General features: G+C 38.3%; 2 protein-coding genes and 2 long non-coding RNA genes across 7 annotated transcripts in view; 2 read left to right on the top strand and 2 right to left on the bottom strand.

Moving 5' to 3' along the window:
• The window catches only part of LOC128019819 (glycosyltransferase-like domain-containing protein 1), a 35,515-nt gene extending 5,040 nt beyond the window's left edge, over window positions 1–30,475 (bottom strand). The window contains exons 1-7 of one of the 2 annotated variants that reach the window (XM_052606085.1): window positions 30,396–30,475; window positions 22,529–22,751; window positions 19,024–19,191; window positions 15,589–15,762; window positions 6,174–6,269; window positions 5,879–6,055; window positions 321–430 (exon numbers count right to left, since the gene is read on the bottom strand). In XM_052606085.1, the coding sequence (XP_052462045.1) occupies window positions 321–430; window positions 5,879–6,055; window positions 6,174–6,269; window positions 15,589–15,762; window positions 19,024–19,191; window positions 22,529–22,707 (904 nt within the window). In that variant the 5' untranslated portion in view covers window positions 22,708–22,751; window positions 30,396–30,475. The other variant, XM_052606086.1, reaches the window with a different exon arrangement.
• LOC128019820 (uncharacterized) lies at window positions 16,536–18,285 on the top strand. The gene is made up of 3 exons (XR_008185247.1): window positions 16,536–16,842; window positions 17,610–17,754; window positions 17,913–18,285. It is a non-coding gene; the product is annotated as an uncharacterized LOC128019820 (long non-coding RNA).
• Window positions 30,476–32,255: 1,780 nt separating the features above from the next.
• LOC128019817 (zinc finger E-box-binding homeobox 2) lies at window positions 32,256–85,667 on the bottom strand. 3 transcript variants are annotated; one of them, XM_052606083.1, is made up of 10 exons: window positions 85,520–85,667; window positions 84,115–84,245; window positions 45,033–45,251; window positions 41,840–41,908; window positions 40,665–40,853; window positions 40,139–40,353; window positions 38,584–38,692; window positions 36,474–38,248; window positions 35,842–36,001; window positions 32,256–34,372 (listed from the first exon to the last, which is right to left on the bottom strand). In XM_052606083.1, the coding sequence occupies exons 2-10, from the start codon at window positions 84,236–84,238 to the stop codon at window positions 33,768–33,770; spliced, it is 3,465 nt and encodes a 1,154-aa protein (XP_052462043.1). In that variant the 5' UTR covers window positions 84,239–84,245; window positions 85,520–85,667; the 3' UTR covers window positions 32,256–33,767. The 3 variants fall into 3 exon arrangements, with proteins under 3 accessions (XP_052462043.1, XP_052462041.1, XP_052462044.1); XM_052606081.1 differs by lacking the exon at window positions 85,520–85,667 and adding an exon at window positions 85,092–85,114; XM_052606084.1 differs by lacking the exon at window positions 85,520–85,667 and adding an exon at window positions 85,092–85,114 and having other exon boundaries at window positions 35,920–36,001.
• A 197-nt stretch (window positions 85,668–85,864) lies between these two features.
• Window positions 85,865–89,321, top strand: LOC128019818 (uncharacterized). Its single transcript, XR_008185246.1, has 2 exons — window positions 85,865–86,014; window positions 89,105–89,321. It is a non-coding gene; the product is annotated as an uncharacterized LOC128019818 (long non-coding RNA).
• Window positions 89,322–144,179: the final 54,858 nt, after the last annotated feature.

Below are 144,179 nucleotides of genomic sequence, written 5' to 3'. Positions count from 1 at the left end.
TATTTTGCCAATGAAAATGTTGCCTGTGTGCAATAAACAGACCATCTTTGAACCTAAAGCAATGTACTTAACAAATTTGTTTCAAAGTTAAACATGTAATAACATTTGTGCATGACATCAGAGGTGTCAAACAACTAAATCATTCTCTGGAAAGAACAGAAAGGTAAGTAAATAAAAATAAAAATAAGCAAGCAGAAAAAAATGGCCAACCAGAACATTTTGTCTAAAAAAAAAATAATGAAAAAAAAAAAAACATGTATAACAGTAATATCACATTATAATTATGTCCCCGTCTCTAATCCGTACAGCACATGATGTACCTGGAACATCAGTGAAGGTCTCTCCCAGGACAGAAACTTCAAAGCTCAGCTGTCGTTCTTTGAGTTTCAGTAAGGTCTGGAAGAACAGCTGTGGGTCTTTGTCATGTTCCCTTTAGCCAGAAAGAGACACAGCAGAAACAGAACAGACTGTTTCACATTTGGAAGCAATAACAATTCCAAATTAATTAATAACAGGAAAAATATTACCAAAAGAGAGCTCAAAAATAAAGTGTAGAAAATAAAAATAAATATCACTACCAATCATATTAGCATTAACGTTTAATCATACAGCTGACAGTTTTATCTAAAGTGCTTAACAGATGATGCACATCACGAGCCATTTATTTTTTATATTTCATAAAAATCACAGGGCTTTTATGGACATAATACACTATTTTAATATGAGGTTGAATGTATAGAGAGTTTTGTTTAATAATGAATTTTAACTGTGACAATAGTGGTAAGAGTTCTGAAAGTTCCTCTTCGAATCACAGCTCTTACACCTTAATTCCACATCTGAAGCTGAGGCTACATGTTCTGTCACTGTGATGCAGTCAGTCCGCTGATTGCTGGTGTGCTTCCATTGAAGTTCTGAGCTCAGCCAAGAGATCTGGCGAGCAGCTTCACAGCGATCACTGGTAATGCTTCATTACCTCAAGAATACTTCACTCTGAAGTCTGAAGTGTGCCTTAGATTTAAAGCATTACAGGTTTTAGTAAGATTAAATTAGGAGAACTTCAAAGAACGTTTTATTAATTTATATTTTAACTTTAGTTTGTTCTTCGAGAAGCTGAGTGAGTTGTCTAGCCCAGTCATTTGTAATAAATAAAATAAAATAAATAATTTGTATTGTTTATCAGTGATACAATAAAATAGTTTGTAGCGTTGATGTGACGAGTGGGGCGGGGCCGAGAGACCTGGGAACAGGAGCGAGGCCGGGGGAGTGATTGGGAAATGAGCGACACCTGCTCGACCCACCGGTCTCGAGTCCCACGGAGGAGATGGAGGGATATAAAACTGGAGTGACGACAGTGACGGACGAGAGAGGACCAGGCCTGGAGTTTATTTTGTGTTTGTTTTTTATTTGTGCGCAACAGTCGTCCGCAAGGGGCTGTTGCCCTGTTTTGTGTTTATTTTGATTATTAAAGTTTCAGTTGATTGTCCGCCGGTTCCCACCTCCTTCTCCCGATGATTATGAAGGTTTTATTGTTACAGTTGAGTTTCATGATTATTATAGTTTTTTTTTAAAAGTGTGTCTAAAATGTTACAGCAGAAATAACACACTTTCCAAATTTAACTGCTTTTAATTCAGTCATCAACTGACCCCAATCTTTCTATAAAAAAATAAAATAAATAAAAATAGGTACACAAACCACGAGACAGTTCCAATTTTATTCTGCAGTCAAGAAGAATAGCATCGCTGACCTTCATGCTAACAACGCATCTGATGAACAAGCTTCCCTCTGAATATAACCACCCTTAATGCACAGACTTGAAATCCTTCTCTTTGGCCCAAAGTGTGCGCATGAAGTCCTTTCAAATCCTTAAAGTCGACTGGTGATCCATGCAGCTCATCCTCTTGATAGAGCGGAGGTATGTTACCGAACAACGGCCTTACAGAGCTCATACACGTTGCACAAAAGAGGCTTTGACAAATCTCTGAGCTCGTCAGCAGTGCCATTCTGTATACTGTCTGAGGAAGAGCTCTCTTCACAAAAATGACGATGTTGAAGGTCAAAAACAATTACCGGGGCAGAAGCGCTTTGACAAAAGACACCTCCCACTTGGGTGGAATCTCCTTAGATGAGGTATTAGTGAGGGCTTATTTCCTCTCATTTCCGGTTCTTTTATGTTGCCTTTCCCCCCATGGCTTGATGCTGATTCCCTCATTAATTTTGCAGCCTCTTTGATTCGCTACATTGTGGATGTGACTGCTACCTCCTCTGGACTAAGACTGGTTGACCTGCAGGGAGGTGGCATGATGACTGCAGGGATGCCCATTACCCGGCCTGTCAGTCTAGTAACTAAAACAGCCTTCATGTGGCCCTGATGCCTTATTTCCTACTGACAGCATAGCGGAGGGTTAATTAATATGTCAGTTATGTTATGCAGGGATTGCTGGGGATCAACGTGCCTCTCACACTCAAAATGAAGAGAGGAGACCCACATAAACACACATAAACATGAGTTCACTAACATGCACTCGCAGCCGATGCTGGTCTGTGATGCCTGGGCTTTAATGCAGATTAGCAAGCATACAATACAAACATATTAGTGATTAATTATTAGATTCTTTCTAGGAGCTACACTTAATGGGCATTTTAAATGCAGATGTTAATGATAGATGGCAAACGTATGGATGACCCAAATAAAGTTTGAGGAGATTATACCACAAGCATGGAACACACACCGAGCTTTGATTTATTATTATTATTTTTTTTTCCAGGACTCTTTGATCAATAGAAAGTTCAAAAGTACACCATTTATTTGAAATATAAGTATCTTGCAACATAAGAAATGTATGTTTCAGGACAGTTCTATATATATAAAAAAACTCACTTTAAATGTTTGAATTGTGTTATTAATGCATCCTTTCTTAACAAAAATAATTTATTTCTGCAAAAAGAAGGAAATAAAATAAAATCTTACTATAAAATTTTGAGCAGAGGTGTAAATGTTCAAAGTTTTTTTTTTTTTTTTTTTTTTTTTACCGCTCAAATATGTTACTTTCCAAAACCAAAATGTTTTTTTGTCTTACCCTTTGACCTCAGAGTGCAATGAAAAAGACACCAAATAAAACAAATATGAAAAAAGGGGTGTTCTGCAGGGACCCCGCGAATGCTCATTAGCAGTCATCCGGTACTACTTAAAAGAATATGATTCTCTCATTTAGACAGCTATGATTAAATATTCCCCTTTAAGTCGCACCCATGAGGTGCATGTTTTAAAATTCAAACTCTATTTACTGCAAAAGCATGACGGTAAAGGATTCAAATCAGAAGGAAGTGAAAGGGCTAATTAATGGGGCTCTTGAAAGCCCAGGATTCGGTTATCTGGGGATTGATTAGGGTCAGCTGAAAATAGCGGAGGCAAAGCCTCCGGTAAAACAAGACAAAACAAACCATGACCGTGTCGATCGTTCTTGCTGTTCCTCCACAGGGAGGGGTGCGTGCTGGGGTCCTAATAAGGGAGTAACCATACATGAATGGATATGGACTTCTTCGGTTACATTTTAACTGTCAGAGTAAACGATTTGTTTTCCACTTCTCTACTCTAACACGACCCAGATTTTTTTTTTTTCATTGTGTGCAACCATCAAGAGTTGAATTTTTTTTTGGAATTCTGCTTTCGCTCGCAAAGTTGGGTTTAAATCGTTTGTGCCGTTTTTAAAATTCCAGCATATCATGTCCTTCCAAACGCCGTCCCTCTCTAACAGGGGTCTCAGCGGCACAGCTTTGGTGATGAAGAGGGCGCAGGAGGAGTTGTGGAACCAGTCACGATCCTTGCCAGCACAGTGTGGTGATGCATCAGTGCCTGCATATTTTTTACTTGGTCATTAGTGCCCGCTGCACAGTCTGGAAGGAACGAGAAATGCACAAATATGTCTGGATTTCAAGACAAGCCACAGAAAGAAAAGAAAACATTGCGTAACTGCCTGCGGAGAATGATCGCCTGAAAGACAAAGGTCCAGCAGAGGGAAAGCCCATGCCAGGCCATGTGACTGTCTGATGTTATACTATAGTCACTGTATTCACTGCATTTTTTTTTTTTTTTGAGAAAGAACATGTGCCTGTTGGGAACCGTGAAAAACGTGAAAAGGTTGCCCTGTTAGGTAAATGGGCTTTTTGCAAGCAAATTTAAGCCCTCATCACATGTACCTGCAAACAGCTGCCCTCTCTGACCTTACGCCCCGGTCAGCGCCTGCAATAAAACAGTCCTGTAATCCAACAGATGAAGACCTATCCAGGCCACATGGAGATTAACAATCTGCAACCAACTCAAAAAGAGAGGCTGGAAAAAAAAAAGAAAAAGGATGAAATGGGACACACTGTCAGAGATAATCCAAACCCCTTCTTATTTTTCCAGCAGCTCTCGCCCTGTGTAAATCCCAATTTAACTCGGACCTAAGCCAACGTTTACGAGGCACGGATGTTAACAGCGCTAATCCATCTGTGTTTTGCTCAGTTTTGAAGAGATTACACAATGGCCGCTTTTGTTACTGATACAAGAGTAGGTGAAAAACAGATACATAACACAAACAAACATCACAAAATCCCTGTGCCATCATCAAACTTCGACACCGGTGGTCTTTTTCGGTTGTTAATCTTATTTATGGGTGTTTTTTGGTAAGGAAACATGCCGTCGCTGCCAAGAGATGAGTAAAGATTCATGGGAGAAATATGTGGCTTGAGAAACAGTTGCTTTTTTTCTCTGCCCATGGCAGATGAGGTAGAGATACAATGCTGTTTGGTTTCCACTCATGCCAAGAGGAGGTCTAAAATATGGGGAGTGGAAGACATTTAACTTCAACAAAAACCACAGAGCAGTCCTGCGGGCAATGAAATATTTTCTCATCCCTCCCCCATCAGTCCCTGTGAACAAAACAGTTGTCAGTTGTCGCCATCGACATCACTGACAATATTCTAACAGTGACTTTCGCAAAGACTGAAATTGAGAAACAATGAGATGATGCTGAGAAATATTTCACAAGCACCGAGGGGGTCGATGGACACATTACACACTTAGAACTGCTCCGAACCAGTGATCTATCTATGCATGTTGAACCAAAACAAGAATGTTATCCATTTTCCATGCCTCTGTCGTACTGTCAAACAATTCCCTGGACAGTCCAAAGCAAATAACTTACAGAATGGTAGTTGTTTACAGGCTGATGCTTGAGGCACTTTCATGTCACACATGTTTGAAGTCTGCTGAGAAACGAGGTTCTCACATTACATTTCTGTGTGCGTGCATTTTTTTTTTTTTTTTTTTTTTTGTATTCTGCAGTTTTTACAATTGTATGAAATACAGTGTCACTTCAACTACAGGTACTTTCATGCTAAATATCACTTAAAACAGAAACTTTTTATAATGTCTTATTTATTGCTACTTTTCAAATGTTTTTTATTGCTATACACTTATAAATAAATAAATAAATAAATAAATATGTATGTATAAAACATAGCCTTTTAAAGTCTCTGATTTTATCAGTTATCCATTTTACACCCAAAAAGTTTTGTCATTCAACCACAGAATGTAATCAAGCAAAAATTATGTGGACGTGTTTTTGTTTTTGTTTTTTTCTTTTACAAATTATATATATTTTGCAAGTCCACAAGATCAAAAAGTGCTCTAAGTTGAAGAAACATCTTTATAATCAATTTAAATTCATTTTAATTATACATGAAGAATCAGTCAGTTATTAAAAAATAAAAGATAATGAAAAGAACGAGTGAAATATTGAAAGTATTTTGTTAAATCAGATTTTCCATAAATAAATGCATGTTAAATGAACTCTTGATGAACAGATGTTTCTGATGTTATCGTGAAGGTCTTACCAGCGATGTGGCCAGACTATGTGGAGTGGCTGAAGATTCCCTTTCTCATCGCCAGACGGACGAGACACTGGATGATTCTGCAACGTCTTTTGGCATGGTGGGATACTTGCAGGCTCCAGGGACTGCTCTGCCACAATCTTCTCAGGTGGCTCAGAGTCTATTGTGAGCTCTGGACAACTGCAGGGGTTTATAAGGTCATAAGTTAGGCCCCCATCAATTACTCACGGTCACTCTAGAAATAACCAGTCTCGGCTATTTTAATGCATAAACAGTCTTCAGTGCTACAGTACGTTACCTTGGAGCTGATGTTTGATGATGGCTTTGAGTAGCCATAGCGTGGATATCATCACACCACACTGAATGCCGGAGACGTTTGTGTGCAGGGAGGAATCTGAGGACGAAAGGGAAAAAGCCCAATAAAACAACATAAGAGAAACTATGAAAAAAAAAAAAAAAAAAAAAAAAACACGATGACGGTGAACACATTCCTAAATTTTTCTCTAACCTTTGTTGATTTCTGTAATAAAAAAACAACATAAGGAGCAAATAATTCATAGGCAACACCAGTTGGGATATAACATGTTTGAACAATATAATCAAAAAAGGTATCTAAAACCACATTTAAAAAAAGGGGCCTCATGTGGCATTTCTCTCTCCCCGGTCTTAAAATATGTTGAGCACACAACCGGACTGATGGATTCTGTAACCACGACGATTATTACAAGTTAAAGAAGTTAAAACAAGTCACATTTTCACGTAATTCACTGCCAAAAGCAATCCATAAAATGCAGAAAGCACTTTCTCGGTTCTCTGCGACTGCACAGCCCATGTGCTGCCTCCACGGCACCGCGAGTCCTAATTGTAGGTTTGGTGATGGACCAAAGCCAATTAGCTGCTTGAGAGCAAGATTCCCCCATGCTTACTGACGCGCTATTATTTTTTGCAGTGGAGCAGAAGCGAAGGAACTGCTAAAATTTTAAATAACCTACCTTGTACTCTTTTAAGCGTGCATTAAAAAAAACGACAGATATATGGCACTTTCTTTAGTATGGTACGAATTCATTTAAAAAATATAAAAGCAGTTCAAGATAACTGACCAAAAATTAACAAGCAGATCATTAACTCCAAACACAAGGTTGCTGATGCAAGCTTCCATTAAAGAAATGTAATTTTTTTTTTAAATTGTAAATTTTTTAAACAAATAATTTTACATTCCCACTCTGTAACAAGGTATATGTGAAGAAATATAATATCATAAAATAAAAAAATAGCAGTTTATTAAACTGACTTGAATAAATTGGATGTCATAAGTGGCACTTATACTTGTATTTCAGGGAGCCAAAGTCTTTGTGGTGTAGGGAAGCAGTACAACATGACGAACTACTAACCAATTTAGCACGACTTCCCACAGTATGTTTATAATATAGGTGGATCCTTCCAAGTGCTGGAGAACTCATCGACTTCAAAACAAAGGGGCTTGTAAAGGCAGTCGAGTGTAAAGAGGGTTTTTTCTCAGAGTTACGTACAGATGGCCGCCTTGACTCACCACAATGTTGGGTGTATTTCTACCTCCCACTTTTTCCGAAAGTTCTTTATCTTCTCAACTGTGTTAAGAGTGTTTCTGGGTACAGTTCACCAGTGTGCATCTGTTTGTGCATTTTGATCGCACTTTCATCTAGATGAAAACAAGTTCGGGAAGCGTTAGTCAAATACAGATAGGTAAATTGCGGTTTGAATGGAAGAACCTTCAAAGAAAGCTGTTAAAGCCACAAAATAAGCGTCCACAGAGTATTTGCTGTTCACTCTTTTGAAGTTGTCATTTCAGACGCAATGCTCTAATCCCTTACCCATTTCAGTAAATATGCATTCAGCAGCAATCAATGGCCATCCAAATATGAAACACCCAAATATGCCATTACTATTCTCTAAACGTCCCTGAGAAAGACAGAGTATCAATGAGAGCAGTCACTCGGCAGTTCACCTCCATTAGATTAGCCATTGATAAAAGTGCCAGGGAAGAGTTTCGCAATGGATGAATTAACTAACAGATGTGGACAGGAGAGCCAGGCTACATAAAGCTAAACTGAAGAGATGACAAGAAGGTGGTTGCGGCAAGGTATGAGCGATGGAGCTGCCTCGCAAGCTAGGAGGAAAATTTCATTTCGAGGGCCATTTTGAAAATTACACGAGGAGCTTTTGACTAGGCAATAAAAACACAGCCGTGTCCTCCAACAGGAGAGAGAGAATGCCACCAATTAGCTTATTTATGAATCAGGCGCAATTTCAGTGATGACTTTTACCTTGCAGTTGATTAAATGTGAAAGGATGGTTGGGGAAAAGAGGGAGGAAAGAAAATCAAAGTCAAAAATCATTTCATCTAATTTCCTTTATTGGCAATAATCACAAGCGGTCTCTTCTTTTCCCAGGCTAATGAAAAATTCCATTGATCTTGAGGTTGGCCGTTGCAATGGCTCAGAAGTGGAGAGAGCTACATGTGAGACATGCAAACTTTCTCCAGCAGTTCGGGCAGTTCTTCTGGGAGGCTCAGGACAGCTTAAAGGAACTGGGTTCATTACAACTTAACTTAACATTTGCTCCATAACAAAACAAAAAAAATTGAGCTGGGATAACAATGAGGTACTTACAATCGAAGTAAACAATGCCAAGCAAAGTGTAAATTTAGCTTTAAAAAAAAAAAAAAAAAACCCATCTATTATTTTATTTGTAGAATGGTTCAAACTGTAATTTTTATTTGTTGATTATGACAAATATTTGACCCACTGAGTTCACTATATAGGAGCTTTCTCTTTAAGAGGGCAAGTTTGAGCAGCTACCTTAGTTACCATGACTAGTGTCTTCACTGCCATTGTCAACATGACTATAAAAATTTACAGTTAACACATAACTTAACACAGATGATTTTTACTAACCATTTATATTGTATTTGTCCCATATTAACATGTATTCTACAGTTAACGCATTTAAATAATTTTATTTACCAAAAATTTGGTTAAATACTTTGATAATGTTACAAATCATCATATTGGAAAGATTTCTGATTTTTTTTCAACAAAAAAGATTAGAGTAATGGCTCCTGTAAATTCAGAATCACATCTCAATAACGAAGTACATTTTTTACTATATTCAAAGAAAAAGAAAATGCATTGCTGATCAAATAAATGCAGCCATGATGAGCATAGGAGGCAGGCACAGATAAATGAAAACAAAGATCTTAACCAGCCCAAACCTTTAAATGTTACTGTAAAATATTTAAATACAATGGTTATAAACGGTATTATTATGCCGTAACCATTCTTTTCTTTTTTTCTTAAAGTTGAAATAATTTTCTGTGGAAACAGACATTATGGCAGAAATGCTTAACTTGTATTGAACCTGAAACATCCCTAATAACATTCTCTGCCCATTGAACAAAAGCGACCGATCACGCAAAGGTTTAATGTAGCCAAGTGTGTCGTTTGGAAACCACCATCCCCAGCATTAGTCTCATCACTGTGCCCTGTAGGGTGGCTTGACAGAGGTCCAGTATGATGGGCACAGGAGACCGGAAGAGAGCCTCTGAGATGTGGACAGAGAAGGTCATTACTGCACATTAACATCTATGTTCATTATTACCAACTGACCTCATAGTCAAACGCCAAACTTCCAGCCCTAACTGTGACACACATCCTGGACTTCAGTCTACTCTATATGACATTGAGAATGAAAATATCAAACCTCAGATGGTGATGGAATGAGGATTCCAAATTTTAATGACAAAGACTTACATGCAGTACAACTAAAGTAGGTCACAGGACATAACCAAACAGACGGCTAGTAGAGGTTTCCAGCGACACTACAGCTTTGCCCCATTTCCATTTAACACAGATGCTGGATATGATTGTATCGGGTTGTGGAATGCGTTTAGCGATGACAGACTTTCCGTATTATGTAATGTGCATATGGCTTACCAAATCTGACATAGAATGGGCAGATTTTGACACAACTGCACAAGCAATGACATCTGTCATGTGAAACAGAAACATAACAGCCTGATCACTGTGATACAAGCACAAAAACTTCTTTTGTAGCAGGATGTTAGATGTTAACAATGGCAATGTAAGGACTGTTTTACTCTAAACAAAGATAAATGTTTCTTTAAAGGAAGATAGAAAACAGAAATTAGTTTAGAAACTGATAATAGAAAGCTATAAAAAATTGTGTAAAGGAGCTGTTCTACAGAGCGAAAGGCAAAAATCTCCAGTTCTGTTTCAATTACATCAATTTACATGTGGCTTGATGTCAGGTTACAACTGTCTATAATTTGCTTACATGTTCTCTTTTTTTGTTGTCAACACTCTTGATGAAGCTGAACAGGTGTAAGCATGAACGAAAACATCATGTATGTAGTGAACTCGGGTCTTTGTTTTTTCAGATAATGCTCAAATTTGGGGCATTTTTGTATTTGTAAGTAATGTATTTATCTTGACAAAACCCTCAGGTTGCTCTTGCACACTAAAGGACTACATCAGGGAAAACATCCCTATCTATAAAAATTCTGTAATATTTTTTTCCATCCCTGTATGACTGAAGTTCTTCTGTGAAACAGACAAGAAGAAATCTCCCAGTATTTTTCCCCACGTTTATCGAAAGTCACACTCTGATACCATGTTGTTCGCACAACCAACACTTTTCAAAATCTCTTATTTTATGTATCACAGAAGGGAGTAAGTCATACTTTTGAAACACACTAGAGTGAGAAATTTCTGACATAATTTTTAGTTTTGGGCGAACTATCCCTTTAAAGGCACAATTTGAAGATGTATTCACCACAGTAGTCAGCCATTAGCGTTAATGCTGCTTATTCAAAATAAAGCAGTAGTACCGAATTTCTTCTTATAGGGTGTTCCAAATCAGCATGTATGAGACAGTAAAGATCTGCACCCTTTAGCTTCTTGAGTATTCACTTCAAGTGCTCTGTAAGTGCTTTTGAAGTGAGCAGGGTGCATTGATGCTCACTTTTGGAGGCTATAAAATGTATACCTAGTTAAATACTTGATTAGATATTCCCCCTCGCCAAGACCCGGCAATCAAAGAAGGCACATATTTCCTTGTGCTTTATAAATACCTGCATGTCCTGATTACATCATGGCAAAACCTATGGCCTTAAGCCAGCTGCTTGGGACAAATCTCTGAACCCAGGGGCTTTATCCTTGATTCATTCCTATTTATCGCGGTTCGCTCCTAGCACTTGAAAGCGCCATATGGACTCAATTGTGGTTCGTTCCTGGCACATGTGATCTGGAGATCAGACGCATGCCATACGTTTGGGCTTTACTTTTGGATTATTTTCACAGGGCACATTCTGAGGAGTCCTCGTGCCACAAGGATGGAGATCCCTTTTGAAAATGTCCTCCGAGCACGAGGTGGTGGAATCCGATGTCAAAGAACAAATCAGAAAAGGTGCCCGCCAGATGTTTCACCGACAAGATTAAACGCTCAGCGGTTTGATTAAGAAAGCCCATCTCCTCTTTAACCCATCCTGCCTACATTAAGGCTTTAACAACAATCAAAAAAGAGAGCGCTACAGGATGAGTAGTAAGGCACATGAGGATTTGGAGATCGGGTGCCAAGTGATGAGTTTCTGACCGCTGGTGGCCACCAACTATGAGTACGGCAATAATCAAGGTCCCTGCGGGAACCTGAGCAAATATGAAAAGCAGAATTAGCAGAAGCTCAACATCAGCAGATACATCACGGCTATAACACAAAACCAGCTTTTATTACTTATACTTGTTTATAAAACAAGCTTGCATTGGGCCAACAGCAAATTTTCCAATACACTGGAATGGTTTCCTCAGCCGTCCAGAAATAAAATCCACAACTCAGTGTTTTACACACATTTCTACAAAAACACACCCACACGGTTCAATTAAATAATGTAACCCACACAACTATGAAGCCGTGGCACTGGTTTATGCAACAAGGTAATTGGCATCTTTGATGCGACTTTATTATTTCGATATGGGACCAAGGCGCATCATTTTCACTGCGCTGTTCCCTTTGAACCATTCGGAGACAATCTCTACAGCAGGATATCCTGCCATCTGCTTCAGTAACAGAATCACTCCACCAGTCAGTCATTGGCGGCAGGCCTCGGTACAGAGAGTCACATTCATGCCTTTGAACTACTTTTTAAAAAGCAGCCAAATACCCTCTTTTCCCCACCAACTTTGAAAAGTAACTTCAGTTATCTGTGCTGAGTTAAATGGGCTAATGAAAACCTGGTCCTCCTGACAACAAGAGTCTATGAGAGATTCCGGTGATGGATTTTCCCCTCAATAAGCTTGATAGCACTGTGGTCCCCATCTTAGGAAAAACTGTCATTGTTTTAGATCACAGCATTGGGATCAATACAATGCTGGCCATCAATCGTTGTGCTCTGATCGGGGTGCGTGGGACTTTATGCAAACATCTGATGCCAGTTAAGTGCTATGGAAACCAAATTCACTCTTCTGCCAGAGCAAAGAACAATGGAAATCAGTGAAGCATTTCATATGAGTCCTTGCAGGAGTGTCTTTGTGATGTGGCGGCTCCGTTGGACTGAAGCTCTTGAAAGGACACCTGATTGTCATGTGACTTTATGCAAACATACCCAGTTGGCCTGTTGTGTTTTAATACAAAGACTAGCCTTTGATAGGGGCCACCAGAGTTGTGGATTTCGGTGATTGATGATGTGGTATGGTCTCGCTCAGCTGGGCTCCTGCTCACTAAGGTCAATCATGATTGAATTACGGCTATACGCAAAAAGCCAATTAATAAGTGAGGTTTCATTAAGTTGATCCAAAGGACACTGTGAGGTAATAGAAGCCTGTTAAAGAGAGATTTCTTTGGATTATGTTACATTCAAGGAGAGATTACAAAAGATGTTTTCATTCTGAGGTTACTTTTACCTTGTTTATTTTTCTCCATCAGTCTCCTCTAAATGGGGATGGTGACTGCGGGCTAACCTTGTACTTTATTTACTTTAAAGGGAGTTTCCTTTTGCTAACCTTTATGGGCTATCCTCTAGTGTATATACATACTATATAAGTATTCTTGACCTCTTGCAGTCTGTCTTTTGTTTTCCACAGCATCTATAGTGAATATGGGATGGCAGTGCATTTTCATATATACATTATACAATTTTTTTATGTTTGTTTTGGCAGAAAGAGAACAAAAGAGTGAATGAAATAAGAAATATGCATCACATAGGAGCCCACCTGCGAGATATTTCAAATCAAATACTCTGCTTCTTCTCTTGTCTGTCTCTGGGAATATTTTTAAATTCTTAAAAAGGCTTGGACAAAGTTGGTTGCTGAGAAAAGAACCCAGGGCATGTTGACGGATGGCTGGCCATGCATATAATCGTTTCCTTACACTCTGTGAGTTTGCTTTGGAAGGGGCGAATTACCATCTGAAAATGAGCTGAGAAACACTGTAGGCGAGAGCCCTGCGTCATCAGTGTCAGCTTACTTACAGCATCTCTTACCCATGATATAGACACACACACTCACATAGTGTGGACCAACATTACTAATGTCATCTTAACCCACATTTTAAACACAAGGCAAATTTGTCATCCAACAAAGCGTAGGTGCATGTCCATCACCTCATAGAAATGAAACGCACAACAAACACACACGCAGAAACACGAACACTAAAATACAGAGGAAGGAGTCAGTAAAACTGTCCAATGATTGTGCTGTTTGAGATATATTTAGCGCCTGGTAAGTGAATAAAACAGGTTAGTTAGGCTTAGGGCATTAAACTCTTCATCAGTGCAGTACTTTTCCATTTACTGTACATTTCTAAATTCTATTTCCCATAAAAATGAAGAGCTACGTTATCAATATAGGTGCATTTCAAAAAGACGCAGCAAAGTGCTCACAGCTGTTTTAGTGATGAAGAACACTGAAACGTGACCTCAGTGGAGTAGGCTGGTCTGGCTCTTCTAAATCACAAAAAACAAACTTGAAAACACAAAGCGGCTGGATATTTCTTTTAAGTGTGCATTGAAAATCTTGATTTTGTCAACCAAAAATCTACTGACTAATGCGAAAAAGTCATGCATCAGAGCGATAATGCAAAACATGCCGCACTCAGACCTCGGAGATAAACAATTTAGATTGAAAGAGCACAGATAAGACCAAAAAATAAATGGACTGCAAGCATATTAAACAGAAATATATACTGCTAATATGTGACATGGCATTTTTATGCTGAGCTTACACATTTCATACAAACATGAAATTCAAATTCCAATGATTATATTAGATTTTATAATGTGCGTTATATAAGCACAATTTTATTTATCATTTTAATATATAATTATATTTTACAAATATATTTATTGTATATATATATATATATATATATATATATATATATATATATATATATATATATATATATATATATATATATATATATATATGTTTGTATAATGAAAGCTACTATAATTTATCATTTATTCATATGATAATTTTGCAACCAATCTACAACTATTCACATTTTTCTAAATCAATAGCTACGTGTACATCAAAATGACAAAGACTGCTTTACAGCTAAAGGGGGGCTATGAAATGCTATGCACTACATGCTTACGGTCTCTCTAATCTTTAAACCAGCACACATAAGCCATCCCAAGAATGCCTTGAATCGAAATGAATTAACAATATTGTTCCACTCGTTTCGGGTTCTGCTTGCTGTTCGTTAGGATTCTAATAAGAAGCAGACCCCTCCGTGGAGTTGCTTCTAGCCGACTTATTCTTGACATTGCTTTGGAACGGGGCTATGAAAAAAGCACCACCCATGCTTGCTGATCCAAGACGACAGTTCGAGAGGCAAATTCTGAAGCCAATCTAGACTGCACAAGTCAAAATGAAGTACACAGCACAGTGAGATTTTAAAGCTGTAGGTGGAAAGAGTAGTAGTGTGCTCAGAGACCCAAAAATCAATTCAGGGACTGACAACTGAGACCGCAAGGACATCAGATTGGTCTCACTGTACTGCATTTTAAATATTTACTTTTAGTTGTTTTTGTCTTCTAAACAAGCAATTTTTTTAAAAAAGAGATTTTATTTTAAATGTTATTTATTTCATGATATCTAACTAAAATGCAATGCATAATTAATGGTCACAGTATGAAAAGTTAGTACACTGTAGCTACAGTTGCTAGCCAAATGAGCAAAAAGGTTTCTGAAAATGATTTTTGGAAACATGGTGGATTTTAATAACCTGGTTAATAAAACTATTTGGATTTCCTTTTTTATTCGCAGATCACATGCCTTGAGTAAAAATCCTCACTAATTGCATCATCGGTTTCTCACCCACACAAAAATCAAACACAAATACCTACATCATCTACAGTCAAACAGACTATAACACAGAGAGATCACTTCCTGTCCCAGTGGGCATGTTGTGTATGTTCATGCATCTATGCCCGAGCACGAGCACGTATCTGTAGCTGGAGTGTGTCAAGTGATCCACACAGGACATTAAAGCTGTCTATTCTAATCACTTTCTTACACAACTTTGCCTACTCGCCATTAACCACGCTTGCATACACGATCAGCTTTTGGGGGCAGATTAAGACTGAACTCGCTAGCACTTTTTTTAATCAGTGGAGGAGTGATCCCTAGAAGACTGTGGTGAGGGATATAAGAACAGACCTTGTGACATCGGGAAAGTGAATTGGGAAGTGGAGGACGCGACACTTGGGCCGGATAAGCTGGTCCAGATCTTTGGGCCGATGGTCAGGCATGGTCTTCATGAATGTGGAGATGGAGGAGAGGAAGGACTCCATGTTGAATGAAGAGTTGAACGCCACCACATCTGCAACCAGGCTGGGAAAATATTGCCATTTAAGATGACGAAGGAAGACAAATACTGACAAACAAAGCCACAAAATGTCAAACTGTGGCAATAATGATTCTCAATTAATTCTCGAAAATGAGAGTTATTAAAATCAGCATATGTTTTGAAAAGCTAACTTCAATTGTAAATAGAAAAGATACACTTAGCAGACGTCTACAGTAACTAGTCACTTTAAATATCTTAATACATGTTTATTATAATCCAAAGAAACAAACACACCATGTTTTTAAATGGCACACTGATTAACCCCAATTGCCAGAATCAATCACTGCATTGCACTCAATTAGAGAGTGAATTAGAGGAGCCGAGCACTTTTTTTGTGTCACTGTTCTGCAACGTTAATAAAGTTGAGAAAGCAAAGGGCCTTTGAATTATTGACATCATACTCTGACAGACAACCAGTAGCGGTTTTAGGCACGGGCGAACCGGGCAGCCGCCCGGGGCGTCATTTTTTCGTGACACATTGGGGGCGGCAGCACGAGCAGATAAACAAAAAATCCTCTGTGTCGCGAAGCGGTTTTTCGTCATTTATATCATTTCACTGTGTGTGGAATTGGCAAATTGGCGCTCCCTGCAGCTGCCGGCGCCCCTGCTTGCTGAAAATATCCAATGAAGCTTTGTGTTGTGAGAAGTGTAAGGGGGTGGGGCGAGAGGCGCGTGCGACATTTCACCTCTGGGTCTCTCTCAAATGGAACGGACAGGGCGGGGGTGGACGGGGACGGGGGATCCACTAGTAATATAATTAATAATAGGCTAAAGTCAGTCACACACCTCGACTTTCTTCCAAATAACGCACATTTCATTCATAATGTTATAATACAGGCCTATAGTTCCTGCAAATGATACTAGGCAATACAAAACGATTATGCGGTCATCAAGGTGAATTGGTTTAGTCTTGACTTCTGGTCGTGAGTGACAGGTGGGGGGATGGGAAATCTGTTGATCGTCGAGTGCCAAATAAACAGAGATGGAGAAGAAAAGGTCAAAGCCAGGTGCCCAATTTCGAAAAAAAAGAAAAGAAGAAGAGGAGAAACGAGCAAAAGATAAAGGTATGCAACTATTGTCTCTGTATGATTACAGTATCCATTTCATGAATGAAGGGCTAATGTTAATTGGTGGTGGGTATAACTCTTTGTTAGCCTTTCTGCTATGATGCTTGCTATGCTTATACAACAATAATTTGGTTTCAACTCAATCACGAGATCTAATTTATAATATTGTGCTTTGCAATTAAACTGTTAAAAGTTCAGTTATCATTTCCATCAGTTGGTTTAACATTAGGCCCTGTAAATAACTAACGGCATTTTATTTGCTACACAGTATGCTAAGTATAGTTTCCTAAGTATAGTTTTACAAGTCATAACTAAATCAGTAGTCAGTAACCTAATGGCACCTCCATGAAAGTTAGATTGATATACAAATTTTGGTTGAAAAATATCCTGAAACCCAAAAAGTTTTTTTTTTTTGCCTATACATATAATTTAAAGTCATTTTATTTTTTTAAACAACTGAGTCCCAGTGACCATAGCATAACGTGAATAAAATATAATTTTTCAACGTATTTTTTTTTTACTATTTGTTTCTATACTCTAAACAATGTGATGACATGGGGGAAAAAATGAAATAAATAAATGTTTTTGTTTTTTTCCGGGTCTAGGAGGATATAGCGTGTAATGACAGACATTTAGTGTGTAAGAGCATGTTTATGTAACCCTTCTATTATGTTTTGAGTCAATTTGACCCTAGGCTGTTTTAGCTTTATAAAACATTATCCTATGGTCTTTTGATTTCAAATGCAGTTAAATTGCAATTTCAGGGGCACTTCTAAAATATTTTGGAGCATCCTCTGCCACTGGTCAGGATGAGCCAACCACCTCCTCCGCTACACATGTCTCCACAAATATCTGATATTGTGGATGAAGACCTCTTTGCCTCTACTTCTACCCAGCATGAGCTTTCAGGTGTGCATATTGTGTGTGTGTGTATGTGTGTGTGTGTGTGTGGGCTACAAGACAACTGCAATTTAATGTAATTTTAATATTTCTGATAATTTATGAGTAGGACTGTGTTTTTTCACTGCGATGTGTTTTGAGTAATATGCCAATATGCTGTCTGATAGAAATGCCTGGAGCTGAACTCCCACTGAGCCCCACTGGCCCTCACATCTGACTGACAGGATTCGGACTGAGCTGGTTCACAGAGGACCAAGTAAAGTGCCACCTGGCTTTGTTTACCGTAGGAATGAGAGTAATGGGAGAAGTTGCCACCACTAATATTTTAAGAAGACATTAGTAAGTGGTGAAAAGATTTATTTATTTAATTAAGAACAACAGCCTCTTTTGCTTCTGCTGCAAATTTGTTTTCCAAGAGGAACATCAATTTAACAAGTGCAGGAATGGCAAATTGGAAACGTGCATGCAATAATCTGACATCATATGAAAACAGTTGTTATAATAAAATATTGCTGTTTGTGCAGAACTTTGTTTGCTAAGTTTTTTGTGTGTGTGTTTGTGGGGTGGGGGGGTGGGGGGCGCTCGAAAGAGGTCTCGCCCAGGGTGTATTTCAATGTAGAACCGCCACTGCAGACAACAATCACAATGTATTCCAATTAGAGCTCTTAAAACCATTTCTTTCAAGCATAAAGATTGATTATGACATTAGGTTTTAAAACAGCACGTTCTTGAGAATTAGAGTGCCATTATACAATCCCATAATTAACCAATCACATCATGCCAAGTAACGTGCATGATAAACTATTCTGTCTCAGACACACTGTCTCTCTAGTGAATTAAAATCCAGTCTGGTACAGAAATGGAACTTGTTATACACAGACTGTTTTTGACATTTTAACATATGTTAAGACAACCTTATTTTTGAAAATCAAAATCTGGGAAATTTCTAGTTCAATTTAAATTTCTAATGTTCATTTTTTTTTTTTTTCATGTTTAAAGTATAAATGATATGGGGTATGACATATAATACAATGCCATATTACTGCCATAGTAGTTGTGGCCTAATGGTTAGAGAGTCAGACTTCAAGGTTCTGAGATCAAGTCTCAAGTCTTTGTTCTACTTAAACTTAGTTCTGAAATCAATTTGCATATAATTTTTTATTTATTTATTTTTTATCGCCGAAAACAAAGATTCAGCACATTAGACACATCTGGTACCCTAAAATTAGTTTTTCTTCCAAGGGTACTTTTTTAAAGTTTGTCAGATTCTGCTGTTACCATGAGAGGATCTGGTTGTAGCCATATTGGAAGTCTCTTTCTTGGCTCTTGCGAACTGGATAGACCAGCTGGTTCTCGTGAAAGTAGAGGACCTTCTTAAGACGGCCTAGATCAGGCCGCAGGGCTACAAGTTCAGCAAGACTGAGAACAGAGCTGGTGAACAAAACCCTGTGAGACAGAGAAGAAGAAAAGAAAAAAAAAAACGGTTGAAAGAACAAAACATTTTTTTGTAACAAAAAATGTAGAACATGCTGCCGCATGTGAAAAAAAAAAAGTGATTTGTTCGATAGACAAAACTTAAAGGAAAACGACACCGTTTTTCCATATTTCACTATGTTCTTCCCTCAACTTAGACAAGTTGATACGTACCTCTCCCATCTCAGTGTGTGGACTTATTCGATGTAAGAGTGAATATTCGGGGTACGATTTACCGGGCCACAGTCAAAATCCTCCAAAGTGCTCTTCCGCAATACATTATATTTATACATTTCTATCTGCTTAGAAAATCACCACATTTTGTTTTTGCCATCCAAAGGAATGAATGGTGCTAAGCTAAATGCTAACATAGTGGACCCATGCGCTACAGCGATTAAGTGCATGCACTGAGATGGGAGGGGTACGTATCAACTTGTCTAAGTTGAGGGAAGAACATAGTAAAACATTATAACAATAAAAAAAAGTTTGCAAAACTGGGAAAATGCAAACTGCATAATAACTGCAACTATAGCTGAAGATGCCAGTGACAGATGGCTCAAATGACTTTAGAGTAAAAAAATGAAATCCTAGATCTGCAAATCAATAAAATACATCATCTGAAACACAAGAGGACAAAGAAATATCTGCACATTCCATACTGAGCGAAACATTATTAAGGTTAATGAACTTTTAAAATGTCATATACACAAGTAGGGGACCATTGAAGATTTTACCCTTGTATGTGCTAAGAGCCATGGGACAAGGGCTTTGAAGTTCAGTTCTGGTCTCCCTAAATGAACCCCGCCCCCTCTTCTAAGCCCCCACCGCCTGTCAGTCTAACCCTGCAGCCCGCTCGCCAGTCTCTTTGATGTGGGGAGCCTGCGGCCTTGCAACCGTGACTCTGTCACTGTCAGAAGTGTCCCTTTTATGCTAATCTACAACCAGCTCCCCCTAACCAATTCATAATCTTAACTACACGAAAAACCAATCACACTGCTTTAAGATCAGCATGAAGGGGCAGCTTCTACCATCCCCTGCCCCTGTAACTGTGTGGCAGGATTACGTCTCTGTTCCTCAACTCCATCAGGAGGAGTGCTGAACGGCACCCTGCCAAATCCTTGCTCGCACACAACTCTAAAATCAAACCAGATGATAGAAGTTACTATTTTTAGCCTTGCTTTCCTGCTTGAAACTGTCAAATGGAGTGCGTCAATACTAATGAAACAGGAAGGCTTACTTTGGCTCCCTTTGAACTGGAGGTGAGGACAGCCGCTCGAGTCTGATGGATCTTTTTAGGTCAGTGAGTTAATGAGCAATTTCAGGGCCCACCAAAGGCAAAAACTAAATCTGACTCATCAATTTCAATGGAAAGTACTAGTCTCATCTCAATTTAATACACTCAATAGATATAATCTTCATCCAAGGTGTGCAAATAGGAGCCATTTTTGGCTTCTATTAAAAGGTGAATTAACTGTAACTGTCGCCTACTGACTTTTTCCAGTGCAAACTATTAACCGTAATCAAACCAGACATGTTGGCTCTGTTAGAACCTGTAGATAAGAGACACAGTGGGTGGGCATGCTGATCTGTGCTGAGTCAGGTTTGTAACTGCATCATCAAAGGTGCTGATCTGCAAAAGCAAGCATTGCTCTTCTGCGATTTTATTGCTTTAGTACCTTTTCATTATTACTGTATGCCCTAAATGAAGTAGTAGATGAATATTTTGACCATCAATATTCACTGAAATGGACCACATTCAAATATTTTCATAACTGGAAAGTTGCAAATGGTGTGACAGTTGATACAGGTTTTGAAGGTGCCTTCAGCTCATTGACACGTGAAAGGTTATGACTGTGCATATTTGACACCTGACTTCAGGAATGAAATGCATGTTTTGACTTTTGCTTAACTTTGAGTGTAGTGAGATGAGATTGCAGCTGAAGGAATGCTCAGGGTTTTCCCCACCCACCTGCGGTTTCTCCATCCCTTAAAAGGAAGCAAGAAAGTCCCCAATCGGATCCTAGTCTCTAAACGTGTTTGTGTCCTTGTTTATGCATTTTTAGAAACTCCATCTGAACCAACACTTCACAGAGTTCCACTAAGTACTATACTGAAACAAGGGTGTCATCTCTCCGTGGAGTGCACTATGTGTGCAGGCACACGTATTCTAAATTTAAAATATCATTGTGAAATGAAAATATTCTGATTCTGGTGATAATAAGGTCAGCATTAACTAATGCATTAGTGTGGGTATCATGACCTAACAATGAGCAATACTTTTACAGCATTTATTAATCAAAATGTATGTTCACTTCCACATAAACTAATACATTTTTCACATTTCAAGTTGCACAAATGAACATAAGCTACATTTTAAACAAACATGATTTGTTTGAGTCATGATTACTCTACTGTCAAGTAGCTCAGTGTTGGTGTTCATCTTGTATCACCTATTTAATCAGGAGGTTATTTAGTGACTGATCAAACTGTGTACCCACATATACCAGTAACACCTCGACAAACTTTGATTTTGACTTTTAAGAATATCCAAGTACTAGGTGTAAAAATGTCAAACCACACTGTGCAGTTGTTATTATACAAAACTTCTGTCATGCGTTTTGATGACATTTAAAAAAGATGAGAATAGCTAGATAAATGTCAGTAGAAAGTATGGAAACTGCTCTAAATCTACGGTCAAATTTACACCAGCAGCACAAGTAGAAAATTATCATTAATTAGTAAAAATCATAGGTCAAAATATATAACATGCATTATATTAAAAAAAAAAATAATAATAATAATAAATAATAATAATAATATATATATATATATATATATATAATAATACTGCAAAATAATATATCAAACCACCACAAACATTCCTATCCTAATTAAATTTCTCCAAGAACCCTTGAGAAAGAGAAAAAAAAGATTGATTTTAAAAATTCTAACAAGTCTTTGGTATACAGTAAGTATGCATGTACAAGTTTTGCATCTGCAAAGTTGGTTTTACAACAGAACTGTATGGTGAAATATCCTCAGCCATGCTTTGAAGTAATGAGGAAACCACAGCTATGTGGCTTTTAAGTATAGGACTAGGGGGATGACAAATGTTTGACGTATGAGGTGCAATACAACAGCGTACGTCAGTTAGTGCACTGATTACACTTAACCTGGCCTCATTTAAGATCATGCAAATGTATCGTCTTCAAATATTTGAACTGGTAAATGGCCAATGAAATGAATACATGTTTTTGTCTAAAACGGTCCAAAAAATGTGTTTATTTAAATATCTATGTCCTATACTGACCTGTACGAGGAACTTGCTGGAACTGCCTGCATGAAGTACAGAGCAGAAGTTCTGGCCCTCCAGTGCCATTTCTTTGCAGGCAGAGTGAAGCTTACACAGTCTTCAATACTTTCTTTAAGAAGATCAACCAGCTGTTTGTGGGAACCCCCACAGAACGCCTCCAGCAAGAGCACACTCATGGATACAGGGCCTATCCGAAATTTAGTGTGAAAGCACACTATTACTGTTGAGTTAAAAAAAAAAGAAAAGGCAAACAATTAAACCATCACATTTCAATGACTCACTTTAAAGAAAAGAAGCCCGTAATTATTAATAACCTATGATTAATAACCACATACTGGAGAGGGTTTTAATAATAATCGCACTGGCAAAATTTGCCCACGTACAGTACTTTCCAAATCACCTAGAATTTCATTAATATGTGTCATAGTTAAGTCATAGCTAAAGTGCATAATGAGTTAGGCAGCAAAAAACTAAACAAAAAAATACTTCAGCTGATCGTTTGGAAATCTACCTCTCAATTTGATTGTTGTTTTTATAAGGTCCCAGGGTGAAATTTAATAAAAGCAACGTTACTAAATTAACTCGCTTCTTCAATAAGATGACAGCGACTCAGCTTTTTTCAAAAAAATGGAAGGTTTTACAGTATCAAGCTACTTTGTCACACAAGAAGCATGAAGCTAGCATGTAGTGACAAAATATGTACTGAACCAAGCACAAATATAAACTGCAGAATCAACTAATGTTATAGTCAAAAGCTCTTCCACAAGTAGTACTGGGAAGTCTGATTAATTTTACTGAATTGGCTCATTTGGACAAAAAAAAAAAAAAAAAAAAATTCAATGAGCCAAGTTCCTAGGTCTTCTCTCCAATGGCATAATATTTAGTCAAATGCTGCTGTCACAAGTTCCCGCTTGTTGTATAAATCAGGGTGTTTTTTATGCGAGTGAGTCATTCATTCAGAAACCCCTTGCTGTTTATGTGGAAGATAAATTCAGCATATTTGTGTAATATCTATAAAAAGTACCTTTATGTAGTTATAGCTTACAGATCAAAATAAAAAGCAACTTACTGAACACTTGTATAAATGTAATGCTCTCAGATGGCACTCAAGACACTTCAAAATTACAATCATTTGTTTGTACGTATTTAAGTGGTAACTTAAGTGGTGGCCGTTGACCATGCTTTTTTTGTTCCAAGTCTAAACACCCATGTGAAAAAACACTGCTGAGCAAAGAACGTCATAGCAAACAGAACTGTGAAAAACAAATCAAAACTTCACAACAGGGAACTGGAAAAGTAACAGCTTAATTAGGTTCAAGCGTCTAACCTGAAAGACTGGGGTTTTCCAATCGCTCGGGTGTACTGAGTGGGATTTTCTCGCTCAGTGATTTACCTCTACCCTTTTACCTCAGAGCCTCCATTTTACACAGGTAAGGCGTGAAAAGCAATCGACCTCAAGATGGAGAGGAAAGTGAGGGGTTAATGTTGCCTCGTTCAGCCCCCCACACAGTTCATGCGAAAGGGGAACCCCGCAGTGCCAGACCTTACAGCTAAAAGAAGCACCATCATGACTGTCGATGGATGCTGAGTCAATGCTCAACTGCATTCAAAATGCTCATCTGTGTTGACTTGACTTTATAAGCGTTGAATCAATCTTTGAATCAATGGGAGGCCTACCAGTCAGTGATCATTTTAAATGCATTTTAAATTAAGAAGAAATCATATAGGCTATACATAATTTAAATATAGAAAATATGGTATTTGGGGTATGTAAAAAAATTTCCTTTAGGTGCCGATATTGCGTTTTGCTTATAATGTTATGTTTATCTAAAGTCATTTTTGGGTATTATTATGGTTGAATGGATTATTGAAGGTCAGCAGCAAAGACATTGGTTAATAAAATTAGATTAAATGCATTAAGGTTATTTGTGTAATTTAAAGCTGCAGTCTGTAAGTTTGCCTCTTTAAAAACCTGGAATTGCAGTTCCTTGCGGACTTATATTCCATGCGTGGGTTGTGATCCAGTGCTGATAAATCTGTTTTGAGGTGAATGTGTAGCTGTCAATCAGCGCACTAGTGTGGATATTCACTGTACTTAGTAATAACATTCTAGCCTACGTCTTAGAATATATGTTTTATATATATTTATATATATTTTCACCATATATTGTCATCTGAATAAGTAACAAGTCAGCCACTTTTTGTTCTGACTGAGGACAAGATCATTGAAATAAAGTACGCTACTAATGGTGATCACATCACATCACACCCTGCAAATTATTATTGTTGTTATACTTTATTCTCAAATTATTAATGTTAACAACATCAGCATTGCGTAACTATGAGTATGTGTATTAGTGTGTAGATTTCAATTTCTGTACAGTCGAATCTCTAATCGTCTCATCATTCGAATTTTTATATTAAAAAAAATATTTTAACCCAAAAAGCAAACTATGCTCCCATCGAAATGGTTGTCTTTATAATACGTATCTTGTATAAACCCAGGCTATCTGTAATCAGAAGTACATTTAAAACTGGACTATAATTAAATGTATTTCACCTGTGTTTCACATAATCTTTCTCGATTACAATGCACCATCAAAATAGATTTTGTCCATGTAATTATTCCAGCTGCTGTGGATAGGCCAAAATTTAACGATCCGCCACCTGCAGGATCCTCACATCCTCACTACTTCTATATGTTTACCGACGTGACGTAATGACGCAGTGCCATGCTCGAATTTCCTGCGAAAGCCTACCCAAAACACTCAAATTAGAAAACATTATTATAAATTAACAGTTGTGAATCGGGCTAAAGTAAGGCGATAGTTTCGAACACTGGATGGTTATGTGCTTGCTCAAATCCTGATTTTGGAAACATTTTAAATAAAAAAAAAAAAAGTTACAGACTGCAGTTTTAACAAATTTAATTATTGCAGGTTTGCCTCATTTCACTTTTTTTGTATTCATTTTGAGGAATACTGAATGTGATTTTGTGCAAGTGTGATGAGTAAATGCATGTTCACACTTAGTCTAGAACTACAGTAACCTCATGTCCACACAGCGCACACAACGCCTCTGCACTTACTCTTGATTTCTCTCAACACGAGGACAGAAGAGCTCTCAGTCAATACATGGTAAAAACAAAGTAACTGGCATTACTTATTTGAAAAATTTACTCAAATATTTCATTGTAAATAAAAAAGTAATGTGTAACTTTAATTACTTGAAAAAAAGTAATCTGATTACTATGAAATTGAACTATTTATACTACATATCACTATATAAATACATTCAATATGTGTATAACACCTCAGGTTTATTCATATTCAATTTGGTGCAGTTACTGACATTACTATAACCAGAAAGGTATGTAGAAGATTGTATACAACAGGTCAGCAAAGTTTTGATCATGTTGATTATTCGTTAATAAGAGCTCTTAGCAGTGTGCAGATCAAATATGACACAGTAGGCTTTATAGGGTTAATATACATGCATTAACCCAGAGAATTTACCATAGTTATTCCTTCTTCTTTTTTCACAGAAAAAACACACTTTTCACCTGAAGAGACAGGCCGTCATCTAATCTGCATTATTCCAAATGAAATAAAGGATTTCCTTTGGCTCTTGAAATACTGGGGAAGAAGCAGCTTTAGAGAGACAATGCCTCAGAGTACGAAGAAAAAAAAAAAAAAACTGAGATGCAGCTGATATATCCGGAGGAGCAGTGCATGAGGACATCATATCAAGCTGCAGTACCAATCCTGACGATTAAACCCATCAGTAAAAGTGACTCTACCAATGGCACCAGTACAGGGGGGAAGATAGCATGGCACTGCCCAGTGACAAACATCCAGAAACATGGCGCATTGAAGCGTGTGAGCCAACTCTCAACACCTAATTTTAACAGCCTCTAGCCATCCATGGATGTCTTGAATGTGTATGTGTGTGTGACATCACCAGCGATGGACTATGACAGGGCAAGAGAAGGCCTTAAAGTGATGTGGTCTTTCTGGAGGGCTAATTCAGCCAGAATGAAACATCCGATTATGTACTCCCACACAGCAGACCAAAGCCACGGCTGATCACTTGAAATTAGACTCGAGCAATACAAGGAAACAACATGAGGTCGAGCCTTGACTGTGCAGCATCTGAATCTGTATCCAAAGTACAACACTAACAAAATAAGCTGGACTATTATAATGATGCATGCTTACGGATCAGTGACGTGAAGCTCATCTTTTCCATAATCTACCAATTTATAAAAAAAAAAAAATATATATATATATATATATATATATATATATATATATATATATATATATATATATATATATATATATATATATATATATATATATATATATATACACAATGACTTGAATAAACCTATTCTATGTCAAGCATGTTTTTAATTTCTAATTAAATTAATTGGTGATTCACCACTATGTTGTATTATATTTAGTCATACTATACTATTATATTGACTTTTGTAAAGTATTGTGTGGTGTGACTCATATGATATTTATATTTACCTGAAAATTAATCATTTGTGTGTGTTTAATTTAAAAAACAATATCAATAACTATTATTAGATACCCACCCATCCATATTGGTGACACTTTATTTTAATAACCTATTCTCACTATTAACTATGTGCTTATTAGAATGCATGTTACTAGCATATCGGCTGTTTATTAGTACTAAAGCACATATTAATGTCTTATTCTGCAAGACAATATTTTAGATCCCTTAATCCTATCCAAAACCTACACTTAACAACTACATTACTAACAATTAATAAGCAGCAGATTAGGAGTTTATTGAGGGAAATTCTTAATTAATAGTGAATGTTTTCACAAGTAAATTTCTAAGAATCTGTGTTGAAGGATGTTTCCTCTTTTTTTATCGCAGACGCTCTTATCTCTTATTGACCCATGTGCCACTGAAGTGCTCATTTTGAAAGTCAAAGGAGTCAAGTCAAGACAGATGAGAGTTTGTAGGCATGTTTTGTAATAAAGTGCAAAATAGGAGCTGCAGTAGACACCGAATCAACACAATTCATTTCCATAACAGCTTGTCGCACAAATTTAAAAAGAGAAACCTACGCACAGAGAGAGAAAAAAATATATATTAGCGCCATCACATAATGTCTGGGTCACAAATGAGTAGGCAAACAGTGGAGCTCTTTCAAAAGTTCACTGTGCTCATAAATTCCGACACTGGGCCGTCTCTGTAGCTAGCATTTGCCCAAGTGCAGTTGACTTTTGTTTTATGTGCTCTTCTATCATGTTTAAGCACTCCAGGGCAAAAAAAAAAAAAAAGCATCGGATGATTTCATATTTCATAAACATATATTGTACCTTGGAAATACCATGTCTATGATGATACCACACTGCCTAAGATGTGAAAAGTTTTACTTTGCATGGCCTAATGGTTTACCTCAAACAGAATGAGGTAAAATACAAGAAAAAAAAAAGTCTAACTCTCAGATCTAACTTCTGTTTCATTTTAATTTACTGAATATGAGTAAAACATTTTCATCAGCTTAAGCCGCATGAAAAAACTGTCAAAAAAGTAGCTTTTCTGCAATGATATTGTTTAACAAACTGCTCTAATGAATGTTTCCAGCACACATTCTTCAACCTCCAGACAAGTCTCTGCTGAACTGAGTGGCATCCCAATCAACTAAAACACTATTAAGCTTTGTTAAATGATAGTCATTTGTCCCTGAAACCTTTTAATTCGAAGTGCTCAGACTGACACTGACACTTTCAGAAGGTTCCCGACACGCACCGAGGGCACAAAGTACTATTCATAAACGCCTTTGATCTCACGTTAGAAAAGGAGAGGAAGTTCATATTTTCCACGAATTAAATTTTTAGACCATCCAAGTGTCTGTTCTGTCTTTTAATAGAGTGAGCCGTGTCCTCATTCACCTCGTCAGAAGCTTTGTGTTAACTGTAATCATTAAAGGAAAGGAAGCTGCTCAGTAATTACATGCTAGCGCTTACATGCTAATCACTGCACACTCGGCTAACGGAGATGAAGAGAGCCAAGCGCCAGGCACGGTGATCATGTTCCACGAATTGAAGAGTTTAACCGGATTCTTTATCATTTATGGGTGACAATTAGGTGACAGACTACAGCATTCTGAATTAGACAAGGCTTCATATAATAAGAGTTTAAAAACTAAGCGCTTGATTCCTGAACAGGTCATTTAAAAGAAGAATATGGCCTCTATCACAGAAATGGGAGTCATGAAGTTGATCAAATAAAGTCCAAAAGAGCCTTGTTTTTAACGATCAAGACAAAAAAATAAAATAAAATAAATAGGAGGAAATTATTTTCAAGTTATATAAATTTTAATTTTAGTGACAGAGCTACCTCAAACAGGCAAAAAAAAAAAATCTATAACTGAATTTGTGGATGACATTATTTCCAAAGGGTATTAGCTATATACACTGCATTTGGAAAATATCCCAATGCTGAATTTCTCTTTCTGTCATTATCGAGAATTACAATGTCGAACAGTAAAATCAAATCCTCATATATACGATTTACTGGAATGAGTTAGCATCTTACCAAAAGTCCCCACATTTCAAATGAGCTTTCCATGTCTATGTATTTCCATCTGTGGGTAAGAGATGCTTCCTGCTTAAAATGTAAATGCAACACACAGGTTCTCCTTCATTTATGGGGTCATACTGTAACACGCATAATTCCGAACCAAACAAAAATTACTTGAATATCTCTTCTTCAGTCCCTGAATTAAGCAAAACAGACCTATCAAGTACGTAAGTAAACCGATCAAATAAATAACAGTAAAATAATGGCACAAATTGCTGCCTAGTTCTGTTTCCCAAAATAATGGCACATTGCAATAGGCTAGTTTAAAAGTACCCTTTCTCTCTTCAATGCAACAGTAGGGATCAAACAAAATGCATAAACTAGTGACAGCAATCTCAAGACCAGCACTGTGACATTTCAAGGTTGCATTCTTCATTTCCTCTCTCTTACTCATTTCTAGAAAAACACAGCTGGTCCAGCTGAAACCATGTGAATTAAGATCTGAAGAAACTACTCTGTATCATATTGCAGCATTTACAACAATGGCTGTGATATTCAGTACCATATCGATGGATCTAAATAAAAAAGGCACTACTGGAATATTTGAATGTATTAGATTTTGTGTTCACAAATTTGTCTTACTTATCCGTATGTACTGCATTTGTCCACTATTGTTAACATTTATTTGACCCCTGACTAATAATATAACATAATATAATAATTCTGGAAATCTTTTTTAATGGTTTCATTATTTCAGCTAAAAATCTTGATTTTATTCAGCAAACATACAAAAAGTACAACGAAGCTAAAGTCACACTTTAAAATGTATGAATTTCAGAGCAGTAATTAAAAAGTCAAACAATGTCATCATACGAAGAAATAAATAAAGAAAGACATGTTTCTGCATCATTTTTTTGCAATTATATTGATATTATACCATTTATATTTTTGTTTTTGTCGACATGAAAACCGTTCTTCTCAAGTGTCGTAGTAGACTACCCACAGGTGCGATTCATCACAAAAACTGAACTGTTTAATGTTACTTAGTTTCATATTTATTTTATTATTTTACGTTAACAGTTACATTGATTCGCATCACAGTCACAACGAGAACAAATTAACTTCAACTTTTGTTTTGCAGAAAGGAACACTTAGACACATTTCGATGACTGCACAGCCGCATATACTCATGTCTGCCTTAAATTGATCGATACACAAGCACTCAGTAGTAAGATTTTAAGCCAGTTAAGCAGGCAGAAACCAACATACATTCGCGTGTTTAATTCAGCCTTACCTCTTCCTGAAAGACACAGAGCGCGTGTTTACGTCATGACGTCACGTTGCGTGAGTAGCCTACGCTCTCCTCTACCGCTGTACCGCGAAGTCGTTTGCTGGCGTCATAATGTGCTTCTTATTCTACAGTGTGAACTGCAGAGTGCAAGAGTGTGAACAGACTGCAAGACGACAAAATTGTTAAATTCGCTATGGATGAATACTTGTAAAAAGTATTTTGTTGATAGTAACACATTTTGTAAAAATAAATGCATTTTATGCTGGAATACCTTGTCATATAAACTGCCAGAAAGCCAGATTTTGGAACGTGGTAGCTTAGTCATCTAAATCTAACCAGCTAAGGTCTAAAAGGTCGATCTCTGACCCACCAGTTATTCCAGCTGATCAGCTTGGGCAAGCTATAAAGACCATAAATGACCAGCTTGATCCAGTTAGAAACCATAAAACCTCTCATTTGTAGGTAGAATATTTTCATGTGCCTATAGCTGAGAGCAGTTATATGTGAAAGCTTAACCTGATGTCAGAAATCTGAATTCCTAATTATTATCTTCAGTCATTCTTTTATTATTATTATTATTCATCCTTTTAGTCTTATTTATTTGACAATGTCTGATTGATTGATTGATTGATGAGAGTAGTGTTAATACTACAGTAAGTGACCACATACATTAATTATAAATGTTGGTAAATAGGTAAATGTTGGTCATATATATATATATATATATATATATATATATATATATATATATATATCAGTAGGTTTAATGTTAATAGAAATAATATATTTTCACTGTACCTGCATATTACATATGTCTCATAAATTATTGTCAGAAATCAACTTCAGTTAGTTTATGTATCTGTAATAATTGCCATACTGGGTCTTTTGGATGTGTGTTTAATATGTATTTTGTGTGCAGAGGTCAGTGTAAGTAAAGTACAGTGTGGTCAGCTCAGCAGCATTCACGACGGTCCCCTCAGATAATCACCTGAATGGAAACTACAGTCTCAGACCAGATCAATTACACTTCTATTAACTGAATTTAATCTGCATATTATAGTTACCATACTGTATAATGGAAAGTATCCCAAACATTATTATTCAGTGTCAGAACATATGCACATTTAGGTGGTTTTCCCACGTATGCATTTATTTTCCAAACTATACCAATCAAAATTTGGACAGTAGAGAAAATGTAGTATATTGCAGAAGAATGTGGCTTATGTATAAGTACTATGCAGTTCAGTTTAATGGGGCTTTTTTATACAGTAACCTTAGCTTCTAAAATGGACTGTACATCCCTGAAGGAGAAAGGTGTCTTGAATAGTTCCTTGAAAATTAAACTTGAGATGAGTATGTGAGTTGAGAAAATTAGCAAGGTCATGGTTAATGAAATTCCTTAGAGTTCCAACGGCGAGACTTCACAGCCAGTTTGGCAGCCTGCAGCTGATGTTAATTTAGCGCAACCCAACATCATTCAACTTCAAAGAGACTAATAGAAGGCTATCATACTGTGAGAGACTTTGATAAGGTGGATTATATTGCTATGTGTAATCCACATCAAAAGGTAAAGGTTCCAGTAATTAATTAAATGATAGCAAAGAAAATGATAACTATTTTTCTCCAGTTTATGGAGGTGATTTATAATATGGATGTCATACTTATTACTACTTATTACACACACACACACACACACACACAAACACACACATTATATCAAAGATAATAAATTGCCAACTATTAGACTTTTTTTCTTGTTTATATGGGAATGATTATTTTGCATTTAAAATAAATGAAAAGTGTCAATATCTGTCAGACTGTGAGGAAATTTAAGTGACTTGATAAGTGAGATGTCACACAGGCTTTCAAAATTGGGCTACATTTATTCGAGCAAGGTCATTTTCAAGAGAAATTACAAATTAAAAATTAAATTATACTTCAACAGACATTTAAAAAAAATCCCAACAACCACAGCCCCCTTTATTTATTTAGCTAAAAAAAAAAAAAAAAAAAAAAGGAAAAACAAATAAGATGAATAAAGTGGAATTTTTCCTTTCAGTCAAAAATACAGTGTTTTCACAATATTGTATCAAAAGTTCCCAAATTGTAGATTCTCCTTCATCAGGTAAGTGTAGTATGAAGAGCAATTCACAGCAATCGCTCCAGATACAATAAATGCTCTCTTTAAGTAAAATTTGCTCCACTTGTAAGGATCCTTATTTACTAAAATATATCTATATCAATTAACTATAATACTGTACACTACAGTATGAAATAAATATAATTAGGAAATATAAAATGAGTCACATAAATAAAATGGTAGTTTAAAATAAAAATGAATTTTGTATTGAACAAAACAAAACAAATCAAGATAATACTGACAGATGATCTTTAAAAAAAAAATACAGAAAATTGCACAAACAATATGTAAACTAAACAACTGCAGTCTAGATATACTAATACTGACGTAGGTATTTCAAGCGACAAGGTGAAATATTTCATTTAATACTAAAGCAGGTGCAAAGAGAACTCTAGTTGACTTCGCTTTATACTGTACAAGGATGGCACTTGCAGAAAACAGGTGAAAGGGTTTGCATATAAGGCTTTTCTCGAACGAAAAAAAAAAACACAGGGGTTGTGACGTTGCCTCATACAATGAGCCTTCGTCATTACAGTTACCCAAACTCTTTCCATCCACCCCTGGCCAACTTTAAGACTTTGTACATTTAAGAATCATATAGATATTATTTCATTAAAGTCACTTCATAAAAAAAAAAAAGCCATGGTGAGACGCCAAACCTTGAATGGCTGGTCAGGAAAAGAAAGGTAAAACCAAGGGTATCACAGTAAGTGATAATGAAATATAACACTGACACACTACTGCATCTTCAAGTGCAGTATAAGTACATATAGGCAATCCTTTTTTACCTAAGAGTTTTTTTGTCCATTTTATTTTTTGTGGTTTTTATTTTTCCTCTTTTCTAACACTTTTTTTTTTTTTTCAGAGTGCAATTTCCAGGCTTGTGCTACGACCACAATGAAACACGGGAGTTATATGGAAATCAGCACCGCACAGCTTTCTGGCCGAAAACTCTGTACATCTTAGTAACCTTTCTTTTATTTGTATTCTGACAATCATATTTTTTTGCATAATATGTTTTCCTGTATGTTCCAGACTAGTTTCTGATGCCTGATTTTGGAGTTACACTCTTTATATCGATGAGTGCAAGCCTCAAGCACATGCTCAGATAACCAAGCCGTGGCAGTGTGGTACAAATGAGAATCTGGCTCAAAGTCCCTCCAAAAGGGGTGCGATGCAAGCTTAAGGGGAAGAGAAAACAAAGAATACAGGAAGCTTATTCCGCAATGCAGTAGTTAGTCAGAATCCTCATTCTCGCCGTCAGGATTTCTTTTGTTTGCCACTTTCCCCTCTTCTGAGCTCTCGTCCTCTGTCCCTCCCATTACTTCGCTCTCTTTCTCATCTTTTGCTGTTCCATCAGGGCTCAGAGTGTCAAATCTCTGTCCCTCTGTCTCCATTTCCACCTCTTCAACCAACCTTGTCTCTTGCCTGTCAGTCACTTCCGGATATGCCTCCTCTGCCTCCCTGGTCCCCCCCTCAGTTCCATCTCTCAAAATGGTCTTTTCCCGTGTGATGTCCTCGGTCTGGTCCTCTGGATCTGAAAAGCCTAGGGGCCCAAGGCCTTGAAGGTAAGCCCGACGCATGAGGAGCTCTGTGGGCTCCAAGGGTCCGCCATTGTGGTGGCTATCTTGTTTGGCAGCCTCACGCTCCTCTGCCTCCCGTTTGCAGTAGGAATATCTGTGGTTCATGTGCTGCGAGTAAGAGCCAGAGTGGGAGAAGCGCTTGCCACATTTGTCGCACTGGTAAGGTTTCTCGCCTGAATGTAGACGTGAGTGCTCGATGAGGTGATGCTTGTGTTTGAAGGCCTTCTTGCAAATCTGGCACTGGTGAGGCCGCTTTCCTGAAGAGACACAAAGAGAGAGGAGCCAACAGGTTAGCCCAACATCCATAACATCTTAAAGCTAATTAGAAAATTCTGTATGTGGAGGATGCACAAATTTCAAATATATTTCAACAAATTGTTTGCATTATTGTCAAATGTAAGGTAAAACATATCTACTAAGACACATCTTTAAAGTTACCACACATATCCCTCCTTACTTGTACCTAATGATTAAATTATATTAAAAACGACTTCTTTTTCTTCTTGTTGGGGATTAGCTTGGGTTACAAAAAACCTGAAAACCCCTTCATATCGAGCAGCGACAAACCCCACCAGTTTATTTTAGATGTTACCAAAACAGTGCAGGGAGGTGAGGGGGAAGACACAGTCCTGAGGTGCTATTCTGAGGCTGTCTGTGACTGTTCTGAACGAAGCCAAGAAGATCAGGTGATTATTGCTTCATGCCGCACAAGGTGAAAGTGAAGCAGTCAGCATCTATGACAGAGTTTATGACATCAGGTCTGGGGATTCGAAAACGCTTAGATAAGACATCTGCCTTGTGATACCTTGTGTAACGAATACACCAAACACCTCACCTCCCGCACACCTTCCTCTTTTGCTAACTTGGATCACATTGTCTAACTCTCAGAAAATAGGAAATTAATTCTACTCTAAACAGTGAAGTAGGAGGGACTTGCCATTTGGCATTCAGTCATTCCACCAGTGACATACTTGCCATAAAAACCCACACACTCGCCATCAGCACCAAGCGCATGAACAGATGTACTATATTCTTGGCCATGAATAGCCCTGGCATGTCTGCAACACCTTCCATTGCAGCCATACTTGAGATGGTCCCCTTCCCTACCTCCCCTCATCAAGTTCAGAAATAGACGAGACGGCAGATTCCTCTCTCTGCATTCCGACCAAAGAATGTAAGTGAGGATGATGCAAACGTGTGAAAGAGAGGAGTCCCCCAGGAGGGTAGGTCACATTGTGGCATAGAAATGCCACATACACATCAGGCTTTCATACACCTGGCATACTGTGCGATGTTGGCTTGCCAACAAAACTGTACTGACAATGTGTCTCCATATAGACTGGTGGTCCAAATGCTCAATTTAAAAGCTTAAAAAAAATTTGTGGTTCATTGTACAAAACATATATGAGAAATTGTTGTGTGTGCCTTTGCCATTTAAAGTGGTAAATAATTGTATAATTTTAGCTGGATGTTAAATATCATTGGTGTCACCTGCTAATTTTTTTAATATTTCCCCTTTGAGCCTGTCAAAAAGAAGGAAATGTTACACCTTTGTCATGGGTTTAAAAAGTACAACAAAAATATGTCAATGGACAAATAAATGAATAAATAAATAAAGCAGGAAAGAAATGAAAGAAACAAGAAAAAAAAAACAATGTGGTAAAAGGGGATTACTTGGAGGGGGATGGACGAGAGAAAAAAAAAGAGTTGTCTAAATGTGATATACCTGTGTGCTCATATTTGTGTCTTAGGAGGGAACTGGTCTTCTGGAATGTTTTGTCGCACAAGTCACACGCGTACATACCACTTTCAGTCTTCTTAATCTTCTTCCGGGCAAGCAGCGACTCGCTGTCTGTCAGGTCCCCTGCACTGTCCAGTAGCTCCCCCTGCAAGAGAAACAGATTTTAGACAGTTTTGACACAATCCTAACCTGCAGCAAATCCTAATCCTAACCTTCCACCTCAGAAGAGACATGCCCTGCCTCATGTTTAATCCCAAGTCTGGACGGAGCTCATCTCTGTAACTTGTATAAGGCCTTTATCACCAGAAGAGGTCTCAAAAAAATGGACATATGGCTTGACTTACATTGGTTCTCTCAGCTTAGTAAACAAAGTAGTTTGAATTCATGTAACAGCATAAGGAAATTCTGTAGACAACATTTTAGGAAGCAATAACCTTTGATCATTTAAAGACATTTGTTTTAAGTAATCTATTTATTTTAGTTGTTTGAATAAATCACACATTGGCAAAAAATAAATAAATAACAATAACATTAATTTTTAATGTGCGTCATCACAATTTTTTTTTTTAAGTTAAAAGAGAGAGAGAGAAAAAGAATACAATAGAAAATTAATTTACCTGGAAGCCTGGTTTCCGCTGGTACTTCCGACGTTGCTGCATCTCAGCAAAAGTGGCTGCCCCTGCTGCGTAAGTATAAGCCATAGGTGGAAGGAAACTCATGGGATCCAACCCTGGGTAAGGCCTGAGTCCCGGAATGCTGGCTTGAGCCGTAGACATGAAAGTAGGAGGGAATGCTCCATGTGGAGGAAGTGAGGTGTACATGTGCCCACCACCAAAAGGGTTTATGCTAAAGATGGGGCTCGAGCTTTTCTCCAGCTGATTTTCACTGCCCAAACTGTTGGGCCCATTGAACTCCTTCTTGATGTGGGCCAAATTTAAAGGCTCTGTTCCTGGTTCACGTGCAGAGGAGTTGATAGTGTGATTAACAGAAAAACCATTCGGTTTTGGCCTCCGTTCTTTCTTGGAAACTTGTTTTGGCAAAGACAAGTCCAGTGGCTCCCCATGGGCATCCTCAGAAGCAAGGCTGTTAGGGGTGTATGAACTGCTATGTGAGTGTTTGGATGATGAAGATGATGATGAGAGATTCAAAGGTGAGGGTGTCTCACCTCTCAAGTGGTCAACAGATTCAAGTGGCTTTTCATTGGTCTGTGTGATGCCTGTACACCGATGCGATTTGGACAACTTATGCCCTGAATCCCCATTGGTTATGGCTTGTATCTCTGCTGTTGAGTCACCATATTGGCTCAGAGAAACAGGTGACCGGGCAAATGCTGACTCCCTGCTCAAGCCGTAGGCTTTCATTACTGACATGTAGGGGTTGACTGGGCTGGTAGCATTCCTCTCGAGGGATGAGGGGATCACACCAGCTTCCTGCTCTGAGCCGAAAAGCCCCCTGTGGCCAGTTGGTACAGTATCATTAGGTTTGAGGACAGCCTTGATCTCCTCGTTCATCTTGCAGAGATAGCGCTCGTGTTGATGTAATGGAATAGGGCCAGAAAATGTCTCCTTGCAATACTGGCAAGAGAATGGTGCATACTGCGCATCCCTCTCCTGTGCTTTATCTTCAGATAGAAGATCCATGGCATGGCTGGGTCTTTCTTTTTTTATATCAACAGGCCACCTCTTAGAATCTTCTGTTAAACTCTGGAGACATGCTTTGGCTTCATTGACTTTTTCCAGTGTGTAGTCAATGATGGTCTTGGTGGGACTGTTGTGACCAATGCCAAGGATGCCTTGCTGGGAGGCCAGAATCCGATTCTGCTCCTCCATCTGGGAGCCTAATTCCTTCATATATGCTCTGAGCTTAGAGATCTCTTCAGGGTTGCCATCCATTTTCTGCCTGCAAACTGTGTTGTCCACAATCTGGAGAACCTTCTGAACCTCGCTCATGTTGTTGATGAACGCTGGATAGCTCAAAGGATGAGAATCCAGCCCAATGCCTAGATGTTGCTGGGAGTTCTGAGATGAACAGTGCATCCCTGTAGGACTACCTCCATGACCACTGCCATTGAGAAAGGCTCCTGACCCACCAATCATAAGACGGTATTCATTGAAGTCCATGGGCTCTGACTTGATGTCTGGGTGAGCAGATGGTTCTTGGAAGTTCATGGACCTGCCGTTCTCCAGTTTGTGACGGAGCTGAGCTAAGGCAGGACTGCCAGGGGAGGATGCAGCAGAGTTTGGGGATGAGCCAGGCTTGCTGTTGATTCCATGGCGTACCCGTCCATTGATAGAGATAAGGCCAATGCACTTCTTGCTACTTATGTGGGAGCTGTAGGAGCCAGAGTGGGAGAAGCGCTTCTTGCAGTTGGAGCACTCATATGGCTTTTCACCTTAAAAAACAAATATTCAAAAACAAAAATCAAATAATTTTCCTTTACATATTTTACACATTAAATTATAATTACATTAAACTTCTTTCCCCATCCCATCATTCAGCTTAATGATTGATAGGATGATGAGATCCTACGATAAAAAAAAAATATTCTTGCATAATTTTATAATTATGGTTTAAATATTCATCATCTATCCAGACTATACAAAACCACACTGAATTACCATTAGGCAAATTGAAAACATATGAAATAAGATTACATGCATTATTGGCATTCTTTTCACAGTGCTTATGAAAGGAGGCTCTTAAAATAATATTCAATGAAACACTTACCACTGTGAATGCGGAGATGCTCCTTCAAATGATGCTTATATTTGAAGGCTTTGCCACACTCTGTGCATTTGAATTTGCGGTTACCAGCCCCTTCGTTTAGCAGTTGAGGCTGTAAAGGGAGAGAAAGATTGTAGAAATTGATACAGATGTAAAACTGTCTGGATAATAAATAATGTTTATTTATACTGATTAATGAAACACATAGAACAGAACTATACTTAGGAAAGTTTCCAAAGTTACTGAAGCAACAGATACTCTGAAAGGGTGGGGTGGGGGGATATGGAAGGGATAAAATTCACACTATCAATTTGTATGGTTCCTCTTGTCTATTCAGTGCCTTATTCATTAAACTACTCTCTGCAAACCTTAAACAGTTGTTGTCTAGGTTTAGTTAAAAGAGTGTAGGCTGCATCTGTATTCACAATTCAAAGTTAACGTAGGTGCTCTTCCTCCATTTGAAATTCAAATGTGGGCCCCAGATGCACAACAAAAACAACAGCATTCACCCTGCACCCCACACACAGACACAAAAGGTCTGTGAAAAATGTGTGGGTGTCCACAAGTGCACGTTAAATAGTCACTATGTACAGTACTGTGAAGCTCTTTCTTCAGAAGTTCAGACACACTCGTGCACATAGGCCAGTTTAAGATGTGTATTGGATTTTCATTTTCTGTATGAGTGTATCGAAATATATACAATGAGGCGAGCATATGATGGAATGTAAAACTAAACCTAGCAAGGTGAACCCAGGAATTAATGTTCAAAGCCTTCAGGAAAATACTTCTTTAGAGCAAATAAGATTACGATACTATTGATCACTGGGGAAAAAAGCCATATGCCCGTGTTTGATTCAGTATGAAGAGGTGCACATGTGTGTATGCCTGTGTGCATATGCGTGAGTGTGAATGACCCAGTAAGATGAGCGTGCAAGGCAAGTATTCCCAATTCTTTTCCAACGTGCCTAAGTCTGTTTAAGGTTCAAAGATGAAAGCCTAAATGCAGGATATCCTGTTTTATTTCGATCAAACAACTGAGAATCCCTTTTACCACATCAAAAACAGACCTTTTCCTTCAGTAATAAAGCCATATAGAGTTTCCTCTTTCAAATAATTCCATATCACTGAATTTTTCACAGCATGCTAATGTTGAGACCAGCCTAATAGGCAGAATTAACATCAGCTTTCCGTGCATCTTTTGAGTTGACTCCTTTCCAACAGCTGATGTGAGAAGTCGGCAGGCCTATAGGACTCAGTGTGCTAGAACAGCCCACACATGGCCGGCTGTGGATGGACACTCAGGGGAGTATGACAGTGCACAGCTGTGGCTCCGGTGTGAAGGATTCAAGTATTAAGTTGCTTCCGGAGGAGCTTGTTCAATGCTGTAGCTATTAACAGGCTGAAACATGTTCTCCACAGACAGTGGAGTACACAAGCTCAGAATGAGAGATGATGCAGCATCTTTCACAATGAACCCGGATTTACAATAGATACACTAAAAGCAAGAGGAAGTAATGAGTGTGGGTACTGTATGTAATTGAGGTGGGCCTTGTCTCACCTGATCTCTGGCAGGCTTATGTGTGGCCATATGGCGCTCTAGCTGTGTGCGGTAGGCGAAGGTGTCACTGCACAGAGGACAGGGGAAGCTCTCATCGTTTTTCTCATGTCGGTACTTGATGTGTTCCTTTAGGGAGGTCAGCCGCTTGTAGCCCCGGTCACAGTAGGGGCAGGTCAACAGTTGGGCAAAGGCATCTGGCGTCCTCAGTGCCAGATCTGGGCAAAATTGAAAGGAGTGAACAGAGTGAAGGAGGGGGGATTGGAAAAAAAACAAAAACCTTGCCATATGAGGCTATGGGATAATGATAGGTAAAGCGCTGCATTTAGTTATGTGAAACAGGAAAATATGCTACTCATTTATATTCAAACAACATTAACAAAAATATTTTAATAAAATAAAATAAGTTTAATTAAATATATATAATAAAAAAAAAAAAAAAAAAAAAAAAAAAAAAAAATGGAATTTCTAATTGTATTTGGTGAGTCTTAATATTAGACCCTATTTGTATGTATAGTTCAATGCCTACCATTTTCATTTTCATCTTGTCCATTGGCCTCTGGCGTGCCCAGTCGCGTAGCCTCCTCTGGGTCTTCTGGGTAAATAATAACAGTATCATGCAGGTATTCCGCAATGCTCGCTGCATGTCCCTCGCTGTTATCCAGTTTCCTCTTGGCAAAGAAGCTTTCCAGCTCTGAAGAGGCATCGATACCCTTAACTGCACAGAGGAAGTGGGGAGAAAAAGCACAAATGAATCCAGTGGTTGATGCTCAGTGTCATTGGAAAGGACCAAGCTGAACATTAGGACACTGGCCACTCTAGTGTGATGTAGTGGAGACAAAACCATTAGAAGGCCTTTCAAGGTGGAAGTATTTATTTAAGTTACAACATAATGGCCACTTCAAAGACTAATAGGAGCCAGCTTGATCATCAAGTACTCTTTAAGCATCCTCTTGCATGTTTGAAAATGCTTTAAACATTTCCAGCATTATGGGTAATTGGGTTATATGGCAATTAGGCGTGTCAGGGTAACTGATCTCACTTTGTATTGCTCATTGTATACATAAAATTGGACCCAATAACCTAATTATAGATCATGTGTTATGTGTAATTGCACAGAACAAGATTTTAAACGTTATTTTTGTAAACAATGGGTTTTTGGATGAAATACTTAATGATACTGACAGGATAAATAGACAACTGCGTCTTACAAAAAGTATATATTTATATATGTAAAAAAATAATAATAATAATAAAATGAGGTAATGTGGATAGATAACGAATAGGATGATAAAAGTTATTTTAAATCATACTTTTTCTTTCAATGACTGGAAATTGGGTAAGCAAATGAAAATGTTATTGTTTCCTTGTAATCAATTTGAAAGAACATGGACTGACCAAATTTGATTTTGTGCTTAAACTCAATTTAGCTGCAAAATGTGATTTGCCATGCATTTGTGCTCAACTTAAAAATGTTTACTTTAAATCTCCCATAGACTCACATGAGGGAGCATTATTTAACATGTGTCCCAAGCATTTACTTCTAGTTTTAAGAGACGTTAAACTCCTAAACATTTCATAATGTATATGTTCAAGATTTGGTGTGTTGATTAGCACTTGAAATCGTTGACCCAACTCTTTAAATTGAGTTATTTATTGTGTATCTATGTACAAATATTTCAATATATTGTGAGGTTATCTCACCTGTACCATTTCCAATTCCATGTAGAGAGATGTCAGGGCTCATGGGGTTGTATTCAGCTTTTCGCTCCTCTGTAATAAGAGAAAACACCATGTTTAATGATCATCATAACTAGAAAAAAAAACAATTCAGCTGCAAATGGTCTGTCATTATCATGCCACTTTTAGTTAACATGTTTAATGTACGATAAAGTGTAATTAAAGGAGATAAACGTGACAGCACATTCAAAGGAAAAAACACAACGATAGAGATCTTCCTACATATCAGGAAGACTTATATCTTAAACATGTTGACAGCAGCTCAGAGAATGATCCGCTTCTCTTAAGAAATCATGTCAAGGTATTTTTGAAGGAGAGGAGGGTGGCCTGAGAGGAGTTTGCTCATATACTGCAGCTATTGTTTGTTCCTCCTCCTCCCTCTCATGTGACCTCGTATCGGCAGTCACAAGTATCATAAGCTTCCCTCACAAAAGGAGGATATACAGCACCATTTACACCAGAAAAGCAGGGGGAAAACAAGGGTACTCAAACCTCCTGACACACAAACACACACACATGCTTCCACTGCATTAGTACTGTTTCATTTCAAAACTGCCTTCCACTTCCTTCCTCATTATCTAAGCATGACAACTGAGAGAGCTTCTGAAAGTTGACGAATTCTCTCACTTTTCACCACATTTAAGAGATGTCTTTCAAAGCCGAGTTTGAAATCATTGTGAGAGCAATGCTTCTTGAAGGGATGTTTTGAGCATCAAAAGCTTTACTTGTCTTGGACGTGTTTCAGTGAACAAAGTTTTAATGAAACAAGGGGGCTTGCCTTCGCAAAACTCCTTCCTGATGAAATTGTCTCCTTCTGCACTGTGTAGATAAAAGTGCGAGGCCTGGGGCCAGTGAAAATACCCTCCTGAATTCTCTGCATTGTGCTTTTCTTCGAGGTACATTGGCTTAAAACTTGTTTGGGGGGTTTAGCGATTAGTTGTATTTGCATGGGGATATTTTAATGTCACACGAAGGACCTAACGTCATGTGTGGTGCGCCAAAAACCTTGTTGAAGGGAGGCCAAAATGGTATCAGAGATTAATTTAGAGTAAATCAATGTACTGTGTATGAATGACAGAAATACAGTTTCCTCGAGTGGCAAAATGGCAACTACATTAGAGTCTCAGTTCTGCTTGTGGTAGCTGCAGGCCCCATGAGGTAACATTGTGATTTTAACCACTGCAACACAGAAGTTCCATATCTTTTTAGGTGAACAATTAAACTAGTTTTTTTTTTTTTTTTTTAGTAGTCCATTTGACGTGGACTTATTTCAAAGGAGCTTGTAAATATGCTTGCAAATACTGGAGCTACAGTACAAGTGCTGATGCTGCTATACAGTGTAGGAAAAAACAAGTACTTTAACATCCTTTTGAGACCCAGAAAAACAGCCTGTCCTCTTCTCTCTCTATGTCATTTAACTTTTTGTAGCATATAAGCAAATGGGAAAAGTAGTCTAAGAATAGCAACGTTTATTTTCAACATGTTCTTTTGTATCTGGTAATATAAAACAGTGGCATCCAGAAGACTCAGATGATTTAAACTTAAAGAAAAGTTAAGATGTAAAATTACACTTTATGTAAGATTGAATACATTGATATATACAGTACTGCTAAAAATATAGGGTCAGTAGGTTGTGCGTGTGTACATACAAGAAATGTATACTTTTATTCAGAAAAGACATTCAATTGACTTAAAAGTGCCAGTATAGACATTTACAATGTTATGAAATATTTATATTTTAAATAAATGCTTTTCTTTTGAATGTTCTACTAATTAAAGAATCCTGAAAAATAAAAACGAACTGTTTCACCATTTCCAGCAAATTACTAAGCTCTTGATAATAAGAAGAAATGTTTCCTGAGCATCAAATCAGCATATTAGAAGGATTTCTAAAGTATCATGTGACACTGAAGACTGGAGTAATGGCTGATGAAAATTCAGCTTTGTCCTTTTTTCCTTTGTAATAAATTACGTTAAAATATAAAATGGATATTTTTAATTGTAAAAATATATCTTAATATTATTGTTTTACTGCATTTTGATCGAATAAATGCTTTTCACTCAAACTGCAATTCTTAGAATTTGTAACAGAAATGTTATAATATACATATCAGAAAAATGCAAATTAGAAGCACTTCCAAAAGTCATCATTTGAACCCCACTGTCTTAGCAAAACATATAGAGGGGACTTGAGGTGCATCTTCTGTAGCAACCACAGCTCACTGATAAAAAGAGGAAGAACCGCAGAAGATGATTCATGCAGACTCTTTTATCAACATACAACACAATTTTTTTTTTCTCTCCAGTAAGCAGACTCATACCTTCATATTTAGTCACAAAAATAAAATAATGCTATGCTGCCAGAGGCGTGGCATTCAAAAAAACTGAAGTTCATTAAGCTAGCATATCATGGTGTGAACATCAACTAAACAAAACACTGTTCAAGCGAATGACACATCCCTGAAGACCCTGTTTAGTTCTGTGACTGTGACACTCTCTGAAAGTAAGTGATGCATATGGTTTAGTCATTAGCCGAGACTGATTGCTGAGGGTCAGGGTTTTTTTTCCTCCCTTTCTCTCTCTTTCTCTCTTTTTTTTTTTTTTAAACTGGGCGACTCGCATGAGTTCTCCCTTCACTCTGTAACTGTCAGCCAGGCACAGGGAATTGTGGGCCTATTATGTATGTAAATGGCCATCATAATGCCAAAAATTTCATTTAAGGCCTTTAATGAGTCTTCAGCAGGGCACGCTCATGCTAAATGATAGCTATGCAACCCTAATTAAGAGAATTTGTCTTTAAAGCCTCACTAGCTTGGGTCTTGTCTGTGATCTTGATCGCTTTTGGTTTTGAGTGGTTGAGTCAAAATGAAGCCAGAAGAAAGGGGTGTGGAGACAGTGATGAGGCACTGAAGATTAGGTGTAGCCTACTTTGTGACAAAAAGTAAGAAACCAAAGTAGAAATGTGAGCTAATAGTCTAAAAGTTGCCATTACATCAAAAGTGCCAAACAGCTGCAAGCCTAAGAAATAAAAGCTGCTCTGTCCTGGTAATATAAAAATGGCAAGGTTGATTTAAAAAAGAAAAGAAAAAAAAAACTCGGCTATGTTTCATATGTTAATACCTCATTTTGGCCTGATATTCTCAGCGCTCACTCTTACCTGAACCATTCAGGTCTCCATGGAGCCAGACATGTGCTCCTGCCCCATCCTGGCTTTCATTTTCTTCATCCCCGCGGCAGGAGAACAGGGCATGGGCTACCCGGGGTGAGGCCTCCAGACTCGGTACACCTGCTGGACTGCCTTCACCCTCAGAACCCAGGAGTCTGTCCTCCTCATCGGACCCTGAACCGGCATCCACCACATTTTCATAATTCAACACTGTGGACAGAACAGAATACGGGTCTTATTATTTGAATTTAAATATATATATATATATATATATATATATATATATATATATATATACAGGAACAAATAACAATTTCTAGATGTCAAAATAATGGAAATCTCCCTAGACAAGATTGTTGCTCGATATACAACAACAGATAGTATGATAAAGCAAACCAAAAACCCACAAAACTCTCTTATTGAGAGGTGCTGAGGGTCTAATAAACTATGAAGCTTACATCATGGGAACAGCCGTTTAACGTTCAGGTTCATTTGAAGTTCTTTCCTCGCCTAATACAGCACACATCTCCCCAGGCTCTCCGAGCACCTTATCTCAGAGGCAAGCTGCCAAAGCAGTGAGAACTAGTGGGAAGTTTCTCTAATGGTAAGATTAAAAACCTAATTGCTGATTTCGGGACAATTTTCTCCCTCTCCCGAATGCAGAGTTTTGAAAAACAACAAACTTTCCCTTCCATCTGTGCTCTATTTCCCAGTTCGTTGGCGTCAAATGGACTCGACTGGGCTGTGGAACACTCGATTCCCACTGCGTACCTTAACTACCCCTAATCTCTCCCTAGGAGCCTATTCACTTAAAAAATAAAAATAAAAATAATAAAACAAATACCAATGACGTCTTTTATCACAGGTTCCCATGCCAGAAAGGCTGCTTTTTCTCGGCGGCTCTTGCCAGAGGACGTGAAGATTAGCCGCACGTATCTGATCATAATATGATCTTTGTCTGATCCATGGGGCTGCATTTGCTCCCCCAGACAACTGCGCAACAGGTGCAAATTAAAAGGGGAACCATCTCGGGTACAAGGGATGGTCGAAATGCACTGACCCGGGCTGAATACCAAAGAGCAGGGTGAGGTGGTATGGCGGGGGTGAAGGGCGTGGGACAAAAAGCTTTCTAACTAAGAGGTGTGACCAGCGGGATTATTTAGGAGCGGCTTCAGGCCGAGGGTGAAGACCCCCCCTCCTTGAATGAAAAGGAGAAGGGGAGCGAGAGAAAGCAAAAGAGAGACATAAAGGGAGTGGTTGAAAGTAAGACATGAGAGGCTCTTTGTGTGGTCCGAGTATACCTTGGACGTTAAGCAACTTTATCTTGCCTTTTTCTCTCCTCTGTTCCCTCTCTCTCTTGCTCTCCAACAACAGCCATTTATTCCATCTTTATGCCAGTAATAAGTGCACTTCACTATGTCTTGCGCAGGTACATAAGGCAGCCCTGAATTTTGGTACTGGAGCTAAAAAGCTGCGGCCAGTCATTCAGCGTTTGAATGGTGGGAGTGTTCTGAAGAAATAGAAAGAAGTGGGAGGACTAGGAAAAGAATCATGAAGATGAATACAGAGGTCAGGGCTGAATATTTATAATAGTGAACTGCTGAGTGGTTTGACTTTAAGCCCACACAAAACACTAAACTATTTACATGACATTTTCCAGTTTTTGTGTTTTGAGCTTTTCGACAGCATATGCTAGCCATCCACACTCCGAATGGCATAGGTGGAATACTTGAGTGGATGTGTATTTTTTTCTTTTTTTTTTTTTTTACAAAAAGTCAGTATGGTTGGTTCTGAAGGTTTTTTCTAATTTTACTGTAATTGCAGAGACGCTCTCACAACACTAATAGACATAGAAAACACTGAGGTTTGAAAACCATTTTGGAAAAAGGAACAGGCATGTTTTGAATTCCGTCAAGCAGATACTTTGCCTTTGTGTGTGGGTGTGTGTGTAAGTGATAGAAAAGAAAGTGACGGGCACTTAAAGCAATCCATCAAGCAATCTGCCTCTAAGGTCACATGGGCTGACAGATGTGACCAAGATATTCTATGCACTTTGTGCACTTTTTTTTTTTTTACGTGGGAGTAAAAAGAATAAATAATAATAATTGATTAACTAATTAACTCATGAAAAAAGTAAATATTTTTATGATTGTAAGATCTTTGTTTTCATCCATCTAACTTGTCACATTTTTTGCATTTTCAAATCATAAAATTCGATTTTCATCAGTAATTATATTCAGAGTGATTAAAAAGTGGAATGAACTCCTCCAGGTTGAAACTTTTAAATTTGAAATTTTGAATGTGTTTACAGTAAAACTACAAAGTAAGATTAAAACATACAAATACTTTTCTATATATACGCGTAACTTTATTTTACATCTGCCAATCAAATGTGCTTCCCCATGTAGATCTGCCCCCATTGCAATTCTATTGGCTGCCATTTTAGTGTGTCATTCCGGCAGCTGGTCTGCTATATAATTCCTGCAGTGAACGGTCCATTGTGCTCGCCCTAGAGACAAAGAAGCCACCTCTCTTCTCTCTCTTGCCCTGACTTCTCCTTTCTCCCCTCCCTCCCTCTCTCTCTCTGCGCTGTTTCGTATTCTCCACCAACCCCACCTATCACTCTGGTAGCTGTCCTTTGAGAATAGGGCATAATGCATTTCAACATGGTACCAGAAGTCATCATTACCAAGAACTGAGCAACAAGCTAGATAGGTAGAGTCATTAAAATGCAGAATACATTAGCAAGCAAACATTTAGCATAATTACAGAAATGATACCTTGTGTCAGTCCAGTTTGGACAAACTAAAATGTCTCCGCTAACTGGGTGAGGTGCACACATTCCATAGCCTGGAGTTGTGCGCACACACACACATACACATGTACACATACAGCAGTTTAGCTGTTTGGACAGGTATGTGTGTGCTCTGTCACAAGCTCTTATACTGTAATCCTCTCATCTCATCTGCGTAGTGTGTTCCCAGCACTCGGGGAAAAACTGCAGACACACCTGCAAACCCAAAGCCAAACTGTCCACTGGAGCCATTTCACTGGTATGTGGCGAAAGACGATTTCAAGCTTTTGATTATTTCAGACAGAAAAGGTTTCTGTTGTGCCAAATGCACAACAATCACATCCATCTGGACTGAACGACACCTCCGCTGGCTCACACACCTTTTCAACATTCCCTGACCACAGGTAATCCGCTTGCTATCCATCTTTTCCCTTTCCTTTCATCTCCTTTCCGTTGATTCCTAGTGGCCGAAACAGAAAGGTAAGCGCATATTTAACATCCATATCGAGAATCAGTCTTCCGCAGGTCTTTCCCAGGTGCCTCTCTGCCACGGTAATGAAACCCGGCAGAACAGACGGTGGAAAATAACTGCTCTATTCTCTCTCTCTCTCTCTCTTTCTCTCTCTCTCCTGTGCGGTGTGCATCACCTGAGCAAGCAGTGGGGGAGGGGGGGGGGGGCACTAGGTAAGGCTCCAAACAGTTGAAAGGAGGTCGCTGCCTAGTGGCTATAGCCTGGAAATGATCCATGTAAATCAAGTCAGTCATCTTCCATTCATGTGAAAAATGCAATAGGGAGGGCAAACTTTTACTTGTTTCATGCCTCAGAAAAGTGCACAGAGGTAATGTATATGCTGAACCAACTGTCTGATGTACCATAAATGGGTAATAACTGTATTATGAGAGAAATTTAATTTTTTTTTTTTTTTTTTAATGCAAAGGGATCTGATAGGAAAGTATATGATTTTCACCTGTTGGACATCATAATATAACATTTAATGTACATCATTTTAGGTATAAAGAATAAAATAGCAGTCTATGAAGAATAGAATTAATATGACAAGTGCTGTATACTGTCTTGTGTCCTATTGCCTGAAGGAAGTAAGGATTAAAAGAAGGTAGGAAGAAGATTGGGCAGGACAAGCATATTATGTAAAAATAAATAAAACAAAATGTGCAGGATCAGTCATCAGTATTTTTGGTCCGTTTTCTAAGAAGGAAAAGAAAGATCATTTTCAGCTATAATCTGCTATAAATATAACTTATCAAACAGCATATGTCAGCATATAAAATAAAAGGTTATTCTGATGACGGTAGGGTCTTTAAAATAAGTTCTGTATGTAACCACACACTTTTCAACAATGAATCTGTGACTCCCACACAAGGCTGTTTATGTCAGCGAAGGCCTTGAACCTGACAGAAAGTGTCTGGATTGGGTCTGTTTTTTTCTTGTGGGGTTACAATGTAGATAACGGCCGGTGAAATTTCTCTTGTTTACAGTGTGTGTGTGATGGGAGACGAGGCTCTCTGTGTTTGTTTTAAGGCCAGGCAGCCGGAGAGGTCACACTGGTGCTGGGGGAACAAAGGGCCCAGGAAGAGAGGGGCCGCTTTTGTGCCGCTGTGATCCTCAGTGAAAACTCAGCAATGCGTGAACCATTACTGCAAACCTGGAGAGGGTGTGTGTGTGTCTGTGTGTGTACTGTGGCCGGCTTTGTTTTCCTTGTATTTAAGTATTTCAGTACTTGCCAATATTTGTGAGTGTGAAAAAGCAGAGTGAGAGAGATGGTGTGTGTGTGTGTGCACTTATCTAGCATGCACCCATCTTTAAATGGGTGGCGGTGCTCCACCGACCCTGCCGTGAAGCGGCAACAGTAGCCTGGCCCTAATTGAATTAAACTCCCATTTGTCTACTATAGGACCCAATGCAACAGGCAAGAAGGAGAGAAGGGGAGGAAAGGAAGCACGAGAAAGAGAGAGAGAGCTCTCTGAGGCTTGCTCATGCCGCCAGACGGCCCACCTTTCCCCCTTCCTCCCCCACGCAGACCCACCATCTGTGCCCACCCCATGCACATGTTACCCCTCTCTCTCTTGACAACTGTTCTGGGCCTCTACCAGCCTCAGAGTGCCTGTGTGTGTGTGTGTGTGCGTGTGTGTGTGTGTGAGTTCGTAAAGCTGGAGACACACAATAGCTCACTGGGCTACCCTGAGGAGGAGAAAAGACAGGAGGAGAGGAGAACACAATATGCTGTGCAGAGGAAGATAAAGAAGTCAACCTCTATCTCAGGCGAACTATCAGTCAGGTTGCACTCTGGGAGGAAAGAACAACCACAAAAAGCCCAAACCGCCTTGGGGCGAGAGAGCTGAAAAGAGATGAAGCAAATTACACACGCTAACAAAACCTGCAATTTGAGGTTTTCTTTACTTTGAGCACGACGTCTTTGTACCATCAAACTCTATAAAATCGGCAGGTGAGGGCTTAGAAGCATGGGCAGATGAATTTGTTGGCTGAGTTCGGAGTCTATAAATTTTTTTGGAAGTTAATATGGGTCAATTAATATGCAAATCTCCCGGCAGATGCTCAGTGGCTCTCAGCATGCGATTGGCCCGTCGGTCACTAGCTGTTCAAACAGTTTCACGAGCAAAACAACACCAGGTTCTCCCTCGGAGAAAAAAAAACAACGAGACACCTTACATAGTTTTTTTTTTTTTTTTTTTTTGTTACATAGGCTATGGTTTTGTCCTTTTTAGAGAGGTAAAATTCATTCTGTTTCTTTACTAAGAATGCAAAGCACTCAACCAACATTTACCATAATCGTTTTTTATTATTTAAAGTGACAGATCACACAAAAATGCTAAATTATCTCATCATTTACTCACCCTCACACTGTTCCAAACTAGTGTGACTTTCTTCTGTGAAACACAAAAGAATATGTTTTGAAGAATATTGGGAACCACTGATTGCCATTATATGGAAAAAACATCTCACAATACATTAGTTTATGTTCCACAAAGAAATATGAGAGCATACATGATGATAGAATTGTTATTTTTGAGATACATTTATGCATTTATGTTGTAAACATGACTGGATCTCCCCATAGGCCATCAATGTAAGTCCTTTTATTCAAGGCTGATTTAATGGAACACAACAATCTTTCTGTGATACCTGTTTATTATCAGACAAAAGGCGAAACTAAAAGAAAACAGCTTGGGTTCTGATAAGACTCCTCAGTGGCATTGCCAGAAGTGCTTGTTGGGTTTCTGAAAGCTAACAGGTCCAGATGGAGCAAAAAATAAGACCTCAAAGGGGGGCTTTAAATGAAGGCTCCAGACCAGCAGACAGGTTGCTAATGAAATATGCATGTTAGGAGTGGCCCTATCTATCTATCCATCCATCCTGCCCACAACCTTCCCACACTTCCTTACTCTGTCCTCTGCCATTTTATGGTACGCTTCATTTGTGAAGCAAAAAAAAGAAAACAAGCCTCTTTCATTGGCACCACAAAGACGTCCTATCTCTACCTTATCATAAGAAACCCTTTGAGAATTTTAGCGATACATGGCTTGGTTTCCAGCCTACTTCTCAAAACTTCTTCTTTTTTGGACGTTCTTCAGTGTGTCTTGGCAAATGTTTCCAGCATATGACCGCTAATTGTACTTTCTCAAGTGCTGACTGCATGGGAAACCATTCACTTTTAACAATTCCCTAAAAATCCCTCACATTATCTTGGATGGTAAGTTCTTCATTTATGGATGGAGAGTTATGCGTTCGATTCAAAGAGGTTCACTCAAGCCTAAATGTGAGGTCACATTTACAGATGTTCAGCATATGTTAATGGTTAGAAATCTAGTTATTTACCTATATAAATGTCACAACCAGATCAAGTTGTTCACACTTGTTTGGTTTTAAAGTGACTTCTGTCTGAGCTGTGCTTCGTACATCACCATACTATAGAAAATTGTTTTGCACCTTAAAATTTCACTGCAGTGCATTAACATCTGAGACCGCAATCTTGCTCTCAGACCATGCATTACTGCGAAATTTCACCCACCTCTAGCTGAATGCAATTTCCCTCCCCATATCTGTCTGTATACATGGGCACTCATATGTGCTGCTACGGGGGCAAAGATGACTTTGTCAAACACGCATGCATGCTGGCTGGAAGCTGTGGTCTCCTGTGTTCTGCAGGACCAGGATCAGCTGGGGTGGTATTAAACATGCAGAAGGTTGCCTGAGAACAACTGTCAGCACATCTGCTGCGTTGTTCTTCAGCCTCTCTCTCTCCATCACTCACACAGCCCCATCAATAACACTCTACTGCAAACAGCTCCTGGCTACCACCGCAAGCGTGTGTGTACATGCACTTTGTGTGCTCTGTGTGCCAAAACACGAGTGAATAACACAGATTATGCCCCCATCCTGTTGTGTGTACTAGTGCATGTCTGTTTATGGCAGACTAACCTGTTTTATGTGTGTGTGAGACTCTGCACTCAATATCATAATGAAATAAAGAGCCTGCTTTAAGCACATGCAAATTCAAACGCACGTAATCAGGGCAAAATTAATTTTGCTGTTGCTGATTAGAGACATTAATTAATCTGTGTGAGGTATGGGCCTAATCTGAAGTTGAATTACACCTTCTGTAAGATTAATTAGGACACGATAATAACATACGGTGCTGCCAGTGCAGATTACAGTAAGCCTTATTCCTTTGACTTGAAAAAGAGCCGGGGTGAAACCTGAATCGTCGTCGATTGAGGGTGCCCGTATTCCCAACTACTTAATAGTTAACAGGGATTACCAAGGTATTCAATCCTAAAAAGGTTTTTGAATTTGGGTTGAGGCTAATATGTATTATCTCAGAGCTTGTTTCCCATTTAAAGACACTTTTGAAATGGATTCAAACGGATCGTTTGACCCCACAGAAACGCTACAGGGAAGTCGAGTCCATTTGAGGCAATTGGATGCCTGTGTGCGCCTGAAAGCACATGTTTATTGGTGTGTGCGACTGAGGTGTTCGGAGAGCTCATGTGCACAGATCTGTGGTGTGGACTGTGGAGGCCACAGCAAAACCTCACCAGTTGCCAGCTGGCAGTGTAGGTGGGAGCCTTTTAAAGAGGTCAGTGTGTGTGAATGTGTGTGTATGAGTGAATAGGGACAGTCCACATCCAATCAGGAATAGAGCCTCCTTGGTCCAGGACCTTCAATCAGAGCAGTTCTTTCTGATGTTAATGAGGGAGTAAAACACATCTGTTCATCACCCCCTCCTGCACACACATCCTTATACACATACACACTTTGGACTTTGGTCACCTGAATAGCTTCCCCAGCAGGTAGTTCACAAGGGAAGGATTCGGCCCTTTATGCGGTCAATCTTTGACTCCCATGAAACCTTTTCTATGCCCTTACCCCATAACTACCATCAAAGGTCAGTGACCCATGGGATGCACTAGGGACCCAAATTTGGCCCTTCTGTTTTGTCAGAATAACGACTGAATAAGAACTGAATGAATTAACTACAATATCCACAAAGCTGACAATAGCGCTGAACCGTGACTTGTATTGCCTTGAGCATTTATAAAATTGAACCAAATTAATTTCTATACATAAGAAACACTAAAACGCTGTATTGATATAGCAAAAAAATAAAAAAATAATTAGACTTGAATTTAAATTAAAAAATGAATATCAAAAAAGTAAATTATACTTGCATACAAATGTATATACTATATTAAAATGTATTTATACGTAACTGAAATAATTGAATAGTTTATTCAAATAATTTAATGATAATTTACTAATTGTAAACATTCTTTAAATAATTGTATCTGAAAAATATCTAAATATTCTAATATATAAATTAATTAAAATGACAAAAATAAGTAAATAAATAAGTTATTTTGGATTCAAAGTTTATATTTAAATATGTTTATACTAATAAAAAAAAAAGAAGCAACATTATGTGGTTACCTTGGAAAACACGGCATCAAGATGCCCTGATCTGGTTTTCTGGGAGGAGGTGTTGGATTAGGAGCACATCAAAGAGTATGAAAGTGAGCTACTTTGATGATGTTTACAGTAACACACCTGGGGTAAAGCAAGGTGCTAATTAGCTCAAGTGGATAATTAGAATGCCGATTACAGGAATCAAAAGGTACTGCAGAGCTTAAAGCTACAGCCTGCCTCTGTAACCACTCCTTTGGGTAAGCTCTCTCACACACACACACACACACAAGCATACGTACAAATAGTCCAGGGGGAAGCCATAAACATCTCCTTAGTTCAGGCGATTATAAGACAGGCTTAAAGTGGAGAACCAGTAAATACTGAGGGGGCCATTGTTTCCTTCACTTCCTCTTTTCAGCGAGGAGGATTCGTCTTTCCCCTTGATGACACCTCCAGGGAGCACACGCGGATCATATTATCGTCTAAAAGGGAAGTCTTATTCATTCCGTCGACTGTGTTAAGGCTCTCAGAAGCCACATCATTCGTAATGCTGTGGACCGCAGGGCTTTCACAGAACAGGAAAGACCCACGTTAACTCCTGAGCAGCCAGGGTTTGCCGCTTTGTTAGGGAATCATCTATGATTTAACACAGGGAGTGGCAAAGCGTTGAGCTAATAAAGCTTGCCAAGACCATTTACAAACAGGCGGAATTATTAGTGTTAGAGTTACTGTACCCTGGAAAGTCACTTTAAAGGTGTATGCAGCTTGATTTGTGACCAAATCCATCTTGATAATGGCCATCAGGAGGAACCATCAAAACAGTGGAGTGTGCTGTAAAATATTAATCAAATTATTGCAATTATATTCACTGTAATAGTCTAGAAATGTTAGGTTCTCATTTTACCAGATTATCACTCATATTAAGCCATATGGATATCACCATTAAACTGTTGCTGTTTTTTTATTATTATTGCATCTGGTAGTTTGTGTTGAAACCTACACACCACACAACTGCCCTAAAAATATATATTTATTATTTCACACCACAATGTTAATTGTTATTTTTCATTCACAACTCTGTACTATATAATTCTCCCTATTAAGTTCATAAACTTTCAGTGCTGGCTCTGCTATTGTTGCTGTTGGGTAATAAAGCCGTGCCTTTAAAAATGCAATACAGCTCAAACCTTTCAGTTAAAAAATGTCTAAATAAATATATCAATAAATAACACGATCTTTGTATGGTCACCCTAAAAGAAAGCTGATTTCTGACCTTCTCCCAGAGCTCCATGGAAACCAGAGCTAGACGGTGGCCAAAAATACATGTTTTCTTAAAATACAAAAGCCTGTGAAACTGTCTGTTTTGGGGAGTTTTGACTCCAAAGCCCCTTTCACACTGCACGTCGGACCCGCAATATTCCCGTAACATTGCCTGGTCGCCTTCTGTGTGAAAGCAACCACGTCCCGGAATTGATTACCGAATCGAACCCGGGTCGGGGACATAGTAACATTGCGGTAATCGATCCGGAACGAGCGCTGTGTGAACAAAAGCCAGATCTAATTCGGTATCGAAGTGATGACGCGCGTTATCGCGCGACTCTTTTACCGGCTGTTTTGAAGGAAGATCAACATTCGCGACGAAAACACATGTGCAAACTGTAATGAAGCAGAGATCAGTTAGTTCCTCACTTTCCGCGCTGACGCAGAGATCGTTTGCTTGCTTCAGTGAAAGTATAACGTGCCAAGCGTTGTCGACTCGTACATTACACGTCACGCGCTGATGTCACGTGTCGTTACGGGATCTTCAGGGGTTGTGTGTGAAAGCACGCACATATACCGGGTCATCACTGGCAGTGTGAAAGTGCCAAATCTAGCGACCAGGGAACAATTACAGGAACACTTTACCCCTGTATTTGCCGGAATGGCAGTGTGAAAGGGGCTCAACAGGTGCCAAGAAAAACCTCCACGGTCTCAAAACCTGTTATTTAAACAAGGGTGAAGGACCGTAGGTCACATTCTCTCATGAATGGCTTCTCGTTTTCTGAGCTCTTATAAGACAGTTAACTATTTGGGCTCCATTGAAACAATATTTCGATGAATTACGAATGAAAAGGAGAAAAAAAAGTACTCAGTTCCCCTTTTTTCTTAACACCTCTCAAGTATGAACTGATAAATAGAGCGTGTTTGCACGTTAAACCGCAACTTTTTTTTGTACACCGAATGTCACGGTGACTTGGCGGCAAAAAAAACAACAACTTGCTGCTTTGTATGTCACATATTTGCTAACACAAACTCTTTTCTGCCCCTGTGCTGCTCTTATCAGTCATGAGAGGATAAGGTGTGACCTGGTAAGGGTGGCAAGTTCCACTTTCAGAGGTGTGATCACTGAGGCCCAGCAATTGAGCCAGAGGTGCTTATAAAAGGAACTTAATCAGCCTTTAGCACCTTGAGATGGGAGCTGAGCAGACGTTAACCGAAATGGCAGCTGAACCTCTTTTATACACGCAATGGATGTCGGTTTTTGTAGTCATGTCTAGGAGTTTTTTTCCAGCTATAGGTTGAATACATATGATTGGCAGTAATTTTCATTCAAAAAATGCTCAAAGAAATAAATATTAATAATACAAAATTTTTTTTTTTTTGAGTTTATCTGCATTTATGTAATGTTTATGTTCTTTTGTGATCTAGTTAACAAAGCCCTTAAACAATCTTAGCAGCATTATTCAGGTTTTTTGGCATAAACAACCTGGTGAGGCTCTGAGTCAATGTAAGCTTCATTTGAACTCAGATAGAGTATCACAAAGCATGTGATATACAGGCCCCTCATGCAAAAGCTAGCGTGCCCTCACACACACACACACACACACGGCTACACACATATTTTCCTTGGGTCCTCTGCCTGTTTACTAAATATTTAGTGTTACCATGGATCGCACTGAGAAAGAAATTAACATCTGACCGAGAGGCCGTGTCACTTGATTGAGCTCAACTTCCTTTCAAATGAAGAAGAGAATCTATAGCCGATACATGTCCAAGTTGTCACATCAGAGTGTCTTACCCGTAAGACTTAAATTAAATTACATTAAATTAAATTAAAATTAAATTTATGCATTTAGCAGACGCTTTTATCCAAAGCGACTTACAGTGCATTCTGGCTATCAATTTTTACCTATATGACTTAAAGGGATTCTCCACCTTAAAATGATAGTTTTGTCATTAATCACATTTATATATTTTATATAATACCCCATGTTGTTCCAAATCCGTAAAAGCTCAGTTCGTCTTCAGAACACAACCTGGAGGCTTGAGACAGTCCCATAGACTGCCAAGTAAATAACAGTGTCAAGGTCCATAAAAGGTATGAAAAGTCATCGTCAGAATACTCCATCTGCCATCAGATCTGGGTTATATGAAGCGACGGGAACTTTGTGGTGCGGAGGACACAGAAAAGCTTTCTGGACCTTGACGCTGTTATTTACTTGGCAGTCTATGGGACATTCTCCAGCCTCAAAACATCTTAAATTGTGTTCCGAAGATGAACGGAGCTTTTAGAGGTTTGAAACGACATGGGGGTAAGTGATTAATGACAACATTTTCATTTTGGGGTGGAGTAACCCTTTAAGGCCGATTTATACTTCTGCGTCTGACCTACGCCGTAGCCTCTATGCTATCGTTTTTTATTTCTACTTCTGTGTTGTTGTCCGTGTCGATGTGCAGTACACATGCAAACTGCTAATCTGCAATGTCCACAGGCATGTTGCTTGTGTAACCCGCAGTATGACGGCAATAGCAGAAGAAGAAGCTGCTTGTCGGAGAAGCATCAGCCGTGACTGCGGCAAATGAATATCAAAGAACAGATAATTTATTTAAAACTACAAAAAAAGAGACTATAACCGAATGCATTCTTTCAATCTCCATGTGGACTTGTAACATAACATGGCAGAAAAACTGTTTGTCGCAGACAACAAAAAAATAAGACACTTGTTCTTCGCTTTGTTTTATTTTAAATAGAAGGTGTAACATTAAAATATATAAAAGTGCAAAAAACATGCACAAAACTCAATATAGCTGCGGTGTAGTTTCGATGCAGAAGTATAAATCAGCCTTTACTTTCATATCCTTTTCTGAACCAATTACATTTTTGTAAACTTACACAATATTAATTAAAACAAACCATGTTATGAGCTGTACACATTGCTAACAACTACATGTGTTTTGGTGCTAGTACATGGACACTACTGTTCAATTTTATTGTCAGTTTTTGTAGTCAACATATATATTCTTTTAAAAATATTCACACATTTTATCTGCGTTGTAGAAGAAAGAAAGAAAGAAAGAAAGAAAGAAAGAAAGAAAGAAAGAAAGAAAGAAAGAAAGAAAGATTGAATGAATCTATCAAACAAATAAATTTAGCCATCACTGACCAATAAGCAATGCAGCACACATCATGTGATTTGGCAAGTTTAAAATAAAAATAAAATAAGTCAATTTCTTAGATGTCTTTCAAAACCACTAAATGATATACATGTTATACTTTTTTTTTTTTTTTTTTGTAGAGCAGTCCTTTTCACTTTTATTTTACGAAAAAAGAAAAAAAAAATCAAGCTTGGACATCCATTATTTCCATCCAAGGAAGTCAGTCATGTTTGAGCAAACTATGACAGAATATTTTTATTTTGGGTGAACTATCCTACAAACATATTGTGGTAAAGTTGGTAAAAGGTGAACAAAACAGAGAAGAAGAGAGAAAAAAAAAACACTTCACCTCATCCTACCGGTAATGTTGCTGCAACAGAGTGCCGTTTGTCAAAAGAGAGGGGGGAAAAAAAAGGTCTGTGGTTGTCTCTGATAAGACCCTAACACAAAGATATGAACTGCTCCATGTGTGAACACTTAAGTATGTGTGTGTGTTTGTGAAAGGTATTATCCCTTTTCCTCCTAACTGTAACTAATTCTACTTTTACACATTTTATATCACATTTATTTGCAAGAAAACCCACTTTGGCTTGATTTGGCATGTCTAGACTCTTCAAACCTGAAAAGTTGCCTCAGAGAAGATGAGCTCCAGTGTAACAGCAAACAGTATACCCATGTAAATGTTTGAAATGATGAAGCCATTCCGGCTTCAGTAGCCCGCTAGCCTCTCAAGGGGATGCAAGGCCTACTTCCAAAAAGCCTGAATTATTTATTGACCTAGGTGGGAGTGCTCTCTGGAAATGTTCAAACCCTTTTTGACAAAAGAAAGCAACACATTTAATTCCTAATGTTTCAGATCAAATAAAAAATAAACCCTCTTCACTTTCTCCATACGTCATTTAATAATGACTATATAGGCAAACAGTGCATAGTATTATTTTACCCTGTTGCTACGTCAGAGTTACTGATTTACAATTTTAACAAAGAAAAATAAAAGATAATAATAATAATTAGGTGCCCTCAAAACACACATTCACATGGGCACACACAAACAAAGCACTACAACTTGATCTTTGCCAGGTGGCAAATAGTACCTCCAGGCTCCCTGGCCCACACATCTTAATGTGCAGTATGTCAGATGTGCTGGGCTGACCTTTCACCTCTGAGAGGCTGACTGCAGGGAGCCCTTTGTTTCACATCTAACACAATTCAGACCTTACTATGTATTGTAATCTCTGCAACAGGCTCGCATTGGTCCAGGGCATAGAATCATTGTGGGGGTTTTTCATTCCCTTGTGAAATAATAACTGGTTTGTATGTGATGTAATTTATGCAAGCTGGCACAGAAGCATGCCCTGCTAGTGGAGTTCATTTCTGGTTCTACATTTCTGAATGCAGACTTCACAACCCAGCATGTTTAAAAAGCTAGAAAATATAAATGGATAGGCATGTCTATGATAATATTGTTTGGTATGTCCTTTCCTCTTTTTCCAGTTTTTGACTAGTGTAACTGGAGGGGAGTCTGACATGGAGCTTTGTGTGTGTGTGTGTGTGATAGTGTAGTGATATAAATAAGAACAAAAAAAAAAAAAACTGCCATGGATGTTCCAGTAAAGGCTGGGACACACCAAGCCAACTTCAAAGAACTAGCAGCAAAGAACCGCACAAACTACAGCTGATGGCAGTTTCACTGTCTATACTACAACACTGCAACTGGAGATTTAGAAAATCTTCACCCTGGCAGCCGTTTTCCAAATTTGGTTTGGTTTAAGTGACCTGGTGCTTTGGTTTTAAAAATAAGTGCGTTCGTGTGGACAAGGCCGAAATATGTGGGGCATCTTGGGTTCTCACACCGAATAGAATTTATGCAGTTATTCTATGATGAATAACAATTTTAAGTCTCTCTTTGTGTGTCCTTCCACCTATTTGTTAATTTCCTGTGACAAACTTTTGCAGTAGTGAAACTACATAACTCAGCAGATCCCTGTTGATTGGCCACCACTTCTAAATAACCCAGATCTCTGTCCACCAATAACACGCAGCCATCCGCCAGGCAAATCTGACCTCTTGCCATGATTTTTGACCACCACTGCATGCTGAGCTACACACTTGCCAGTTAAATGGGTCAGTCACTAAAAGGCCACTTACAGTACATCGCAACTGTACAAGCCGGCTGATGGTGGTGATAAACCACAACTAAAGATTTGCCTGCACCACCAAAATGTGATAAATGTCTCAGTGTCAAATGTCAAATGTGTACAAAATGTTATTATACAATGATATAGGTATATTAAACAAGATTATATTTCTAACATTATCAAAACACTCCCAGCAGGTTTTGGAAAGAGAGAGCACATTATTAGTCAAAATGTCTTTGATTCGCTTTAAGTGATAGTAAAACATAAATTTAATAATCAAATAAAAAACTGATATAAAGAAATACATGAATACAACGTTAATATATTATTAATTAATGTATAGCCTGAATGCAATGCAAGTCACTTTGGATAAAAGTGTCTGCTAAACAGAGGTGGGTAGAGTACCCAAAAACTTTACTCAAGTAAAAGTAAAAGTAATTCTAGAAATATTTACTCAAGTAAAAGTAAAAGTACTAGTCTTGAATAGTTACTTGAGTAAGAGTAAAAGAGTATCGGATAAAAAATCTACTCAAGTAGTTAGTTACTAGTTACTTTGGGTCATATATACGGAGCCTTTTTTTATATAGATATATAGACAAAAAATGTAAGTAATGTATGTGTGTGTGTATAAATGTATATATTTCATCAGCCTTTAATCCAATTTATGTAATTTATTATAAAACCCTGTCTGTTTATTTAAGTAACAAATATAGGTATCATGCCATAACATATTTTTAATACGACTGACTTTATTTTAAATGTGAATTTAACATTGAAAGTTAATGTGATATAAATATTGCTACTAATCTTTCATTGTTCAGAAAGAGAGCAAATAACATTTACATTAAACATAATTTTCACTGACAGTCTAGATTTCATTCACTCTCAGAAACTACCATTAAAATCACTGAAACTGTTAACACTGTGAAATCAATATCTTAATTATAGATTCGTACACACATCTGCACTTTGTTGTTTCTGACGAGAGAATTCGGCAGAAAGAGGTATTCAGTAAGTGAGCGAGTGAAGGAAGCACCGGCATTTCAGCGATGACTCATCGGAACGCCTCTGATTGGCCATTGCATTCAAAAGCTCAACAGAACCGTGTGTGATTGGTTAATGCGCAGCGCTGTAAAATCGCGTCTGTCTCTGGCTCAGCGCCAGCAAGCGATCACAGATCTGAATTTAGCAGCTGATGATATGACTTGCTGAACGTACTCGCACTGGTGTGATTGTATTAAAATTAATAAAATCTTAATCGGCTATTCTTTGTCTTTTGGAAGCTGCATTCAACCTGTTATAAGCCACACACGTACAACAAACTAATGTCACAGTGGTATCTTGTACTGTAATCGAATGTAGCCCAAGTTATTACCTGTTAAACAGTAGACAGCACACGCGTTCATCTAATAAGGCAGGCCCGTCGTCAAGGGGGGGCATCGGGGGGCAGTGCCCCCCCAAATGACTTTTTGTGCCCCCCTAAACGTAACGCACAGAACAATTAACCAAACTTGCATTACTGTGCATTCACACCGCCGGCGTCGATAGCGTCAAAGTGGCCGGAAGTCATTCATTTTCAATGTAAACCAGCTGCGAGGAGCGGCGCGGCGCGACTTGGCCTTTGAGAGCGTCGAGCAGAGTTGAAATTAGAGTTGTGACGTTCGCGAACGAACCGATTCTTTTGAACGGCTCATAAACATGAACGATGGGAGCCGAGTCGCGACTGGAGAGGAGCCGTTCTTTCTATCGTTCTTTTTTCCTATGCGTGTTCATACAAATGAGCTCCGCCAGGAGACAGAACAGTTATAGGGGGAGGGGCGCACCCAGCGCAGGCCAACCCTTTATAGCGTGATGATATTAGTTATTAGTTGTGCATGCATTTACATTGCATTTTGTGTTCATTTAAAACTTATTTTAAAATCATTAAAAATGTTCTTTTGTGATACTGTACTTGTATAGAAATGTTTCACTTAAAAGCTGTTTTCCACAGACATTCATTGCAGCCCACTTTGTTATTGTTCATTGACTTGAAGGGGCTGATGTCCTATTTGCAAAGTTTACAGTAGTAATAGTATGTAGTATGTAGACATTTCCATTTTATTTATTCTAATTTTATCTACTTAAAAAAAAAAATAGTTTTCTATCAAAATGTTCTTGTGTGATAACAATGTTCTTGTGTGGAAGTGTTTGTAGTAAAAGCTGTTTTGCACAGAAATTCATTGCAGCCGGCTTTGTTTTTTATGTTTATTTGTGAGTAGGTATTGTATGAATAACATAAGTCAACGTAGTTTTACACACACACACACACACTTTGTACTAAAGGTAAATCAAAATAATGATGTCACTGTCTAAGCAGAGGGATTTGTGCAACCCTATGGAATATAGTCGACACATGAGAAATGAGGTAATAATCAATATTTCAGAATAATTCAAACTCAGATATTGGTGTGTGATATCTGAGCTTTAATTATTTGACTACAAATCTCACCTCATAATACCTCCCAGTGATTATTTCCAGGATAAACTGAGATGCTCCCAAGCTGGCTTCTTAAAACTGACTAAATATTTAAAAAGAGCCAAAAGAGCCATTCTTTTGAACGGCTCTTTGAAAGGAACGGATCGCGAAGATCCGGATCCCCTCAAAGAGCCATAAATCCCATCACTAGTTGAAATCAAGGCAACTTTATGGTAATGAGCTATGACGCGGTTGGGCAGCAACCAATCGGAACGTAGAAGTCAACCGCTTGAGAGGATTACAGAGGACGCAGCTCCGTCCGATCACATTAGTTCCCAAGCAAAATAGAGGACAGGTTGATTATTGGTGTTTCGCGTTTGCAGTAATCTATGATGTGTCCCTGTTTGCGTACAGGGACATAAACAAACAATTAAAAGTGATACGTGGACCAAGGTGTTTGAGATCGTTCATTTTAAGTAAAGGATCTTAATATTTCGTCCACAATAATATTTAATGAGATTAACTTATAACGTTAACCTCCTTGTGGTTAGTCTGCATAAGATCAACAAGTCTGTTTGCGCCACTTTTAATACAAAATAAGCGTTCGATCAACGTTAGAGCGTCTGAGCGCACACGAATCTTTCTGCATCGTCGTAAACCGAGAGGCAATAGTGATTTTTAACGCTCCCGACACCGCCGGTATGAGTGCGCAGTTACACGTTAGATATTGAAAGTTATTGATTTAGATCATTGATTGCACTAATAACGTTGTTTCAGCAGAACTTGGCTCACAGGAACAGTAATCACTACAACGGTAACACTAGAAATGCATAACACATTACCTTCAGAAATGATTCAGATGATTCATTATTCAACGCATTATTACACAGAACATAATTTTAAATATAATTATATTCATAAATGACTGTTAAAACATCCCAAAACAGCACCCAAACCTTGCAAAGACCTACCTCATTAATTATTCAAATACAACAACCAATGGCAAGTCTCCAGCAGCAGACCTTTCAATATGTTATTTTTGTGTTAGTAGTTTTATTAATTCAAATTACAATATGCAGTTTGTGTGTATAAGTATATTTATATGTATATATAAATCATGCAATTCATTTAGTTAAGCATACAGTATTGTATTGTTTATACGCAATTCCTTTGCGCATGCGATCTCAGAATAAATTTTTGGCGGTTTTGGAAATGTTAAGAGACAATAAACAGAGACGTTGAGATCAAACGGTGAAGTATTTTATTTGAATAATTGAACAAAACAAGACTATTGTGGTCTATTTTAGTTATAGCCTAATATGGGTTTATGTTATGGTCTGTCTCAGATCAATAAAAAAAGTGTGCCCCCCTATGAAAATTAAATGCCCCCCCATTTGGTTTGTTCTGGCGACGGCCCTGTAATAAGGATCTCCACCGCAAGCAAATAATAGCCTTTGCAGATTAGCTTTCAATTCAGTGCAGTTCCATAGCCACGTTTTCAACGCTGCTAATATTCTTAAACGTTACAACTCTGAGTGAACCGCTTCAGAGCTCAGCGCGTGCAGCATGGAACTGAACGACTCAATCAAACTGATTCATGAACCAATTCACTCGTTTGCCAGTTGGTTTGATCAAGCCTTTGAACAGAGTTGACTCAAAAGAATGAATCATTCGCGAATGGGCATCGCTCATTGTCCAGAGAAAAGTAGACGGCGCGTTTGGAATAAACTGAAGCATTTATTGCATTAAGATAAAGTAACGAGAGGGGCGTCGCCCACAGTAACGAAGTAAAAGTACAGATTTTTCCCAAAAAATGTACTCAAGTAAGAGTATAAAGTACCCATCTTTAAATATACTCCGAAAAGTATTCGTTACCCCGAAAAATTACTCAAGTAAATGTAACGAAGTAAATGTAACTCGTTACTACCCACCTCTGCTGCTAAATGCATAAATGTAAATGTAATTAAAATAAATACAAATAGATTAGACTGTTAGTCACTTACACTATAAGTGAATGTCTTAGCAACTGGTCGCAACACAAACTCTTAATTAGAACTGTCTCATGTGTGCTTAAGATAAGATGAACTGCGAACGAAAGTAAATGACAAATGAAGATAACAAATTGGTTTAAACCAGCAAAACATAAATTTCATATACTGGTCTCCTTACATCTGTCTTTGAGCTTACAGAAATGGGAAACTAAATACAATACTTTACAAAAAGATGACTATTTTCACACTTAATTAACACTTCTTTTTTTTACTTTGCAAATTTCTTCCTGTTGTCCTCAGCAACCTGAACCCAACCCATGCATGTCTGACTACTGTGTACCAGAAAGATAATGTGAAAGGTCCTGTAAGGGGAATTAATTCGAGTGCTGAATAAACGGCAAATAAACGGCTACTCAGTGGAACTGCATTATACCTTGTCTAGCTCTACACAGATGATTCGTCATGTTGATAAGCGGACAAAGGCCTAGATTACCCTAACAAGCCCTGCTTTGTGATCCTATCCCCTGGTTAAAGAGGGCACAGGGAGTAACCAAGCAAAAGGTACCACCGTCTGTCAATTTGAATCAATTTACACATCAGGGAACGGCAATACGTGTGTCCCCCCAGTGATACCTTCACAGTGACAGATGTACGTCTCCTACATGTGACCTGAGAAAACGACCCCTAAAAGCCACCTGCCCCCTGGGCACTGTGCGGGTAATTTGTCCCACTGTTAGTGTTCGACATCGTCGATGGCAATGGTTGTCTGAGATAAGAGAAACTGACAGCCATGGGCTCCCCAGGGCAAAACTTTCCACCCAAGTGAATTGGTAGGATGAAGGTTAAAAAAAAAAATCAAATAAATGATTTCTGAGTAGTCATTTGTTCTTCATTACTCCCTACTCAAAAAAAAAAAAAAATTAAAAAAAAACATACAAAAAAAAAAAATGATCTTGTTCCACACCCTCATGCATTTAACAAGACTATTAAAGTTTGTTGCATCATTGACAGCATGATAACAGTAAACTATCCACCTCAGAATTCTGTACCATCCCTGAAGTCCAATAGAGCCTTAAGGGGTCATATGAAGCGAATATTTTTTTTTAATCCAAAGAGATATTCTTTATAAAAGTTAAGACTCGTCCACATCCCCCTAAAACGGCTCGTTCTAACACGCCCCCACATATCTACATCAGTATGTGGGAAGATTTGCATAACGCCGCCCAGACCTTTTATTCTCGTTGTAGTATTGTTGTTGCCGCCGCCATGTCGTATAGCAGTTGTGTGTTTCAGCGTGAAAGCGAAACTACTTTGTTTGGCCTTCCAAAAGACTTTGTCACGGCTTTCACCGTGGACGAAGCGGAGTCCAGCCCGGGGTTGTCACATGTGGTTGCCGCAAGCCTGCCTCTGCTCACTCGAGCAGGCCTCCGCTCACTCTTGGCTTACTCTAGGCATTTGGCCTTCGCTCACTCAAGGCTGTAGTGTGTGATGATGTTTCGTTGAGAAAGCGAAACTATTTGTTTGGCCTTTCAAAAGAGGACACGGTTAGAAATCAAATTTATATCACGTTTATAATGTGTTTTATGTTTATGTATCATCGCTCCGGCCAGACAGGGCATCACGATATGTTGTGGGGTGTAACATTTCTGTCACACGCTTGAGGTATTCAGCCAATCACAACACACTGGATAACTGGCCAATCACAGCACTCCTCGCTTTTCAGACCAATGAGCCTTTTAAAAATCGATGCGTTTCAGAAGGCGGGCATAGAGGAGGAAAAATAATGCACAGTATGTGAAAAAAATATATATATATTTTTTAACCTTAAACTGCATAAACATTTCATTACACCAAATATACCAATTTATGTTATTTTTAGCAGCATCATATGACCACTTTAAAAAGCTAATTGGACAATAGTAACTAGCTATTCTATCCCATGGCAATGAGAACACAGATTAAAAGAGAACAGTTGGCTGCACAGTTAAACATATATAAAAATTTACAGTGGGTCATAATGCTAATGAAAACACTGAATAGTCCGCTAAAATACTCTTTTGAGATGTCCCACACAACTGTTTCCCTCAGTCATACAATAATGATCCATCTCAGTGGAAATAACTTTCACTCCCACTTAACAACAACCCAAATTTCCTCCATGTGGGCCAGTGGCCAACTTTGACGATTAGTTCTCAGGCTAGCATGTAGCAGCTGGACTAAGCTAGTGAAAAAATATGCATACCTCCGTCATGGGTGCGGAATGTGACAGCTCATGCTCATAGCATTTTCCCCATCCTCCTCCTTTTGATTCAACAAATCGCCATAAACTTTTCCTGTCATCGAAATGCATTGTGGAGTGCAGCGGGTCCCAGTGGGAAAAGAGCCATTCTTGCTAGCTTTTCACACTCGTACTTTATTTCCTTATTGTGTTTGGACTCTGGCCTACAACATCCAGGTGGAGATGATTTCAAGGGCGAGCGCCAAAAATGTGCTCTAGCAGCCAGGGATGGACGGGGATAACTAAGCAAGCCTACCTCTTGGCACTGAGCTGCCATTTTGTGTCCAGCTTTGTATAAACATGTCTTTCTTTGGAACATGTGGAACACAACGAATAGCTTCGGTATGACAAGCAGACACTGAACCAACAAACACATTATGCTAAATTTCTAAAAATTAAGCGGATGTGCGAGAAAGCAACTCTGATTGTATCAAGCAGAAGTCATAGATTCAGCCATTTTTAGCAATAATTTAGCTTACCACAGTTGTTTTCTTTGCCACTTCCTGTTTTATCATATGACTGTGCTGAAATAAGGAAGCTGATTTTAATGTGATAATCTAAAAGGACTCATTTGGAAAGAAAAACCCAAGATGTTATGGGAATCTCTCTCTCTCTCTCTCTCTCTCTCTCTCTCTCTCTGTGTGTGTGTGTGTGTGTGTGTTTGTTTTGAATAATTCATGAAAACTACATGATGCCTATATAAAACTATATGAATAAGAACTCACCTCAATACTCAACACACAGTTAAATTTAAATGTTAATAATAATAATAATAATAATAATCATCATCATCATCATTCTCTGAAAAAGTATATAAAAACTGCTCATACCACAAACTAACATGCCTCCTCACTGTGATTATTTACCAGTTTTAAATCAGTAATCCAATTCGCACAAATCTCAAAAAGACACATTGTTCTTGAGAACCCACTATCTACCTGGTTATTAGCAAGAGCTTCATTTGCTTGATGAAAGTGCAGCCAAAAGAAGGCCATCCCCAGGAAAGGAGGGCTGGTCTGGGCTTCCTTTAACACAGCAGGGTCTGGTAATAAATGCTCGGCCTTTTGTTCCCTGCACAGTTGGCAGGAGGTTAGCCAACAATACAGCAGCCATAATGCCCTCTCCCAAGGGATGCTAGAGGCTAACACTGATTCTGTTACATTGAGTCGCAGCAGAAAGAAAGGCTGGGTCATGAACTACTTTTTGAATCACCTCAGCACCAAGCCATTGTTTTGTCCTCACACTAAAAACACCCTTTGAATCCGAAGAGCCTTCTGTAATTTAGCTGGTCACATAATTGTGAACGCACACTACAGCACAAGGTGTCTTTGATGCGTATTGTTTTCCAGACGTACTATTTTTAGGTGAATGTGAGTGAAAGCTATCTTGGGAGACTGGAAGATCAAAAGGGCTACAGCTGTCTGAAACCCAGCTTGTCCTGCAACCTTAAAGATTACCCGCCAACAATACCTTAATTGCTGATACAATCTACCCATAGTCGACAGCTCCCTGCTGTAGAAAGAGGCCTGTAGGGCTGTAATCCCAGCAGACCCTCAAATGCCCTGAAAATTAGGCCAGAACTTTAGTCTAGACTCGTGAACCTCGTGGTGTCAGTTTGCCAGGCCACCTGAGTTAGCATGTGGCCCTTTTTTCTCCACACCAGCATGTAATGTGTGCAACTCTGCGGGGATGTAGAAGAGGAAGGGGTCTCCGGCCAAGCATGCTCAGGTGTTTTAACAGCTGTCGACCCCCTTTTAAGCTGCGGGGGTGGTTAAAAGCACCGCTTGATCAACTCCAGATGTTGGAATAAGAAGTGGGGGGATGACACCTACAGAAGGTAAAACTGAAATGTCAATCCGCCATGTCTCATTCCTGAGTCATGCTGGCATCTCTCTGCCTTTAGCCCAGCAGGTCACTCCCAGAGATACTTATTACTCAGGGAGTGTAAATCTGGAAATATGGGGTGGAGCTTGAAGATTGAAGCGCATTTCCAAATAAATCCTTCCATTACCCACAGATTATGCTGCAAGATCCCCCCTACCTCATACACCTTTCAAAGTGATGCAGCTCACCTAATTTCTTTCCGGTGAAGTTGGCAGGGGATAAACATTTTGAAAATGGAAACCTGAGTGCAACTATCCAAAGCCACAGTCTGGGACCTGTGCCACTGCCGCTCTGCTCTTTAAATCCCAATGCATTGAGACACTAGCACACCCATTCAAGGTGCACTCTAAAGTGCGTGAAGGACCCTTCTGTCTTTCTTTCTCTCCTCCTCTGTCTTTCTCTTCCAATCAGTCCTCGGTCAATTTGACTATAGGCTCCAATTAGCAATTGCTCGGTTCTATTATGGGAAAACAATTTGCCACTTATAACGGAACTTCTCGAAATGCTCGAGCTGTTTTGCTTAGAATAGTTTTAAGAGCACTAGTCGCTTTTAAGAGTCTTGATAGCGCAGCAGAAAAAGGGATTGTGTGAGGACATTATCGTATCTGAAATAGAAGTGTCGCTAAAAGGCAGAATGACTTCCAGCTTTTATCTGCAAACGCTCTCTGTACCTCACACACCCATCCTCATGCATACGCTCTCTGCGCATTTCCACATTTTACTCCCCCGAAACACTGGTCTTGTTTTTCTTCAGCCACAATCCTTCATGAGGTCTGTTACACACTCAACACATGTATGTAGGAAGCACTTTAACACCACTTCTTCTGTGTGTTCACACTGTAAATTCAGTTGTATCAGCTCCCAAGCATCACTTTTCAAAATAGCCTTCACTGTCAGCTTCTGTGGTAAAGGTGTGGAACAGTCTTGAGTCTAGAACAGTCTAAGAACCAAACCATGTAATAGGTGAAGATTCAAAATGACACTAATATTATTTTCTCATCCCTGTTTAAACTTTTGTCACTAAACATGTTTGTATGTGTAGTTTGTTACAGTATACATGCAATTAAATATTTGATAAATCTACCTCCGTTTGACTTTCAAGTCTTCCTTCAGAGCATGTGCATAATGTCAAGGCCAAATATAGTCTGATAAATATGTATACGTGCTGGACGGAATGATGAAATTACAATGAACAACAATACAACAATAAAATGATCCAACTTCACAAAAATATGTTCACGGACATAATGATTGTAGTCTGACAAAAAAAGAAAAGAAAAAAAAAAAGATTGTAGGCCTACTGAAGAAAACCGACGTATTGTTTTATAATATATTATATGATTTGATATATGATATATTAATAACTATGAATTATTAAATATTCAACAGAGATATGTAAAATAAATATAAAAATAAATGTAGTTTTTATAGTTTTGTTGTTTTTAAGCTTTTTTTTTATTCTAAAATTGTGCTGTCTGTCCCTAGGTGAAATAAAATAATTTAATAACATAAATTATTATGTTATACTGTATTATATCATATTATGTGTTTGCTTTGTATTACCCAAGGACAGACAAAAAATATATATTTGAAAAAGAGTTGAAAACGATAAAATAAAACTACATCACTAAATCAAACAAAATGTTTTAATTTTTTTTCCATAACCAATTTGAGTTATGGGTTATATTTTGCAAATCATTCCCAGCTTCCTTGGGGACAACTCTTCAGTGGTTCCGAAGATTTCTCCGATCTTGGTGAGGGAATGCATTCCTCAGCCAGGCAAAAAAAAAAAAAAAAAAAGCACAGAAAAGTATCCTAGATTTTTAGTGGGAAGAACATCAGCCCACCCACGTGATGCAGGCTAGGCTGTGCTACACATTAAAGAACAGATTTTGCACAGTTGGGAAACGGGATTTATTCATTTCCCCAGGTGGAAAGAGATATTGTTGCCTTGCACGTGAAACCTTGCATCTTTTATTATAACGGTTTAATATGAATCATTCAGTTAGCTGCTATGAAAAGCAACTTTAGGTTTTGTAGTGTCACGTCCCTTATATACAGCAAGACAGGTACTTCCACTTGTGAAATCGCCTCTGAAAGACTGAAAAGTTGTTTCCTATACTCATAACCAAAAGCTAATGGCACAAGACAAGAAAGTGCTTGCAGTGTGTCCAGTAAACACTCAAAATATGTTTGTTTAGAGTGTTGTTTATTTAGATATGTTTGAGAAAGCTTCTATCGGACTCAAACTGTGGACAGTGATCAAAATTTATTTTCGAAATCAAGAAAGTCATGGTTTCCTGATGTCAGTTATCACAATGCCAATCTAGAAGTATGGTGAACTTGTAGCTAGTTAAGATCTAATAATAGACAACACAGCTCCACACAAGCACAGTTTTTCATCACGTATGAACAGCTGGATGTGAAATATAGACTTCACACAGCAGTGAAGAACAGTGAGGCTGCTTATCAAGTACGAGTCAAATAATTAGCTAAACCGTAATGCAATTGTGACTGTTACTGTGCAGCAGAGGAAGTATAATAAAGAGGAAGTCTAAAGCTTTCTTAAAGGCGTCTTTAACCAGAAGACAACGACAAACAGGCTTTTAGCTTTTGTGAAAAGTGTGCATATATGAAGATGTTCTTACCTGTGTCGATGAACAGATGAGATAAACACCAGCACCGAGGGAGAAAGAGAAAAAAGAAAGAGAGAATTAGTGCATACAGATTTAAAATGACGACCAGGCACATCATTGTAATTAGCATATTAATAATAATATTTACATTCACCATTTATATATACCGGTATATATATTCCAGAGGATATTTAGACAAAAATAAATTATCGGACAGTTTTGACTCTCACTCTATGGAGCATTCAAAAAATAATTGCTTTCAAAAATAACTGGTTTGAATAGTAACTGTAGACATAACCATATCTTAATGAATGACTTTCTGGTCTAGTGCTCGTATACACAGCTAACATGTTAATTACCGTCTGGTATGGCTTGAATCAATTTGCATTTAACCTAGATTTCCAGTTTGACAGGGATTACACCATGTGATCGGCGTGGTCAATATGAACTAATACAGACTACATCTACAAACTGACTTCAGCCTGTATTATATTCGTAGGATTCATAGTTTTTTTTTTTTTCCTACTTTGCAATGTTTCCTGCATCTTATTACTTAAAGGATCACAAAATAACAAACAAAACAGTCAAGAAAATACACAATGCTTGAAGTGAAAACTTCACTGAAGTTTAAAGCTCGTAGAATGCAAAAAAGATACAAATTAAACAAGAAAAAAAAAAAACTTTATTTATAACATACATCATATGGAGTATATAACTAGAACACTGTTAATCCATGGGTCAAGCTGTTCATAACAAACCAGCCATAACCCACAACGTTATGGTCTTACTAATTCCCATGTCTTAGACATGCTAACAAAAGACCCCTTAGACAAGAGGTATGACCCCCACCCTGTCCTAGTGGGTCACCTATTTATGCCTCCCTGTCTTCTTTCCCACGCCAACCTCATATTCATTAGGGCCCTGCGTAAGGGAGAGTGTCTGCTGGGGCATTAGTTTCAGGTGAACTGGTTGACATGGTGACCCAGAAGGATTCCTCAATGCATCTTGAACGCCCACTCTTTCCACCTCCCTCCCTGTCCTGTCTCCTGTCTCACCCCACATTGTTTATTTGTTTATTTGCTTTCACCCTGTGTACTTGGTTGGCAGACCGAAAGAGTTTCAGCAGTGACTGCCATAAAAAAACGACTCATCATGTACAGTAACTCACTATTATGACAACCTTAGCAAAAAAAAAGAAGAAAAAAAAAGACTACTTTTGCGTGATCGTAGGAAGCCAAGCAAATGCAAAGTGTGTCATCTTAAAGGTCACCGATACCTCATCTAATTCGCTCCAGTTCATTTCAGATGAGAATGAGTGTGTATCAATACAGCCCAGTTCAAATCAATGCAACAGGAAGTTTCCTGCGCATTGTACTGGCTCACGCCAGAGGGCCTAATTTAGGACACGGCTGAATCTCCACCCTTGCTCGAGTGTTTTGGAGAAGACGTCAACAGACCTTCTCATTCTTCACAGAGAGGTGCAGTTATCACATAACCTGTGGAAAAGTGTGGGCGCCATCTCGGGTCTTTAATTAAAAGGGAGAGACTGTAAGCAAACTCATCCTTTTAAATGTTTACAGATGGCCATGTGTCAACAGCTCGCTGCTGATTGCCGTCAGTCGAGTAGCAATAGACAGCTGGAGCACACTGTTTCGACCGTACTTATCTTATGGGGTATGACTGTTAAATGCCACTTCCTATATTGAGAAACATTATGAGTGAGTAACTATTTCATGCATAAACCTGCGACTTTTGACAAAAAAAGCTGCTTTCCAGCAAATATTTGTAATCAAGCAGCTACAAAAACATCAGATTATTCTGTGTTAGTTAACTCAGAACCACAATAAGAAAGCAAGTCCAAAGACATTCGCCCCTGCAGTCATGGGAAATAAGTGTGGGGCTGGCTTGGAAACTGTTTATGTGATGCAAATGTGCTGTTGACAGTATGCTTAGCTGAAAGAAAAGAAAATTAAGGTAAAAAGCAGCAACAAGTGGACATGGGTAAATAGGTTATGTGGACAAATTTATAGATAACATTAACTGTCAGTTGGGAGGTTCCTGGAACATTTTTGGCCAAAGCTTTTTGTCGGCACTGCTAATGTAAACTACTCTTCCTTTAATCAGATGAAATGGGAAATTATTGGCCGGACCCAAACAAATCAGCTGCACTTACATGACATGGGATTAAAACACAAAAATCCAACCATCGGGACTCCGCAAAAATGCAGGGATGTACTGTGGTGTATTTTTAGGGAGAACATGGAAAATAAAAATGGTAGTGCTCTCTGTGGCTTCTCAGAGCTCTTCGCCTCCAGGGACAGTAACCACCCATTCTAAGGAAAACAACATGTACAAGCACAATGTTTGAAGCAGTGACTCGTCCAACCTAAAATGAGCTGGCTTTACAATAACAAATATCTCAGCAAAAAGCAATTCAGTTCCACCTATTTCATTTCTATTCTAATGCATTATTCTGTCAAGTGAAGATGTTTTTGAGTTCATGGCAAACTGTTTATCAATCTTCTGTTTTAGTCATCTCTCAAAGTCATCAGACTGTGATAGATATAAGCCAGTGGACACATACCAGGGCAAAGAGAGAAACCTCAATGGAAAAATGCATTTACATCCTTATATCACTTATATCATTACACTGGCCTTTGACCCTTTTGCATCTGCTGTCTCTAGGGTAGACATACACAAACAGAAAAGGCAGTTTATCAGAACCGACAGCATAGGTTTCTGTTTGACTGTATCATGTCTGAAGAAATAAAATTAACAAATCTCACATCGAGCTCCTGTGCGGTTATTTCAACAGCTCCCTTGGCAAATGAGTCAATCACCGGTCTGAGTAATCTTGTTACCTGTGAAATGCATGCATGTCACTTCTATTGGCACAGAACTGCTGAAAAGGAGGCTTAGCTCAGGCAAAACAAACTAGGTAATCGAAAGAGCCATAACTGTCACGCTGACTATGATTTTGTTTTGAAGGACCTCACGATATGAGGAACCTTTCACATTTCAGAAATGAAACAGCCTTAAAGAATGACTAAGTGACATGGTGGGTCTTTTGGATCTGACTCTAAACTGTGCAATATGCTTAGGTGCTGTTGGGAATTGAAGCGTTACTTCTTTTTCTCACCCTGGCAGTATACACCGCGTTTTGGGGGGAACAATCCGTCTCACGGGAGCTCACAACATTCTGAAGCACCTTGTCAGATGCCGCCTGACCTAGTCGCTCCACACAGCACCCCAGGGGAGAGAAATAAAAAAGAACGAAACAATGACTGAGGGGTTGTGTGCAGCCAAGAGGAGAAATGAGGGGAGGAGGGGAGGTGACAGCGACAGGGAAAGAGAATGGGAACGCTCCGATGCTAAGCCCACCATTTCCTCCCCCTCTGCATATACACACACACAGCAAGGCCATTGTAAACCCAGGGGGTTTGCAGATAAATGGCCGCATGTTAACCACATTTGACGTGCTGCACAAAAGGGGACACCGCGGGTCCCATGACGCAACCTGCAACAACTGAAACCCACCGCCCCCCTGCTTCCTCACCTCACCTCCTCCTCCTGCTTCGCCTATCCTAACAGAGATAGAAAAAAAGACATGAGGTGCATGATTGGGTGAAGCTGGGACGTCAAATGCAGGGAGAGGCAAGACAATTTGTCGCTATAGGCTGCAAAGACTCCTCAGCATTATGCCTGACTGGGCTTTTTGACCCAGTGCCATGTCAGAGCAGTAGCAGTCCCTGAAACTGAAAACAAACAAAAAAACTAACAACAAAATTATTTGAAATACTGTCCTTTCTGTATGTTTCCAAAAAAAAAAAACTCAATGACTTTATTGGGAAAAAAAAATCTATAGTGATAATTATAAATAACAAAGTTAATACACTTTATTAACCTTAACAAATCTAAAGGGATGTTTCAAAGCTAGCGGAATGTAGTTAAGCCTAACAAGATCAATGGACCTTGGTTAACTAAACACTCCATAGGTACGATTAATTTGACTGTCATCTTAGCGAATGATGGTACATTCGAGCCCCATATGTGTCTGAATGAAGTGCATTTGTGATGACAGGCTTGCAGACAGGCCGTTACGGAGCGGAAAACTTTACTTTGAGCATTTGCCATGGACCTCTCTTCCTTTGGAGCCCATTCAGGTACAAAATGTGACCTCTGAACACCAGAGCATGGGAGCCAGCCTTCACTTTCACTCCTGCACCCACTCTCACAAGTACAGAGCCAAAAAAAAAAAAATGTGTGTGTGTGTGTTTCACTTTGCAGTGCCAGCAATAACCTTTTCAGCCTCGTCACGTCTTTGATGCCTGACGGACTACACAAAAGCACCTGCTCCATCCCCGGAGAGCTTCTTTGGTTCCCCCCGCACCAACCCCTGCTGACCTCACCGGCATTCCATGCCTTTGGGGGGCCCTTCCCATGGCTACCTCTTCCTCAGCTGCCCCCGGACCCTCCCGCAGCCGCCCCCTCCACCCCCTAATCCCACAGTAAACACGGCAGGGCCGGCCGGTTTGGAGGATGCACGGGACTTCTCACAGAGCTTCAAGGAAAGGTGCGCCATGGATAAGGCCTCGTTGCGTGGGAATGAGGGAGGAGAGGGTACAGCACCTCATTGAGATGCAAAAGGGTCACTGGCAAAGTGAAAACCTCATAAAGTGACAAAGGCCTCTCCAGGTTGATGTGGAGATGGGTGAAGTTTTTGGTTAATGCAAATTTAGGATTGGTGCGATAAAATAAAAAGTAAAGTAATGCTGAAGTCTTGAATGAAAAAAAGTAGTGTTTTATATAACTGGAGAGTTCACAGGTAAAGTTTGATCGCTTGGATAAACAATTATTCAGTGTTTCCTCCCACCTTTTTCTTTGCCTTAACAAAACAACATTGTCATGGATATTCGTGTCCATCTGCCTTTATGTGTGAGACATTGGAGAAAGAATGAAGGAAGAAGAGAAAGAAACTTGGTGTGTGTGCTTGTGTAAAAGATCAACTAGTGGACTGAGTGAGCAGTGTTTTTTTTAAAACAAAAGAAGGTGTCTTTCTTTCTAATATAACATGACAAGAGGAGTTTCCAATACTAGAGACATCACATCCAAACTAAAGGCATTGTGAAACTGAGAAAATAACCTCTCAGCCATCAATAAGTATTCCTCACAAAACATGTAATAACTCATTGTCTCACACCTCAACACAAGCATGACTATCCTTGCTTCCCTGCATGTTTGCACAAAAGCTGGTGTGTGAAGTGAATCAGCAGGCGGTGCCACCTTCGCATTACAAATGGCTTGCTCAGTCCTTCCCCTTTTCCACTTCCTGTGTACCTTCCCACAGCATCACGTGAACCCTCCAACATCCCTAACACTCCCCTCCCCTCTCCGCCAATTGCTACCCGCCATACCCAGTCAGCGCTGCTAGACAGCGCACTAATTGCAGACATGCCAGGCTACCACCATAATAAAGCTGGGGGGGGGGTGGCTTGCTCATTTGTGAGGATGGCTGAAGAAGGTGCCACACATGAATATTTCATTAGCTTTAATTGCTGAGGAACACTTTCTTTATGGAAGTCTCGCCAAAGAGGCCACCACTGGTAATAACGAGGCCTGGCCCATTGTAATACTTGAAAAGATGATGGCATTAAGACCTGTGATTTTGCCAGCCTGAAAAGGTGGGTTCAGTTGTACCATCTGGATCTGTGACACACATGGCAATTCAATCCCACTACTACCTAGCAATTGGACTATTAAGGCCTGACATCATTCAGTTACAGTAGACCCTCAGGGAACCATGTACATCAATATAAGGAAGTCTCCCATCATTCAGTCAGGTAATTTACAAATTCAGTACTTCACAGCCAAGGTCATGTAGAAACAGACCAAACCCTGCTCACTTCTACATTTTCAAATCTAAAATATAACTAAAATCGCACACTCTCTGTTAAATAAACTTTACTTCACACACCTTTGAACAGCTCAGATTCCCTAACATGAATAAATGCACTGGTTGAAGTGTGCAAAGTCCATGCTAACATTTCATTTTTAGCGACCAGAGGCTGCTTTGACGGGGCCATCAGATCCAATCCTCCTGAGTGCTAGCGCTTACACTAAGGAAGAGAATCATTTAGCCCAGGAATGTAAAGCACAGGACATCCTCCCTGATAAGGAGCAGTCATGCCTTGCCCGAGGTTGTGGGCCAGGAGTTATCGACTTGAAAGGCAGCAAGTCAGCACTACAATCAGGCCATGGCTTCTGTGAGTAGAAAGTCTCCTCATTACTGTAATTGCTAGACCTGCAACCCTCAAAAAAAGTTGTGCCCTATAATCTCAGACAAGAGCCATGCTGGTGGACAGTTGGAGAAGCAGTAAAAAGGATAAGGCAGAGCTCAGTGACTGCTTTCACAACTTCACCTCAGATAATGATAAGACACAGCAGATTCAAGGAATGACGGGGAATGAGGTGCTACAAACACGGCCTGTCTGTTAAACAGGAGGCATAGAAGAAATGTTGTCAGGAGTAATTCCTCAATACTGTTCATTTCCTTAGGTAGCAGGTTGACATATGCTTATGGCGCAGCCCCTATGTCCCAAGCAAGCACTGGGAAAAGCACATACCACCCTTTCACCATTTGGAATCCACATCTGTGCCATAGGAAAATGTCAGAGCCCAATGCCAGCGCTTTTACTTTCACTTTTATGATGCAAATAGATGACTGAATAAGAATGTCTTTAGATAACAAGACTGAGGAAATTACAGGTATTGGCCCTTCCGACATAGACGTGCATGTTTAGTCTGATCTCAGAGCAGTGGGTCAGAATGAAAGAGGCCATTACACTCAAGCTAATCTCTGAGACCAATCTATTCCAATTACTTAACTACCGTATCACAGGCCAACATCTCCACCCTCATCACAGCAAAGGGAAGATATGCGTCAACAGATGAAGCCTGTGTTTTCCTCGCAGCTCGGTGAGGGGAAACCTTCAAACACAGATGACTGTCAGCAAGGCCGCAGCCCATGGACACAGACTCTGTGGGTCTGTAATATAGATCTGGCATTAGGGCGGGAACATTGTCAACAGAGTGAGCTTTAAGAGGCATTCACCCATACATGGGAGGTCTGGGTCCACAGATGTCATGACACCTTAATCCACCGATCCGTTATTGATTGTTCCGTGTGTCTATGACCTTGCCGGAGGTGTTCCACTAATCAAACCGGACATGTCCATGTGAGTGCCTACGGTGTACGTGTGGGGTGTGTGAGAGAGCATCCATATGTGTAGGCAAACATAAGCCAGACTTGAGGGAACAATTAACCATGATTCCAAACTGTCAAGGAAGGATGAAAAATAGAGGGGTTAAATGCTTTAAAAAAACAACTTTTATCAGAAGCTTATCGATTTTCCATATAGAAAGTTCCATTCACAACAACGCACACACATCCTAGTCGAGCTTAACCTTAGTCCTATTCATTATCACCAGGACTGTTGTTTCTGCTGCCTGCAGTGACATACCTCATTATTGACCTTGGTAAATCTTCACTGTTTAGGCTAAAGGCAATTTGGCACCACAAAATGTCACAGCGCTACTCAGCACTCACTCGTGAAGAAAATGTGCACATAGTTAGTTAGAGGGAAGATGCACAACAAACTCTGTCAGTCACCTTGAACTGCAAACATACAATTCCACGGCTGAGCACCTTGAACGACAACAGATAACTTGTAAAGTACAGCCTCTGACTATGGAGACATTACACACTATCTTGGTCATCATGGCCGGTGTGGGTGTTTTTGGCACTCTTAGGCCAACTACCAACACCCAATGTAGCAATGGAGTGCATAAAACAAGAGCTGTAGCATTTGAAGCTCTATCATCTATTAGAGAGTGGGAGAGCAAGAGAAAAGAGGAGGGAACAGACTCACTACTGTGAATTGCCCATTCTGGTTAGTCACAAGTGACGCAGGACTAACGAAGCCTCCGGTGGTGTTCTCCTGTCCCTCTTAGCAGTGACAGATGTTAGGAGAACAGAGTCAGATAAAGCTCTCTGCACTAGCTTGGAGAAAGAAAAAAAATGGGGGATGGGCTTAACTTGGAATAAAAACACCATAGTTATGCCACGGTTAGACAGTTTCCTGCCACAAAGTATATAGGAATCTAAGCATCTCCTAGCAAATATTCAAAAATATCACAAGCTTTTGCGGGAGCTCATTATACAGGCATGTACCAATGCACTTTTTGCAGATGCTTCAGAGACAACTCCTCTACCTAGAACCATCTAATCTATCATGTCCAGAGAAGAAGTTTGAGGCACACAATGGGGGCACATCTCTACACTAATGTATGTTCCCTTGTCTTAGGCAGATAGCAGACTGATTTAGCTTTAACCAGCCTCCCTGGGCCACCAGCATACAGCTTAATACGATAATACTGCCGCCCGGTGAAGCATTAGGCCTTCTGCACCCCAGCAAACAAAGGACCCCCTCTTTCCAAGCAGGGTCCGTCCCCTCCCCAGTGTCCATAGGTGTTTGCTGAAGTAAATCGGCCTAAATCCTGAACAGCTTGGCCCAGCTGAAAGGGGAGGGGACTTGAATGAAGGTGTACAGATAATCTCCTTTTCTTACCAAAAAAAAAAAAAAAAGTCTAGGGGGGGAAGGAGCGAAACAGATAAAATTAAGAATTCATATCACATGGTGCATTTGAGTATTCTTACGTTCCCTCTCTCTCTCGGTATGCCTGTGGATTTGCATTTGTGATCCCTGACCTATTGAGGTACAGGGGGAAAAGCGAATGAAAGACACAATAATGGATGTCTTGTCTGTCAGTGAAAAGGCACAGGCGTTTGGCCCCTGACTGGATGTTTTGTCTCACTTTGTGAAAGCGATGGTCTGCTAGAAAGTGTCGGTCCTGAGAGTGGCATCTGTCCCGCCACCCATACAAATCCACGGATCTCTAAAGACCAACGTCTCGTTTCTCTTATCTCTATATCTGGGTCGTTGGCTTATCTTGAATATGGCAGATGTATGGCAACTTTAGGGGTGGAGTGGGGGAAACAAAATATAACCAACAGAAGCTAGTCAAAATGAGCGAGGTAAAACTGAGCGTATGATATTGCTACAAAGTGACAACATAAACATCTAACACCTAACGCCTGTTGCAGCACTTTAAAAATGGATTCTGCATGGTCTCAAGCACTTGTGATATTTATTTTGGGTCCATAAAACAATCTATTGCTAGCCCCTCCATTTAACTGGCCCCCAGATCCTCTCCAGTATACACACACTAACTTGTTTTATCTCACTCAATTCTTGCTAACCTTATCAGTGTCTATCTCTATCTCTTTTTTTTTGGGGGGGGGGGGGTCTCAAAGTCCCTCCCTATTTCTCTCTCTCGTCTGCTATTTGGCTGTTAATAGTTCCAGACTGGCATCCAGTAACATTATCTAGCCATTAGTGAGGACCCCATCCCTTGGCGGAGCAGTTGACCAGCATGGGTAGCGTAACCAAGGGAGTTTAACAATCGCAAAGAGGCACCAAAGTTATGTCACTCTACCTTTATACCTCTAGCTCTAGATCATAATTTCCACCTTTTCTCTCCTCACTTGGTCGCTCTTGCATTCCCTTTCCCCTTTCTCTTTTTGCACTCTTTTCATCTCTGGCTTTGGGATGCTGAAAGCGAGAGAGTGGCCTGGCAGCAGTGAAAGGGCTGAATTGTGATTAAGAAGGAGGAGAGGAGCTCCTTTTCTTTGTTCTGCCCTCGGGGGTGTTTACTGAGGGGGTGTGTAGTGGAGGAGGGAGAGAGGGAGTGAGAGAGGTAAAATGGAGAGAGAGAGAGAGAGAGAGAGAGAGAGAGAGAGAGTGAAGGAAAGGGGGTGGCTGAAACATGGCATAGCAGATATGAAAGGCATTCAGGTCAGCACAGATGATGGTACTGCTGGAGAGCTACTTGAGATTGGTGTGTACATGTGTTTTAGAGGGTGAGGCCTCTATTTGTAAATGTGTGAATAATTAATTGTGAGAATTTTTTTATTTTATTTTTTATTTTTTGAAAAGACGTATTTAGTAGGAAGTGGCTAAAGAAGGAGGGTGAAAGGTATCTGCCGCAGCTGCATTCACAATGCCCGGTTGTGTGCGATATGTGCCAAAGACAGTACACTAGACACCCTGGTACTGCTGATTATAAGAGCATGCCTATGAGATGCCCCAATGACAAGCCATTGTCTTTGCGCTTTGTCTCAGTGAACCTGCTAGCCTCTTTATGCCATCCGAACAAATATCACACAATGTTCCTTTCAAAGAAACAAGTGATTTAATCTGTTAACTGCTGTGACTCAATACAGTGACTTCTTACAAAGGCTTCTGATAATTTGTAATAGCAGCTCTAGCATCAGTTTCATAACAAGCCAACAAACACGAATGAATCAAAAAGAAATTTTAAAGTGATAGTATGCATCATATAAAAATTATGCCTAATAACAGGACAAACCAGAGAAAAATTATAAACCAATGCGGCTGAACATCACAACAAGCTTACAGTGATCTCTCATTAAAGAGAAATCGACACAACAACAGAACCATGAAAATCTCTAGAATGCTGCAACTTTACAGTCTCGTTCCTCTGACAGTTTTGTCAAGCTGGCCCTCACAGCTGGATGTGACGTGTTGTGAAAAAAGGGGGGAGGTTGGGGGTGTGGGAGGGTAAATGACAACCACAACACAACTTCAGCCAGAGAGCGGATCAAGTTTCACATAGGGCCTAATGTGACCTCCCATTGGGCCCTCGAAACAGCGGGGTGGGGCCGCGTTGTGAGAGAAGAGGACCTAAACTATATATAAATAATAATAATAATAATAATAATAATAATAATAAAAATAAAAATAAATGTGGATCCATTATTTAACGAATCTGTCATTGTAATATTCAGGGAATTGTTTAAATTGGGTAAAATGTGTGTTTGTTTTTAAACAATTGCGTTAATGAGTCAATAAAGTAAGAAAACAATTTATACATTTCATAATAAATGCTAATGACTAATGGTTCATGCAAAATAATAATAAAGTCTGCTGAATAATTTGACATAATTGTATGTAGGCTTAAAAGCGAAGTTTTTTCAACTGAAAGGTATACAGCTAGTCAATATCATTAATGTGTGTGTTTTACTTCTATTATTTGCATTTCTATTGTAACGGCCTGTTAAGACGATTCAAAGCATTTTACTCAACTCACGTCCCATTTAAGACTCGTTTCAAAGTCATCACTTATTTATCCAGTCCTCTCCTTATACTCCTCAAACATTTTCTGTCATTAAAATAATGAATACTAAGTATAGTGTATCCAAAAGTTAAATAAGTGAGCAAAAATGTTTTCCCCTAGCAGCTTAAAATAATCATAAAGTCAACATAATGCATTTGTCTTCCAATCCGAATCAATAATTTCAGATTGACCGCTTCACTCATTTTTGCCCCTATTTGAAAATAAGGTTCAACCCATCGACTTTATTTAGTGGCATACACTCCGCGACACGCTGCATCGATTTTTATCAAATCAATAGATCGCATTTAATAAGGTATCGAGGTCAAACATAACTAACAGGATCCGGGAAAATGTGTAAATGCCACTCCAAAAATAACCAAAGCAATATTTACATGTAGGATATATATATATATATATATATATATATATAAAACATAAATAGAGATTGTGTTTACAGATTGAAAAACAAGTGTTTTAAAAAAAATCTAACGCTCTGTTCTGATTACAGTTCTTACAAAAAAAAAAAATATTGTTATCAATAAAAGAAGGACATGACAGGGTGAATGATAGCCTGAAGATCTTTGAAGATTTTGAAGTTTGTTTTTCTTTGTGTCTAACATGCTGCTCAGGCCAGTACTATTGTAGGCTACCAGGACTTTTCGTCTTTTTTTTCTTAGGATTCCAACAAAAACATTAGTCACTTAAATTTGCTTCAATAATGCCTTCGACACAAACCAAAAGGCATGTGTTCAATAGGTCATAACACTTGTGCCTATATTTATAAATTAAGAAAGGGACGAAAAGTGTCCGAGCACATAACCTGTAGCAATACTTCATCCTTTACAACTTCAGCAAAGACAGAAGTCTATAACAAGTATAACTAAAACGGTTTTCAAATCGCATAAAACACTCAAAACAACTTTCTGAAGCATTTAAAGGTATTTTAGAGCTGTATTGTGTCCAGCGAATGACACGCGAGCGCGCACGCACTCTCTCACACATAACGGTTTTGTGCTGTGAGATAATAGAGGCTCATATCTGAACTCTCCCACTAACTCTTACTCTGTTACAACTTAAACATTTCCACTGCAATGAAAACACTTTAAGCCAGTAGATTTATACCTTAAGCACACAAGAGAATAGTTTACACTGTCGCTGAGTTTTCCGCACTCTTCTGGACAGCACTTAATTTGACAACGCACAGTCTCACCCAAATCCAACTGTTTTAAAGACGCGAGAACAAGACGGAGTTCAGTTTTTCGCCGAAAGTCACTTTCTCACCGTTCTTTCTCCTCGGGTTGGCCTGTTTTCTCCTCTTACACCGGGGACCCTCCGCCATGATCTCCTGCTTCATTGATAAGAGTGGGTCAGATGGCAGCAGTCCGCATGGGCTCCGCTCCTTCATCCAAGATCTAGCAAGCAACACACACACGGCAACAATTGGACTTTTAGGACAGGAAGGAGGATGTGTGTCGCTCACAGGAGAGAAAATGATATTTGGGGGGTAGAGTGACTGAGAAGTCCGAATTAAGTTATCCAGGAGGGTTTGTTGAGAGGGACCCTGAGCGTCCTGCGCGTCGTCTGATCTTTTGAAGTATGTGTGTGTGCGTGCGTGTCTGTGTGTATGATCGGACAGCAGCGCGTGAGTGCGCCAATGAAGGGGGACGGACACACCGACACCTTCAAGTCACCATAAAGCATGTGTTGTATAGAGATTTTAACAGAATGAGAAGCAATGAAAGTTTTCGGGAACTTCGATTTAGTGGAAATGATTTATGTAGTTTGTTATTTCTCCCCCCTCTATCAGCTTTAACTTCTAATCTCGTGGGCTGCTTTCTATGTGAGTCTGATCGATGTAAATAAATAATTGGCTTCGTGATTTCTGTTGTATGACTTACACTGACTGACCGAATTTCAAGTATATTTACTTTTGCTTGGGATTGTCATTAAAAATGTCGTTAGTTTATGTTTTAAAATACTAAAGGAAAAAATAGTGTTAATTAATTAATATATTTATTTATTTATTTGTTTATTTATTTATTTATTTTTTTTTAAATAACCAAAACATTAGCTACGTGTGGCATTTATTTTTCTAATAATTACTTATAATACATCTTGCATCTGTAGTTGTCATCTTACCATAATGTAAAAAATATATATATATATAATAATAATAATACATTCCAGCATTGTGCAGGGAAATTCTTAAAAAACACAGAGAATCCAAGCATTATAAACAAACAAAAATTCTACATTACCCTTTCATCACAGAAAAGGTAAGTCTCGGAAAATTTGTGGATTCTGTGGATCTATTTTTTTTTTTCTCAATCAAATATGTTTAAATATTTATACTAAAACTCTTGTAACTAACACCTAAAATAAGACTTAAGAGACACGGATCTGAAAAGGGTTCTTATGTTGTTGTCTAAAGGGAACGCACCCGTTTATGACAGACGCGTAAACATGCACAAATAAATATAACGAGCGACATCCTCCTCCTCATCATTATCCTTGCGTGAAGCTGCCGGTGTGTCAGCATCCGTGAGGCGCGCGCACCTTTCTCACCTGCGCCGGCTGAAGCCGAGTTGATTTGCAATCTCATATTAGGGAGGGGGTTAAAAAGTCAAATAGGGTGTATAAAAAGCATCCACAAGGACTCAAGTACACACGAAACAGGCTCACCTACCCGATTCTATATGAAAATTCCCCCAAAGAGTCGGTTAGAGGGGAGGAAAACGCCACAGAGATGTTTGGAGCGCTGAGGAGGACTCTGCTCTATAATGAGGGACCGTTATTCCTGTTGGACAGGTTTGGACTGATCTCTGTGAGCCACAACACGGAACAAACCTGAGGACGCACTGACGTGTTCCGCCTCTTCAGATGACATTTCTGCGCTCTCTCTTTTACTTTTGCGCTCCGAGACTCTGACACACACGCCACCTATCTTCACACGGTGGGATAGATGGAGAAACACTGAGGTCGTCTGATGAACTACATCAGGTGCTCGCGTCTATCGTTCTGCAACACAGGTGGGAGTTTGGAAAGGTGAGGCGGTGGACATTCTATAATGCAAGCGGAACAGAGTACGAATGGCTACAACTCGAACATCGACAGCATGATCTTAAGGAAGAGGAGCTGAAAGGATGAATAAGAGGCTTCCGGTGCTGCAGGGATCTGACAGGTAGCTCACCTGTGTGTGGTGTGTGCGCGCGCGAGCTCTTTCACCTGACATTTCATTGTTACTTCTGATCTCGCACGGTGATCAGTGTTGCATATTAGCATGCCTATGTTGTATATGCGATGTACTGTAAAAATACGGACTGCTTACGGGCTCCAGGGTGCACAGAGCAATTAAATGTGATAGTGTAATGACGTTATGGGGCAGATTCCAAGCCAGACGTGATGAATTCGTTGCAGCAGGTGATCAAGAATCAATAATTTCCACCAAAATCTATCTATCTATCTATCTATCTATCTATCTATCTATCTATCTATCTATATATATATATATATATATATATATATATATATATATATATATATATATATATATATATATATATATTTAAACGTTTCCCTCTTTTCTTCAATATCCTTTAGCTGTTAATCTTTCATTTTAATTCAACACTCCTTGATTTATTAAAAGCACTCTGATTGGTACAGTGTGAAAAAAATGAGGCTACCCTCCCTTTTTTTTTCTCTCTTTGTTTTTTTTTTTTTGTGGTATGGATTACTGATTGACCAATAAAATACCCGTGCTGTTTGATGTTTTCATTAAAGACCAATTGGATTTCACTAGAGGCGTTTATATTAATCGATTTTATTTAGACATTGCTTGAGCATTGCGCACTTGTAAATCCCTCGTTGCGCATGATGCATGTAATAATAATAATAATAATAATAATAATAATAATAATAATAATAATAATAATAATAATAATAATAATAATAATAAAAATACGTATTTAAATTTTTAATAACGTGTTGATATAATATTTAATATTACTTTTTTTGTCCATAAAACATGGGAACACTAGATGCTGATTTCACTCTTTTCCCCTCTTCATGCATTTTTTTTTTTATGAATGCGTGTTTGTGCGGCTGAAAAGTGTGGCGTGAAATTGGATCATAGTCGACAGAATAAAACCCTAACCTAGAAATGTATTTGTGTCGATTATTTTTTTTTTTTTTTTTTTTTTTTTTTTTTTGTATTCTATGACACAATGACCTATTTTCTGGAGAGGTAAACGAAAGATTCCAGTATAACAAGGACGGTGCTCAGCTAATCGTCCTGTGTGTGCTGGTGTCAATTGGCAGCAGAAGTTGTGCTGTATTACTCATTCACTTTGACAGGAATCAGCTCCCCTCGCGAGATTTCTTACTAATACATTCCGAGGATAAAACGGCATATATTCAATTCCTGATTCTCTAACTGCCATTCACAATGATAGAAACCAACGTGACCTCATATTCTTACGTTTCACCCACATACTTCTGTTCCCAAATGATCCCTTTGTCTCATATAAAAAGATTCCTCTGGCTCTCTTCATCGTTTACCCTGAATGCACATTTGTTAAATTGTTAGGACTTAATCATTACTGCTAGTTAGATGTTTGTTTTGGCATCACTGAAAAATAGTAATAAAGGAATGTCTTTAAAAAATGTGAAAAGATTCAATTAATTCTGTCAACTATTGATCCACCCTGTGTGACAAAAAAAAAAAAAAAAATTACCCATTGAAGAACCAGATCAATCAAATCAAACTACCACAGCTTTTACAAAGAGCAAAACCTTCTGTTCCATCATCAGTCAGGGGGAGTTTACTGCTTTCAGAAAACTTGAAAGCAGAAAAAATAAATGCGTTGACTCGATATAGTTTTACCAATAATTTTGACAGGTCATCAGAGACCACTGATCTTTCAGATGGAAAATGTCAAGAAGAAGACGACACTCAATGGTCTGAGTCTTTTCTAGTACTGAACAACTAGTTAGGCCTGATTATGCCACAAAAACACAGAACATAGACTGCTGACAAAATACCTGTGGGCACAGGATGGAAAGAGGGAAGTTCTGCCACATCATCAGCCCCTCACATAGACGAGAGTGACTGTTTAGTCTAGGCAAAGTTAGTTTAAAATCAGCAAATTCTTGGAAATATAAAAGAGAACTGAGAGAATGAGTCAACAAAAACCTGAGGAAAGGTTTACCATACAGTGACCACGTGAGCTCCTAGTAACCTCCCCAACAAACCAACGCACACACACACACACACACACACACACATATACTGTTGCCTAAGTACATCTTGCAACACTGCGAGAGACACAATCTCAGTACGAACTACCCTCCAGGGTGAGACACTGGAAACAATGATCAATTCGATGCATTTTATTAATATTGCATGTGTTGCAGTCTGACACTGTCATAAAAAGGACAACTGCTTTGGCATTTCTGACTCAAACTTTCTTCAAACTACTTTTTTATGACACCTATGATGTTGCTTGGTCCCATATTGTCATTGTCACCATTCTTGGTCCATCGAGCTGCACCCGTTCCACCCCCTCTGTGTCTGGCCCACTCTACGTCTCAGGACAATGGAAGTCTGCATGTGGCAAGGGTCTTGTCTGACCTATTGTCAGTCTAGCATGGGGAGACTATAGGTGCAGGTCAAACGAGACAGGGGCCCTTGATGTGCATGCAGACGGACACAAACATCCCATCCCCTGTGTCCCACAAGCATGACCTAATCCAGATACAGCCGCTGTCAACATAAACACATGACTAATCTGAGTGCATCTATGGCAATAATACCGGTCTAAGTGGAAAGGAGAAGAGTGGGGGAGTGCTGTGGCCTAATCCTGAGGGGGGAAAAGTACAGATTAATATTAGACCTTGGAAACATAACACTATTTTGGGGAGGGGAGGTCAGGTTGGTTTCACCTTAAATTGAGTGAGTGATATGTAGGGGCATATGGTCGCTCTATCAGCTTACAAAATAAAGAAGGATTAGTGCTTTTGGACGAGTTTCTGTGATGTGATTACACTCGTGTCTTAGAAAAGACTAGTGTTACGGGGCTATTAATTGTGTAACGATCTTGACCATGTTTGTCAGAGGCTTATAAATCATTCTGATATCAAGACTTTTGCTAAAACAACTTCAGGGTCTCATTTTAGTATTGAAAAGTGAGTGCATTAAGGTGTATATACAATTTTGTCTACTGTGATTTGTTGATCTGAACATAACACAGACTCTTCATTCCGAATCTTACAGTGTGCAGCAGGACTGTGACCTTTTGACCCCCGCTGAAAGACATCAGGACCGCACAGATGGGAGGCACACCTTAGCCCCTGTATGATTCACTTTCGTTCTGATTACTGCTTTAATGTGGCGCAACAGCTCTTTTCCTGACCAGGTTCCTGTTTAGAGGTCTTCCTGTAAATGTCATGTGTTCCATGAATAAATCGGACATTATGACTACGCAATTGCAGCATTTCTATGTCCTATCACTTTCTTTGGGTAACTTAATTGTACGGTCAAAACTTTTGCTTTTACCTCTAAATGACTGGAATATTAGATACATACAGTACATATATACTGTACATTCATACTCACGCACACAAACACACACACACACACACACACGTGGTTGTAGTGACTTGATGGTAAATGTATAGAAACCTGTTTCCACCCCAAAGTGGAAAAAAATTAATAAAAGTCACATTTCGACATAAAAAGTAAAAATAGGAATTTATAAAGCCAATTTAGAGAAACAAGGTCACAAAGGTATACAATCCTAATCAGGAGATATAAAGTTGCAATAACGAGAATAAAGTCTAAAAGATTTCTTTCTTTTTATTTTTTTACTCCAAGCCAGAAATGGGCTTCCATTGTGTCATCAACTATTTCCGGCATCATCTATTATCTATTATTATATATCTGTTATAAATAGTTTGTGTCATATTCCCACAACAACCACCATGTTGACCAAATGAGCAAATGCTGTACTGTACAGGATCATTAAAATAGCATTATTTTTTACCCTTAATGTTGTAATGTTTTTTACCCGTAGAGCCTCAGATTTAAACCCCCCACAGCCTACCGGATTTGGACCCTCCAGTACGCACAGGAGTATGATGTAGTGGGTTAAGCCAAATGATACATTTTACTCCCCTGTGCCCCACTATGATCACTGTAATTCCACCCATCCATCTATTCTAGCATCCCTCCATCCTATTTGCTCTACCCCTCCTCCTCTAATACATCTTCAGATTAAGGTAGACCAGATGTCACCACTGGAGATAACTGTACCTAGTAAGCTGTTCACATTTATGGCCCATGGAGGGATTAGTATACCTAGCTGGCTATTAGAGTCAGAGGTCCGGCGAGCAAGTCGGTGACTAATGTGAGTGCCACAAGCAAATGCAGTGCAGTCTGGGCTGAAACTCAAACTTCAACACCTGTCAGGAGTCAAGGGTGTTTACTGTGCCTCCACACACCTGTTGTGGGTCTATCAAACCATGGGGCCCGCGTGATTCGCGCCAGGTGGTGACATTCAGATGCACGTTTACACACATACACATATGCATGCAGACACACATACGCACATGCACACGCTCACATGCACAATCATGAGCTCCCTGACAGGATGCCTAACATAAGCTGTATCAGTAAATCCCTGCCACAACACACCTCCTTTCCATTTTTCTTGACAGATGATGTCAGTTTAACAAGATAACTTTTTTTTTTAATCAAAATTGTTACTTTTAAAATGTGAGAATGCAGAAATGATCTAATAAACTAAATATTAATTCTTAAAGGGGGGGGGGGGGGGTGAAATGCTCGTTTTCACTCAATATCCTGTTAATCTTGAGTACCTATAGAGTAGTACTGCATCCTTCATAACTCCAAAAAGTCTTTATTTTTATTATATTTATAAGAGAAAGATAGTCTGTACCATTTTTTCCCGGAAAAACACGATCGCCTGGAGGCGTGACGTGTGGGCGGAGATAAAGAATCACGAGCGCCAGTAGGCTTTTGCGTTGAGAGCGTTTGGAAGCTGTGACATTACCGTGAGGAAAAAAACATCCAAAACAAACCATGGCTAACAGTCAGATTCAGCCGTTTATTTATGATCCAGAATCAGATCCAGAGGCTGAAATTTACCAAGAGCAGCAGCAGCAACGACGTCTCTGTGTGGTATGTATTGAAACTGTATATATTTGCTTAGCGGTTTTGGAAAATGACTAAGTTCCACTTTATGTTGTTGTTGTTTTTGTTTTTTTGTTTTTTGTTTTTTTTTAAGGTGTACATGTGGAAAGTGCAGTTTGATGACAACATCGCATGTTGTTTACTTGATGTGCATACGCGCCGATAGCTAAGTTAACAACACAGAGATATCTGAAGCAGTTTTACTCACCACCTGCGGTTCCAACACACGATCGTGACCCTTTTTCGTTGGGACTGCATTATCCTTAAGAAATAAACGATGTGCAAATCCGGCGTCAAACTGGGCCTTGTTTGTAAAACAAGCATCTTCGAAATGCAGGGAACAAACAAAAACACTTGCACAACTACGTTGATGCTCTGTAAAAATAAACTCCATCCACTGGTCCCTTAATGCTGTTTTTTTTTTTTTTTTTTGGTAATCTGTGCAGGGTTGTCCTGGCAACCAAAAACACACTTCTTTTGTGACATTTTGGTCTCTCGCTCTGATCAGTGAATGTCTGTGCTCTGCTATACGGGAGTGTGCGCTCTTCCAGGAGAAGTGCCCTTAGGACCCATATAAGGAAATTCTGCTCCATCTAACGTCACACAGACCCATACTCAAAAAAAACTTTCCGAAACTTGTGACAAACCAGAAGGAGTATTTTTGGAACAAAAATACTCCTTCAAACGTACAACTTAATTTTTGACACTTTGTCCATGTTTAGCATGGGAATCCAACTCTTTATCAGTGGAAAAAAACTCAGTATGCATGAAATAGCATTTCACCCCTTTAAAATACTGATTTTAATGTTTCATATGTAAATACAGACAAAACATATAATCTTTTAATATATGATGTAAAACAGTTCTGAGTTCTGAGTAAAATAAATTATAAATAAATCTGGTAACAACAACAACAAAAGATTCAAGATGCAATCACATACCATGGAAAATATGACATCTCAAATATGAATAATGCAGAATGTGCAAGTTTCAATGACAAGACAGATACTACAGATGGGCGTTCAAGATGCACGATACCACAAGTTCTTTTGCTAACAGGAGAGTCTTGATCATTCTTGGTGACTGAAACGCTGAAAATGCAGTAATGAACTGTTCCAGCTACATAGTCATTTTAACTATAAAGGCTTGTCTAAAAGTCTAAAGTTATGATATATAGGAAATGCATTATAAAATATCTATAAAAGTCTTTTTTTTTCTTTGGAATCAAATAATTTCAATTCATGATATGCTAAATAAGATTTTTACTCTAAAAATTCTAGACCTTTAATTAAAAAAATTGTAGACCTGTACTGTTCTGAATTTATTGTAAAGTGTATTTAATATTTTAATCTCTGGTACATGGTAATTTTTTTTATTCTAATTTAATCTGATCTATTGAAGTCATGAAAATACAGTTAATATCAACTTAAACCAGTTTTAGCTTTGAAAGAAAGAAAGAAAGAAAGAAAGAAAGAAAGAAAGAAAGAAAGAAAGAAAGAAAGAAAGAAAAAGAAGAAGAATAATTTTAAATATTTTTATTGGCACAGTGCAATTGTCCTGACAGAGAGATGGGAGTTTTCTGTTCACTTCATTCAGACAAATAAGAATAGTGATGTGAGGGAGAGCCACAGAAGCAGCAGATGTCTTTCTCAAGAGCACTACAGCAGTCTGCAAAGTTCAGTTTCAAAGTTGAAAGTATTTTACTTCCTATGTAGCATTAGCCCAATGGTAAAAAGTTTTTTAATTTATTGACAAAAGGTATTTTAATATATTGAGCATTTCATTTTTCAAGTTATTTTTATAAATATGCTTAATATATGAAATACATATGATAACACAACTAAATAACTAACTAAATACATCTTTGAACTAAGATAAAAGAGGAAAAAGTATAATTTCCAGTGCAAAGAGAAAAACAAAATTGTGCACAACAGCAGGAAGTATAGAAAAAAATATGTAACCTGCAGCAACAGTTCTTGAGCAGAGGTAAATGAGCTAAAAAGTGCTGAAGTGTGCTTCAAAGGTCATGATTATGCAGAAAAAGGTAATGAAACCTCTTACTGGAAAATATGCAATGGTAGTTGATACATCTGAACAGACTGTTTAATTGTAAAGAACATGCAACTTATAATTGCACTGAAATGCCCATGAGCATGAGCAGGGGTCAACAATGTTTTTTAAAAGTAGTTTTATTTATTGATTTTTCTTGTAATCCTTGTACTATTCTGTTGATTAAAGGGCATATATGAAATTCCTAAAATAAATGATTTAATAAAATAAATGTTGTTTTATTTATTTATTTCTGCTTTTCACTTATTTACCAATGTTTACTCCTTTGTGTGTCTATGGCTTTCAACTGATGAGCCATTAATAACTGATTTTAGAAAACTTTATTATTATTATTTTTTTAACATTTGTACACAAATATACTGGAACATAAGAAAATTGTAAGAATCATCAATTTTGCTTTCATAATTCGCAATGTGGCAACGCATATCAAAACTCTAGTGTTCAATGCAGAAGAGAAAAAAAGAAGAACATGATCGATCTTAGAAAAGTTTCTTTAAGTAACAGTTACAGTAACCTGTTGCCAACCTCAAGGGAAGTTATTATAGATAGGTTGGAAAATTAACATTCAAATTTGAAAGCTATTTCTTTTTTTAAGATGATCTACCAAATGATTGCAAACCAGACTACTAATTTGCCTCTGGAACGGCAGCCAAACTTGCGCTAATGAAACTTAGCTCATGTTGTTGTCAGTAAAGGGCAGAGGTGAAGACAGTTGAGAGAGGAAAAATTTGAGTAATATCACTTCAAGTGACACAGAAGCCACAATGAGCTCAGAATCGTAATCAATGGTGCCCAGAGTGAAGTGTCGAGCTCCTGTCAGGCAGACAAAGAGACAGGCTGTCAGGTCAGGGCTAAATTTACTTTTGAGCTGGTCTCTGGTGTTTCCTCAGGCCTGTCATATAGCTGCCCTCAGGTTTGCCGATAAAGAAGGCCGGATACGCAAGTGTCTTGACAAGTCTGACAAAGAACTGTAGGTTGGAGCGTATGTGTGTGGACATCGTTGGTGCGCAGTGTCCCTGAGCTCGAGAGAAGAATGATACAGGAAATCTGCTCTCTCCAGATGTACTGAAAGAGCATGGAGAGCCATATGTCCTTCTGAACACACATTTATAAAGCTGACATATTTCAAGAACCGCTGAGACTGTAAGCACCTGTGATCGATACACTGTTACAAGCACAGCGCTTGATGATCTCCAATCTTTTTTGTTGTTGTTTAAAAGAATAGTTCGCCCAAAAAAATCTATCATCGTTTACTTGCCCTCATGACTTTCCTTTATTTTGTGGAACAAATTTCTATTCACAGTTAGTACTGCAAATAACTAGTTTTTAATGGATTGATTTAAAAATAATAATAATAACATAGTTGAAGATTACACATCATTTACTTTTGGCCCACAGCCCTAAATCAAGTCTGCAATTTGTCCCTTTGTAGTAAAATATCTGAGAACCTCTGGCACAAGCCATACTCTTTTAGGGAAGTTTTGGCCTAATGGTTAGAGATTTGGACTCCTAACCCAAAGGTTATGAGTTCGAGTCGCAGGCTGGTGGGAATTTTAGGTAGGCGGAGTGAATATACAGCTCTCTCTCCACCTTCAATACCATGACTGAGGTGCCCTTGAGCAAGGCACTGAACCCCCAACTGCTCCCCGGGCACTGCAGCATAAATGGCTGCCCACTGCTCCAGGTGTGTGTTCACTGCTGTTTGTGCACACTTTGGATGGGTTAAATACAGAGCACAAATTCTGAGTATTGGTCACCATACTTGGCTGTATCACTTTCACTTTACAGTCAGTTTTCTATTTCAGGTCAACTACTGGCATGGCAGAGTAATAGTTTGAAATCCTGCTAAGCAAGTTTGTTAAAGATGGCGTGCTTTTAGCTGGCTAGAATAATAACACATATGGTTTAAAAGGAACTGCATTTGATAGAAACCCTATCACCACCTTGAGTACTAAGGTTTGTAACTGCCTCAGCAAAACCAATAGTTCATAAACCTTACAGTCCAAACACAACACCCATAAACAAAATGCATCTGGAAGTAAACAAGCAATTAAAAGGTGAAGTAAGTTTGAAGGTGACTTCCTCAATGATTTCATGTCACATACTTTTTCCGTTCTTTCTCTTTCCGGGCCACATGTGCCCATATATGACACTATAAGAAGTGTAGAACTTCAGTGAGCTTTGGCCCTGTGTTGGACCCTTAATCGGTGCTCAGGAAACAGCAGAACTAATCTTCTAGGGGAAACAGCGAGGTGAAGCCTGGTGGGCTGAAGAGGGAAGTCTGCAGGAAGTGACCAGCCTCTGATTACTGTACACACGGCTGTCATGGCCATCATCACCTCTCCCGCTACACTCAGAGTGTGTGTTGTGCATAGTCTCCCTTTTGTACCCTCTGTGTGTGTGTGTGTGTGTGTTTGTGTGAAAGAAAGTGTTTGAACTATTTTTAAGGACATTTACCATCAACACCTTGCTTGTGTTGTGTGTATGTGCTGAATATCAGTGGCCTGCTCACAACGGAAATGTGTTTAGCTCTAACAGTCAAACAAAGTGACTTGTTTCAACATAATGTGCTTGAACAGAGAGTTCAGCGGGTCAAACTGATGTTTCTTACACAGAGGCTGATTTCTAGTGCATGTTCAAGAATTTGGAGATTTTGATTAAGGGGGGATGGAAGGGGTAAGATGTGTCAGTAGGTAAGCTATGTCACTTCTTTAATCTAGCTGTGAATAATATTTGGCAGATAACTGTATGTTTAGGTGTGTGTGTGGGGGGAAAACAACAAAAAATGTGTTGTTTTCACATTTTTGCATGTCAAAGTAAGTTTGTCAGAGCAAAGCTATCCAGGTCTTAAATTTTACGTGTCAGTGAACTGTCAAAGTAAACAATTTAAACTATTTGGCTAAGGACTATTTATAAATTATTAAATTAAGATTTATTATTATAATTATTATTTTTATTATTATTTATTTTTTTATGCTTTGGGGTAAGATGTGTTCGTGGCTTAACTAAGAGTGATAGTGAGCTTGTACTGTTTAACCTAAATATAAAAAACACAATAACAGTATTGATCCTGTATAAATAATTCATAATACAAATATAAATAATAAGAAAATAGCAGGCGTCCTGAAATAATTAGCCGTCTCATTTATCATTTGTCTAGATATGTCAAATCAAAAGTGAGACAGCTTACGCCGTTCCCCCTACTTGTGCAATGCTGCAACGATGTCTTCATAATGTAATTTAACCTCTTCAGGAGAATCGCATTATGGATAATGAAGTGCAAAATGTACTGTAGTAAAGTAACCACATATAGCTACTAACCAGAGGATAATGCAAAGTGTCTGTAATTTTGAACATTGAGTTTTATGCTTATATTAACTTGTGCCTATTATTCCCTCTTAAGAAAGCTATTGACACGTTCAAGCTTTAAAACAGAGGATGTTTTAACAGGTCTCATATTTGAGACTATTCACCCACTGCAGCAAATACGTTACATCAGACCTTTTATCTGTTTATTAAGTTGTCATGTTAATGTGTTAACTGTAAATATATCTGAGAGCGGTAAAAAAAAAAAAAAACAGCAGAAAAGATACTGCCTTGATGAAATGTCAGCTTTTTGTGAAGCACACCAACTACCACAACAAGGAGAGGATGCATGTTTGATCCCTCTCGCTGTTGTCTGAAGCATTACAGACACAGAAAGACAGAGGCAGCGAGAGACTGAAAGACTGCGAGGGAGAGAGAGACAGAGACAGAGAGAGCGAGAGCGAGAGAGGCCGCAGAGAGGATTAGGTTTACCTGTGAGGGGCCTGTCAGGTAGATTTAGCAGCAGAGATGATAAGCGAGGGAGTGTGTAGGAGGACTAAAGCGAGAATGAATGAGCGTTTCACAGCGCTGCCGGCAGATAGAAGAATAAGACACTATTTCTATCACAACATCAGGTTAGTCTGTCAGAAAGGAGTTTGACCGAGTTAAACAGGATGTCACGTTATCAGGGACTGCTAAAGGGAGTGAGGGAGAGTGAGAGGGAGGAAGAAAGATAGAATGTAGTTATGCACTTGAAACTGACCAGAGCCACAGCCGCTGGCTCAGAGCACCATGGGAAGAGGTTAGAAGTGATAAGCTAATAATGTTCGGTTTACAGCAATGCTCCTAAATATTCCTTAAAAGATGCTACACTATCATGAGAAAAGAGCAACTGAAATTATGATGTCTGAAGATATGTCAGTTGGTTTCATAGGCAATTTATTTACGATGGCTTCAGTCTTCCTGTTTCTCATCTGTGACAAGCAACTGCAGTAAGCCTTTTATTCTTCCTTGATACATTTGTTAATGAATGATCAGTTGCTAAATTTCAATAGGCTGTGGTCTGTAAGATGTTTCTGAAATAAGTCTCTTACATTCAACTGCATTTATTTCTGTGATGTAAAAGCTGAACACACCATCATGTCTCTCTCATCGTGTTTTGTTCTTCCAAATCCATTTGCTGTTATATTTTCCGGGGAACACACATTGAACATCTTAATAATAAAACATCAAAAAAAAAAAAGAAAAAAAAAAAGAACTGTTTCTTGTCACAAAAACCAAAATATAGAGTCAAACCAAAAATTATTCAGACACCAGATATAATTTTAGATCTTATTTTTATATGTAAGTGGGTGCAAGACATTATAGTTAATTTATGTAAGTGAGGATAGCAAAATAGAGAAAACTGTGCCATATTATACCCAAAAATTCTTCATATAGTGTACCACCAGTAAAATTTAATTTGGGACCAAAAATTATTCAGACACTTTGTTTTAGTCATATTTTATTACCATTTTCTAAACTAAAGTGAATAAACTGTGTATGTTGAATGTGTAAAATGTTGAAAGAGTCAGAATAAATTTTGGTTTGACTGTATATATAATTAAGAGTCCTAATAACTTTGGTATAGATTTGACCTAGGATACAACTTTTGTTAACTGTGGTAATTAAATAACTAGCCTTGTTCTTGCTTTAGGTCTGGACTTTGGTCACTGGCAGTCTGAGATTTACTTAACTAAGTTGACAAATACTCAACATTCAGTAATTCAACAAATTTCATAAATTGTGGTTTTCCAGTGCAACCACAAATATGTGACACTTAGAGATGTTGGCTTGGAGTGAGAGCACTCACAGCTCAAGTATTATGACTTTATTTTAGCTCTCAAAGGGAGCAGAAGACTTCAGAATTTAAGTGCAAAAAAGGACATGGAAAAAAAGGAAGTGTTTCACTGTCAAGTTTAGAGCAGTTTGCACAGTGGACATATTTGTAAGAGTGTATGTCATCTTGTGTGTGTGCATGTGTGTGTGTGTGTGTGTGTGTGTGTCTGTGTGTTATGTGTAATTTCAGCTTAGAATAAACCTTAAAACTGGGATGTGGTGGCAGGTCATGTTAATGCTGTCAGCAATGCTTTATTTTATGTCCATCTTCCTGGAAGCTCCACCTCCCCATCACCACTACCTCTTCAAATGTCTCATGCCCTCCACTGTGTTCCTCTCAGCTGTTTTCCAGAAGAGTTACAAACGGCATTCCTCATTGTGATACCTGGGACTGCTCCTGTGGCTTTACATGTATAATGTATGATAAATGTATATAGTTGATAAAAATATTTATTACAATTTAAAGTAACTGTTAATACTGTTGCATTTTAAATTTTAATTGAATTTAATATATTTACTTCCATTTTAATTTAATGTGTCCTTGCTGAATAAAACAACTTTTTTACCTTATACATACATACATACACACCCTAAAAAAAAAAAAAAAACACATGTATAATTGGTATGAGCTATAACCAAAATTAAGACCACACCAGGTCCAGTATTTCCTCACAATAAAGTTACAGTACATTTCATCGACTTCGAGACATTGTACTTTTACAATGAAGTGATCTTCTGATATGAGCTGCTACAAGCATAGCTAATTCACAACCTTTCCCCAACCTCTACACAACCGTTAAACACCCTATGATATTAGTGTTGCTGGCTGAAACTAGAGTCATATTACCAGTCATCCTGGGTCAGGTCTTCCATTTGAACTGAAAACCCCACACATTGAGCCAAAGTAAACTAGTGCCGCAACTGACAATGGCCAAGGCGGCTTTTGTGGGAGGGAAAAGGGACCCCTTTATGGCTGATTTTCTGGATACATATTACTTACCTTTAAAAAGCAGAGCTGTTCTCCAGGGACCAATCCAGAATCCGGCCAAAGTGTTAAGGCTATTGTGTTAACACACAGCTGGAAGCCACAGCTACTTCTGTCATCAGGCCCAGCAACAAATGTGTTTGTGTCTGGAACTGCCTGGCCAATTTCAAAAAAAAAAAAAAAAAGAATGCTCATATTGAAGCGGGAGTCATCTTCTGTTGACCCAGCTCGTTTCATTTCAGCAATGAAATTTCACTCCGTAACGTGGTGCCACAGACAGCTATAGCTTTTGTGAGATTTAGAAGCATAGAATATTGGCATAATGCTGCATGTATGAATGATTAAAGGTTACAGGTTTTTAACGATACATGAGATAATAACATAAGCCATAACATAAGTTTTGATGTCAACATGATAGGTGCTAAACACACAAAAAAAAAAAAAAAAAAAAAAAAAAAAAAAAAATTGAGTAGGTACTGTTATAAAATGTGAAAGTTCAGGCACTGCCTTTCAGAATGCACACCCATTATGACACTTGCTGAACAAAAACCACCCTAGAAATTGGTCAGATGATGAGGGCTGTGCCAATCACATTGCACTCAATGTTCCAAATTGCAGACACTTTGCATTATCCTCTGGTTAGTAGCTATATGTGCTTACTTTACTACAGTACACTTTGATATTCATTATCCATAATGCGATTCAATCTAAGAAGTGCAGCTGACTTACCTTGGATATAAGAGTGAGGGAGAATTTACAAAGGCATTGTACTCCTTTAAACCTACCTTTTGACTTTTGTGGTATGGAAACCTTACTGTCAGCATTCTCTGTAATTTCTTTATTCTAAAAAAAAAAGAAAAAAAAAAAAGGAACTGGTTAATAATAAAAAATATAACAGTTAGATGAACCAGCACTTTGTCAAGAAAATGTCACAGTGGCTTGACAACAGGTCACATTCCAAATAAACAAACACTTATAATTATTTGCATGATTGATATAAATAAATACTCATATTTTCATCAGTGATAGCCGTAATACACTGTTTAGAAAGTCACAGTGATCATTCTGCAATCTTTTGTGCATCTATTCCTCATTTTTGGTTTCTTTACATTTATATGCTTAAATTCCTTGGGGATTCTTTTATTTCTCCAAAAGAAGAAGTAAAAATGGAAATCTCTAGATTTCCGATAGCTGGCACAGCAGAGAGTGTATAATGGGAGGTTTTGGGGAATGTTGGGAACAGCAGCTTGTCGAATGATTATGGTTTTTGTTGGCGGTGGGGATCAAAAAAGGAGTCTGGTGGGTTGGCTTGGAGGTGCCAGGTTGCTGGGACAACAAATCAAAGATGAAGCGTCTGGTATGTCTGACTGGGTACTCATCACTCACGGCCAGAGCCTTTAGTGAGGGGGAAACCGAGTCCTGCCTGAGTACACAGCTCCCTAACCTCCCACCGTAGTCTCTTGTTATAACAGACAATGTTGACAGAGCGTTCAGCCGCAGTTTGGAAACACTACACCATGTATCTGCAGAAAAGGTAGAGGCTTTCAGTTATGACAAAATGTGTTTAGATTGGGACAGAGCCCTGGATAGGTGGTTTTCATGGCCATGCGTGATAGCGGAAAGAAAAAAAAATCTTCCCATATGAGAGACACTGTCACAACTGGTAGCTAATGGAGTTATATGCAGCACACACGCCCATAGCAAAGAATGACATTTTTGATTTAGTACATTGGTTTGGTAAGGAAAGGACTGTAGAGTAATGGAGGATATGTTTTAAGGGTGAAATAGTTTTTTTTTGTTGTTGTTTTTTAAAGTTTCTTAATATTCTAAAAAAAAAATACAGCAAAGGCAGTTATACTTTTAAATATTATTACAAATTAAAATAATAGTTTTTAAATTTAATTTTTTATATATATATATATATATTTATATATATATATATATATATTTTTTTTTTTTTATGCAATATATTCTTGCAGTGGCAAAGCTGAATTTCATCATCTATATCACATGATCTTTCATACAAAATATTTTAATATGCTTATTTGCTGTTCAATAAATAATGTTTGCAACATTATAAATTACTTTATTGTCACTTTTGATCAATTTAATGCATCCTTAATACAATTATTAATTTCTTAATTATGAATGCATAAGGTAATAAATATATTGCAATGTGGATCAGAATCTCACGAGTACTCAGATTGCTTTTCATTAAAGACAAAAGTATGATATTTGTTTCCATAAATTACAAGGTAAATAATGTGTTTACACAACAGCTCAAAACGGCCTCTCTTGTCCTTTTCACTTCATGTCTAAAAACACAAAGATGGAATGTGAAACCACCCCCTGATTTACAGCAATGAAACACATTAAAAGAAAAACACTGACAGTAATAGTTGAGCCATTTCCCTTCACTCAGAGAAAGCATATTTTAAGCAACAACTATGGCTATGAAAACTCTACATGGAGGGAGGCGCCTTGACTGGATGCCAGGAGTATCTTTTGTGTCTGGAAAGTCCACATCAGTCCAGGAGCCCGGGTGAATAGTCACTGAGTGGTCGGAAAGGGAAACTATTACTGATGTTTTCTTTTGTGAGATGAAAGTAACAAGAAGGAAGCAGCCATCATAAATTCCTTGTTTCATAGGTGTTTCTCCAGCATGTCAAATCAAGTGATCCTTTTAATCTTGCCTGCAGGAACTTTCATCCCTGTTTGAGATGTATGTTGTGGGGGGAAAAGTCTGAAATAAGGAGTGCCTGATTAAACAAAACCGGAAATAATAACAACTCAAAATAAAATAATAAGCTTACTCACATGTGCCACTGTGGTTTGGAAAGAGTCGGTACCATCAGTGGCATTTTTGCATCTTTGGTATCAAGAACAGTTTGTGGGAAATAAACCTGCTAAACTGTGACTCCCACACTCTCAACTGTATGCCATTATTACGACAGAAGTGACAAATCGGCTTGGTTTACCATAAAACATCTTTAATTCTCAAGTTCTCTGCCGATGCATATCACACAAACATAAAACTAGAAGAGAAGCATATACAGTACATTTGCTTTTTGCAATAATATAATATAAATATATAAATAAGGGCCAAAACGGCACGTCTTTCTCCCAATCAAAAACCTCATCTGACATCCATAGAAGTACCAGAATAAATAATAGTAAAAAAAAAAAAAAAATGTGCGCAAGTTTAAACCGAACAACACACTTTTTTTTGTTAAATAATACAAATAAATAGATATAAATAGTCATAATTGAGAGTAAAGTTACAATTACAAGAAATAATATAAATACACACACACACACACACACACACATACATATATATATATATATATATATATATATATATATATATATATATATATATATATATATATATACACAGTATATGTACAGGAAAATTTCATTTATTTCAGTAATTCAACTCGAATTGTGAAACTCGTGTATTAAATAAATTTGTTGTTTTTTTTGGTTCTTTTAATTGTGATGATTTGGGCTCACATTTAACAAAACCCAACCAATTCACTATCTCAAAAAATTAGAATATGATGACATGCCAATCAGCTAATCAACTCAAAACACCTGCAAAGGTTTCCTGAGCCTTCAAAATGGTCTCAGTTTGGTTCACTAACCAACACAATCATGGGGAAGACTGCTGATCTGACAGCTGTCCAGAAGACAATCACTGACACCCTTCAAAAGAAGGGTAAGCCACACACATTCATTGTCAAAGAAGCTGGATGTTCAGAGTGCTGTATCCAAGCATGTTAACAGAAAGTTGAGTAGAAGGAAAAAGTGTGGAAGAAAAAGATGCAGAACCAACCAAGAGAACCGCAGTCTTATGTTTCAAGAATTTGACTGAACTTCACAAGGAATGGACTGAGGCTGGGGTCAAGGCTTCAAGAGCCACCACACACAGACGTGTCAAGGAATTTGCTGAACCACAGACAAAGTCCAAGGCGTCTTACCTGGCCTAAGAAGAAGAAGAACTGTACTGTTGCTCAGTGGTCCAAAGTCCTCTTTTCAAATGAGAGCAAGTTTTGTGTTTCATTTGGAAAACAAGGTCCTAGAGTCCAAGAGTCTGGAGGAAGGGTTGATAAGCTCATAGCGCAAGTTGCTATGCCCAGTGTTAAGTTTCAACAGTGATGATTTGGAGTACAATGTCATCTTCCGGTGTTGGTCCATTGTGTTTTTTAAATACTGCACACATTTACCAAGACATTTTGGAGCACTTCATGCTTCCTTCATGCTGACCAGCTTTTTGAAGATTCTGATTTCATTTTCCTGCAGGATTTGGCACCTGCCCACACTGCCAAAAAAGCACCAAAAGTTGGTTAAATTACCATGGTGTTGGTTGTGCTTGACTGGCCTGCAAACTCACCAGACCTGAACCCAATAGATAATCTATGGGGTATTGTTAAAAGGAAAATGAGAAACAAGAGACCAAAAATGCAGATGAACTGAAGGCCAAAGAAAACCTATCAAAGAAACTAGGGCTTCCATACCACCTCAGCAGTGTCACAAACTGATAACCTCCATACCACGCTGAACTGAGGCAGTAATCAAAGCAAAATTAGCCCCTATCAAGTCTTTGTACAGTAAATTTACATACTTTCCAGAAGGCCAACAATTCACTAAAAATGTTGTGCACTGCCTATGACACAAAAGACCCAGCCAGGACAGAAGTTTTACCAAATCTCCTATAAAACATAAATCACACAAATATATCCACAGGGGTCATGGGAGTACACCTGTTTATAAAATATTATAAAATATTTTTATGAAAATACATTTAATGTGAGAAAGTTGGTCAATCCTGCACTGTTCCTGGTCGTGTACTGCACCTGAAGTCCACTATTTCTCAGGACTGTTTCAAACTGTGCGCAAATCATCATTTATATTTCCAATTCTTGTGACTAAGTTAACGTGGAGAGCTCAAATGCAAGCTTCAAGAATCAAATGAACCAGCATGAAACATGAGTAAAGAATTGCTTTGTAGAATTTGCATTCACCTAGCCAGGTACAATATAATAGCAACAGCTCTTAATGAAGCTCTTAATGAAGTAATTTCATTTTCGTCACAAATATTGTTCTTGGTGCTGCTGAGTGGTTTGCAGTAGTAGCTCTGCATAGCTTTGGTTTTCTATTGGAATATCTCTAACTATCAATCTATTGTTTAAAACTGCTAAAATAAAACGTAATACTATGTATACTATTTCTTTGCTCTCTCTCTCTCTCTCTGTCCGCCTTTCATCAAACAACTGTGGTTAGTCTGAATTATTCAATGAATATGTTCAGTCATGGCTTCTTCTCCTGTTCTTGTCACTTGCACTGCTTGCCACTTGTATACTGTAGCCTTCTCCTTCAGAGGGATTCACATGTGATAAATGCAGGGAAGTAGTTAGGCTGACAGAAGATTTCAGAACTAGAGACACGCATCATAATTTAATTGAGGATAGTAAGAATGTGAGGGATTTAGATACGGCTTTGGATTCGACTAGCTTAGCTTAACACTGAAAATGAAAACTCACATGTCTATAGCCTATGTGTTCGACTTGAAGCGGCAGTATTGAAAGTGGATACGTCAAGTCGGACACTGTTTGCTTGCCAAATTGACGCTCTCGCAGTGTTTGCATACTCTATCTCAGATGAAGTGAATAAAATGCTATATTTTTTTCAAATACACAGATGTTTTAGAAAAGTTTTAATGAGCAATAGAAACACTTTTTATTATAAACTGCTTAATACAGAGCCATCTGTTCAAGATAACATAAACATAACATCAAGATAACATCAACATAAACATGTACTATTAAAATACCAATAAAATGTGGGTATATGCTTTTATCAATGATTTTTGATGAACATGACTCAACATAACATTGTGACTACAGTAAAAAGTGGGCAGCATGCAACAGGCAGGCAGCTTAAGGGTCCTAGACAGGATCTCGACTGCTTTGGCACATCAACCGACAATGCAGTCTACAATCACGTCACATGTCTCAACTCGCCCGCCATGTCCTGCTCTGGAGTCAGACTCAGCTCAAGTGAGCGCTGCATGCTGTCCACATTCCGGGGGAACTCAATTGTGCAGCCGATGCACTCTCACGAAAGCTTTCCGTGGGGAATGGAGACTCCATCCCCAGATGGTCCAGTTACTCTAAGGTAGGACCTGCCTCGGAGACCATTCCATATGTAGTACTGCCCCCTGGGTCCAACAGATAGGGAACGTCTTGGTTACGTATGTAACCCTCGTTCCCTGATGGAGGGAACGGATATGTTATGTCCCCACAGCCTTGAACTATTCACTGTTGCCTGGACACATTCTCGGCTCCTGAGTATAAAACCTGAATGAGTGGATTCACGCTCTCGCCTTATATACCCGTAGGTATGGGGTGTGGCTCAGCATGCAAAATCCACTAGCCAATTTTCATTGGTGTTTTCTCTTAAACTCAGAGATGATTGGCGTCATTGACATAACGACATAACGTCTCCATTCCCTCCATCAGGGAACGAGGGTTACGTATGTAACCAAGACTTTATCTATTTGAATCAGTCTGACAAATTTTCACTTAATGAACACACTGAATCAGTGCGGCTACTGAATTAACATTTGTCTCACTTACTGAGCTGCAGCTCATCAGGGATATTTTTCTTTAAATCAAACAAGTTTTGTGACCTTGCTTTTCTCACTATTTGGTCTTAAAAATTATTATTATTGTTATTATTTATTTTATTTTTTTTGCAAAGAGGACACCCCATCAATTTGCAGTCCTCTGAAATGATTCAAGATAGGAATAAACATCTTTACAGCAAAAGGAAGTGCTTGAAAATTTCACACGGCACATATATCAGGTATAGGCTGTCCTTCATTAAACTTTGTGAGGGTCATCTTTTTAATTTAATTAGCATCATGTGTATTTAATTAGCAAATATGTCATATCTATTGATTAATTTAGTGTTTAACGTTTACCATTTTAAATAATTGTTTACACGTTTTATGTGGTCAAAAGGATGTTGCACCAGTTTTGACCACAGAGAAGAAGTGACAACATCAGGTCATTTCCCCAGGTGTGGTTTGCTGAATGAGGAAACACAATGGTTAAATGATTGCACTGAACTTCCAAACAGAACAGTGTCTTAACATACAATCATTTATTTTTTCAATTTTTTTTTTTTTTTTTTTTTCATTGTTTGTTCAAACAGTGTGAAATTTAAGTGTATAAAAAAAAATGTGTGGGCTATACTGCATATATTTTGCTAATATCCTACTGTATAATCATCATTTTTAGCAACTTTATGTAGAGGCGTTTATTTTCTTTCTCTCCCTCAGATTTTTTATAACCGTACTAACAGACATCACTGTCAGCAGTTCATATTTTAACACTGTTTAACTCCTGTACCATAAACATAGCCTGCAGCCATTCACCACAGAGTGTCTCCATGAGCAGTGACCTGACAGACGTGTTAACTACAGCAACTCCTCACTCTCTCACTAGCTGAGCTACCTTGCCAAGCTCCTCTCGTCTAGTTAACGTCAGTGATGTGATTCCAGCTGTCACTCTGTTTAATCCTATTCTTTACCTCAGTGCTCTCCACTTCACTCACGCCTTCCATCACTCCAGTCCTCCACATTCAGTCCTCATCTCACTCTTCAGCTTTGTGGCCACACAACAGGATTTAAAACTCATTAAGGGAATTCCCAACGACCTCTCTAATGAGTTATGAAGAGGCTGTATCAGAGTTGATTAGTGAGTTTGCTTTTGATGGGCTGCTTCAACAATTGGACCTGTACCTGATTTGAAAAGGTTGGGGTCACTGCACGGCCTCGGTAACCTTTGCTGAAGAGGTTAGTGGTCAGAAAGAATATCATGTACAAAGATGCCAGTGAGGAACCAGACCAGTCTGAGCTATCTCCAATGACCCTGTCCCCTAGCACAAATTATTATAATTAAAAAAATAAGTTAAAATACTGGTTGCTTTGGATTGTTGCAATGTAATAACCCTAATCTGACCCTTCTTATTGGAAATAAGTTTCATGATTTACTTTATAATCAAACTATGATAAATGTGCAAGTTGCTTAAGATAAAACACTTCTTCTAGGGCAAGTCTGGTGGGGTTTTAAACCCCAGATCTGGGGACATCCAGTGGGTGTCTGTGAAAAAAAAAAAAAAAAAGAATATCTGAGTTTTAATATGAATTAAAATAAAACAAGTCAGGAAAGATTAAGCCTTATTATTATGTATTTAAAGCTGTCTTCATGTACCCATTCCTGACGAAGGAAAATAAAAGAGAATAAATTCACGAAGAGATGGAGGTTTTTTTTTTTTTTTTTTAACAAATTAACCAGCACTGTTTGCCGTTAGACTGAAAACTCTTAAATAATTCCTTTTTCATTAGGTTAAAATAAATGTATTAGTGAGAAAATGATAACAAATACAGTATTGTAGTCTGTACAATTATTTGCAGGTGTGACAAAAAGTTAACTGTGGACATTGGTTACAGCACATTAAAGTCTTCAGTCTGAACATAAAGTTAATCATGAACTAAAGTATATGATATAACAAATCACAAGAAAGTTTTAAAATCGCAATTCAGTTTAAAACTGATTTACAGTCTGGATTTAAAAAAAATGCCTGTTTTTCCATGCATTACATATCTCAAGATAAGCTAAACCTTTGAGTAACTTAACATATGAATATGTGACAATTTCAAGCAATGTCATATTTGCTTTATTTCACTCTAAATGATAATAGAACCATGTGAAATGCACTTTTCCTGACGTTTCAGAATGTCAGAAGCATGTAAAAATACATCTGACATTTTTGGTGCACTCAAAAAAATAGCCTCCAGTCACATCAAGTGATTTGGGCAGCTAACACAAAGACACATGTGTTTTGGTAGCCCATTACAGCTAGGATCACACTGAAATGTCCTTTTTTTTCCCCTTCTGACACACACACACACACACACACACAAAAAAAGTCAATCTCCAGTAAAACAGATGACTCCACTGAAATGTTCTGTGAATAGAGGTGTTTGTTTGCTATCAGAATCTGGAACCCTGACAAGGGCTGTCTCTCCTTTTGTCACAGAGACTCTAAAACACTCACTTCATGTGCTGCATTTCTTGGGAATTTTTTGCAAGGAACATTATAACTAACATCCTTAAAAAAAAATCCATAGCTAGTTCAATCTTAGCATTGCTATAAATGTTAAGATTAAAGATTTATAACATGCATTTTGGAAAGTATGTTATGTAAGGATGAATTTGATGCAAAAGCTTGCTGAAAATACCTGTAACCTCTAAGCTGTTTGAATGATCCCAATGGTAAAATCCAAATGTTCACATTGCAGGCCAACCAGTAATGACAATTATAAGACATAAAGCACTACTGACATCTGCTAATAGCCTGATCATACAGTATATCTAATGAGCATATTTTGAGGTCAAAACAATTATCATACTAATGAAGTAGATACAGTAGTAGCTGAAGTGCAATGGGATCTAATCTGCCATCATTGTGACCTTTTGTGAGCTTTTTCACTTGTAGAATGAATCATTAAAAAACAAAAAAAAACAAAGTTAAGTTTTTGTTTTCTATGAGAAATGTTTGTAATAAGTGCTTATCTGAAACTATGGACAACAACACACAAAGAAGAAAAAATCTAATTTCTACAACAGCAAACACAGAATTCAACACTAGTATATACACAATGCAATAACAATAAGTTACTAAGCAAGACAACAGGCAACAATAACAGTGTAAATAAAACTGGCAAACAGTCAAAGTCACCATATTAATAATTAATTCCATAGTGCATGCTGGGAAGGTCATTGGGACTTCATTGGGATATTTGTTTTTGACTGTATCCTTAATCACACATTCTCTAAATAGGTGCTTATTTTAAACAACTACTTCATTACTCTAAAAACAGACTGATCTATTTGTATATACTATTAATGTCATGTGACCTACAGAGTCAGTTATGGCACTTTTACTCACAACTCCTCTCCCATGGCCTCATGGGACAGCAAAATGTCCAGTGGATGCACACTTCAGAATCTCGCCAGAGGTAGTAGGTCATCTTGGGCAACTGTTTTATGAACACTGTGAATTCAGACATGCTGCTTATTTCACACATCGTTTTAGTATTAATAAGAAAAAATGCATATTCAAGTCCTATTTACATATTTGAACAGAAATGCATGTATCTCTCTCACCTGCAATGTTTGTTCATTTAAAAAAATATTGTAAAACTGCATCAATCTGAATTACATTTCTGAAAGTTCTATAAGAACATGTGAAAAAGAAATCAAGAAAATCCTTTATTTTTCACCAAAAATTGATCTAAGTATAGCTTTGCAGTGCTTTATTACCTTTTTATATTCTTTGAGGAGAGGATGTGACACCTGATCATTTGCTCTGTCTATTGTTTATGGAAAACTCACATTTTGATATTTGCTTCACACTGCCTTTCCTCCCAGTAAGGATGCTAACCCCTAGTATATCATTTTACAATGATTAAAACTCAAAACACACACAAGCCAGTTTTCTGAATTGAAGTCATACTGAAGGAAACATTTCAAACAGTACAAACAACAACAACAACAACAAAAAGAGAATTATTCCTAACTGAACGAGAATGTGAAGGGGACAAATCTTAAAGTGATATTGTTCTAGTTGCTGTGGCAGATGTATTTATTTGAGTCCTTCTGACATAAAAAATTATTGATACTTTGTTTGGGAATAATTAGGTTGAGATCCTCAGAAACATGTCAGTGATGAACACAAGGGATTCAGGCAACGGTTGCTGGATGTCATCATTTTTATGCATTAAATGACCCATTCATTACTCATATTTATGAATATACATAAATGTATAAGTAATTTGCTATTTTAATATCATCTCTTTCTTTTTAGCAGTAAAGCAACCTGCCTGTCATAATGAGCTGCACATTGCACGTCATGTCTGAGGTCGTGTGTACAAGAGTGATGTGCGAGTGAGGCAAGATGGAGGAAATTTGCTGACTTAAACCGTGGCAAAGGTGACCAGGGCTACAAGTGCACTGACAGCTTTATGAGCTGTTGGCCTGGGAGGAAAACGCTGGAATATGAGGCACTGGCAGAGGTCCCAGATTTACACAGGTACTAACCAAAACAAGCTGGCGTCACACCAGTGCACCTCACAGCAGCTGATGAGCTACAGACATTGCAATGCATACTTGATATATGCTTATACCTTCATCCATTTACTGTTGTGTATAAGCAATACATTGATGAAAGAAGGGAATATTGGGTCTGAGACACTCATTTCATGGCATTTGAAATAAATTTAGGAACATACAGAGGTACAGTGTTGAGGATGTCTGTGGAAATACATATACATTTTATAAGTTGTGATGAGTGTTATATGTTATGCGGCACTTTGATGGGGCGTCCACATACACAATGCTGGAGGTCACAGAGGGGATCTATTGTTGCATGTAGTGGGCGTTCACACAGCTGGATGCCCTAACATTATTGGTGGGCTGCACAATAAGGCATTGCTTTTGAGAATTGAGTATGGAAATAATAGGAACTGATTACTTGATAAGGAATATTTATTTTTCAAAATCCACTCTGAAAGGAAATGTGCGTGTGTATCAGCTGCTGCAAAATCTGATGCATAATATAACTGTCGTCCCTATTGGGAAATATTTCAAGGTTAATAAAAAGTACAAATGGGGGTATGGTAAAGTAATTATTGTCAGATGTAAATATTTTTCATTTAATATTTTACACATAGTATTTCTTAGAACAAAAATGCGTCTTTATACAATACAGTAGTCAACGCCGCCCATGTCACTGTACATCACACAACTTCTAGTTGCTTTGTCAGTACAGATCGCTGTATGTGTGAATTCCCATACAGTGTTTGATTGGAAACATTGCTCTAAACACTCACAGCACATTTAAAGCACATCTTTAAAGCTTAAGTTTCCAGAACTCTTCTAAATAAAATCATGCTTCTGTCGTGCTTCCAAAACAAGCTCGTTTAAACATCTGGGACGGTATAGTAACTTTTTTTTTTTTGAGTAGAGTGTAAATGCTGTGTTTACACTTGACCACCCCATCTCATTAAGCAGCCTCTGCACTCTGACTGCCTAAATACTGCGTCACCCTCTTTCTCTCAGTTTGTTTTCTCTGTCATTCACCATGTATTTGCACTCACTCAGCCTGTGGGTTTGGCCCCTGGCAGCAGCACAAATACGTTATGGTGTAACCGCACCCCTCGTCTGCTTCATCCTCCTGATCATCCTCTCAGCCATGTGGTGTGAGGTAACACGGCTGACCACAACTGTAAGTAGTTCCACCTTCAGCTCATGGAAACCTGGGGAGAAGGCTAGACCGTCAATTATGACCAGCATCTTCCAGCAGAAAAATACATTTCTCACTGTTAGCGGTTGAGGTATGGCAGTAAGGAGTTTAATGATGAGGTGGAAGGGCCAGCAAAATTAAATAATGTCTGATGACCTCCATTATTACGATTCATTAAAGGAGCATCAGTTCTGTGTAACGGAGTTTTAAAAAACCCTGACAAATGCTGACGCCGTCAATAGCTTTAGCTGAACTAATGTGAAAAGAAATGTTCAGAGTAGAGTTGGATAACAGAATGAAATAAGTCTCTTAATTTTTCAAAGCTGAATTTATCTGATCTGAAATATAGTAAAACAATATTGTGAAAAAAACATTACAGTTAAAGAAGTAAATGTTTTGCAATTTTAAAGGATGCATTAAACTGGTAAAAAAAAAACAAAAAAAAAAAACACACAATTACAGTATTACATAGGCTACCGCTGATTAGAGAACTGGCTTTACTGACGAGATGCTCATTAACGATTGGCCGATCGTGATCAGAGCAGCCCTATTATTACAGCATTTGACTGCATATAACAGCATTTATAACATTACAAAATATGTTTATTTCAAATAAATGCTGTTATTTTGAACTTTCTATTTATAAAATAACCCTGAAAAAATGTATCTCAGATTCCTAAATAAATAAACAAGCAATATTGATGACAGCTTTGTCATTGCAGGAATAAATTACATTTTATTACAATATATTAAATAGAAGACAGTCATTTTATATTGTAATAATATTTCACAATATTAATGCAGCAGAAGAATCCTATTTTTTGTCCGGTAGTGTGCATTTTTGTGTATATATATATATATATATATATATATATATATATATATAATATAAAACAAGAAATCAAAAGATATTTTAAAATCAAGCAAAATATAAACTGTACATTAGTAGATTGTAGATTATCTCTATGTTACAGCACATGAAGAAGGTTACTGCTAGGCAATATGCTAGTACATTTATTAAAAGGAATGAGCTACTTGTTGGTTGTAACAAAAGTTACAGAACAACAAACTTTATTCCAATCCCTGGTGACTTGCCTTTAAAGAAAGGATTACAGTCATAAGGCCATTACAGTTCTGCCATGCAAAGGCAACAGGCCACAACTTAGTTTTTGGTCAAAAATGAGTTATTGATCTCCTTTTTCATGTGGTTAAGTATCTTGAGTCAATTTTGTTGTTTTTTCAAGAAATTAATGGGTTGTCTTAAAAGTATCTTCAAAAAGCCAAGGAGAAACCAAGGCAGAACACATACTGTATAACACCAGTTACTACTCTTTGATTTTGTTTTGGAAAGCTCAAATTGAGTTACGGTGCTCTGCCTTTGTTTAGCTGTGCGTCAATATGAAGTCATTGTGCCAGCCTGGAGTTATACAGTATTTTGCATTTGCATTGTTTGTTTTGTTCATTAATTTAAATTATGGTGTAACTTGTGTACTTTCATACATCTGTCACTGAAGCATTTCATTAGACAAACTAATTAGATCGCAATCTAACTGTTCCTTATATCAAAGCACTGTAAACAAGCAAAGACTATAACTTGGCAACAATAAGTAATCATAAATAATCTTTCTTTTTTTCTTCTTCTTCTTCATCTTTTTATAATGCAGATTATTCACTGCCAGTCTGTCAGTCTGGGGCTGCCCAAAGTTGCATGTGTGTGGACTCAAATGCTGTGACGGTGTAGTGTGATCACACATAAAATCAGCAATATAGTTCACAATTATAACCCGATAAAATGAAGGCAATGAACGTCAATTTAATCCACAAGCATTCTGAGCACTATTCCTACTTATTTGCATTCACACCAATCCACAAGTAGTAATTTTATGCTAGGCTACTTTATTCAGTTCATAGTAAAAGCAATTTAAAATACATTGGTTGCAAAAATCACGTTTAACCTTTTGTTTGGTTGTTAAAGCCTGAGATATCACTAGATTTTATACAGGTGCTATTATAATGATTGTATAAATGGTGATCAGCAGCCTAATACTGATAATGTGTAAATTAATGATTTTTGCCTTGGCGTGACTTGTTGCAGACAATACAAAGGCAGAGTACAGTAACTTCAAATTAGGGGTTAAAATCAAGTTTGAGCCCAATATTTTTAAGTGGATAATTTTCATTACTAAAACATCTTTGCCAGATTTCCATTTTCCTACATAATTTGGCTGGACAAATAAAAATCTTTAAAATCATTTTTCTCAGTTCCACACTGCAGCAAATTAAAGGGGGCGTGAAATGCTATTTCATGCATACCGAGTTTTTTACACTGTTAAAGAGTTGGATTCCCATGCTAAACATGGACAAAGTTTCAAAAATTAAGTTGTACATTTGAAGGAGTATTTCTGTTCCAAAAATACTCCTTCCGGTTTGTCACGAGTTTTGGAAAGTTTTTTCGAGTATGGCTCTGTGTGACGTTAGATGGAGCGGAATTTCCTTATATGGGTGCTAAGGGCACGTCTGCCGGAAGAGTGCGCGCTCCCGTATAGCAGAGCAATGAGAGAGCCCAGGCATTCACTGATCAGAGCGAGAGTGTCGCGAAATGTCAAAAAAGAAGTGTATTTTTGGTTGCCAGGGCAAGACAACCTTGCACAGATTACCAAAGAACAAACAGCATTAAGGGACCAGTGGATGGAGTTTATTTTTACAGAGCATCAACGGAGTTGTGCAAGTGTTTTTGTTTGTTCCCCTGCATTTCGAAGATGCCTGTTTTACAAACAAGGCCCAGTTTGACGACAGATTTGCGTATCGTTTATTTCTTAAGGATGATGCAATCCCAACGAAAAAGGGTCACGATCATGTGTTGGAACCACAGGCGGTGAGTAAAACTGCTTAAAATATCTCTGCCTCCTTGTTAGTGCGTCCGCCTCCCATCGGAGACCGGGGTTCGAGCCCCGCTCGGAGCGAGTCGTTGCTGCTGCTGCTCTCGTTCAGTTTCAGCCTCGGGATCTGATTCTGGATCATAAATAAACGGCTGAATCTGACTGTTAGCCATGGTTTGTTTTCGATGTTTTTTTCCTCACGGTAATGTCACAGCTTCCAAACGCTCTCAACGCAAAAGCCTACTGGCGCTCGTGATTCTTTAGCTCCGCCCACACGTCACGCCTCCAGTCGGTCCTGTTTTTCTGGGAAAAATCGGTACAGACTATCTTTCTCTTATGAATATAATAAAACTAAAGACTTTTTGGAGTTATGAAGGATGCAGTACTACTCTATAGGTACTCAAGATTAACAGGATATTGAGTGAAAACGAGCATTTCATCCCCCCTTCAATGATGTAATCCTAGAATGTAGTGCAGTAAACACAGTGAAACTTTTTATCCAAGATGGTGAATGAACTTGTTGATTGTAAATATACTGTTCATACATACATATTACATTGTACATATATTATATTTGACACTTATTACAATCAAAATTGACTATTTTCCCTTTTCCCTACCATTTCAGCATCATATATTTGTATGATATGTGTGTAGATCGTTTCAGTTGAGTATGTGATGAGGTTTGATTTTGTGAAGGCTTTGTCATTGACTCTTTTATGGATGTATGTGGCTTTTTACTCTGTGATTAAGAGTAGAAATTTAGAGAGAATTATTTCATAAAACTGTTTAAATATTCAAAAATTCCCTTTCAGTGTTCCAACATTTGAAATCTCCAAAACAGAAGCCATAAATTAAAACACGTGTGGTCAATATTTTACTGTTTCTATGGTTGCACAAGAAGAAAAAAAACTTAGTTTAGAAATGTAGGTGATGTGTTTTCCTGCCCATTTTTGCACAATACACTCTCTTGAGGAAAGCTGTAGCGCCTTCATATATGTGAGATAGAAGGCTAAAATGCAAATACTCACATATCTTTCCTGAAAACAAAGTTCAGTTGTGTGAAAGCCAGTCTTCGTTTAAGTGGCGATTTGAGCATGACTCAAAGATATCCATTTTCAAATTAAGCCTGTGGGTACTTAAGCAGCATCAAACACTTGAAAGCCTTTGATTTTAGTCCTGCATGCTGAATATGTCACAGTATTTACAAACAAGAATACCGTTTAAATGCAGGCTGAGCTCTGAGGTTTAGACTTTGTTTTTGTAAGTTTGTTTAAAGTCCTGAAACTCACAGATTTCGTTAATGGAGCCAAGATCACGTTGAAAATGTATGTCGCAATTTTCAAATGGGTTTGATCCGATTACATGTGAGTGTCTTTCAACATAAAAAAAATACAGATAGGTTTAAATGATTTATTTTATCAAACACATCAAATCATTCGTTAAGAAAGATTAGGAACAGAAATTGTAAAGTCAAATGGGGTAATTGTAAATTTCACAATAGGTTAATAAGCCAGATCAAATGAGGAAAGAAGCAAGTGCCCATTTCACAAGGGCTTCACAAGATTTTGAAAATAATTACAAGAACATTAAATCTGGTTATTCACCTCAAATTACAACGGATAATGGTTTTAAATAATATCACAAACTAAGTTAGTTCTGTTGGGAATATGATTATGGTTTTGAAGTCATGGCAGAGCTTCAAAGACCCTGCTTGCTTGTTTCTGATGCCAAAGATTAAGAACACAGATGAAAAGCTCTTCGCTGTGAACGCCGTTCTGTATTTGAAAATTGTGAAGCAGCACTAACTGTTACTGAATGAAATAATACAGTTTATTAAAAATGAATCATCCAGAAATATTAACAATAATTGAAGTGATATCTAACAACTTTCAGTCAGTATACATCTTTGTTTATCTTCACACAGGATGCATTCTTGTTTTATGCTCGATATTGTTATGTGTACACTGACAAGAACATGTCCCCCAGTCTTTCAACAATCAAAAAAGTATAATAATAATAAAAATAAAAAAATGAAAAGTCCAACCCATAAACATAACCATAATTATAATAGGAGAGATCTGTTACCTCTCACTTTTGTAGGATGCTGTGTCACATTAAAATTAGCCTTTGAAAAAGTTCTGAAACCATTGTATTGTGTTTTAATTGCATTCTTTTAATTAATCACACTTAATAATGTGTTACTTTGACAGCCATTATTTAAAAAGTCAGCCCTCTACTATCACATTTTTAAGACATCATAACTTTTGTGGAAAATGAAAAAATACATTTAGTGAAAGGAATACATCTCTCTCTCTCTCTTTCTCTCTCTCTCTCTCTCTTTCTCTCTCTCTCTCTCTCTCTCTCTCTCTCTCTATATACACTTTTAAAAAAATTACGAAAGCTGTCCCTGGGGCAGTACTTTTTCAAAAGGTACAGTTTTGTTACTTTTAGGTAAAATTTGTACACTTTAGGTACTAATATGTGTCTTTAATGTACCAATATGGGCTGTTTAGGAATAAAAGTGTGCCTTTTGAAAAGGTACCTCCACAGTGACAGCTTTTGTACCTTTTTTTCTTAGAGTATATAGATAGATAGATAGATAGATAGATAGATAGATAGATAGATAGATAGATAGATAGATAGATAGATAGATAGATAGATAGATAGATAGATAGATAGATAGATAGATAGATAGATACACATAGAATCCATAAAATGGGAATCAATGGTGACAAGAATTATTTGGTTACCAACCTTCTTCAAAATATCTTCTTTTGTGCTCCACAGAAGAAAGTAAGTTATACAGGTTTGGAACAACATGATTTGCATTTTTGGGTGAACAGTCCCTTTAAAGTTGACTTTTGAGCCCTTCTACTACAAGCTAATGATAAGACTAAGACTGCAAGATGATAACAAAGCTTGTTGGGTTCATCAAAAATGGCACTGAAAACAACCATCACCACGTTTTATGTTCCATTACAGTGATGGTCTGATTTCATTTTCGGACAGTGTATGACATTAAATGTCCCTTTCAGAAAAAAGGTCATCTCAACAGCCAATTTTTTTGTAGACAGGAAGACATGCACATATGCATGGACCCACACACACACATTTTTGTCTGGGGGCAACACTTCATCACAGGAATTCTTGGGGAATTTCTGCTCTACCTCGCAGGCAAATGAAATTAGTGGGGATTGTGGTGACAGAGTGGTCATTGTGGGACTCATACAATGTGGTTCTTCATCCTCTCTGCACTGCTTGGGGTGGAAAGTCCTGTCTTGAAGGCTGGTTCACTGGCCTGCAGGGGTGCTGTTATCTTCCCCCTGCCTCAGACACAGCAGGATGCTGGCCAAAAAGGAATGATTAACTCATTACAAGGCAAGGGGTGTTTGATGTGGCCTTGGTTGACACGAGAGGTTGCCCTTATGGTCACCTGACACACACGCTCGTTTGATACCTGTACCAATGATGGGCTTGATGTAGCCATTTTTAGTTGAGGACAAATGTGATTAAGCCACATTTTGTCAGGCATATTTCAAGTCATGAATTTGATACAAATCGAGTCTTTGTCATCTGTGTACAAAAATCAACGAGTAGTTTGTCATCTGTGTACAAAAAGGCAAATTATTTTGACATGGTAAAATTATTCTTAACAAAAAAAAAATTAAGTTTAAGTTAGAATATGCGCCTTTTATTTAAGAAATCAGTTGAATTCTGAAAGCCATGGTAACATGTATCTACATCTACATAGGTCATTATGTAGCAGCCAGCTGTGACTGGTTTGTAAGGAGCTTGCAACTTAATATAAGTAACTTAATATCAATAAATATTTTAAAATAGCCCTAGTTAAGGTTTATGCGGTACTTGTGCCATAAAATTTGATTTGCAAGTAAATTAGCCTAGGTAATTGACATTAAAATGCCGACTTCTGTTGAACACTCAAGATTAAGTTGTTTTTCAGAGGCACTGAGGAGCCAGGTACCTGAGACTGGGGAAGAGCTGGAGATACAGGGTTATATGTTTTCCATGGCATCATAACAGACCTTGTGATGTACTTACTATTTAGCTTGAAATCAAAATAAAAAGTGAAAAAAAGAAAAAACACCATGCAGTATATGAGAAGCTTTTTGTTCAAGAAAAGAAAGAAAAAAACAAAACAAAGGTTTGATTGGCAACATTGTGTTTCTGTGATATTCACCAGTGGGGTAGTACTGTACATGCATATGGACTGCATGTGGAATGCCAGCTTTAGCATTTATTGAACACAGGGGACTTTACATATCAAGCTTGGCAACTCGCGGGTATGAAATCTCATTGTTGGGACGGTATTCTAAAAATATGAGATGATCTGTTCGCTATTAAGGAGGTCTTTGTGGATAGCAGTTGGTCATACATTCCTTTGCACAATTACATATTGCCCCCTGTTCTAGGAACAGAGGTAGCATTATAATTGTAGCACACAATTGCATTTGGGGTTTCAAACTGACAAAATAAAAATGAAATGCTCACTCAATGCATACACGGGTAGCTCTCTTCTTGTTCTGGATGTTAAATTGGATTTTATTTGTTATGTTTTAAGGAGAAAGTAAATAAAATATCCCTTTGTCAAAATGGCAAGTTGTTTCCAATGCAAATAAACAAACTCTTTGTTCATAGTCTAACATATTTTCTCCTCCGGGGGCAGTTATTATCCTGTGTCTGGCCTGTACTGAGGTATGGATAGATTTGCACATCTAGATGTAGACGTCATATTACTAAACCTTGACAAACAAGTCTATGATGGTTCTGAAATGTGACTTTGATCACTGTCAAATTTTAGTAGCAACTCTGACAGTTATGCTGTTTGCATATCTAACAACTGATTGCACTGCAACAGAAATAATCAGACTGGTTACGGAGGAATCGGTTATGGAGGAAACAGTTAATGCTTTATTGCTCTCAGCCTTGGATTCTTTTTTGCATCAAATATTTGATTGCCAGTTTGCATTTTTATTGCAAGGCTTTTCCAAAGCTGGGGGAACATTTTTTTTAAATGATATTGCTTCAATTAAATTTATAAATGGCATATCCACACAGATACAGTCCATTGATTGATTGATTGCCTGATTTGCAGTTGCAGGCAAGGACTGCAGGGAAATATCCCCTTTAATATCAATAAGTGGCCACACACTATTTTAACAACTGATCATGATGATGCAATCAGTACAGTTCTGTGTATTGATTTATTCTAAACTGGACCAGAGCCACCAGTTTCTACTTTCCTCACATTTCCACTTCCTTCCAAACAATGTCATTTGCAACACATGCAGTGTTCCAAATATTTGTCATAAAAATCAGAAAGCATTGACTTCCCTCCCATGGTATAGACTATATATGGTTTAAACGTTTCTACTCTTGTTTTAAAGGGTTGTGACAAAGTTGTCAATTTACAAGGATTTGCTAATTACCATCAACCCATCACTATTTAAACTCATAGAGACCAAGAACACAATAGCCACAGCTGGGCTTAGCAAGCAGATTGCTGCTCTTAGAAGTACATGCAGTAAAGATTTAATCAACTCACTTGTATTCTGGCAAAGAGCTGAAGTTGAGCTTTGTCTTTATGGAGGCTGTGCATGATTTTCACTCTGTGATCCAAAAACTAACATTTCATACCTGTTTTTAAGCATGAAGTCTTGTGCCAGCCAAATACATCATTACTGCACACTCTGACTATATTGTCTGCACTTTACTGGAATTTAATGAATTCCTACGTAAGTCCTGCATGTCCTTAATTGTATCCTCTCTCTGAATTACAGTCAACCGGATGCTGGTTTCCTGGAGGATTCTGACTGTTGTGACTGCACTAATTTAAACGCCAACCACCTAAATGATATTGTCTCTCTTTTTTTATTCAGATTTTTCGAAATTCTTATTTGAGCACATATCTCTTCACCATGTTATCATGTTTCTTTTTCCCCCTGGAGAACCCCTGAGCCGAACAAAGATAATCTCGCTGCATTCCTCTATTTCCTCCTGGTGGGAGGTAGCGCTCTGATTCCAGTGATGAGCACATCTTGACTTGCGGCACTGGCCCATCTGGGTTCAATATGCCCCTTGTCACTATGTCATCTATGCCTAAACAAATCCTTTGGTTTTGGATAATCACAGACCGGATTGTAATTGCGTATTTTTATCTTAAAGGCAGAAGTTTCTGCTGTAGTTTAACTACATGTGTTTGAAACTGAACAACTTGATTTTAAGATATCCAATCACCTGTCTTGAATGTGTTTGTAGAATAGAATTAATTCAAGTGCCCCTATTATGCCAAATTTCAATATGTCCTTTTATGCAGTATGTAATGTAGCTGTATGTGAATGTAAACGATCTGCAAAGTTCTAAAGCCGGAAATGCATGATAAATATAGTTATTGTCCAGAATACAGAACTATGGCAATGGGCAGATAATTTCAGGCACATGCTGTACATGGTAGACCAATCACAACAGACTGGGCAATCTGACCAGTCAGAGCAGAGTAGGAAAGGAGGGCTTAGAGAGACTGAATCTCAGAACTGTTTCAAATGAATCGTTTGAGAATTGTTGGAAAATGAGGTGATACTAATGCATATTTTGAGAAAACAAAAACTTTTTTTGATCTTCCTTGTAAACCTATGTCAGTAGACTCCCAAAACAATATTAGGAATCTTAAAAATGGCATAATAGTTGCACTTTAAATTAATATAATAAATCAACAGCTGATTGATTATAATTTAATAGCAGTTAAGATAACGTGATCTTTAGAATTCACATTTACATTTATTCATTTACATTTATTTGGCAGACACTTTTATCCAAAATGTCTGCCAATTTTTTTATTCTTCGTACAATCTGAAGTATTGTAGGTAGTTTTGTGTTTTCTAATGTTACAGAGAATTTGTTTTCAAATTACAAGGTTTTTATTTATTGCAGTGTGAATGCTCATTTAAAGGAGAGTTTTACCTGTATGACATTTTCATGCAACACAAAAAGGGGTTATTTTCCCATTCAGTGAAAGTGGACAGCTGTGGTAATCATTCACATTCATTAAATGGAGAAAACAGCTTGGACATTCTGCTAAACTTCTCTTTATGTGTCTTCCTCGCAAAATATAATGTGAATGATCAGTTTGAACTTTTTTTCAGCAGTGTGTTTTGTGTAGCGCACAAATACAAATTGAAGGCAGATTTTACATAATAAAAAATAAATAAGTAAAATAAAAATAAAATATTTGTCTCGGGAACTTCACACTTGTGGCATCTGAGTTCTTCCAGAGTAGGGTTTCAGATGGAGTTTTAGAGTGGATTAGAGGTACTAAAGTGAGCAGAAGGGAAACTCAGCAGCTGTTGGTGCCCCCAGGTGAGCAGGACGCCCATGGCTTAAGTCTGTCTGAGATAATGGCACTGTCTCACCCCATCATTTCCCTCTGTCTTTACATCCTACCAGTAAGAGTTTAATGATTAATCCTTCTAAATGTGCTAGAGATGTCTGGGTAAACATTTACTCATATTTCCTTTTTGTAATTGCATAGCTCATTTTTGGTGTTTTGTTTTCTTAGTAAGATGAGACCCTGACAGCACTTTCCACAACTGTACTGGTCCCTAGAATCTCCTAAAAGAGTTTTATACTGTTGTTGCGCATATATATGTTTAATTATTAAAACAAACATAATTTGTGTTTATGCTTGCATAGTTTGAAAAAAAAACTTATTTTGAGGATACAGAGCTACAGTAAAAATATATATATATATATATATATATTCATGGCTATTCACTGCTTCACATTTGAAGAGGATCATTATCTTATGGACAAAAGAACACACAAGAACAGGTGACAGAGGCCTCACAACAGCCCAAATTCCCACTGACTGTGGCCCCTTTTGGCCTAGCAGATGGCACAAGGCTTGTTGCTAGGGATAAGGAGTAAGGAATCCATTTTTTAATTCCAGATTATTTGCTTCAGCATGGCAAGCAATATCCAATGCTTTCCCAAGGCCAAAAGGGGAGGAGGATGCATTGAGAGAAGACACAGGCCAGGTCAACAGTCACTTTTAGAGACAAAAGAACTTGTCAGTAGAGCTGGCTGAGCTCGCCGAGACCTCAAAGAAACAGATTTGCTAAAAGTTGCTATAGTTCGCTCGAGGTGCATAAAAAGGGGGACGAAAAATATTTTTAGCAGGTGAAAGCTTGTTGGCTCTCATAATTAATGAAAACATGCTCTACCTTTTCTGCTGTCAAGTTTGTTGTGTAGAATAACAACCGGTCCACTGGACACACACAAACACTGGATGAGTGGCTATTCCAGCCAAGAAGGAAGTGTTGGTGGTCTTCCAAGACGTTTTGATGAAGCCACAGCAGCTGATATTTGTTTTGATCCCACCCACCAGACTTTTTTAGTTCAGAGAAAACAATCAAGTGCACCCAGACAAACCTAACAGGAATGATGTCAGATGTTAAGGGCCGAAAGTAAAGGCACATTAAGAGGGTTCAACAAAGGATATGGAAATGTCACAATTTAATTTCTCAATTAATTTGTCACATATTAGCAAAACTATACAACATAAATCAGTGTAGCAACTTGAGAAAGGAAGCTAATCATTATGCCAGTCAAATGAAATGTCACCTATCCATCCAACAGTTTTGGCTCTTCTTTGTATTCATGATTATAACTGTCTGTAACTTCTAGAATTCAACTATAGATAAAAACACAGTGCTTCTCCGGTGAGACAGACAAAGAAAAGCTTTTGTGAATGTGTGAGTAGTTCTGATGTAATGACAGCAGATCTCCATGAAAATGCTTGTTCGCTGTATCTCTGCGGATCTGATGCCAAGACTACTTTTACACTCTGTTATATGCAAAAGCAATAGTATGTATTTAAGAATGTTATTTAGTGTCTGAAAATAAAAATAAAGTGGTAATATTGTGGCAAGACTTGTTTCATCCTGAGACAATGCAATTAAATGGCTATAAGACTGAATTTAAGGAAATGACACCTCTTTGGCTAAATTGGGTGTCAACAAATAGCTACTGTTCAAACAATTTCCTTACAGCAGGTTTCATATTAGTCTGTGCTAGCAGATCAGTTTCAGTTTTCAGTATATATATACAGGTGTTTGTCATGTAATTAGAATATCATCAAAAAGTTGATTTATTTTACTAATTCCATTCAAGAAGTGAAACTTGTATATTATATTCATTCATTACACAAAGACTGATATATTTCATGATTATCCCAAATTCAGTATCTCAGAAAATTTTAATATTACTTAAGACCAATACAAAGAAAGGATTTTTAGAAATCTTGGCCAACTGAAAATTATGAACATGAAAAGTATGAGCATTTACAGCACTCAATCCTTAGTTGGGGCTCCTTTTGCAGCAATGTGGCGTGGCATGGAGTCGATCAGTCTGTGGCACTGCTCAGGTTTTATGAGAGCCCAGGATGCTCTGATACTGGCCTTCAGCTCTTCTGCATTATTGGCTCTGGCATATTGCATCTTCCTCTACACAATACCCCACAGATTTTCTATGGGGTTAAGGTCAGGCGAGTTTGCTGGCCAATTAAGAACAGGGATACCATGGTCCTTACACCAGGTACTGGTAGCTTTGGCACTGTGTGGAGGTGCCAAGTCCTGTTGGAAAATGAAATCTGTATCTCCATAAAGTTGGTCAGAAGCAGGAATCATGAAGTGCTCTAAAACTTCCTGGTATATGTCTGCGTTGACCTTGGACCTCAGAAAACACAGAGGACCAACACCAGCAGATGACATGGCACCCCAAACCATCACTGACTGTGGAAACTTTACACTGGACCTCAAGCAACGTGTATTGTGTGCCTCTCCTCTCTTCCTCCAGACTCTGGGACCCTGATTTCCAAAGGAAATGCAAAATTTACTTTCATCAGAGAACATAACTTTGGACCACTAAGCAGCAGTCCACCTTTTTTTGAAGCGAGACTCTTCTGACGCTGTCTGTTATTCAAGAGTGGCTTGACACAAGGGACGTGACAGCTGAAACCCATGTCTTGCATAAGTCTGGGCGTAATGCTGGAAGCACTGACAAAGATTTTCTATTTCAAATAGAATCCTTGAATTCTCTATTCATCACTGAATCCTGAATAAATCAGTTTCTAGCAGCTCAACTGTCTTCAACACTGAAAATAATAACAAATGTTTCTTGAGCACCTGATCAGCATACAGTATTATAATGATTTCTGAAGGATCTGTTTTACAGTGAACTGACAGAGCAGATAGCAATAGCTTCTAAAAAATATTGCTTTGCCATCAAAACAGTTATTTAATAGTGTACAAATATTTCACAACATTACTCTTTTTACTTTATTTTTCTCCAATAAATGCAGCCTTGATGAGCATAAGAGATGACTCCAAACTTTTAGATTTAATTATTTTATTTGTACATTTTTGTTTCAATTATTCATTATTGGCTTAAAAGTTTGAGATTGAATGCTTTCTATTTTCCCTTCTGCTGGCTTTCATTACACATGCTGTCCACTCATTTCTCGCCCTCAGGTTACAGGAGGCAGTGGAGCCTCCACCTGTTTCCCACATGAGTGACATCATCACAGACCCTCCCATCACATGCCGTCATGTCAGTGGCCGTGTGCAACAAGCACATGACAAGCAAACACCACTCGGACAGGCTATTTGTCTGAGCAGGCAGCATGGCGTCTCACAGTCTGCGTGAAGACTCTTTTGTCATGTTACATTTCCTCCGTCTCCTCCGTCTCTTCCTTTATCTGTGGCCCTCACTCTCCTCCTCTCGTTCCCTGCAGCTCAATTTCAGTCTCTCTCACATCCTGATTATAATTTTGTTATCTCATTAAAAGGGCCATCAATGTAAGCGTGAGCAAGCTGAGTCTCGCACACAAGCGGTGTTTACCGCAGTGAAGCTGAGGTATTAGTATCATTAGAAAGATCAAACCAAGAAGAAGAACCAAATTCCCTTATTGTCATACCAGTAAGTGTTCGTCTGGACTCAGTCAAGTTGACAGCTGTTAAATATCGTTTATGTGCAGTATATTTGCATCTCTGTGTGCTTTCTTTAAATATCTTCTTTAAGCTGAAGTAGAGTTACGACAGTTGGATCTGTTCCATATAGATTTGCTAAGCATTTATCTCTTATTTCATTGATTTTTATAGAGCAGGCAAATCTTTGCTGCATGGCCTCTGTCGTCAATTACTCTTCAGAGATGAAGTTCTAGTGCTCTTCCAGTGATTCATGGCCTCAACATATCAATTGTTCTACTTCTTCTTCCTTTGAAATATATCTTTTATTTACTAACTGTTGCTCAGTGAGTCCGATCGTAAAGAAAGAATGATTTTTATGCTAACAAAATAAGAGTAAAACATAACAGATGTAAAGCATTAGAAGGGAGTTACAGGAATGGTCACAATGCAAGTGAGCATTGCAGTGCCAAAACACAGATGACGAAATACAGTGGATTAAAAGCAATAAAATCGTATCATATTATAATGATATTATAATGATTTGGGTTTCTCAGCAGTACAGTAAGAGTTTTCTGAGAAGAGCTTACCATGGTTAGATTAGAAAACCGTCTAGGCTCAGGTCTCTTTAGATTTATTTGATGATTATTGACAAACATTGGATGGCTTTAAGAAAACCTCAAAATGTCCAGTCCTGGCGCAAATCCTTTGTTTGCTCCCTCCCTTCACTAAAAATTGAGCAGAATGTTTATAGGAATGTCCGATTATTTATGCAGAAGTGAACACTTGCTGACTTGCTGCTTTAACCTTAGAGAGTCAAGAGAGATTAGTATGTTTGCTGAATATCAAATTCAGAAGTCATTTGTTTGAAATATATTATGTAGCAAGCACAATGATGTCTCAGAAATATATAAAAAATGTATTCTCATATATAATTCTCAAAATACTATGGCATGATGTTTTGTTTGTAATGTTTCCACTGTGGCTTCAGTAAAGAGTCATTTATTTAAATTAAATTAACTTATTCATGCGTTCCCAATGGAATTCACTACATTGTTTAGATTTGGCTTCAGCATTGTTGTTTGTAGATGAAGGCCAGTGACTGTTCCTTTTGAGGGGACCCTGCCATTTAGCCTATTTTAATTCTCATGTTGAACTCTCCCCTGAGACGTACCCCTCCTCGTCTCTCTCTGCAGCTCTTAAGGATTATTATTGCGAAAAATCTGGATGAAAACAGCAGGATTACCAGCTCACATGTGTGGGCTTTTTTAACACTTCACTTTTAACCGTTTGAGAGCCTGTCATTTGTCAACTAGTCTGCCAAAGGGATTACAAACTACTTTGTAGACCTTGGTTTATGATCACGTCTCATTAAACTGTGTTCTTCTACAATGCTCATTTGACACTAATGTAGGTTGCTACACATTGCTAATAGAGCTCTTTAATGCTATTTGAGAGCCACAACATGAGAAGAACATCTTTCAAACTGTAGCTTCCAAAGCAACAAGATACATTTTTCGTATTTAAACTCAAGACCATTTTTTCCACTTTTTTTTTTCTTTTCAAGTCCATTTTTTCCATCACTTTTATAGATTTTCAACAAGGTTGCATCAAAAGTGATAAAACATTAATAAATGCATGTATTCAAATATTATATGCATACATATACAGTATAATATTTAAATCAAATAAATGCTGCTCATTAATTTTTTAATAATATTTCACAATATTAATGTTTTTACTGTACTTCTAATCTAATCAAAATTTTGCACATCAGTGTAAAGATTGTATGCCGTTTTCTATTGCAGTGAAGTTAGCTGTGTTGAATAGCATAATAACCTCTATGTAACCGATTTTGAGAGCAAACCTGCTGAAGCTGCACTTGACATGTTCATTCCTTCCTGACCTCATAGCATATATGACTCATGGCAAATCAGATCATCTGAATAAACTCCAGCCACACTGGGAACATGCTAACCTATTTCAATGTAGGGAGGAATCTCTGGCATTAAAATATTACGGTGAGGAAATGCGCCCTTAGGAGACCTCTAAAGCATCACAAAGGGGAGGATGTCTTTGCCTGTATTTGCTACAACACTCAGAGGATGTGGCTTACGCATATTTTTAATTATCCTCGCCACACCGAGGCCGGGCCTCAAATGTGTTTGTGTCTTTGACTTAAATGGCACAAATGAAACCCATATCCACAAACAAAAACCCGAACAGTTTTCCTCACGTAAATCAAGTGTGCCGAGCACCCCGCAGCTCTCCTCCCTGTCACTTCCATCAGAGTCCTTTGGCAAGGGCTTGCAGTAACTTCTAGACATGTTCTGGAGGAGATCCACCCTGGGTAATTGCGGTCTCCTAATTGCCCAGGCACCGCTGGGCTTTGTGAGGGGAGACAGCGGCCCGTGCTCGCCTGGCAGCCCCCCCTCTAAATGAATGCCATGTGCTGGGAGTGAACGCCCGAGTGAGTGGCTGCGCCGGAACGTTCTTTGAGGTGGCGCCGTGACGCCTCCGGCTCCATCGCTCCGGCCCGGCACTGCCAAGAGCAGCATAGTTCAACTCTTACGTCTCTCAAGACACACCTCTCTCTCTTTCTCTCTCTCTCTTTCTCCTGGTTTATTCTTTCTTTTGGTTTCTTTCAAGTTGTCTGTCTCCATAACCCACCCTCTCTTTCTCTCACTCTCTTTTTTGTATTTGGTCGTTTCCCTTTCACGCTTTATTTCTACTCTGTTTAAATAATGTACATGGGACATTGCTGTTCATAAGCAGCAAAGTTTGAATCTCTCTGTCTCTCTCTAGAAATGGGGAATGCCCATCTCAGGAACGCCAGCCTCTCTGGATAGACGACCCTGGTTGTTTTTCTCTTAACTGGCCCTGGCTTCATCCAGGATTCTCTGATGTCACTCTGAGCGCCTTACATCTGGGAGGGTAGTTAGCACACCAGAGTTTAAAGAGGCCATGTGTGTTTGGTGGGAAACCCTCATGCTGCTGTCCAGCTCACAGACACACACACACACACACAGCACAAGGACCATTTAAAGGGCCGATCTTCTTGACCACATCTCTGTTTCCTTTGAGAGAGACTGTTTGCTATTCTGGATTTTGAAACAAACATGCACTGTGTAAAAGTGTATTGATGTTGCTCTACTTTCATCTGTCCTGCACCCTCTGCATAAGGTAGATTTAAAGGTGATGTGATAGATGGATGGATAGATTCATTTTCACAACACACAGTGAGAAAAAGGTTGTTGGAAAAACTCCAACCCAATATAGTCAGAAACAATGCAGTCATCTCTGTTCAGTTCAGAGGCAAACCAGGAGTTTTGTAATGTGAGCAAGGGTATTGTAAAATTAAACTTTCAAACCTCATTATGCATCATGGGAAACAGTGTGACTAAAATCTGTGCTCTCGTTGTTGAATAAATGGGGGATTTCTGACAGAGAGACTCGCCAACATTTTTTACTCCTTTCCAAAAATCTTTACGAGATAGGTGCATTTTTTCCCAGGCTAGAACAACAGCCTATTCCCTGCGGAACTGAGTGACTGACTAAGTCACGCACACACACACACACACACACACAAAGACACACACACCAGACGTCCCCCAGTCCTGCCCCTACGGAGAAGCAGGAAACGTCTAAAAATAGACTCAATTAAAGGTATGTTATGGCAGGGACACATGAGAAGGATGTACTTGTGTAAGAGAGAGATTTGCTCCTCAGCATTCCTGCCTCTGTTTCTCATGTGAAAGTTTGGGAAAGAGCCCAAGCAGCTGAGAAGTGGCCCGTTTATTTTCCTTTAAGGTTCAACATTCTCTGTGTCACAGTTCAGAGAAAAAAAGAAGTGTGTGTGTGTGTATGTGCATTTCAAACACGCAAGTTGTTTTTAGGACATTTTAGTGGCATGTTTCCTGTGAAACACTTCTGATAGTCTAGCCACTAGCCATTAGTATATGTTATATTACTGGTGACCCATCACATTATCAATGTTCTTATAAGCATTAAAAAAAAAATGTTGTTATAATTTAATAATAATAATAATAATAATAATAATAATGTTATAATGCCAGCCAGCCTCAGAACCAGCCTGTTACCCATTTTACATCAGGAACGACCAGCTGAGAAACACTATTCTATTCTATTCTATTCTATTCTATTCTATTCTACACTGTTTTTTTGTGACAGTAAGGTTTGCTCTTTTTTGCACACAGAGTCTGCAGATGTGCATGACCATGCATGTGTGTGTTCTGTGCTGTGTGTGTGCGCACACGCATGCAAATGCTCTCGTCTGCACTGCACCTGAGCAGCACTTAAAGAACGGAAACCTTGTAAAATTATCTTTGTTACAGGCACTCAAATGAAAGCACTTCCTTCCAAATTTCAGTCATTTCATCCTGCCAAAGGCAATGCAGTCCCTCTGCAGCCTCTCCTTTTCATCATCCTCAAATCAAGCCTTTCAAATCTGATTAGAGATATCCCTCTGATGAACGTATACAAATGAAACGTTTGATGAAATCTTGTGTGGCCCTTCTCGCTCAGAATTTTTCAAATGCACGTTTATCTCTCTCAACACCCAAGAGAAGTCAAGAAAATGTTGAGCACACATTTCTAGGCAGGATCATTTGGGGTAAGTACAAACACATGGCACCAAAGGGAGGAATATATTGTAATTTGAATGCATTGGGTGAAAGCATTTCGGGAGACACTATACCTGCATGGTATGCTAGATATGAAAGAGTTCTACGAATTGTTTCTTTGAACATTTTTTTTTTTTGCAAATGTCACATGCATTACCACTTTTGCAGTGTATATTCTGACTCCATCATTCCTGCTCTAATGTTGACACAATTAAACTTCAACCCAAACGGTGCCACAAGATGAGGTAAAGGTCTTTCTCACTCACGCTGCATTCGAAACCAGAATGAGAGCCAGAGCAAGGGAGGCCACATCTGGATCTCTCTCCTTGTGAAATTAGTTCAAAGACTCACAGCTCCTTGATTATTTAAACATTGTTCAAGCCAATTGAGGCGCCTTCTTTTCAGAGGGGATGGAACTGTATAAAAAATACACCGCAGTCACTTCAACACCCCTGTAAGAGCAAAGAAAAGGGTGGGGGGGAGCGGAAAAAAGAGAGAGGCTCCACACGGAGGACTTCTGTGGGCAGCGTGTGTTTGCTTTGAATCCTCTCAAGACATCACGTCGCTTCGGGGAGCCTTTTGACGTGCTCTTTACTCTTCGCATGAGGCTTTGATGTGGTCTGGATGAGGGTTATGTAAATCAAACCCATAAAATACCGAATTGTGCTCTAGATTTGGGCCTCTACAATGCTGTTGTGGCATATGGAACTTTAGAACAGATTGTAATTAATTGTAAGCAAGCAAAGTCACCCAAGACGAAAACCAAATAAAGACACAGAAAGTTTGTGACACCGTGCTTGTTTGTGTTAACGAGATGCGACGCCAGCTCCATCTATGGCTGACCTCCGATCGCACAGATTCAGTTGGAGCGAACTGAGCTATTTTAGGGCCAAGGTTCGAAAGCCTTTTGCTACTTCGATGTGGGAAAAGTCTGTCCTCTACACTCCCCTGTCGCCTGATGCATTCCAGCTCAACAAGTCGAAGAGTGTGGTCTAAAAATGTGTAGTTTGTTGACACAAGGGATTTAGAAACGTGAGAGTCAAGCCATCACTGTTCAAGCAGGTCAGTGTCACTATCTCTCACACACACAGAGCACATGAAGACTTCCTCTTCATCTTCTCTCTCTCTCTCTCTCTCTCTCTCTCTCTCTACCTTGCTTGTATCAGAAGAATGGTATTCCTGAGCCATTTCATTGCAGAACAGGAAGTTGATCTGGGGCCAAAAATGATTAGGGGCTGGGGAAAACATAACATCCCCAGTGCCTGAGTGCTTTGGTGGGAGTTTTGTGGCCTGACACTGTGTCAAACACATGCGATATAGCAGTCCCTACATTTAAGAGACCAGACCCATGGTGCTCTGGCTACGGTACCTGACTCCCACCCTGAAAAAACAGCCATAGTCTGAGCACTGGGGGATTCTACACAAACAGGGAATTGTAGGAATCAACACTGTGCTGTTGATTTAGTAATAACAGTAAGTTGGATGCTATATGGTAACCATACCATACAAATATGGTATTATTGAGATATATTAGGCAATATTTAATTGCTAGGCAAGTAAATTGATATATTCCTCGTCAAAGAAAAAAAAAAAAAAGAACTTGTCTTGGATACATTCTGAACTGTGGAGATTAATTCCATCTTTTGTTACATTAACCAAACCTCAGCACTAAACAAGTTGAAAATAACCTACAGACAGTTGCAGTGATGATATAACAACTCCAAAGCCGACATGGCATCAGTCTAACGCAAACGTTTTGCATATACATGATGGAATACCAGAAGCTCAAGCGATTTGACATTCAACTTGTGTTTCCCGTGCAGTTTGGGATTATGCCCCATCCAGATCCACTTGGCAGGATGTGTGCCTCAGTTATTAATATTCCACCAGAGCTTAGAGAAAATAAACTCCCTGTCAGAGCGTGTTGCCATAGCATCTGTGGCCGCCACAGAAGTCAAACTTTATTTGGCAGGTCCAAAATGGCTCCGCATGGCTCATTGTTCTCAATGGCTTCATTTTACAAAGAGGCCCCCTTTCAGTAGACGTCAAATTTCCGTTTATTTGCTCTCTACATTAATCATGTCTTTTTTTAACAGAGCCTAACTTTTTTTTGTCTTGTTTTTAAGAAGAGAAAGAAAGGCTAGCAAAACAGGAAGTTTCTTGCAGGGCATGAGACAAAGAATCAAGCATTTTTTGCTAATAAAATATAAAGCGGTGCTTCATGGTCCTGCTGGTTTTAGCCTGTTTGCACATCTCAAGCATGTCCATATTCTTCCTGCCTACCCAGTTGAGTATTGATAGATTAAGTATTTTTATTGTGATCATTTGTCTATTGACGATCTCGGAATATGACATTTCCATGCAGAATCTCCTCAGCATGACACTGCAGTTTTGTCCTACAGAGTTGAAATACACTACAGTACAATTCAAAGGTTCAAAAGGTTAGTAAGGTGTTTAAAACATATTCAAACAGAAAAACAAATATCTTCAATTGTAAAATTTCATGATTTGTGATCAAATAGATGCAACCTTGGTAAACGTAAGAGAGAACAAAAAAATAATTGTATCAACCCCAAACTTTTGAATGGAAGTGTATGCATGTACATGCATTGAATACATACAGTTATAATGGTGGTTCTGTGCAAATAAATGGTAAATCTACTGTTAGTGTAGTTTCAATGTATAACTAGATAATAGCATTTGTAAATCAAAATGTAATTATTTATCATAATAAATGTATTATATAGTCAAATAGATATGCAAAATAAGCTAAACAACATGATGGTGAGAGGAGCTTCACTAAAGAAGGACAAGGATTTCCAAGTGTCTCAGGCAGGCCAAATGTAGTGTTCTTTCTACGAGACAGGCTGAAGTAGTCAGGAGCCAAGGAATACACTTCATAGGCACAAATAGTCATGAATTGGGAATGTCACCTTAAAGTCAGGGTATATTTATTATTGTTGCTGGAGCTGCTAAGAGCCTCTGATAGTTTATTCTCAGAGACTGCAGTCATTTCCAAGTCCAGGAATCCTCTGTGTTCCTTCTGCCTCTGAACCAGGGGATGACAGGGTGCCAGGGGGCACTCACTAGATCTTGGGGTGATTCATTGGGTAATGGTTAACCTATCTGCACACAGGACAGGATTATGTTGGCTTTCATTAGAAAGATTTAATTCACTTCTGTCACAAAATTGTTTTGTTTTGTAAAAGCAGATACTTAGAGTGAAGGTATTACGCTAGACAGTTTAATGAATGCTGCTAAATGTGGTGAGAACTGCTTTTCTTGCCAACAGTGATTCTGTGGTATATTTGATGCCATTAAAAAATTGTGGTTGCAAATTTTTATGATTTGCTCACTTGGATGTTTGAGTAACTTTGTTGTGGTTGACTGATTTAATTGGCAAGACCGTTGTGTCTAAAATATAACAATGACACTTTTAATGGCATACTGTTTTTTTTTTTTTTTTTTTTATTATTACATTTAGGCAAAGGATAGATAGATAGATAGATAGATAGATAGATAGATAGATAGATAGATAGATAGATAGATAGATAGATAGATAGATAGATAGATAGATAGATAGATAGATAGATAGATAGATTATTTGTACTCTAACAAAACATAACCATGCTACATGAGTGCAACATAAATTAAACAAAAAAAAATGCTTCTGCACAGGTTTATGGTTTATTTGGTGATCAGAAAAAAAGAAGCAGTATCTAGCCTATTTTCCCTTGCTGCCAAGTGGGATAGGGGCAACAGACAAAGGAAACATTCATATATTCCAATTAGATTTGACACACTTCACTGGCTCCAGTGTGTATGGGGTCGGAAGGTCCATTTGCTGTCTGCTTTCCATTTTGTTGGTGTCTGCAAATTACAGAGAATGAGTGTGTTGCGTTTTTATTTTACCTCTTTAATTATGAGTGTTTGAAATGCATGCACACATACACTGAAGGGATCTTGGCTAAAAATACTGTTGACCAGTCCAAACATAATGTACTCTTGTATATTTATTATTTGTTTTGAGATGCGTACACTGTACATTAAATGCTCACCATTTATCAATCATTTGTATTGGTCACAACAAAAAGAAAAAGGGCATCTCTTTTGTATGTGTAAGTCCAGCAAGTAAAGTGTGTAAAGTGTACAAACACACTTTTGAGTACTTGGGTAAATACTGGAACACAGTTATATTATTATTAGAAATGGATATCATTAATGCTATTGTAAGAATAATCAGTCATATAATCTGGGGACAGAATTGTTATTATTATGATTATTAATATTAAATGTAACTCGATTATCATATTTCTGTTCTCACTATTTAATAAAGCAATAAACCACTTGATGCAAACTGTGTTAAATGCAACTGCTGTAAAGAATCTAATTAATATAATTTATTAGAAATACAATATAATCAACTAATATTCTACAAAGCTGAAAATAGTTTTAATTGTGTACATCTCTGAAGCTGTTCATACATAAATGCTATCAAAGTGTTTAAAATAAATGTATGCTAGAACCACTTTGCATATGAATACTGATGAATACTCATGAGGTCCCTTTGAAATGTCAGAGTAACTGACCCTTAATTTTGGACATTTCCCTAACAAGCAACCTTGGCAAGTTTGATTTGAAGGCAGAGGAGGTGGAGCTCATGCCTCTCGAGTTATGCTCTCATTCTCTGGACCCAGCAGTTAACGTGGCGGTGTTTCTCAAAACAGTAACTCAAACCTTTTTTTGTGCTGTAAGCAGCCTCGCTTCAAATAAGGTAGACCACAGACCAATGCTGTCAACTCCACACAGGTTTGTCAAATGTCAGCCAAGCCACGGTGCCGCTTTCAAAAGGACCACAGCTGAAATTATACGTCAGATGAGAAGTCTTAAAACTGTTGAATAAAAAAAAAGATCAGAAGAGGTTGATTTGGTGCGGACTGTTTTATTTTTCAGTCCTGTTTTGGGAAGCCTCCCTCAAATACCTGTGGAGGCCAGATATGAGGGACTAACTACCAAACCTCAACTGTGCTCAGCGGACCAAATTTTAGACAATTGACCATGCTATATGTCAAAAGGTACCGGTTTCAAAACCACAGCTGTGCATAAACATGCTATTTAGTGGAAATGACAACTTAACTTCTTTCCATCACTTTTCTCTTGAAACACATCCATGTGGCTAATCAACAGGCACAAATGGCGAGGCCTATGAATGATGCCATATTTCAAAGTGACAAGTGTACATAGTCCGCTCCAATCATATCATATTATGTGACAGTATTTTACAGTGATTTGACATTTGGAGGCAGAATTCAAAAACACTGAACCTGACACTGATCAATTGTTGAGCACTGAAGTTCTGAAAATGTATTAGAACACGAATATGACACATTCCTGAATTTGACAGCTTACAAGTAGAGCAGCAGTGGTTTGACATGTTTCAAAAACAGCCGGAGGAGTACAAATTAGTGGCTGGCTGTACTGTGTTCATGGACTGAAACCTCAATCACATATACAGCGGGTTGAAAAAAAAACAAATGGATGTCCAGAGGAGCCGACCAAAAGTGTGGTAAAGATCGGTTGGTCTGAGGACTGAGCTGTCGTGGAGAAAGTTCAAACCTCTTTCACATTCTCAGCAGCCTATAGTGCCGCTCCCCACTGTATTAACACACCGTATGACTGTATTCTCAGGGCTCAGGAGGCCATGAAATTATAAAAATGAGTATCAACTACTGGATTCTATATCAAGAGCATTCTCCACAGCCCTTGAGTAAACAAAGGCCCTAATGTCTTTTCCTTGGAAAGGGTTTCTCCTTTTGTCTGCTGACGCCGGGGAGCTTTTCGCAACAGTGTTAGGGAAGCATGAATATGAGGTCACGGGGCCTGCGTGTATGGGTGTGACTGGTAGGAAGCGTCAGAGTCTTGCTATCGTGTTCCCTGTGAGAGGTTCCTGCGTTCCAGGATTGAGGCTGAGGTCTGGCACATGGACGTTCAGTTAATTTTACTCTCCATGCTTATTTCACTTGGCAGGCTGTCTGAGGGTCTCAAATGCGATTGCTGACCAAGATGGTTAGCATCCTTTGACCGCTGTTTTCAAGTGAGTTTTCAAGCTTTCTATCAACCTGATTGTTTGAGTGGTAAATATCAGGAGAGTGGTTTCAAGGTGGTTAGGATATATTTCCAGGGTCATGCTGTTTTAAGAAGAGTCACCCAACTGACTTATTTGCAAAGCCATAGATAGATATATTAAGTGGATTACAGCTAAATGTTACAACATCTGTGGAACTGAGTTTGCCGTCACAACACAAACCAACACATGCACCGACACACATGTCCTCAGATGAGCTTGTAATTCCATGGATAAATGCTTTTAAAAAGCTAAGTTATATATTTATATATTTCCCTTCTCTATCTGCATGACGCTTACAGTAATCTGATTATATGTTCAGCATCTAAGCAGTTTGTCAGGGCCATACATCGCTTTCTGGCTATCACCGTTTAAACATAATGCAGGTACGATGTAAACATATCCAGTCACACAGCATCTAGTTGGATTTTATCTGCGTGCGGGGAGGACGCTGGTAAATCCTGACCTCTTAGGCCATCCTCACAGGCTCCATTGAGCTGTGGCACTGCTCTGTGATCAGGCATGTTGAGACCATTGTGAATCCCTGAACAGATGCCTTTCTTCTGGTCCTGGTATTGAGGGAACGAATATTTGTTGTCACAATTTCCAAGGCGCAAAAAAAGGTTAAACAAGCCATAAATCCATCTAATGCCTCCAAATGCCACAAATCTGGAATAGCACATCTATTTGGCAGATGTTGGAACAAAGTAATGCAGAAAAAAAGCACAGGGACAATGTGGCAAAGCATATTTCTTTTATTTGGTAGCTTGTTTACATGGAGTACTGCTCTATAGCAATATGCTAAAGTGAAAAGAAACAATGCATTAAGGCATTTAAAAGAGTGAAGTGTGAGCTTAATCATATATTTCTGTGAACTGAGAACCTTTCATGCTTTAGCAACCAAGAAAACCATATTTATTTAAAACACTGGTGAAAGGGAAGATATACAGTACATGTGTCTTGATAAGCACATCGGCTGTAAGGCAGCATTTTAGCCATCTGCTAATGACCTTGCTGCTCTGGAAGAATAATGGCATCACATCTCCGACATTTCTGTAACAAAGACAACGATCATCTCCATTGAGTGAAGAGAGTGGAAAGTGATCCATGAACTGGAAAGCTCCCTCCGCACTGTTCAATTAAATAAGTTTAAACTTTTATGAAAGAGAGACACCAAATTATAGCTCAAATACTTCCATCGACAACATATAATTTAAAATTCACCAAGGAGATGTCTATGCTGCCAAAGAGTGTGGTTTTCTTTTGAATGTTTTTCGCAGCTGACAGGCTGCAATTATTCAATCCCAGTGAAATGTCACTGATGTTTTTAAACAGACATGCGCCTCTCACCTCAATTAATCAGCCGGGTTCATTTTCTAGAGTTTTTAGCATGTTCATTCAGGTTGTTTTGAGTTCAATTTGAAGAGAAGAGCCTCGAAAATCCTTCCAAAAGCAAAATAATGCAACAATAATCATTACAAGTTTGTGGTGAGATACTGCCAATGTAGAGGGTATGCTTATTTCAGCCTAAAGTTATTCAATACTTTTCCAGTTCATTGGTGGATTCAAAAAAAGAGTCATTTCACCAAAACAGGAATTGTGAAGCATTTTCCAGAAAGGCTGGTTCATTTAGCTACATTTTTGGAGTTTCTGGATTCACCAAAATCCCTTAGATTTCAAGTGGTGTGAAAAAAAGAGCCTCAAATAAGCAATATTTAGTATAGTAGTGTTCTCATTGTAAATATTCAAAAAATATTCTGGTTTAAGCACCAGTAAAGCTCAATCAACACCATTTGTGGCATAATGTTGATTAAGCGTTTGTGTTAATATGATTTTAGTGGGAATATTAATAACTTACTACCCTTCCGTGTAAATTACTATTAAATTAAACAACTTTGTTGCTATGAAAGAGGTATAGTTAAAACTCAAAATTGTAAAAAAAAATAATAATAATAATAACAATAATAAAAAATAAAAATTTAAAAAATAAAAGTGAAAAAGTGTCAATAAACATAATGCTACAAGTCAATGCTTCAAGTCAATCAACATAATGCTACAAATGTTGTCAACTGATCTTAATTTGTAATGAACCTGAAGTATTCCTTTAAGGAAAATTCCAACAGCGGGGAATGCACATCAGCTGCACCAGACAAGTGATTATGGATAGGGGTGGATGGATGAGGTTTTCAGGAGCAGTGGTCAGAGATTAAACTGGGAACAGAAAGGTGGGAGACTGTAAGAAGGCATCCATCATCGAAGAGCAGCATAAATAGTATACAGTTTTAAATGTAAAATTATGGCACTAAAGCCCAGATTAATCTTTCCCTTCCTATAAATGGGATTTTGGGAGCCCGCTCCACTTGGCCTCACATCCATGGTGACTATCACCTTGTTGTGAATTACAGTGTATCCCCTGTTACATGTAGCAACATCATTTCTCACTCTTTACAGATAGTCCAGCATGCTTTCCTCCACTGTTTTAAAAACCCACTGACTTCTTTCCATTGGCAGCATTAACCTTGTCTTTTGAGCTTTATGAGTCTTGCAATGGACATTCTAATTGAATGGAATCTGATTGGCTGTGGCTGTCCTGAAGTTTTGAACAACAAAACCAAAATCCTCGCCTCAGGATTAGAATCATCATCTCCTCAGTGTGCTGACTATGATATTAAAGAGTTGAATGATGACAGGATGCCTTCTGAGACAGAAAGGGCATTGGAAAACATACTTATAATATTATAGTGTGTATAGTGTCAACTATGGCCTCTTTTATGTTCCAACTTTTTTCTCTCTCACATTCTCTTTTGAAAATTAGAAACTTTTTTCAAGCCTTCATCATCATTTATTATGCATGACCATATTTTAGATCCCTTAATCCAACCTCATTCTTAAATAAAAGAACTACCATACTAACTATTAAAGGGTTCATGTAATGGGATTTTAAGTTTTATTTTCTCTTTGGAGTGTTACAAGCTGTTTATGTATAGATTAGATCCCTAAAGCTGCAAAGACTAAAGAGAGTCAGTTAGAATTTTTTGAAGCATCGAAAAAATAAAAATAAAAAATATAATACATATATTATATATACATTTATATAATAAATAAAATACATTTTGGTCCAAAAATAGCAAAGATTACGACTTTATTCAGCATTGTCTTCTCTTCCGTGTCTGTTGTGAGAGAGTTCAAAACAAAGCAGCTTGTGATATCCGGTTCGCGAACGAATCATTCGATGTAACCAGATCTTTTTGAACCAGTTCACCAAATCAAACTGAATCGTTTTAAACGGTTCGCGTCTCCAATAAGCATTAATCCACAAATGACTTAAACTGTTAACTTTTTTAATGTGGCTGACACTCCCTCTGAGTTCAAACAAACCAATATCCCGGAGTAATGCATGCACTCAAACAGTCCAACTGCTGTGAAGAGAGAACTGAAGATGAACACAGAGCCGAGCCAGATAACAAACAATTGACTGACTCGTTCACGAGTGAAGAACCAGTTGCATCAGTTTTCGGATCACCAGTAGTTCTCTCGGACAGTTAGATTCAATAAACCGGTTTAAGAAAATGGTTCACTGGTTCTTTTTGCGCTTGACGTAATGGCGTCATTGGCAATGATTGCCCTTGATTCAAGCCTTTGGTTTACCCGCTCTCATAACACTAGCACAGAATTAGTTCAGAATCAATCACCAAAAGAATCAGCTCGGTTCAGATGCTCTGTGTGTCAGTCTGCTTCACGCTGAATCACACATGCGCAGTATCATCAGCTCCTCGGTTCACGAATCAGACGCATCTGATAGAAATGGTTCTTGACTCGAGAATGAGTCAGTCTTCTGTTTTGTTTTTTTTCTTAAACTATTACATTGTCATTTCCACCACTATGACAAACACAGTGCAACATTTGTGATGTGGTAAAATCAGTTTATTGATTCAGAGGGAAAAATATAATAAAAATTCCTGTGATGCATACAAAACCATTATTAATAGACAAATTAAACTAGAGACAGTGTAATAAGTGTGCATAGCTGAAGAATGAATATTGTTCAAGCATGTGGTTTGGTACTTGTGGTATTTTGTATCTCTAATGCAACTATTTAGTATGAACCATAGGTTTGAATGAGTTTTACTCTTATTGTCGTATGACTCATTCATGAGCTAAAAAATATATTGTCACACACTCTCATGAAGCTCTACAATACGATAACCCTGGAGATCGATGAAGTGGTCACACTGAACTCTACACTATAATAAGGGGAACATTTTTTTTTTTTTTTATCATTGGTTGTCTTGATGGCTGTTCAGTTTCAGCATGACACATCTGGCCCCAGCTCACCAACAGCAATATGCCCATTATATCTGTATCAGCATACTGAACACTTCCTGTATCTGACCGGATTAGTTCAGATGTTCCCAGAGACAAGAGCCTGTGCCGTGGAACTGCTGACACAGGTGGCGTCCTGCTCCCAATCTCATCCTAAAACCGCTTTACAGCTGCCCGTCAGAAGTAAAAAATAAAAATAGAGAGGCAAAAACATCTGTCCGGAGATTGCTTTTTTTAAGACTGATTAATGAAAATAAAGCTGCTCTACCAAATCCTCTACCTTGTCTGAGTAGTTTTTCAAGTTGAATGTCCATGTGGTGAGATAAAAAAAAAAATGTCAGGAGTGAAGAGGTCTTGTAAGCCTGGGCTAAATCCTCGGTCCCGCTAGCTTAATGTGTGGCTGTCTGCTGCTGTAAGGTGTATTAAAGGTCATTTAAATGCTGTAAGTTGGAGTTCTTTCAGGGCTTTCAGTGTTGAAGTGTTGTTGTTATTTTCTATGGCTGATACCATTGTTTATTTATTTATTTATTTGTTTCTTTTTTTTTTTTTGAACACAACCGATGCGTCTTTATTTGCAGAAACATAGCCCACTGTGTTTAGTATAATGTATTGTTGATGATCGGCACTCTTAAACAAAGTCCCCTTACGTACATACCAAAGCTATGAGAGTTAATTATATTGAACATAATTACATTTATTTAACAAAATTACCTAAACTGACATTTAAAAATATTACGTGCAGTTTTGTATGGTGGAATTTAATCATCACTGAGTTCCCTCTAAATGCATTAAAACTGAATGCACTACATTTTGAAAGCAAAAATAAAGATAAAAATAAAAAAGCAGCACTTGCAACAAAAGATTTTAGCTGATTCAAAATAATCATGATTATTTTTATTTTGTATGTATGTTGGTATGTTTGCACTTTGTTAAATGGCTGCTATATTCACATTATTTAAAAAATCATCAGGGGTTAGAGGTTTTTCGAATTTTATAAGCCAGCTGTTCTCTCTCAGGTCCTCTGTACAAGAAGGCCATCAGGTTGTTTCTGGTTTATTCATCACTGGTTCTTTGGAGAGTTGTTTTAATGTTCTGAGTTCTCCTTAAGAGAACATGCTGGACCGTGGACCTCCACAGGTGGAAAATGAATTAGAGGAAGTTGAGTTCATTGTGCAGTGCATACAGTTTGGATTCCAGCTGAGAGCTCTTTGTATGTGGTCTCTAATGGCTGCTAAGAGCCCCCTCACTCGTTGGAGGTGTTGATACAAAGGCCATATCAGGCATGAGTATAATCACAGTTTGCTCATACACTTACTGGGAACTGCATTTTTCACACAGGAGTTTCACGCCACACTCAGAACAGAACTTATGTTGCGAAGCTACAATGCATCCATGCAGCAATTCGGATCAACCAATGAATGAACAATTTTTTGTTCTTTGAATCAAAGAATGCTGAAAAAAATGTATCACAGTTTTCACATGAATATTAGCAACATAACTGTTTTTAACATTTATATTAATAAATGTTCCTTGGACACTAAGTCAGCATAATATTAATGATTTCTGAAGGACCATGTGACACTGAAGACTGGACTAATGGTTATTTATATATATATATATATATATATATATATATATATATATATATATATATATAGATATATATAGATATATATATATCTATATATATATATATATATATATCTATATATATATATATATATATATATAGATATATATATATATATATAGATATATATAGATAGATAGATAGATAGATAGATAGATAGATAGATAGATAGATAGATAGCTAGATAGATAGATAGATATGACAACCCTGTTTAGAAATTCTCAGATCATCAATAACATTTGTTTTATTCATTTTAATTTCCCTGTATGTTCTATGTTGTACTGTAGCATGACAAATAGAGCAAAAAATGCTGTCTGTTGAGTTCACCAGTCATCCTTTTATGCTCCTGACAACATTACTTTTTCTTACCTCCCAAATATGTGGTTTGGGAAAATATTTCAAAAGATGAATGCATGTGTTAAGATGGTCAGCGTGATTAGTCTGTATTACTACTATAAAACTGACAAATCCGCCATAATCGGTCATCCACAGAAAAGTTAAGGGACAAACAGCAAAGAGAGAAATTACCAATATTTCTACTTAAAGAAGCACTCTGGGACTCTTTAATGTTTATGCTTAACTGGCTGGCCCATCATTTCTGATTACACTAAAAGCATCTGACACATGCTAATTAAATTCAATTTATCAACATTTGTTTGATTACTGATGACATGCGTGTCACGAGTGGCATGTTTTCTCATGATGTGTTCACTGTCTTGTCCAAATGAGCTGTTTTTTTTTTTATTTTACCCTGCAGAAAAGCTTCCTGTAATGAACTAGCTGGCCCTTAACGCGTCCTCATTTGTATATCCCTGATGTTAGCGCAGTCAGCCTGAGATGTCAAGCAACTGGAAAAAGAACACAGTGCTTAGAGCACTTATGTGAGATGAGTGGAATGGCATGGTCTCCAAGTGAAGCATGGGATAATTTCAAGTTGCTAACAGCAAAGCGTCCAGTAATGTACGGGAGAACTTCAAACTCGTTGACGTCCCTCAGTCTACAAAAGGTTACGGTGGCTGTTTCTCACAAGGATTAGGCCGATAGTTGGTTCGCTGGTCCAACGTTGTTGTGATAGCGGAATCCGACCAGGTGGACTCACGGGGGCATGTTGCTCTTCTCTAAGCCGCGTGTAAAACGGAAGTGTAAATGTTCTGCTTTGTTTAGAGTCACGAAAGCATACGCTCAGGGAAAATCCAGCGTGTTTCCCATTTTAATACCTACCTCCATGAGGGTAACCAATCCCAGATGTGCTCCAGCACCAAATATATTTTCACTCTCTTTAAAACCTCTTTTTTTCCCTCTCTTCTGACTCAGGGTCAATGACTTAAGTTTCAGCTGAAGTGGTAGCTAAATATAGATTTATTAAGAGTCACTAAACGACTTGTTTTTAGAGTAGTTGTCAATGCAGTCCTTAAGAGGACAAATATTTATGCATTTTTAAATGGAGATACGTCCGAGAGAGTGGCGTCGCTTATCCTGGGGCTGACGTGAGAATGCAGTTCACTGCAAGTCGTGCTTTAGTAAATCAAGATAACTGGTCATTTAAAAACACAGAGACAGTTAGAGAGAGGAAAAAAGACCCTAAAGGAGTCATCAGTGTCTTCGGCTGAAATAATAGACAAGGCAAGAACAATAATTTCTAAGGGGTGAAAAGGCGGCGGTCCTCCTGTTTGAGAGGCCGTCATGCACAAACCAGCGCACCACAAACTCTGTGAGAAAGTACGGGCCGGGTTGGAGGGGTAAGAACGTGTGAATCTGTGCTGTGTTATGATAGCTCTGTACAGCGCCCCCAGAGCGATGTCCTCTCCACGTTTGGATCACCTAGGGGGTCCTTGCATCCTGTTCTTCTCCAGCAGGGAGAGGTGGGAAGTTCCCCCGACAGGAAGTGGGCCTGTCAGATCTGCAGATTGTGAGGGCTTTGAGAAAGTGTGGGGTGTTT

Source organism: Carassius gibelio, chromosome A9, assembly GCF_023724105.1.
Source record: "Carassius gibelio isolate Cgi1373 ecotype wild population from Czech Republic chromosome A9, carGib1.2-hapl.c, whole genome shotgun sequence".
NCBI lineage: Eukaryota > Metazoa > Chordata > Actinopteri > Cypriniformes > Cyprinidae > Carassius > Carassius gibelio.
Note: the sequence above shows the minus strand (reverse complement) of the source record. Positions and strands in the feature narration are given on the sequence as shown.

What these genes read in the sequence shown, in the direction of transcription:
- LOC128019817 (XM_052606081.1), bottom strand. An exon ending in AGCGGAAACCAGGCTTCCAG is followed by an intron (nt 36,002 to 36,473) that starts GTAAATTAATTT and finishes TTTCTCTTGCAG; the next exon opens with GGGGAGCTACTGGACAGTGC. An exon ending in ACACAAATATGAGCACACAG is followed by an intron (nt 34,373 to 35,841) that starts GTATATCACATT and finishes GTGTCTCTTCAG; the next exon opens with GAAAGCGGCCTCACCAGTGC.